Source organism: Spermophilus citellus (genome assembly GCF_964194105.1).
Source record: "Spermophilus citellus genome assembly, chromosome: 4".
Lineage (NCBI taxonomy): Eukaryota > Metazoa > Chordata > Mammalia > Rodentia > Sciuridae > Spermophilus > Spermophilus citellus.
The window spans coordinates 53,984,856-54,129,034 of NC_138185.1; the positions used below are offsets into that span (position 1 = coordinate 53,984,856).

Sequence of the window (144,179 nt, forward strand, 5' to 3'; positions counted from 1 at the left end):
CCTAATCCCAACTATCTGGGAGGCTGAGGCAAGAAGATCACAAGTTCAAGGTCAGCCTGAACAATATCACCAGACCCAATTTCAAATAAATATATATAAATAAAGAGTTGGGGATGTGATTTAGTGGAATGCACCAGGGTTCAATCCCCAGTATCACCAAAAAACATTTAAGAAATATGACACATTAAGAAGGCCTCTGTAAACATAATCCTTTCTGAATATTTTTTCCTATTCTGCTTCATAGGTAAATAACTTAACCTTTAAAATCATACATAAAACTGTCAACTCTTATGGCCTAGAACTGCATACACATTTTGGAGTTTGAGAATAAATGTTCCCTTTGATTTATAAATAATATGCAGTATTTGTAGTGTTTAGTTGCATTCAAATGCTTATCACAAATTCTTATTTTCTCCCAACTTGTTCTGCTAATAGACCTTTTCAGTTTACTGGTAAAGATGCCATGAATTAAAAGTCATAATGGTCAAATAAATATTAAAAAAAAACAGAGAAAGTGGCTACCTAATATCACTAAATCTTATTAAAACCACTTCAGCTTGTATGAACAACAAAAAACATTAGTGAAGAATGAATACCATTCATTTAAAAGGTATCTAACAAAATCTAAAATTTAGTCAACAATGAAATTGAATCCATATTAGCCTTGCAAAAAAATTCCACTGAGATTCTGTTACAGAAACAGAACCAATAACATCCTAATTTTCTAAAATTTATTTTTGAATTATTATTTTGATGAGTTAATACTTTAAGGGTAAATAATGACACAAAATGATTTTAGAAAGGCAAACTTATAATTCCTGATACACATTTCATTAGTTTTTGTTTAATGACTAGAAATCCTTATTTCTTCAGAAAATATTACATATTCATTGAAACACACCACTTATCTAGTGATTTATTATATATCTTCTTCATATTTATTAGATAAGAATTTCAATTTTATGTAATAAAAGTAAAAAGGAATTTTGCATGTTGGCTATGTTTCACTTTATACATTATTTTTAGGCCTTTATAGGATATAAAACTTAGAAAAACATTCCCAACTAATATTCAATGTAAATGACTCAAACTACAAACAATACTAAGCTAAGCACTGTTATTACTTTTAAAATCTAAGTTTCTAGAAGTTTTATTTTTCAGTCAATACAAAATGATCTAGTTCACACTATTAACTGCCCAAAAACTGTTTATAAAACTAAATATTCTTTGTTAAAGAGAAGATTACAAGAAATTTTTTCTATGTTCTCATTTTAAAAAAACAAGATTCTGGTATACACGGGGAATTTAAATACAAATTCTTACATGGTGGCTAAAATCTTGTCAACTTTCAGCCTGATACAACATAAATCAACAGTTAATATGCATAAACATTTCAAAATTAAAGTTTATAATGGAAATGTCAAGTCATAACTACGTCACATCAATACTGATGGGTTCCACTATACTTCACCAGGCACAGCAGATATGAACATCTGATAGACAGACTGCTTAGAAAATTAAAGCTATCAGAGCTATAAATAAGGAATACATAAATATAAACAGCAATGCAAAATATTAGGGCCATTAAAAAAAAAAACGATGTGATGCAAACACATTTGATAGTTCTCTCTGTAAGCCACTTTCCACTGATTTATAAAGCTATGGTTTTATAATTCTTTTTAAAAGGAAAATTTTTCAACACATGCTGCATGCAGTAATTTCACTGTACATTCTTGACTAAAATGCAATCTTCAAATCCTCTTGAGGAATTTGACATATCTCATCAGGATCTCTCCAGAAAGTCAGCTTGTCATATTTTCAGCAGCCTTTAGTGCTTCAGTAGCCTTGCGGAGTTCCTTAATAACAGATGATAAAGCTTCTGGGTTAATTCCTTGTTCACAAAGCCGTACACAATAGACAGTGTTTCCATATCTAAGCCAGTATTCAAAATTCTTGAAATCTCAAGGAGAACATCCATGGTCTCCCTTACCGCATTCCATGGCGGAGCTACCTGTGTAATCTCTAGAAAAGGCATTTGTGTATTTGAGTCCACATCACCACTTATATCAAGTGGCATTAGAGGGGTGGTTACCTTCTTGCCTGTTCTAACTCCATGAGGTAGGGCACTCACAGATATCAGCTCATTCTAGGTATCCAAGATGCATCTGCAGGCCAGCAAAATTTCTGGATTGGGGGAAAGATGTGATTACAAGGAAGTGTGATGATTCTACCCCAGAGGGAGAGTGGAAGCTGAGAAGCACACAGCAGTTATCCCAACGTGGTCTGTGGGCTTCCTGAAGATGTCAAACATTGGAGCTGAAAGGGCTGGGGTGGGGGTGTCCCTTCAGCCCCCCCCTCCCCCATGAGATTGAGCATAGGTAGAAAAACACAATAGGTCTAAAGACTGAACTCTGGAGCACACTGGTAGTAGAGATTAGGAAGGTCAGAAAAAAGCAAGACTGAGGAATGGTCAGAAAAGGGAAAAGCACACAATCTAGGAGGCCCAAAGCCAGATGAATACTGTTTTTGAAGAGTGCTCTGGGTAATTAAAAAAATATATATATATATTAGGATAACTTCAGTTGAGAATCAAGCCCATTACACTTACCATCACAAGTGACCTTAGGAACAGTTAGCAGGATAGATTTAACAACAAATGGACAAAAAGATGGGAGAGAATACAGAAAATATTTTCAAGACCGGATACCACAGAGAAGAAAGGTGTGGTCAGTCATTTGAGTAAAATCCAGTAGGTAATGCTTTAGAAGTGGTGGGAATGTCACAAGGAGGGGCATGTATATAATATGTTCAGTGCTATCAAGTAAAATGAACCAAACATCCCTAAAGTCTGAAATTTATGGGCCCAGGAATGCATCTTCAGTGCACTTGGCAGGGCAAGGAACAGACATTAAGAGACAAGGCTTATTTTGATGTGGCCTTGCTCTTTTTTTTTTTTTTTTTTTTTTTTGTACCAGGGATAGAACCCTGGGGCACTCAACCACTGAGCCACATCCCCAGCCCTTTTTTATATTTTATTTAGAGACAAGGTCTCCCTGAGTTGTTGGCTTTGAACTTGCAATCCTCCTGCCTCAGCTTCCTGAGCTGCTGGGAGTACAGGCATGTGCCACCGTGCCCAGCCTGACCTTGCTCCTTAGAAGAAAGACTTAGTAATGCTGTTTGATGAGGAAGAACCAGCAGAGATGGTAGGATGGAGAGAGAAAGGGGCAGCAAAGAGTCCCTGAGGCATGATTCTTCAAGTCTCTCTCAAATCATTTGGCCAAAGACACAATACCATCTACCTAAAAGTTTCCATTGAAGATTTATGTGTTCTGTGCCCAACAATTTATTAATGCTGCTCCATGATTAAGATGGATGGGGGATTCATCCATCATTTAAGTTAAGAGCTCTGGGCTAGGCTGTAATCTCAGCAACTCAGTAGGATTGCAAGTTTGAGACCCACCTGGGGAAACTTAGTGAGACCCTGTTCCCCCCAAAACAAAAAGGGTTGGGTGTAGCTTGGTGGGGGAGAGCTCCTGGGTTCAATCCCTATTCACCCCCCCCTCCATAAAAACGTAATTAAGAGTTCCCAAATGTCTATCACTTCTGTTCCAGAGGCCCAGGGGGACATGGGTGGCTATTGCTGCTTCTGTGACAATTGTTGCTCTGATAATTTCCACTGTGGCAGCAACCACCAACACTTCTGCTCTGCTGACAGCTGCTGTAGCTTCTCCTACTGTTCTAATTACTGTTACTCACTGCAGCAAGGACTGCCACCACTGCTGCTGGACCCAGAGGCCTGCCAGGGAATTTTCCCACAGCCTCTTGGGGTGGAGGTAGTGAGCACCTCCACCATCTCCTGACAGCTGAGGGCACAGAGCCAAGCTATCATGACAGAGCTGAAGTTCAGTGGCTAACTGCTGATTGTGCTGGCAGAGCCTGCCCCTTTTGCCTGTATAAGATTCACTACTCATGTCCTCAGAGACCCAGTCCCAGAACACTGTTTTGCCTCCCTTGTGCCTCAGAAAAAGCCCCATTCATTTGGTATTGCTTAGTCTTTTTGTGATCTCTGCTTTGAATTGAGCAGAGCCCTCAGTAGAGTTAGTAACACTAAGAACTGAGAGCTCCTAACACCAAAGAAGCTGTCTTTTGCCTCTTCATGATTTATGCCTGAATTAAGCAAAAAGAACCCTCATCTGATTGGCAACAAAGTGACCTCTGATTTGGAAGATGTATCCATTAGCTTTTCCCCCATCCTAAACCACTTTGATTTTAAACAACCATTTATCCTTAAATTCTGCTGGGCATGGCTATGTTGATTTTGGCTACACTCACTCATATGTCTGTGGTCGTCTGGTGGCTCAGCTGGAGGCTGACTCAGCTAGTGGCCTTCTTTGTGTCTGAAGTTGGCTGGTTGTCAGTTGGACAACAGGTGAGTGGTCAGGCCAGGTTGGATGCATTCACGTGGCAGTTCAGTTCCAAGGACAATGTGCCAAAGCTTTTCAGGTTATCTTGCTTCTCATTTTGCTACAATCCCATTGGCCAAAACAATTTATAAGTTTACTCCCGAAGTGAAAGCTAGAGGAATATTAACAATGAGAGGAGCTATAAAGTCACATTGCAAGGGAATAGGTGGAGGGGAAGCAACCAGCCATTTGCAGTAGAATTAGTATACAGTCTCATAAGTGCTGTTAGGTGAACTCATGCATCATCAATGCACATCTTGCAGCCTGAATTCTCTTATCTGGATCAAATCTGCCCCCACTTGATCATCCCCAAGATTTACAATCAAAGGAATTGTATAGCAATTTTGAGGAATCATGCTCTAACCAATACACTACATCCCAACCCCTAAAAAGCTTAAGAAATGGCCTGCATCAGTCAGAGTGCCAGTGGGAAATATGGTATACTCAAACTGGTTGACTGCAGAGCATGTAACAAAGAAGGTATTTGCAACAACACGCAGACAAGACTTAGGCATGGTACAATACTAAGGGAAGCTAATAACACCAGGGAGTTTTTGAGCATTAATGTCTCAAAAGCCTGAACACTGACTAGAACCTGGAGAAAGGTGTGTATGGATAGGACCTGAAAGAGTTAAGTCTTCAATCCAGACAGCCAACTTGCAGTGATCCAACTAGAAGGACCAGAATACTGTGATCTCTCCTCCCACCCACCATTCCTCTGCCAATACCTCCTATTGTCTGAATCCAGCTGAAAGCTAGTGACCCTGGGGATGTGCTAATCTCTGTAAATTGGTTAACTAGTGCCTGGTAGGAGTTGCACTGTGTCTCCTCACCCCAAGAACATGTTGAAGTTCTAATCCCTATTGGGTACCTGTGAATTTGCCTTTATTTGGAAATAGGGTCTTAGCAGAGGTAATCAAGTTCAGATGAGGCCAGTTGAATTAGGGTGGGTCCTAATCCAGTGTGATTAGTGTATTAGTTAAGTCTGCCCTAATAAAATATCACAGACTGGGTGGCTTCAACAACACAAGTTTACTCTTTCACAATTCTGCAGGTTGGAAGTCAGAAGGTACTTGTAGAGTTTGTGTCTTCTGTAACTTACTTCCTTTGCTTGCAGATGACCACTTATTGCTGTCACTTCATGTGGTCTTGTCTTTCCTGTCTGTGTGTCCTAATCTGTTTTTTAAAGGCACCATCAGACTGGGTTAGCATCCACCCAATTTTTCCCATTTTAACTGAATTCTTTGAAGACCCCATTGCCAAATACAGTCACAGTCTAGATTCTGGGGATTGAAGCTTCAACATATGAATTAGGGTGGGGTGAGATAAAAGCAATTCAGTCCCTAACAGTTGTTATCCTTGTAAGAAGAGGAGAAGAGACGTAGACACTGAGAAAAGAAGGCCATGGGAAGACAGGCTGACTAGAGGGATGCATCCCACAGCTAAGGAGCCCCTGGGCCTTCCACAAGCTAGAAAAGGCAAGGAAGTTTCCCCAGAAAGTTCAGGGGAAGCTTGGCCCTGTCAACACCTTAATTTTGTTCTTCTAGTTTTTTTTCCATTTTTTAATTTATTTTAATTAGTTACACATGACCGCACAATGATCTTGACATATCATACATTTGAATCAGATGGGATATAATTTCTCATTTTTCTGAGTGTATAGGTTGCAGAATCACATTGGTCAGGCAGTCACGTATGTACCCACAGCAATAATAATGTCTATTTTATTCTGCTGCCCTTCCATTCCCCTCTTCCCCTCCCCTCCCCTCCCATCCCTTCTCTCTACCCAATCTAATGTGACCCACTTCTTTTTTTTTTCCCTCACATCGTCATACCTGTATTCTGTATAACGAAGGGGGTCTCCTTCCCTCTTCCATGCAATTCCCATTCTCTCTCCCTTTCTCTCCCACCTCTCTTCCCTATCTAGGGGTAATTTTCTTCTCATGCTCTTCCTCCCTAACCCATTTTGAGTCACCTCCCTTATATTAGAGAAGACATTCGGCATTTGGTTTTTTTGGGATTGGCTAACTTCACTTAGCATAATCTGCTCTAATGCCACCCATTTCCCTGCAAATGCCATGCTCTTGTTATTTTTTAGTGCCGAGTAATATTCCATTGTGTATAAATGCCACATTTTTTTTATCCATTCATCCATTGGTTCTTCTAGTTTTTAACCAAGCTGCATCCCCACTCCTTTTTCATTTCCTATTTTGAGACAGGGTCTCACTAAATTACAAAGGTTGGCCTCAAACTTGCTATTCTCCTGCCTCAGTCTCCCAAGTCTCTGGGAGTACAGGTGTGCACCACCACAACAGGCTTATGCTGCTAGCCTTTAGAACTGTGATAGAATAAATGTCTCTTTATAAGCCACTTTGTGGTCATTTGTTACAGAAGCCACAGGAAACTAATACAGTGACTTACAGGAAATGTAGTTGTCCTATAGAAATTTCTCTTATATCTTGTAAACAATATAGATACAGTTCAAAGGCTCAGGAAGAATAAAAGTTACATGGATCTATTACATGTAACATGCTCAGACACATCCTAATAATGGGAGATGGCCTGGAGGGCATTATTTCAGCAACGTCTTGAAAAGATGCTGGTGAAGGGGGCATCAACATTCTTGAACTGCATTGGTGGTAACTGATCAGAGCAAAGTCTGACTTGAGGACAGGATGACAGGTCATGCTGGACAGTTCAAGTCTGGCACTCCAAACCCATTTTCACCCCCTCTTTCACCATAAGACTAACTTGTATGAGCTGCAGGGACTTATCCACAGTCTGTTCAGGCCAGTCATTTGGGTGTTGACCTGAGGCCACCTTGACTTAGCAGATATAAACATCACTCCTAGGGGCTCCTATCAACACAGTAAACCTGAATTGTTTCCATAAATTTGGCTCCAGCAAACTTTATCATTGTTTTATTTTACCTCCAGACACCTGTGGAGTCCCCCTCCATAATTCTTCCCCATTTCCCACCAGTGTGGGTAGATGGGGTCCTGCCACACTTTTAGTGTATAGCTATGGCCTCCCACAGCAAGCTTGTACTTTTCAACCAGAGATGTTGGGCTCAAACTCCTTCTGTATCCTGGAGGCTGTGAGGAGCTGTGAGATGAGGCCTGAGGGTGGTCAGCATCAGGTGGTAGGGAGCTACCTTAGGTGCATTAATTGAAAGATGTTTCTGTAGGAGTTGGGCGGTGAGAGGCTGAGACAAAGGGATTTAAAGGTTCAAAGTTCTCTGCAACTCTTACTCAGGCCTAGTTTTGGCTTCCAACCTTTTTCTCCAACTGCTGCAGAGGATGATGGTCCATCAGGGCTTTCTGATCTTCCCCTTGTGTTCTACATTGGACAAAAACTGCCTTCAATTTGTCCTTTTCTCTGTGTATACACTTGAGGGTCATCAGAAGCAGCCATCTGACCCCACGGTCTTTGTAATTCCCTTGTTGCCACTGTGCATAATTCTCTGTCCTTTGATCTCCTATTGCCTAGTCTCCTTTTGCCTACTTTCCTAGGCCAACAGGGATATCCTGAATGCCCATGATGCCACTGTCAGCCACTAGTATCCCATAGCTTTCTCCAATAGCTGAGTAAGCCAGCCCCCAATCCCATTGTGAAGGTATGTTTCTCAAGCCCATGTCACTAATCATATCACCATAGTGAGATATCACTACATACTTCTTAGAAAGACTAAAATTAAGAATATTTATGATTACAAGTGTTGGTGTGGACGCTTGGCATGGATGTGGATGAATTGGAACTCTTACATTCCTGTTAGAAATGGAAAACAGGGCAGTGAGTGATATAGCTCAATGGTAGAGCACTTGCCTAACATGTTCAAGGCCCTGGGTTTGATTAGGGATGGGGGTGGGGAGTGGAGAGAAAAGGAAGAAAGAAAATTGAGAGCAATTTGACAGTTCTTAAAAACAGTGAAATGACACCTACTGTACCACTTAGCCATTCTACTGGTAAATATTTACCTAAGGGAAATGAAAGCGTGTGTTCATATAAAGCCTAGCAAATGACATGAATGTTCACAGCAGCTGTACATTTAATAGCCCAAAATGAAATCAGTGCAAATGTCCATAAATGAGTGCATGGATAAACTGTGGTACATTATTAGACTGGAAGGCTGTTTAGCAATAAAATGTTGTTTCAAGATATTTTCTTCTATGTGAAAGAAACCAGAGCCCCCAAAAGAGTACATACTATATGATTTCATTTATACAAAACTCTTGAACATGCACCTGACCAATAATGATGGAGCACAGATCAATGGTTTCCTGAGAACAGAGGTATGGGCAGAGATGGAAGAAGCATAAAGGGGTGCAAGAAAACTTTTGGGGGAATGACCATGGAAACGGTCACTATTTTAGTTGTGGTGATACCTACGTATCTATATGATATCTATATCTATATCTATATATATATATATATGTACATGCATATATATGTCAAAACCTAAATTTTACATTTTAAACATATACAGTTGATATCAGTTGTACCTCAATAATATTGTTGTTAAAAATTCTTTCTGTTCAAATAATTGGTGAGGTTCCTGTCTACTCACTGGGCCCAGATGTGATGGTTGGCTCTGGGGAAGGGTCAGAGCTCTCTGTGGGGTCTTGGAGTCTCTGTGAGCTTTGCTCCCTTGATATCATAAGCTGACAAAGAAGTGAAGCAGAGATGGTTGGCCTGGAATATGTCCCACATACGTGTCCTGGGGAGCTCCCGTGGCCAAGCCCACGCAATACAACTTTCCACCTTGCTTCTAGAGTTTGCCCTCTGTCAGGGAAGCAGATGGTCTTATTACTATCATATATTTAAAATTTATATTTCTTTTTTGGTGCTGGGGATTGAACCCAGGAGAGCTTTACCCCTGAGCCATATCCCCAGTCCTTTCATTTTTAGAATTTTGAGGTAGGGTCTCATTAAGTTGCTAAGGCTGGCTTCAAACTTGCCATCCTCCTGCCTCAGCCTCCTGAGGCACTAGGATTACAGACATTTGCCACCATGCCAGGTTAAATGTGTTTTTCAATGGCTTACGTGTTTATTTCTGATTTACAGTTAAATGGCATGAAGCTTCATTTCAAAACCATTTCTAATCAATCAGAAAATGTCATGAAATACAGAAAATGTAGAGAAGAAACAAATGGCACTGGTTGAGTAGAATTCCTCCTGTTAATTCCAACATTGCTGAAATGGTGTTAAGCCACTCTAGCGGTGGCAGCTGAACACCAGGGCCAGTTGTGCCTTAGGCCATTTCCAGTTGTGATAATAGAAGTGTGTTCTTTGGAGGTTTCCTTCCCATTTACTAGGCGGGACACATTTTCAGAGTTCTGGGGTCTGAGGTCTTTCCTAGGGACCGTAATGAGGGCTTTTGCTGAAGGCTGAGACAGGAGGATTGCAAGTTTGAAGCCAGCCTCAGCTACTTAATGAGATCCTACCTCGAAATAAAAAAATGAAGGACTGAGGATATGGCTCAGGGGTAAAGTTCTCCTGGGTTCAATCCCCAGCACCAAAAAAGAAATATAAATTTTAAATATTTGATACTAATAAAACCATCTGCTTCCCTGCTAGAGGGCAGACTCTAGAAGCAAGGTGGAAAGTTGTATTGTGTGGGCTTGGCCACGGGAGCTCCCCAGGACACGTATATGGGACATATTCCAGGCCAACCCATCTCTGCTTCACTTCTTTGTCAGCTTATGATATCAAGGGAGCAAAGCTCACAGAGACTCCAAGACCCCCACAGAGAGCTCATACCACTGAGACAATACATGGATGCTAACAGCTTTAAAGTGTCATTTTTCAGGAGAAATTTTTTTAGATGAAGTTTCAAAAAAGTCAATAGCCTTGGGCTGGGGTTGTGGCTCAGAGGTAGAGTGCACGCCTAGCATGCGTGAGGCACTGGGTTCGATTCTTAGCACCACATGAAGTAAAATAAAGACATTGTGTCCAACTATAACTAAAAAAAAAAAAATTTAAAAAAGGGTCAACAGCCTTTTTGTGTTAGGCAGCTTTTAATAACTGTGACAAAATACCTGAGTTAAAATCAACTTTTAAAGAGGAAAGGTATAGTTTATCTCAAAGTTTTGAAAGTTTCATTCACTTGGCCCCACTGCTTTGAGCCTGTGGCAGCACAATATATCATGGTAGGAGTGAGTGACAACTGGGAAGAAAAGAGAGGAAGAAGAGACGCTAGGATCCCCAAATTTCTTTTGAGGACATACACCCAATAATCCAACTTCCTCCCACTATGTCCTGTCTCGAAAGATTCACCACCTCACAATAGTACCACTGGCTGAAAACAAAACCTTGAACACAAGGGCCTTTGGGGAATGTTCCAGAACCAAATGAAAGCCCCCCCCCCCTTGTAGGGGACAAAGATGGGCTTATCATCTTTGCACTAGTGTTGAGGCTGATGAAAGTCCAATAATGTGAACAACCTCACTGACCTTTAACTCCACACCCTCCTCACCCTATGCCTGCTCAGATCCCATGAATATCAGGATTTTCTGGGCTTGGGGAAGGCATTCTGAATTGTGATACTGTTTGATGTTGTGATACTGTGTGATGTTGTGATACTGTGTGATGTTTTTAAATTGTGATACTGTTTGATGTTGGTAGGCATACAACATCAGTAGAACATATCAACAAAACTCCCAGTTTTTGGGGGGTGGTACTGGGTATTGAATCTAGGGGTACTCTACCACTGATCTCTACCCCTAGTTCTTTTTATTTTTATTTTGGGACATGGTGTCCCTAAGTTTCTGATGCTGGCATTGAACTTGCAATTCTTCTACCTCAAACTCCCAAGTCTCTGGGATTAAAAGCATGCGCCACTGTTGCTTGGCTAAACCTCCCAATTTTTCACAGCCATGTAATGCTTATTTGGAAACTCAAAATTTTTGTAGTGAGGCTGGGCATGGTGGGATATGCCTGTAATCCCAGTTATTTAGGAGGCTGAAGCAGGGATTGCAATTTCAAGGCCAGCCTGGGCACTTAGTGAGACCCTGTCCCAAAATAAAATTTAACAAAGACTGGGAGTATACCTCAGTGGTGGAGTGGTTCAATCCATGTATTAAAAAATATGCAGCAATGACCTGCAGACAACCTTTCCTGTATGAAAGTTGCATCTTGTGGTCCCAGACTAGTGAAGGAAGACAAAACTTCTCAAGAAGCATCCACAGCCATATACAATAAGCTTAGATGGGCTGATATTTTGCAGGTGTTGGGAGATCACTGGCCCATCTGTCACATGAAAGAAGAGATCCATGGCTATCATACCAATCTGGGCATCAGGATCACTTGGGGTGCTTGTTAAACCTGCAGAAGTCAGCCCTACTTTTCCAACATCATTCAGTTTCATGATGCAAAGAGCAGATTCCAGTTCACAGGGTTTTTTTTTTTTTTGAGGCAAAGTCTCACTAAGTTGCTTAGAGACTTGCTAAGTTGCGAAGCTGGCCTCTAAACTTACCATCCTCCTACTTCAGTCTCCTGAGTTGCTGGGATTACAGGTGTGTGCCAATTGCCCAAGTCAGTTAAGTTTTTTAGCTCAACTTTGTGTTTATCGCCAGATAAACACAAAATCAAAACCAGTATATAACATTGGAAAGTACTGGAGAAAGCGATAATTAGAAATAGGCTATTATTAACCATAAAATAAAGTGTCTGATCTCTTTTGAGTCCAAGATTAAAGAAATCCTCACTTAACAAGAACAGATATATACCACGAGAGGGCGCCATTGTCACAAAGTTCTAGCACTGTCCTGACCCAACCCTTTTTCAATGTACTATCCTAACAAATTTTGAAAGATTTAAAAAAAATGTTTAAGGGTTAAAAGGGGGAAAATAATAAGACACGCAGATGGGGAAGGTGGATAGAACACTTTCCTAGTGTGCACAAGGACCTGGGTTTGATCCTTAGCACCAGGAAAAAAGACAAGAAAAAAAAAAGACTACCATAAATCCTTAGGATTATGGAAGGCCTGAGAATAAAATACAAGGAGGAGTAAGTATTAAATAAATAGAGAAATAGATTCTAAGTACATTTATCCAAAGTGGTGTTTGGGACCTAAGTGTTTGTGTATTTGTTTTTGTTTTTTTTAAATATATAGTAATATTTTGGAGATGGGGCTAAATTCATTTATGCTTCTATACAATATTTTAAATAATTTTGTACATAAAACAAAGCTTAATGTTATGGAACTTTTAATTTGTAGCCCTATTTCAGCTCTCAAAAAGTTGCAGATTTTGTAACATTTTGGATTTTGGATATTTGAATTAGGGATGCTCAACCCATATAGGCATTTTGATTATTCAAGAGGGCTCTTACTATTCAAGGGGGCTCCATGCTTGAAGAATCCTAACAATGACATATTAAGAAAACTATGAAACAAAACTTTAAATTAGTTCTCTGAAACTTCATTTTTAATTAGCTATTGAGGGGTGAGAGACAAAACTTGAAATAAAGTATTATGGAGATACATGCTTAGACGCTGATGCATTCTGGGCTCCTTGGCTGTGGCTGGTGACAGCATTCACCATGTGGCTCACTGACTTCATTTCTTTTGTCCTCAGTGTCCACTTCTGTAATACAAAACAGCTGTAAGATAGAATCTGTGATCTTAATGATCTAAACTGTTAATATTTTGGAAATCTGTTGTGTGGAAAAATTGGTATCATTTTGTCTTTGTTGGGTTAAGTAATACAAGCACATATTAAAATAAAAAAAGCAAAACTGATGTTTAAAAATACTAATTGGAAGATCTCATTCACATCTTTCCTTCAAACACTCCACGCACCCCATTCCCCCTGGCTCCTCATAGATCCTCACTTTGTTAGGCGTCCATCTAGTATTTTGTTATAAAAACACTAGCAACATTCTTATTGGTTTCTGTTTTTCAGTATGGGGATTTACACTGAGCCACATCCCAGCCCTTTTTATTTTTTGAGACAGGGTTTCACTAAGTTGCTTAGGGCCTCACTAAGTTGCTGAGGCAGGCCTCAAACTTGTGATCCTCCTGCCTGAGCCTCCTGAGTTGATGGGATTACAGGGGTGTGCCACCATGCCAAGATGAAAGCATTCTTCTTCTTCCCCTTTATTTTTCACCATCTTGCTATAGAGAGAGCCTGCTCACTTTGTTTTACAGCTGCAGAACACAGACTGCCTCAGTTTACAATGGTTTACTGAAGATTTTTGATTTTATGATGGGGCAAAAGCGATGTGTTTTCAATGGGAACTCTAGTTTGAATTTTGAATTTGATCTTTTTCCCATGCCAGTGATTTTGGTGCAGTCAGTCCTCTTTCCGGATGCTGGGAGCTGCTGTTTCCAGTCAGCCACACCATTAGAAGGGGAAACAAGTGATACTGCACAGTGTGCCACGTTGTTAAGCTGTGAAGTCCTGTAGGTTAGGTGTATTCAATGCATTTTCCACCTATAATATTTTCAACCAATGATGGGATTTTTAGGACGTATCTTCTTCATAAATAGAGAAACACCTGCATTTCATTTTCCAAAGGCTAGTCCATAGTTTGTTTATTCATTCCACACACAATCACAGAGAACAACCTTGTACAAGTGTCATTTTGTACTGGTATGGCTGGAGGATAAATTCTCAGAAGTGGGCTCTAAATTTAATGCACTTGAAATTGCTAATGATGATAAAATGCCCTCCAAACAAGTTGTACAGACTGCATGACAGAATGCTTCATCATACCTTTCTTAGTGTGAATTCCTAGAGAGCCCTTCATTGCCAGGCTGGCTAACAGCCCTTATCAACCATCAGATGAGTGATAAGAGTATTTATGACCCTAGTGCTGGCATGATATCGGAATAACAGAGTGTGCAAAGGATCAGGGAAGCACTGGGGGGTGATTTAATGGGTGCTATGATGAAATGTTCTTTTATCCTTGCATTTTACTTTAGGTGTTTGTGTATTTGAATTACTGCTGACTCAATTAGTAGCTTAAACCTTCTTCTGCAGCTTGAATTCAAAGTGATTTGATGCTTCATTAAGCTTTGAGTAAAACAAAGAGGGTTTGAGCTACACATCTGGAATGTCTCTGCAAGACCTGACCCTGACTGTGGTTAGCCCTTAGATGGCCATACTGGCCAGCTGACCAGCACCAGGGTTCAGGTGTGAAGGAGGAGGGTGTCCTTCCTGTGGATGAAAGCTATGTCTTTGTGCAAACCCTCCAGCTGCAGAAATTCTGACCCTGCTGTAAAGATTAATGGCATTTCTTGGCAACAGATGGGAAAGTCAAACTTCTTTGTGACATAAGGATTAAGTCCTAGGCTAGAAGCAAACTGTTCTTGGCCACTGGAAGGAGGTTATCTCCCAAAGAACGTTTAGGTTGTTTCCCAAGAGTGCCTGTGCTGGTGGCAGCCGTTTCTAGTTAGTAAGATTACATCTCACCCGGCCAGTATGCAGAATTGTGCTCAATTTTTTCTTTCTGGCTCTGTCCTAATATAAATGTGCACATGCACACATACTTGTGTGAGAAACACACTGATGATGCACAAAGATGATAGGCAGAACAAGGAAGCATGAAACACTGAAGAATGTTCCAGAGAGAGAAGCCAGAGTAAAACCCATAATCACTTGCCCTTTCGTATCTCTGACTGGAAATGCTGCAACTAGAAGGAAAAATGGAAAAAATTAAAAAGGTAATGAGGATCTTGCCCGACAATTTAATAGCAATGTTAATAATGAAGCAAAATTTTATTGGGTTAATAGAGGTTAAGTGGTAATATTAGTAAAATGGTCATTACAAATAATCTTTGCAGGCAGTGAAGAGAACCTTCTGAAAGGATGGATTATTACAACTCTCAGAATTCACTGTTTCTTAAAAGAGGCAGTTCTAAAAGTTTTTTTTTTTTTTTAAATTATTACCATTTTTTTCCAGGGACCCTCTTTTGAGGCTCAAGTCCAGACACTGAGTTTTTCAAGAAGCCCTTACAGGGAACTCTGTCAGTTGTTCAAGGCTTGCTGCCAATGAACAATTGAGGTATTTACCAAGAGTTTCCAAGAAATTGCTGCAAATTACACGAAATGTTATACCTGCAACAGGCATTCAATGTATTAGCAGCAAGGAAAAAAAAAATGTATTTCGTGCGGGAACAAAGTTGCAGTTTGTGAGAAAATGTTCAGTCATGTAGGTAGAGGTGAATTTTAATTATGTGTCAGAGAATCACAAGACATGCAAACAGAAAGGAAGTAGATGATCCAACATTTTAAAATGAATTTCTCAATATCAGTCTAGACTCACTACCAGGAGACTTTAACTGGATCTGTTGGAAAGATCCATTTAAAGAAAAGGAGACTGTCAGACCCTGAAACTCTTTGAGCTTGGTTAAATGGGACTCTGTTTAGAAGTCAGAGCCCATCCCAGGCTCCTGATCCCCCCATCCACCACCAGCCAGCCGCCTCTCAGGTGCCATTAGGAGTTTTCATGGAATATGCTCACAGTTCAGGTTTCCCTTGCATGTGGGCCTGTATCTGATTATGGTTAACTCCATTCCTATTTTTCGGTCAATGACCCCCAAAATAACAAAAAAGGTTCCCAGTGCTGTTAATCAAGAACCCAACAAACATCATTACACTTAATGTACTGTGGTGACACACCTACAAAATCTTAACAACCAGTCTTCTCCCTATCTTTAAAAATAAATTAATGTGAAGAGACTTGTGAGTGAGGAGCTTCCAAGGCCTCCACTATTGAACCTGTAGGTGAGGCCGAATGTGCACCTAGGAATCCAGGGATTTCTAGGAATTGGGAAGTTGTGGAAGACAAAATATTATTCCCTTCACATGTTTCTGTACTTTTTATTGGATTTTAGTTTAGGAGAGGAAATAAAGACATGTCCAAAGCAGGTTATGAAATCATTGACTATGTCATGAAATTGAATGTCTACAGGCCTGCAACTTGCCATTTTATGTCTTACTTAAATCATTTTGAATTATGGGGCTGTTGCTGAATTTGGGGGGCTCTGGTGACTCCCCAGCATTTGTGGTCTATGGTCTTACTGGAAACCTCTTTCTATGGTTTTTGAGCCTGTAATTCATGGTTGTATGTTCTGTATTTTTCTCAAGACCATTGCTGGAATCCTGTATTCACTGCATAATTGTATTTTATTTTTGGATGTGGATCACTTCTTGGGAGGGAGTGTGGGGAAGTGAGTAATGAACTATTTTTGACATAAATCACAGAAGTCTAAGAAAGTACTAGTACTCCAAAGAAGAAACAAGAGCGACCACCATTCGGTTTAAAAGAAAGTGCCTGCATTTCTCATAGCTTGGTATTTTAAACTATGTTAATATCTCAGTTATTTGGTCTTATTAGTAATGAAGAGAGACTCAATGATTATCCCCAAATATGCTTAGTTTCTGTCTCGAATTGCTGGGTTCACTTAATTAAATGAGAGCCCCTCAGGCCCAAGAAATACTTTGCTCTTGGGGCTGGGGTTGTGGCTTAGAGATAGAATGCTTGCCTAGCATGCATGAAGCACTGGGTTTGATCCTCAGTGCCACATAAAAACAAAATAAAGGTATTAAAAAATACTTTGCTCTTAGAGAATTTCATTATGAAACCTCGACAATATATTGGCGACTAAGTACTGATACTTACAAACATTTGTTGAATTGTCATGTTCTCAGTTTGTTGCTTTAACTGAGTTTTCATAAAGGAAATGTATAAAATTTAAAGTCTAGCGTAGAGGAGCAGGTACCCCAAAACCTGTCTTCAGAAATCCAGGACTCTTTTTGTAGATTAACTATTAAAATATTGACAAAGACTCAGATGAACGATACTAATCAGCTATCTGCCCACATAGACTACAAATAATAGTAGTGGTTTGTTGCCCAGAGTATTAACATCTTCTGCCGTTTCTTCAACATCTACTAAATGCTAGTACTGTATGAAGAGCTTGCGCATAAAGTGTGGCTCCTTCCTTCCTCCCTCCCTCCCTTCTTTCTTTCAAGGTAACTGAATTCATGGTTAACTCTCCCAGCCTGCACGTCCCAAACGGCTCCCCAGCTGTTGATTCTATACGTGCGGGTTCCTGCCCACAGGACGGCGGGAACAAAGATACAGTGTGGATGGGGCGACGCAGGCAAAGGAGCCGGGAGGCCAGCCGAGCTGACGGGCAGGGCGCGGCAGTGGGGTTTATCCGAGGACAGTGTAGGAGCGAGGAACGTGCGGTTCGTGTAGTTTGGGGCCAAGAAGCCCCTTCTGCACAACTCGCCAGGGAGATGTCCATTAGCGACGCCCAGGTGCGCAGAGGGACTGCCCGCGGTGGCGCCCACGGAGGCGAGTTCTCCCACCCGGCGCAGTCAGCCTGCGGGCCGGCGGGGGCGTGGCCGCCGGCGCGGATAACGGGCTGCTGGAGCCGGTGTTTGAATAGGCCTGCAGCTCTAGGGCAGACGCGGCCCCACGCCCCCTCCGCCCGGCCGCAAACCGCACCGGCGGGCGGGGCACGTGGGCTTTTTTAATTTTTTTTTTTTGATCAAACTTTGGTCACGTGAACCGCCCCCCATTCACTTTTGCGCCAATCGCTCGGCGCGGACGGATCCCGAGAGGGGCCACGGTTCGCAGCCGCCGGAGCCGCTTCATAACGCGCTGTGCGTGACGTGAGGGGCTTCTGTTGCAATGGCGAGTTAAGCCGGAGGATGTGCAGCTGCGACGGCGGCGTCGGCCACGAAGAGGACGGGGGCGGGCGCAGCACAATCCGAGCAGAGCCAGCTGGGGGACGCGAGCTGGGCGGGACAGGGGCTCTGGCCCGGCTGCCACTGCTATCGCCGTCGCGCTGGCCCCGCGCCTCCGCGCGCGAGCGGGAGGAGCCGCCGCCGCCTAGCTCCCGAGCCGCCGCCGGCGCGCTCCGGGCATGGTCCCCTCTTAAAGGCGCAGGCCGCGGCGGTGGGGGCGGGCGTGCGGAACAAAGCGCCGGCGCGGGGCCTGCGGGCGGCTCGGGGGGCCGCGATGGGCGCGGCGGGCCCGCGGCGGCCGCGGCGCTGCCCGGGCCGGGCCTCGCGGCGCTAGGACGGGCTGGCCTCCGCAGGCGGGGGCGGCGGGCTGAGGGCGCGGGGAGCCTCGGCGGCGGCAGCGGCCCTGCGGGCGGAGTGGCGCGGGAATGGCCGCGCGCGGCCGGCGCGCCTGGCTTAGCGTGCTGCTCGGGCTCGTGCTGGGCTTCGTGCTGGCCTCGCGGCTTGTCCTGCCCCGTGCTTCGGAGCTGAAGCGAGCGGGTCCGCGGCGCCGCACCAGCCTCGAGGGCTGCCGGCCGGGGCAGGCGGCGGCGGCGGCAGCAGCGTCCCAGGCCGGTGGAGTGCGCGGCAATGCGCGGGGGGCGCAGCTGTGGCTGCACGGCTCGGCCCCGGATGGTGGCCCGCGCGACAGGAACTTTCTCTTCGTGGGAGTTATGACTGCCCAGAAATACCTGCAGACCCGCGCTGTGGCTGCCTACAGGTGAGCCCTTTCTTTCTGGGTACAGCCTCGCGCATTCTGCATCCAGGTGCGCCACATTACCTGTTCAGTGGCTCCTGCCCTTGTCTAGACTCGAGGCTCCCAGACTTCTTGGGGGATCCAGGTGTTCTTCTCAGGAGATGACCGACTTTGGCAGATGATGTCATGGGCGGCGGGATAGCGAGCACAAGGCTCAGGAGCCCTGCTTTGGGGTCGGATGGACTAGGATGACTCTGTGGGTGTGCCTCGTCCTAACCTTTTGCAAGGCACTTCAGTTTTCCGTGTCCAAGCCTCCTCCTTTGTTAAATGGGCCTGACTAAATGCGACTGTCTCTTGAGGTTGTAGGTTGTAGGAAAATTCATAGCCCAGTACCTGTGGTAGTGGTGGCAAGCGAGGTTATAATTTGATTCTCTAAAATGAGCACATTTGCTCTTGCACAGCTAGAGCTCATATAAGTTAATCTGGCTAGAGATTTTCCATAGCATATTTCTAGATTTCACAGTTGAAGGCACTCCGGTGAACGAAAGGGGGTGCCCACTGTGCACTTGACCACACCGGTCTGAAAAGCAGAGAGAAAAAGAGCCTTGGAGAAAAAAATCATTTCCCATGATAGATTCCGTGGAAGGCAGCATTCCCGCGTTCTTTAGCTCATCAATTATGGTACATGCATGTTATCCAGTAACTGAAGCCTAGTTGGCTAAATGAGTCATAAAAGTGGCTGTAGTCATGTTAAGGATTAACAAAGGGATTAGCCAAAGCAGTCTTTAGAAAGGAGATGATTTTGGAATGGCCGGCATGGTTAGAATCAGATTTGTAGTGGAGTGAATTTAAAGTAGGAGAGGGATGTACACTCAGTAAAGGGATTTGGTGGAAACTTTATGTGTGAAATATAGAAAACACTGGAGTTCATCAGGCCACAAAAACAAGCCAGTGTCAGGAATGATTTTAGAGCTTGAATGTTTTGGGAATGAACTTTTAGATCAGTCAGTACTGAACAAGGCTATAATAGTTGCTGGGGGTTTTGTTATGTTTTTTTTTTTTCTTTTTCTTTCTTTTTCTTTTTTTTTTTCTGTTTTAAATGTCTTTGTAACTTCAGCTTTTAAATCCAGTACTGCTCTTTTATGTTTTCAAGCATTAGATATTGTAATGGGACTAGCATATACAGATCTTTTCTTCCTTTTAAAGGAGGAAGTATTGAGAAACAAGGTCAAAGAGCTTGACTGCCCTTTGAATGACTTAATCCCCATTCCTACATGTTTCCATTATCTTGTTGAAGTCCAGACTCCACGTTCTGCCAGGAATAGTTCTAAGCAGTTGAAAAGCTTCAAATTTAGGTATTGTACCACAAAAATGGAATCCCAATTAGAATGTTGTACTCCATATATGTGTAATACATCAAAATATAGTCTATTGTCATGTATATCTAAATAGAACAAGTAAAAATAATTTAGGTGTTATAACTATAGACTAATGCATCAGTTTGGGAGCTATCAGATCAGGTTCTCTTATAGGTGTACCATGATTTACTTGGGGTTTTATACTCTTTGTCCAGAGAAACATCCACATCAGAAATTGGTGAGTCCACATGACTACAGTTGGATGGCTGGCCATGTGAAATCACAGTTCTAGGGACAATTACCATAGTAGTTTGTCTGATGCCCCCAATAAATACCAGCATACTCAAAATGTAATGCAATCCAGAATTACTAGTTTACCCTCCATGATAGTTTCCCAAAGTCCATGCTTGACATTCTGACTTTTGGTTTCTTGTCCACATCTCCTACCTCCTTTTTATTTAAAATACACACACACACACACACATTAAGATTTTGTTTATTTTCTTATAGGCAGTTGGGTAAAGTAAAAACACAGTTTGCCCTCTGGCCTGGGTTCTTCCTTCTTTGAGACACCTCTGCTTTTCTGAGAAATGAAGACCCCTACCAGAGGTTTGCAGTCATTCCTTCAACTTTCTTGCATAGCTTTTATTTCTCTAATTTGAAAAACTCGGCATACTTGGAGTCTAAGGGTGGGCCTACCTTACCAGTTAGAGTGTCTGCCCCTCCTGTCTACCCTGTGTTTAAATTGGCTTCAGGAGATGGCACAAGACAATTTTAGCCTTAAGGAACTTTCAGGGAAGGCCTGAATTGGGATGGAGTTTATAGGGTGTAACTTATGATTACAGTTTTGCTGTGCTTTGTAGGCCAAAAGTCCACACTGAACTCTCAAATTGGAAATTCCATGTACAGATTTGTATGTTAAGTAGACTTGAATCTCGAGTCTTCTAATGCAAGGTGAAATCATAGTTGCAACTGGGTGTGCTCAGTTTTATATTTCTTCTGGAAAGCAAATTTATTCTTAATCTCAGGAAAAAAATTTCACTTTTCTTTTTAAACCTGTTGTTTAACTTATGGATGAAGGAGATGCTAACACTTTTAGTAAGAGGGTAGTGTGTTGTAAGATACTGAAAGTGTCAAAATTTAGGTTTAGAAACTAGTAACTATCAACCTCTTCTTTCCAAGAACTGTTTGAAATCTATAGAAGATCTAAAAATCTCTTGAGATATTCAAGAAGATATGCCTGTCTGCACTAAAGTTACTGCATCTTAATGATAAAACAACCTCGTCCTTACATACTTTACTTTCTAGACCTGCCAAATGCTTGTAGTAAGGGTAGGTACCACCAAGAGATGGCAGGGCAGTAATAGCTAGCAGCAGACAAAATATAGAATTTAAACAGGAGGCAAAATAAAACTCGAAGTGTAGTAGATCAGAGACCAGCCAGATCTGACTTCTATAGACTATGACTAGAGACATAGCGTTTGGATTCATAGGAGTATTCTTGGTTCATCAAAATGTTCAGTTGCACTTTGGATTCATCCCTTTGTAAAGCAAATACATACATGGCCCCTGTGGATCTAGACTCGCTGAGGTTGGGGACATAACAGTACAGATGCTTGTTCCAGGGGGAGGGACAGACACTAAAAAGAGGGTTTCAGCTAGTGGTGGGCACTGTGGAGAAAATAGAACAGGTAAGGGCAGGGCTGGGAGGTGCCCTGTCTATATTAGGTAGTTGGGGAAGGCTTTAGAAAAAGTGGCATTTAGGCCATTTGGTCTGATAATGAGAAACAGGTGTTGTCTGAATATCATTGACGAGCATGTGAGGCAAAGGGAAGAACTGTTAAGATCCAAGGCAGGAAATAGTTTGGAAAGGAACCCAAACATGGCCGGTAAAAGAAAGGGAAATGGGCTTACAGTGTCCAGTCTTTCAGAATTTTATTCTAAGTGAATGAAAAAGCCACTCAAGCATTTAAGCAGGGAAAAGGGTGAGTAGTTGGGATTCTGCAAATAAACAGAAAATAATTTATTTTGACTCATCTACAAAGTTATTTGTATTCTAGGTAATTTCACTTTAAAATACTATGATTCCCCCAAAATAATTTATTGTGCTGATTATCAGCATGTTGTGGGAATGCCTTGTTCGGCATGTCTTGAGTTACCAACTGCAATCCAAATTTTCTCCATTTTTAAAAATTTCTTAATATGTTCTTTGATAAATGGAGGTTAACTGTTTATGCAATTCAGTCTGTCTTTCCCTGATTTTATAACTCCTTCCTTAAGTTCTGAAAACTATTACCCTAGGGAGATTTGAAAAGGTAATATTTTTTTTTTTTTCTAATGCTAGAAAGGATAGAAGTCATCTCCACTTCATTTTTTTCCTTCCACATAGTATATTGTCTGAGCACCATGTGTTGAGTAAGCTCTCATTTCCCAACCAATTTGAAATACCATCTTCATCATATTCAAAATTCTTGGGTATGTTTTTGGACTTCCTCTTTTGTTTTATTGATATTTTTTTGTCTATTCTTATGCCAGTACCACTCATTAAAATTATTTGAGGTTGAATAATATTTTAATATCCGGTAGACAAAGTCCCCTTTGTTTGTCATCTGTTTCAGACATTTCTTGGCTACACTTACATGTTCTTGCTGGGGGAGTTGTTGTGTACATATTTTTATTTTTTGTCAAAGTTTTGATTAAAAAAATAGCATACACATTTAGTTGTTTAGTTTTTTTAAATCTCAGAACACTGAGCTAATCCAATACTTTTTGTCTTGGTTCTTACTTCTCCTGGGCCTGATGGGCAACAGTTTGCTTATTTCTTTCTCAGAAGAAAGACTTGGTTGGTTCCCTTCTTTGCCCAAGAGTGATAAAGGGTACCTATAAAGATTAGTATCTGTCTGTAGGGGACTGTGGGGAAGAAAAGGTGAGAAACACCAGCTGTGGATGCAGGACTCTTATTTCAAGGTACTATTGTATCAGTTAATGACTTCTTCCCAATACTTTGAAAGAAGGCAGACTGTTCCTTTTACCAACCCTAATGAACTGCTCCTCTTTTATATATCTCAGAGTTCATTTCCTTATTTTTTGAGCTAAGCTCACCATGTTTATCTTGAACCAGTTTAGAGCAGTACTCACTTTCTTAGATGCAGTTCTGTTTGGCAGACATTCATATGGAAGGTTTTTACATATAAAATCAAATAACTTCTAAGTGAACTTTTGTAACACAATCCATTTCAAGTGTGTATTACCTGTAGAAAAAGGCTAGTGAAGAATGTGGTCCTGAAAATGAGGGTAGTTTTAAATATCGTGATTTGAGATCTTATTGTCTCTGATTGGAATATTCCAAGCATAGCCACGGTTGAGTTCTCATCATATGGCAGTTTGACTTTTCCCTGTCCATGAGTTAAGGTGCTAGTTATTAAAAGTAGATTACCAGTGCTGGGCCTCAATCTGTACAGAATTTAGTTCAGGAAAGGAAATGAATGATGATGGATGATGGATGATGAGGGAGGTGCCTGAACGAATTACTGGGGGGTACAGAAGAAAGAGGCTTACACTGCATGAAGAGGATCAGGGCAGTCTTACCCACACTCCCACCCTTTCTTTCCTGCTGAATCTTGAAGGATGAGTAGGAGTTTTTGAGACAGAATAGTATGTTTCCTAAAACATGAAATAATAATGAAATGATGGATGAGAAAGGGACAGTTCATTGGAGTTGAGCTGTGAGCTGTGGGTGACGGAGTAGCAGGCAGGGACATTCAGGGCCAGGCTAAGGAATTGGGTTTTGTGGTATGGGTGTCCAGAGCTATTGGTGGTATTTCAGCAGAGAGTAGCTTGGTGTGTTTGGAGTTTCTGAAGATCAGTTGACAGCCTAACTATTTAGAGAATGGGCAAAAATCCAAAGACAAATTGTTACTTATTTGACGGGGTTGGGGGGTGATTGGCAGTATTTATCAAGAACTTTAAAATGCATCTCTCCAGAAATCTAGCAATTCATTTAGAAGTTTTCCAAAGGAAAATTTGAAATGTATGAAAAAGATATTTAAAGTACCTTAGATGTCCATCAGGAAGTTTAGATCATGATTAATTGAACTGATTTAATTGTATTGTGATCTATATTTCATACCATTAAGATGGTGTGGGTCTGGGGCTTTGGCTTGGTAGTGGAGTGCCTGCCTACTGATATACAAGGCCCTGGGTTCCATCCCCACCCAGCACTGAGATAAAGGGAAAAGCAATGTGGCTGAAATATTTTTTTCAAAACGAAGAAGTTCAAAATATACTTGAGCACGACTGTGCTATGAAATAATATAGGCAGCATGAGGCCCATTTCGTTTATAATCAAACTAAGATATTTGTGTAGTATAGAAAAGAAAGTGTAAAATAATACATACACCATGATGCTAAAAGACTTTTCTATATTCTGTATATTCTAGTTGTTTTATAATCAGTAGTTGTTTGTAATAAAACTATATTGGAGTGGGGAGGAGTTGACAGCTCTTGGGAAGAACCATGAATTTGATTCCCCCCCAAGCCCCCGCCCCAGTACTGGAGGTTGAACTAAGGAGCATGCTATACCATTGAGCTACATCTCCAGCTCTTTTAAATTGTTGGAGACAGGATCTTACTAAATTGCAGTTTAAATGTATTAAATTGGTCTGTCTGCCTTCTCAACTTAATGCATTGTCATTTTTGAAGCACTGACTGCCACCGCATTTATTTTGTATGTAAACAGATTTGTTTTGGATGGTTAAAAGTAAGGGGCAGTTTACTCCTACTTGATGTCAAGTTGGTGCTTGTGAACCAAAAACCTGAGAATTGTTGAACACTAGATATCAATGTCATGAATGTATGATTTTTGTAAGTTGATCACAGGTGTAAATAAACTTGTGTCTATTACTGATGATAATGCCCTGAAAGAAGTGAGCAGGATTTTGAATAGTAAACAGATTTCAGAAGGTTATGTTTGAATCAGGTTTTCTGGCTGAGAGTAAAACCTGACCCCAACACTTAAGTTTTGCCTGGATTTATTGTCACCAAGCCAGACAGACAAAGGTCGGGTAGGAGTGGCTGAAGTGTGTGTAAGACTGCTCTCCTTATCTTTGATGGCTGTTTCCTCAGCCTTATCAGTGGCCCAGAGACTGGAAAAGAAATGTGGGTGATAATCTAGGTGACAAGTGTATGGGATAAGAAGCCAACAGCCTGGCCTGTGGGGGCTGTCGAGCTGTACCTGTTTGCATTCTGGCTTCCATGCTTATTAGCTTTATGATTCTGGGCAAGTTAGTTACTTAGATTTAGACCATAGTCTCAGCTTGTTGTGGATAATGATACTTCACATACCTCACAGAGTCCTTCTGAGTTTGAGAGTGTAATTCACTCTGTAATTGTTCAGTGAAAGGTAACTGTTGGCTATGGATGAGCAGGCTGATTCAAGGTAGTGCCTCAATACTGATTTCAGAGGGGTCAGCTAGAATAAGTTCAGGGTGGTTTTTATTGTTTGCATTTAAACACTGATTCCACCCCCCCCCCCCAGATTTGGAAACTTAAGTTTTGTTCATGTGTATCTTCTTTTTCTCCGAAGAACAAAGGAAATTATATTTACTTGGGGCCAATTAGGAATGTAATCCAGAAAAACAATATTCAAGCAGGTTTGAAAATGTGCTCTCTGTTCATACATATCCCTTAGAGTTAGTTGTATGTTTACACTTTTAAGTGTACAGCAACATTTTACATGTTATACCAAGTATCTCTGCAATATTCCAAGTTCTGGAAATCTATCAGGAGATCAGAATTTACCTTCTGTCGCTTACATTCTGAATTTATTTCTTATGTTTCAAGGAGGGTATATTTAAGGTCTCTATCAGGGGTGTTCCCATTGTTTGTTGTGAACCTGTGCTCCAAGAGCAGGTTACTCTTAACTCTTAATACTTTAGAGATGTCTTCTGGGGGAGTGCCCAGGCCACTATTGAGATGGGAAGTTGTAATCTACCCTGCCAACAACTTGAGAAGAAAAATGCTGTTTAGTCATGCTTTCCTTGGTATGTATTTTTTAGGATTGTCAGTAAAGAGCAAAAGTGATTTCTCATTTAAAATTATCTCTCCACTTATTCCAAAAAGACACATCTTAAGGACAGTGAGTCAGTTAAAAGATTTTAAAAGAGGAAGCCACATACCCGGAAACCACATATTCAGAAGGGTGAAACTGTAAGTACATTTGATGCAGAGCTTCTGCTATTGGCTGAAGACAGAAATAATGGACTGAATAATGCTGGCAATGTCTGGTTGAGGGCACACCTTCAGTCCTAGGAGAGGCCTTAGTCAATCAGCTTTCAGCCTGGGAGTGTCTGCAAGGCCTTTTGGTGATCTGACTGGCAATAAAAAGCACACAGTCTGTGTTTTGGGGGAAGAGGGGTGAGGTGGGGTTGAAGTGAGATTGCTCTTCCATGAAACCATTCTTTCTATACAGATATTCCTTACATTTGTCCTGCTTTCTTGCCATGGACCTGGGCAGGGGGAGGAATTTCCCAAGTCTTAGTATCTGAAATAGTTTTTACACTTAACCCAGAACAATAGGACACCGACTTGTGACTTTGGGTTGCCAGCTGGAACCAGAAGTCTGGAAAGCTTATAGCTGAATTTGGGCCTGTCATTGGCACTTGCGCAGGTCACGTCATGGCACTCAGGTCTCAGCGTGTGAGCTAACCGCAGTTTGAGTGGGTACCCTGAGAGTCCCCTGACTGATCCAGGGTTGTCCTGGGTGTAGAGTTGGGCCAGGTAGCTCCTACAGTGATTTTGCCCTTTATGCCTTGCTCTGGGTTTCCTACTCTTGTTTTTCTTTAGCTTCATTTTCTTGTTCACCTTTTCTCTTAAATTTTGTCATAAATCCTCTCTGAAACAGGGAAGAATATATGTACACTTAATTCCTAGTATCCAAATTTTCTACAAGGGAACACCCGTGTTCTCCCTTCATTCTTTGACCTCAACTTCTAAAATTATTTTACACTTGAACTTAACCAAAAGGCCAAGAAGCCCTATCTGAGGTGATTTTTTTTCATGAGTCCTTTTAGACTTGCCACTCTGTAAATTGCAAATGACATGCTTAATAATGGTTTTGGGGAACTTGAAACTAACTCTCACAGCATTTTAAAAATAAAAATCAATATAACTGTTTAAGTTTAGAAACTTTAAAACAAAGAACTCAATTTTACTGTTTTTCTTTTAAGTTTTTGCCTGTTGGATAAAGAAAGGTTTTTATTACAAAAGTCAAATTTTCTGTTGTCCTTATCTTTTGGTTTCTTTATTTGCTTGTTAGCCCAAAGCTTTCCTCCAGGTAATTTTTTTCCCCCCTAATTCTAAATATATGAATCAATTGAAAAAAAAAAAAACAAAGAAAATTCAGACTTTCTGGCCCCCTATCCAGAAATAACTGTAGTGACTATTTTGGAGTGGAGGTATATGTTATCTTATTTTTGTATGTATATATTTTTTCTTCTAGAAAACCACATCAGAAATATATCTCCTGCTTTTTAAGCTGACCATATCTTATGATTATTTACCTAGGACAGTGGGTGTGCTATAGATGTAGTGTTACACAGAAATGAATTTTATGTAGTTTTCCCTAAAAATGTCATTTAATAGAAATGGAGAATATGATATCAAGTCCTCACAGGACACAGACATTCTACTAAGTTAGGATTAGGCCAGCAGCATTATTGAACTGTGATTTGACTTGGTGTAGGGGTAGTGGTTAGAGCCTAGAAGAATGTAGAAGTTGCTTGGCACTCTCAGATTTCAGTTGTCTTATCTGGGCTTTAGGAAGAGTTGGGTATCAGGCCATTGAAAATCGAACTATCTGGCAAGGGTCTTTGGAAATGTCCTGTTGTGTCAGTTAAGAACTGCTGGTAACAAATGTGTTGATAGTCAAGTTGCCATTTACTTGTGGAAACTACAGACCTTTGCCTATTTCTATTACAGAAGGAGGGCCAACTTGCTTGGTCAGCAACATTTCCTTAAATTCTTTGAAATTATGAATGTGCCCCTTCCCTCCCTAAGGGTGAATTATGAATTATGTTCCAGAACTTATTCACAGGTGGAGTTCTTTAAGGTAAAATTACCTAATTGAACAGATAACAATTTCTTAAGATTGGAGGGTTTACAAAGACTTCATGCTGAGAGATGTCCCTTAAAACACCATCATTTAGATCAGCAAAGAACAGCATGTTGTTTTTCTCTGGGTTACCTAAAAGGGAGCAGATAATAATTGGATGGAGTTACTGTGAGACTGTAGAGGGGCCTTTACAGATGGTTGAAGATTAGATTATCTGTTTTTAAAATTAATTGTTTTCTCTTCTTGGACAAATTACACCACTTGAAGTCACAGTTGAGACCTTAAGTGCAACTGTGATAGGCATGTTGCTAGTGCTTACTGTTCTGAGTTCTGTCTGGGGCATGTGAGGAAGCAGGGCCAGGTGAAATATTAAAGAGTCTGGTGTTTTAAGCAGAAATACCTAAAATTTAAAGTCTTATAAAACTTATATCTTGTAACACTGAGATTGAGAATAAAACAAAATTCTAATAAAGTACATAGCTTGAGGGTTGGGATTTTAAGCCAGATGTGTGAGAAGCATTTTCCACAATAGCTTCATTCCAGTTTGCAATCTTGCAACTGAGTATTCTGTGTTTGGTCTACACTTCCCTGTCTCTCTCACTTTTTCTTTAACTACATTATTGTATTTACAAGTTCCTGTTTACCCTCATAATAAATGATAGAAGCCAGGCAGGCTTCTAAGCACTTTACATGTAACAATTTATTTAACCCTCGCAACCATTTGATAAGGCAGATACTGTTATTCCCAGTTTATAGGTCAGGAAACTGAGGCACAGAGTAATTTACCAAAGTTGAGCCAGGATTCTTATCCCAGCATCATGATCCCAGAGTCCATGCATTGTAGATTGCCTCTTTAATAGGTTGTTCCTTGGAAGTGAGGAATTAGTTACTTCATCTTCCAAATAATACTATGGTGCTTTTGTATTTTCAGTTTTTTGGGTTGGCTACTTTAGCACTACTTTGAACTTGGTCTGTTTTTAGTACTCACATTTCAGTTTAGAAGCACCATATGTATGAACAAGCTAAAGTTAAGTAGCTGTTATTCTTCATCTTTTCAAAATCAGTCATAAAATGGTACAGGCTATTTAGCTTTGAATTACATTTCAGAAGTATATGGATAGTAGTATATTTCAACTCCAGTGAACCTGTGAATTTTCCTTCTGGATAATTGTTTTCTTGTTCTTTGAGTCAGTTTTCTATAGGTTGGAATTGTAGGAAGTATGACTTGGGGTATGAAAAGTGGTGAGAAGCTTATCTGGAAATGATTTCTGCCCTTTTGCAAACACATATGTGTCATCTTTAATTCACTTATTATATGTGAGTGGTTAGTATTCATTCCATACATTTACTTACCTCTGTTATGTGTCAAGCACTGAAATTATTTACATTTTTAAAGAATCGTAACTGCCAAACAAAACAACACTTCTATACAAGGAGAATTCAAAGGGATGGGGTTATGGTTCAGCGGTAGAGTGCTTGCCTCGCATGTGCAAGGCCCTGGGTTCGATCCTCAGCAGCACATAAAAATAAATAAATAAAATTAAATTAAAAAAAAAAAAGAGAATACAGTAAGATTTCTTTTTCTTTTTGTACTGGGAATTGAATCTAGGAGTGCTTAACCACTGAGCCACATCCCCAACCCTTTTTGTGTTTTATTTAGAGAGAGAATCTTGCTAAATTGCTTAGAGCCTCACTAAGTTGCTGAGGCTGGCTTTAAATTTGTGATCTTCCTGCTTCAGCCTCTCAGATTACAGGCTTGTGCCACCACCACACCCAGCTGAGTCAGATTTCTTGACTTGAATGAGGTTAGTTTAGTTTTGCCATCACCTTCTGGAGGTTGGAAGAATGCTGGGAAGTCCTCGCCCCTCCAGAAGTGACCACATCAAAGGAGCACCTGTGAATTTGTCATACATTCTGTTTAGGTTGCAGCTCATTCACATTTGCCAAGGGACTGGTCCCTTATAGGTGGGTTTGGTTCTCTCCTATATTTCTTTTTCTTTTTTTTATTATTTTTTTAATATTTATTTTTTAGTTATAGGTGGACACAATGTCTTTAGTTTACTTTATGTGGTGCTGAGGATTGAACCCAGTTAGGGTGAGCACTCTCCCTCTGAGCCCCAGCCCTGTCTTTTTCTTTTTTTAATGATAAGAATATAGGGGCTGGGATTGTGGCTCAGCGGTAGAGTGATCGCCTAGCATGGACGGGACCCGGGTGTGATCCTCAGCACCACATAAAAATAAATGCATTGTGTTGTGTCCATCTACACCAAAAAATAAATTTAAAAAATATTTAAAAAAAATAAGAGTACAGAAGACAGAGCGATCAAGAGTGAGTTCTGGAGCCACGTCAGAGTTAGCTGTACACCAAACTGGTGTAAAAAAGTGTGTGTTGTGTGAATTTGTAAGGCCACAGAAAGCTAAGTATCTACCATGGTGAGAATTTGAATGTTTTGTAACATAGAACATCTCATGTGACTTGCAGTTTTATTTATGTCTAGGCTATAGACAAAACAAGTATATGTAAATGTTCCCGATAGGTTGACTGTTAGCAAAGTAGCTGATAGAAAACCTAGTGGGAATTTTTTATGGTCATGTCCACAGCAAATGAGAAACTGCATTCTAAAAGCCTTAGTAATGACCATTTCTCTTATAGTTCTCTTTCTTTTTTTTTGCTCATTCTTTCTTTCTTGGTACTGGGAATTGAACTCAGGGGCACTTGACCAGCCCTACTTTTTAAATTTTATTTAGCTTTGACTGAGTTGCTTAGTGCTTCACTATTGCTGAGGCTGGCTTTGCACTTAAATTTTCCTTGTCTCAGCCTCTGAGCCACTGGGATTACAGGTGTGCGCCATTGTGCCACCCCACCCCCCTTCTTCTTTTTTTTTTTTTAAGGAAAATAGTTTTTGTGAAAATGAATGTATGTGATATAGCTTTTAATGCTGCAGAGTTATGAATTTTTTTTTAAAGAATAAAAAGTGGTATAGAATAGTAGTTCTGTTTAAAATCCATAAGGCATTAAGGGGAAACATTAGCAACTACTTTGTTGTATCCATTCTAAAATGCACTTTCTCCCCTGACATTTTAACATCTCTGAAATTTGGATGCATCTTATAGATATTGGCATGATGGGATTATGATTGGTGGTATTTTTTTCTTGATAGATGAAATGGTACATCTTACAATTAACATTCTAGATTTGATGAAAAGGAAATGTTTAGCAGAAAGTTGAATCCCATTAGATTTTTCTTTTGCTTAAAGAAGTGTGAAGTTGTTATGTATTTCTTAGATTTTGATTGAGAAATGAAGCCAACTACTTCATTGAAAATTTATTTTCCAAGAGTACTTTATTGTAAATTGTTTCTAAAATTACAAAAGTAATACTATGTTTTAGAATTTCATAGTTCAGTTGGTAGAGTGTTTGCCTCCCATGCACAAGGCCCTGGGCTCAATCCCCAGCACCACCAAAAAAAAAAAAAAAAAAAAAAAGAATTTCAGTTTTGCAAAATGAAAAAAGTTCTAGGGATGGATGGTGGTAATAGTTGCATCACAACAATGTGAATTATCTAATACTACTGAACTGTATACTTTTTAAATTTTTTTGGCACTGGGGACTGAACCCAGGGTTGCTTTACTATTCAGTTACATCCCAGACTCCTTAAAATTTTTTTTTTTTTTTAAATTTAAGACAGGGTCTCGCTGAATTGCTTAGCACCTTGATAAGTTGCTGAGGTTGGCCTCAAACTTGTGATCCTTCTTCCTGCAGCCTTCCAAGATGCTGAGAATATAGATGTATGCCTCCAATGCCCAGCTTGAACTGTATACTTAAAAATGCTTAAGATGTTAAATTTTATGATGTGTGTATTTTATCACAGTTAAATTTTTCTCAAAGCTAAGTGATATGATATTTATGAAAGTTTCCCCTTAATACAGAGATACATAGACTAAGAAACAGTGACAGTCTTCTTTATCCACAGTTTAGCTTCTCTAAATTTTGCTAGTTCTATACTCTTTCCCAGAGATTTGGAATATATTTTCAGATACATATACCTATATCTATATCTATCTATCTATCTATATCTATCTATCTATATATATATGTTTGTTTGTTTTTGGTTTTGGGGATTGAATCCAGGGGTGCCCTTAACCACTAACTACCTCCCCAATCCTTTTTAGTTTTTATTTGTATTTATTTTAATTTTTTATTTTTGGTACGGGGGATTGAACCCAGAGGTACTTAACCACTGAGACACATCCCCAACCCTTTTTTAATATTTAATTTAGAGATTGGGTCTCACTGAGTTGCTTAGGGCATCGATAGGTTGCTGAGGCTGACTTTGAACTTGGAATCCTCCTGCCTCAGCCTCTTGAGCCTCTGTGATTACAGGTGTGTGCTACCATGCTTAGCATCTTTTCAGATATTTTTCTCTTAAGACTTTGCACTAAAGATGTGTATATGTTTAATTTTATCTGCCAAGTCACTTTTTACTATACAAATACTATTATTAGCAGTTAAGTTAAATAAAACAGAGGAGAATATTATTTGGAAACTGCTTTTTTAATTTCATTAAGATTAAATTTACTACACATCAAGCACCCCTACTGTGGAAATCCAAAATGCTCTGATACATGATGAAACTTGAGTGCAGTGTTCAATTCTGCCAGGGTCAGATTTCAGAGCACTTTGGACTTTTGGATTAGATCTGCTCAATTGGTAGTCTGTGTACCTATTCCAAAATCAAAAAAAAAAAAAAAAAAAAAAAAAAAAAAAAAGAAAGAAAAAAGAAAGAAAGCTCCAAATTTCAAACACTTCTGGTCCCAAGCATCTCAGATAAGGGATACTCAACCTATATTTCATTTATTCTCCATTATATGTATTTCCTGAAAGTAGTCTATGTAAATAAATTGTAGTAAATTACTTCAGTTCTAAGTAGATAGCCTAAGTACAAGGTAAAGGGCATGTGATAGCCTTAAATCAGTTGTTTGGTATAAGGATGCTTTTATTTCCTCTTAATTGATCCTTAGTCTTTCCTTGATCCTGTGTATCTCTGGCTTCCTTCAACCCTCTACTCTGCTTCTGGGGATTTCATCTGTCCTGTACTCCATTACCTTTGGTGACTTCTGGTGGTTTTTGTAGTATAAAGGCCCACATGTCTGGCAGGCTCTGGGGGACCTGCAGAGTTTTCCCTACTTGACAACTCTCCGCACTTCCACGCTCTTGCATCCTGGTCTGCCTTGGTGTCCTTGATGGTCACCCTGTCTAGGGAAGCATTCTCTGTCTTACAGGTCTTGTTCACTTATAGTTATTCTTTCAGGGAGCTTATTTTAGTTCTTGATAATATGTACATGAGTGAATGTCCTATAATGTCTCTCTTCTAATGTCAGCTCAATGAGTTGGGTGATGTTTTGTTCACCATCACATTCATTTTTCTTGGCACATGTTTGGTACTTGATCAGTGTTCAAAGAAAATTTACTGAATGAATAATTTGACTCTTTTCTTTTGGTACCAGGGATTAAATCCAGAGGTGTTTACCCACTGAGCTATATATCCAGCCCTTTTTTATATTTTATTTAGAGACAGGGTCTTGCTGAGTTGCTTTTTAGGGCCTCACTAAATTGCTGAGATTGGCTTTGAAATCACAATCCTCCTTGTTCAGCCTCCCAAGCTGCTGGGATTATAGGTATACACCACAATTTGACTTCTTTTTCTTTTCTTTTCTTTTTTTAAAAATATTTTATTAGTTATATATGGACACAATATCTTTATTTTTTATGTAGTGCTGATGATCGAACCCACTTGTGCGAGGCAAGTGCTTTGCCACTGAGCTACAGCCCAAGCCCCACAATTTGACTTCTTGTAGCTTGTTTTATAGAGTTGAGGAGTTGGTCATTAGGAGTTGATATATCAGAAAGTAACCTGACTATCCAGGTCTTGGTGTCTGACAGTTTGGTTTTCAGTGAAACTGAACTGCAACTATTTTAACACTTCATCCTTCGTTTTTGTTGGGTTCTTTTAAAAAAATGAATTTGGAGCTGGGCATGATGGTACACATCTGTAATTCCAGTATCTCGGGAGGCTGAGGCAAGATGATCCACAAGTTCAAAGCCAGCCTCAGCAATTTAGCAAGGCCTTAAGCGACTTAGCAAGAACCTGTCTCAAAATAAAAAAAATTTTTAAAAAGAGGCAGGGGGCTGGGAATGTAACTGAGTGGTGAAGCATGCCTGGGTTCAATTTGTAGTTCGAAAAAAAAAAAAAAATTGGATTCTGCAGTATCTGGGAGCCCGGGCTTCCATTAAGAGGAATCAAACAAACCAAGAAAATCAAGCAATCATATGTAGTGGTTCAAAATGAGCAGATATGTGAGTTTCTAAAAATAAGCCTGGAACAAACTGTTCTCTAATTGATATTTATTTTAATTCCAGAACATGGTCCAAGACAATTCCTGGGAAAGTGGAGTTCTTCTCTAGTGAGGGTTCAGACACATCTATACCAATTCCAATAGTGCCACTACGGGGCGTGGATGACTCCTACCCACCCCAGAAGAAGTCTTTTATGATGCTCAAGTACATGCATGACCACTACTTGGACAAGTATGAATGGTTTATGAGAGCAGATGATGATGTTTACATCAAAGGAGATCGTCTGGAGAGTTTCCTGAGGAGTTTGAATAGCAGTGAGCCCCTGTTTCTCGGGCAGACAGGACTGGGCACCACAGAAGAAATGGGGAAACTGGCCCTTGAGCCTGGTGAAAACTTCTGCATGGGGGGGCCTGGTGTGATCATGAGCCGGGAGGTGCTTCGGAGAATGGTACCACACATTGGCAAGTGTCTCCGGGAAATGTATACTACGCACGAGGATGTGGAAGTAGGAAGATGTGTCCGGAGGTTTGCAGGCGTACAGTGTGTTTGGTCTTATGAGGTAAGAGCAGAAATCTTTATTATAGGAAAGACTGTTAATTTTGTCATTAGTTCTGAATCAGTTGTAGGAAATTAATGATAATCCTTTTCAAGGGTTAAAATTAGTATAAATTATACATTTTTAGCCTCGGGTTTTTGTTTTTTTTCTTCCTAAGGTTTAAGTTCCCCTTAATACCTTTTCTCTTGGTCTTAGCTTTTGAAGCATGCCTTCCATACCTTTGTCATAATACTTTGGTTGAATAATGACATTTGGGGCTTAAATAACACTAGTGGTTTGCTGATGGTCATAGTGACATTTTCATGATTTTTTAGAAAATCATTTTATCTGATTTCTGCTGACTCCACAGATAAAATTGACCATTCTAATCTGGACATGATGACCTACACAGAGTAGAAATTTACATATTTTGAATTTACAAAATGATTAATAATGTGAAAAAAAACGTAGCATTTGGCTTTGCATTTATTTTGAACTTTAGGGCTTGGGTAGAGTGTGTACTTAGCATACATGAGGCTTGGAGTTGCATCCCCAACACCATAAATGAACAAATATTTTGAACCTTGACTTTTTGGATAGTTGTTATAACCTGTACGTTTATAATGTAGTTCCTTTCAGATGAGGTGGTAGGCAGTTTCTGAGTTACCTTGACAAGCACATGAAACTTGTTTATTTATTTATTTATTTTGGTTTGTTTTCTCTAAAACCTGAGCTTTTTGAAGGAAATCTACTTGTGGTTGTTTTCTAATTAATAGTTCCAGAGGATATGAGTTAGCTTTTTTACTTTTTCTGTTTTTATTGGCAGATGTGTACCTCTTGTCTGCAGTTGCAGGATCTAACAGTGAAAAAAATGGTTTAGGTTGTGTTGTGTTTAGATTGATAAACTACTTGTAGTTGTGAAGAGCAGAGGGAATAGCTAGGCTTTTGACCAAGAAAAAGAATGTACTTTCTGATGTGAACTGTTACCTCTTTCGGAGTTAATTTTCTACAATACTCGAGTGAAGAACTGATGTTCTTGTCTGTACTTGCCTTCCCCCCCCACTTGCTTTTAAACGTCTTATAATCACTCTGTTAGATTTTTTTGAACTTTTAGGGAGGTAGACATTTTCAAGTGCATAGGAAATGGTCTTCATGTAATTTTTAATTTTAAATTTGCAAAGGTGTTTTAAAATGCTAGGTGTGATCTGAATGAATCCCTTAATCTTCATGTGCCTATACCACTCCTCCCACCTGTTCCATTATGTAGGTGTTTTGCTGGCTGGGCCAGGAGGATCTCTGTTTTCATGGATTTTTGCAAGAGGAAGTCCATTTGGGGATTTCATGCTGTATTAAGCAAAATACTGCAGTATTTCTGCATTTTCTCCATCCTTAATTAAGTAGATACAGCCTTAAAATAATTCATCGGTGCTGAAATATGTAATGCTTTAGGTAGTTTGGGACACTTTCTCCTGACCCTTATCTCTGAGAAGGGAGCCTTCTTGGTAGATTTGTAGAGGATGTGCCTACTTCTGAGAGAGAATTGTTTTTCAAAATGTCTTACTGTAGTTATATTTGCATCTTAGATACTGCTAAGTAGATAGACACCATTAGAGCCAGTATCTTGAGTTAAATCAAGAACTTGGATACAGCACCAGTTCCAAGATATAGTTGTAAAGTAGTGTCCTGGGACTGCAGGAATTGGAAGACTGGGGGATAGTTTTCTTTTTTAAAAGTAATCTAACTTTAAGGTTTCCAACACCCTAGACAGGGATGCCTGGGATCATCCTGTGTGAATGCCTGGAGCCACCTTTTAGACTTGACACATCTGCAAATGGCCTCATTAGTAAAAGGGGACCTGGTTGGTGAGGAAGCTCTCTCCTTGGATGCTTCCCTTTCTCCCTGCCTTGCAGTTGGGTCAGCCAACAGCAGTAGGAAGGATCTCCCTGGGAATGTGGGGCAGTCAGTCAGGGTGTTTCTGCTGCTTTGCATAAATGCCTTATGATGACAGGGCTTTTACTAGATACTGCTGGCTTGCTCTCCCTGGTCTTAGGCCAGGTGGCTCTGTTACCAGCAGTGCTGACTGTTCTTTTTTCTCTCCTGTGAGTTGCCTGTTCGTAGTTTTGGCCACTTTTCTGTTGGAATGTTATCTGTCTTAGGGTTTTGTTGGAGTGCTTTATTTTGAACAGTGTCTTCTCTCAGACCATGACTTGTCTTTTTATCTTCATTGTGAAATTTTTATTATAGGCAAATTGTGAATCTAATTTATCATTCTTTTCCTTGATGTTCTCCCCCAACTCTCCCTTTTTTTGGGGATAATCTTGTTTAAGAAATTATTCCCTTCCTGAGGTCACAAAGATTTTCCCCTATATATTTTTCTGTATGTTTAAAATTTTGCCTTACATATGTGGTTCTTCATTATCATTTTAAAGAATTATGTCCATTGGGATATTTACCATTTTGTTAGTTTTTTTCTTTCTTTTGGTAAGGCCTTAAGAACTTGTAAATTATTAGAATTTATCATTGTGTTCACCATTCAGACAAGATGAATCTTTCATGTTAGTAAGGAATTTTCATTAAACATCCTGTAAATCTTGTTTCTTTATTAAAGCTTACATAAGAAAATTTTGAGGTAGAGTCTTATGGTAAAGACAGTTATGTTAAGCTTTGGGTCTTGGAAGGTACTTATTTTGCTCAGTTGTAAACCTAGCCAGAAGGTGTGATTTTTTTTTTTTTTCCACAAATAGAAATAATGCCTTGGATAATATCTACATAATTAAGTGACTCGAGAGTCATGAGGAACAACCATCAAAATCAAAACCCAAATTTATTTCTAAGCTTATTTTGAAGTTTTAAAAATCATTTATTTATTAATAAATAACTACCAGTAGTAAACTTCACTTGGCAATAATTTTAAACTCACAGAATTTATGGGCCTGGAGCCACTATTAAATACTGGGAAAGTCTATAGGAGTTTATCTATAGCAAGGTCTGATTGCCCTTGTCACTGGGAGTTGGCATCATTAACTCAAGTTTTACAAGATTTTTCTGAGAAACATGATCAAAAAATTTGAAAAGCTAACTTGTTTTATTTAAGCAAATATTAATTCTGTTCTTTTAAAAAGGGAACAAAAAGAATATTTACCCACATAATCTATTGGTTTTATGTTTTAGTTTTTAATTGGCGTATTCCTGTGGAAAAAACATATAGATTGTTAAGTGTAGAGCTCTGTGGATTTTCACAAACTGAACACAGTTGGGTAACAAGCACCCAAATCTTTCACTTATTTTAATACAGTCTTTGACTTGTAAAAAAAAAAGGCATTTGGGGTAAGATAATTATTACTAAAGAAATTTGGAGATAGGCATAGATGGATTTAATACTTTTTCAAAAGTTATTGATTTTAATGATTAATGCTGTCACATGGTTCAGAATTCAAAATGGAAAGAGTTTACAAGGATAAATCTCTCCACTTCTCTCTCACTGGGTTTCTAAGATGAGTCAGTTCCTCAGTGTGCAGAGAGACACCAGGAGGTGTCACAGGGTATATCACATCATGTACAAATCATTTAGTTTATGTATCTTTCCCCTTTTACACGAATGCATGTTAATATACTATTTACAGCTTGCTATTTTTCACTTAAATTTCTTGGAACATTTTCTGTGTGGTTCATCACCTTTTACAAATGTCCCTTAAGTTCTTTTGAGCAGTTTTTCTAATCAGTCATTTAGCATAACACTTCCCAACCTTTTTCACATCATGGTACTCTCACACACTGGGAGACTGACTTCAAGGGCTTCTACCCCAGCCCCTGTCTGCTGCAACCACCCCTAACCCCATACCACCCCAGACCTGGAGCAATGGCAATCTGGGCATACCTGAACTTGTTCATAATATACCTGTATGCCAAGGTACACCAGTTATGATGCTCGATGTTAGCTGAACTAGTAGGAAAATTGCAAAAGATTGAAACATGAATGGCTTTCTTTTTCTTCCACAAAGACTTTCTATACAAAGTTGAGGAGGCAAAGATAAATATGTTCACAAAAAGGAAGAAAAGTAAAGTATGAGACCCCGTGATACTAATTTTAAATTAAAGAAACTATAAGGAAGGCAAGATCGATGATGTTCTTTTTTTGGCAAGGCACATTATCTGTGGAAACCAAAGTTTACAGCAAAATATATAAAGAAGAAAAGATCTTTATTTGGCTGATTTATAAAGGCATATTGAACATTGTAACATCAGAAACCTGGGGTTTTGTTTTTTTTATTCTTTACTAATAGAAGAAATAATATCTCCTAACTGGTGGTTGTCACGGAGATGATTCATGTTGGCTTCCTCCTCATTTAGGCTGCCCAACCATCTCACCTACCAGAGAACCCAGCAGCTCCCCACCCTGTGGCCAGAGTAGATGTACCACAGACCACACACTAATGCTTTATGGTACTTCTCATGCTTACACTGAGCCTTATTCTTTTGTTCTGGAGGTTTCGAAGTTCAGCTATTCAGCCTCTACTAGATTAGAAGTGGCAAATTATCACCCCTAAAAGGGAACTACTGTACAAAGACTATCAGTAGTGAGCAGGAAAGGCATGAGGGGAAACTGAAAAATTAGAGAAAGTGAGCCACACAGCAGTCTAAGACCAGTCATTGTGCTGTGGAATTCTAGTTTCATTCCATTGTGATTGATAAATGTACTTTGTATGATTTCAATTATTTTAAAATAATTGTAATGTTTTTATGCCTAACATATGTTCTGTCCTGGAGAATGTTCCATGTGTACTTGAGGAATGCTGCTGTTACGTGGAATGTTCTGTAGATGATTGTTAGGTTTAGTAGCTTTATGTTGATCAAGTTTTCTTTTTCCTTGTTGATTTTTTTTTTCTGGTATTCTAGTCATTATTGAAAGTAGAGTATTGAAGTTTACAATATTGTTGAATTTTCTTTTTCCTTTCTGTTATGTCAATTTTTTCTTCATTTTGGGGATTTGTTTTTAGGTATATAAAAACAGTACCTAAATATACTTTGGAATGTTTGTATGTACTGTATTTCCTGATGAATTGGTCCCTTTATTATTGTAAAATTCCTTTTTTGTCTCTGATTACACTTTTTGTCCACAGTTTATTTTGTCTGATATTAACATAACCATTTCACTTGATTGGCAGATCTTTTTCTGCCTTTTTAGTTTTAAAGTGTATCTTTGAATCTTAAGTGTATTTCTTGTAGATAGCATATAATTGAATAATTTTTAAGTCCATTCTGCCAGCTCTGCCTTGTAAATGGAGTGTTTAATTCACTTTCATTTAATGTAATCACTGAGAAGGTAGGACTTATGTCTGCCATTTTGCTATTTGTTTTCTGTATTTTTTTGAAGTTCTGCTCTTTTTCAGTACTTTTATGTTTAACATATTTTCTAGTGTAGCATTTTAATTCTCTTGTCATGTCTATTTCTGTATTTTGTTAAAAAGCTATTTTCTTAGTAGTTTCCCTGAGGGTTACAATTATTATCTTAGTAACTTAGTTAAGATTAAAATCAACTTAATAACAACAGTAAACAAAAATTTTTGCTCCTGGACAGATCCATCACCTGAGTCACCTTTGTGCTGTTGTTGTCATACAAATCATATATCCATACTTTGTTTGCCCGTCAACACAGATTTATAGTAATTGCTTTATGCAGTGGTTTTTAAAACCAGATTAGAAAAATACATTTATGCTATGTAGTTACCATTATTGGGTTCTTTATTCATATTGATTCAAGTTGTTGTATAGTGTTCATTCATTAAGCCTGAAAGAGTTCCTTTACTTTTTCTCTTAAGGTAGGTTTTGCTAATAATGAATTCCGTTTTTATCTCAGGATGTCCTAATTTCTTATTCACTTTTGAAGGATAATTTTGTTAGATGCAGACTTTTTGGGTTGGCAATGTTTTTTTAGCACTTTGAATGGAGGCTTTCCGCCATCCATGATATCTATAAGAAATCTGTTGTTAATCTTACTGATGATGATCCCTTTATGTGATGAGTTGCTTTTCTTGCTGCTTTCAAGATTTTCTCTTTGGTTTTCCAGTTTGATTATGATGTGCCTAAGTGTGGATCTCTCTATCATTCTTGGAATTTTTTGAGCTTATGTATGTGGGTTGCTTTTCATTAATTTTTGAAATTTCTCAGCCAATATTTCTTCCAAGTATTTTTTTTCTGCTGCGCTGCCCCCCCCCCCATTTCCATCATGCATATGCTGATTCATTTTTCTTTGTTCAATTTTTTTTTCCCCAGTCTCCAGACTGGATAATATCAGTTGACCTGCCTTAAGGTTCACCGATTCGATCTTCTGCCTATTTGAATTTCAGATATTGTACTTTTCTCTCTTTTTTTTTGGTGCCGGGGATTGAACTCAGGGGCACTTGACCACTGAGCCACATTCCCAGTCATTTTTTGTGTTTTAATTTAGAGAAAGGGTCTCACTGAGTTGCTTAGGGCTTAGCTTAGGGTCTCAGTCAAGTTTGAGGCTGTCTTTGAACTTGCAGTCTTCCTGCCTGGGCCTCCCAAGCTGCTGGGATTGCAGGTATGTGCCATTGCGCCCAGCAAGATGTTGTACTTTTCAATTCCAGAATTTCTGATTGGATCTTTTAAAAAGTAATAATTTCTATCCCTTATGTTTTCTTACTTCTTCCCATGACTCATAATTTTTGTTGGAAACTGAGCATTTATTATCATTTAATTGTTATGACTTTGTAAATCAGGTTCTCTTCCGTCTCTGTCACATCTTTGCTATTTGTTTAGTGACTTTTTAGAACTAGTTCCATAAAGTATTCTTTTCTGTGTGCCACTGAAGTCTCTGTTCAATTTGCTAAGTGTTCAACTAATGTTTTGGCAGAGATTTCCTTAGTTTCCTTGAACTGATAAGTCTCCCAGTTTTTTTTTAATGTTAATGGACCTTTATTTTATTCATTTATTTATATGCGGTGCTGAGAATGGAACCCAGTTCCTTACAGGTATGCTAGGCAAGCGCTCTATCACTGAGCCACAACCCCAGACCCTCTCCCAGTCTTTTTTTTTTTTTTTTTCAGAGAGCTCTGCACACCTTTTGGCACTTGCCCTTAACGGGCAGGCAGTTGACAACTCTGCCTTAGTCTTCACTTCCTTCTTATGCAGAGCCTCAAAGTAGCCAGAGATGAGAACTTAGGACTTTCTCAGGTCTTTCCTAACCATATGTACAACCACACTTATGAGTGTGGCCTTCCACATTCCCAATATTTTCAGTGAAGCTTTTCAAAGTCCCATTTGGACATCTCATTGCCTAGCTTTTCTTTTAAAGCTTTTTAGTTGTCTTTTGCTCAAACACAGGAAAGCAAGGAAGGGCTGGGTGATAGAGCAGGGGAGGATGAGTTAAGGGGACAGTGTGGAGAAACTTTGATAGCCTGGGTTACCCTATTTAAAGGCATTTGGATTTTTGGACTATTATAGACAAAGTCACAATGGTACCCTTTCACACACACCACTACCCCTTTCTCCCTATTCTTCCAGCCATATTAACAGCAGTGGGTTGTGTGGATGAGAGGCCAGCAGTAAACCTCAAGTAAGAACAAGGGAAGAAATCAGAGATGATGGAAACAAAGACATTTTGACTAGAGATTAAACTGACACTTTAAAGCTAAAACTAGGGCTGGGGATGTGGCTCAAGCGGTAGCACGCTCGCCTGGCATGCGTGCGGCCCAGGTTCGATCCTCAGCACCACATACCAACAAAGATGTTGTGTCCGCCGAGAACTAAAAAATAAATATTAAAAACAATCCTCAAAAAATAAGAAAAATAAAGCTAAAACTAAATGATATTTTAAAATCTTTTTTTTTTGTTTCTGCAGTTGATGATTTTGCAAATGTCTGTTTATGTACACTGACGATAAATCATTCTTAAGACAACTTTTGAGGGTTTATATGAACTATAACTTAAGGTTTTTCTAACAAACTAATTAGTTTTTTTAAAAGTAATTACAAAGAATTAATTACTATGGTGGCTTATAAACATCACAAATTCTTTGATAATTTTCCCTCCTGGAATATAGAACTTAATTTCCCTCCTCTTAACCTGTAGGCTTGTCTTAGTGGCTCACTTCTTGGCTCACTTAGTGGCTTACCTACCATAAGTCATCTTTAAGTCGTGTACTCACCAGTGTGATGAAGTGAGGACACTTCACTTCCTTATAGTCTTCCCTGAAAACAACCCTTGCCTAATCAGGAGGAAACGTGCATCAGATCCAAGGTGTGGGACTTCCTATAAGGTGTGACCATTGTTTTTCCAGAGTGCCAAGGTCATGAAAAGCAAGGAAAGACTGAGAAGCTCAGAGTAGAGACATGATGACTCAGTGTAGCCTGGGGCCCTGGATTGAAAGAGAAAAGGGACGTGAGTGGGAAAGCTGGTGAAGTGTAAATAAAGTCTTCAGGGAATAGTGTTATTTGAATATTACTTTTTTCATTTGATATGTGTGCCATAGTTAAATACGGTGTTAAGAGTAAAGCTGGGTGAAACATGGAGGGGGAATTTCTTCACTGTGTTTACAACTTTTAAAATCTAAGTGATTTCAAGATTAAAAAGAAGAACCCAGAGACGTCTACTTGAACACAAAAGGGATGTTGCTCTGCCTGCCCCTGTATCCTCTGGGCTGCCCTGTGCCATGGGAAACTGTGCAAAGCAATAGAAGACTGGATCCTCTGTGACTCGAGTGGATATTGTACAGGATGTGATTTGTAGCTTATTGACTTCTAGGAAATCTAAAACAGAAAGGTCTTTGTTTGAGAGGGCTGCAGACTTCTAACCCTAATAAAAGAGCTTATCATTTGAGCAAGCTTATAATGTACTGTGTGGTATTACTATAAAAATTTTGTCATGGTACTATTACAGCAAAATTGTTCCTTGGCTAGCAAGAATCCTTCAACATCCACTCAACAATTTAATGCTAACCCTCTTACTGACATCATCAAGCTTAACCCTGTAGTGTTTTACTTCTTCTCACTGAACCCTTGTGGGGGTAAAGAAATCAGTATAGAGTTATTTTCTTTGATCTCTGGAACTTATTTCCAAAGCTTTTTCTTTCTTTCTTTTTTAAAATCTTCCTCTCATAGAAAAATATTATAGTTACTACTTTCTCTTTCATGTTTGTTTGATGTCTGTATTTTCCTGCAACGTGAACCCTGATTTTAAAAACATAAGACTTTGTTTTATTTGTAGTGTGTTTATTAAAGGCAGCAAGATGAATAAAGTTCTATTTCCTTTAATATCAGAGGTGTACCTGTTGGGCTTTTTAGGTGTTTATAAATGAATACTGTTATAATTTAGAATTCTTATTGTTTATTAGAGCAAGATGAGTGTGGTTGTCAAAATATTCCAGGTAATGCAAATGTAGATTTCTTTTTATGGTTAATGTGTTAAAAACAAACTGTGCCTGCTGTGTGACAGGCCTGCTCTGGACATGGGGGGTTGCAGGAGTGAGCCCAGCAAAACTCCTGCTCTCAATATGCATCTGCTTATATGTGGAGACAAAATGAGGAGACAGAGACATACATAACAGCAAGTGTCACTCAATCTTCTGAAGAAGTACAAGCACTAGAGGTGGATAGAGCAGTGGAGGAATGGGGCTGCTAGACCAGCTGAAAGAGTAAGAAGTGAATTTTATTTTTTTTTTAATCTGGGAAGTATCATTTCAGGCAGAGGGAATGTGATGTGCATGATCAGGACCAGGAGGTGGGTGGATCTTTTGAGTTAGGAACTGGATCTTACGAGACCTCTCCATAATGAGGGTATTGGGTATTAGGCTAAGGGGTGGAGGAGTGGGGGGAAAGCCTTGGGAGTCGGGTTCAGGGGCGTGCAGGGATTTAACATTTGCAAACTAGTCCCCTGCTCCTCTGGTTGGTATGTGAGCAGGAAGATTGTTTAGCAGCTGAGTGGTGAGAAGTGATTAGTCAGTGGATGAATTTTGCAGGTAGCGCTGATAGGACATGGGGATAGAGAAAAGTTGCCCAAGCAGTTGGAGGAGTGGAATTCCTCTGGAAGAGGAAGATGGGAAATTCAGGCTACAGATACAAACGTGAGTTAACACCATAGAGATGTTATTTAGGGCCAGAGACACATGATATCATCTGGGGATTTAGGGAAGTCTAGGGGAGGAAATCCTGAGGTCCAGCTGGGGCTTTCAGGGGTTAGAGGTCAGACATGAGGGTGACCCACAAAGGAGACAGGGGAGGCCAGTAAGATAGAAGGAAAACCATACCTTTGATTTCCATTTGCTTAGTTTGAGCTTGAAATGTTTGAACACTTAACATTTGGTTAGCTTGGAAGGTGGTAATGTGGGAGGATTTTTTCAAAGTGAACATTATCTTCTTTAAAGAGAGAATCCTTTAAAGGGAATGGGTGGATAGTGTGGGAGATGTGCTACAATAATGAAGGGAAACTTTTTTTATCTGCAGATGACTGGTGTGTGGAACAGTGCTTGAGAATAATAGAACTTTGGTACTAGCCTGAAGACCAGTGGACCACAGAGGGCTGTGGTCAGCATTGCTCCCTTTTCCCCCCACAGACGCTAATTGCTATTTGTTTGGAATTGTAAGCTATGGAGCCTGTGTTGTAGAGGTTTTTATTTTTCATGTTTTTCCCCCTAATAGTCTTGCTGTGTTGTCCAAGTTGATCTTGAATTCCTGAACTGATTCTTTTCAAGCCTCAGCCTTCCATAGGCTAGCATCACTGTGTTTGACTATTTATTATGAAATTTGATGCTCCCTCTATTGATTTAGACTTGTATGGTTTTGTTTAGCTTTAAAGACATAAGCCTCTCACTCCCATAGAAAAAAACACATCCCCAAGAAGCATCTTCACACCCTTTATTAGTTGCTTTAGAAATGTACATGGGCTCAGCCTTTCTTTTGTATCGTTGGTCTATAAAACTCCCTAATAGACTGAAAGCTAAATGATCACCAGGCAATCTTAGTCATTTTGTAACAGTTATTATAGATTGATAGAACTTTTACGTGGTCTTAACAGGAAGGCAGAAGTCAGTATTAAGTTCAGGAGATAAGTTATTGAAAATTGATTCAGTTAAGTCCTGGTAGTAAGGAATTTCTTAGAGGTAGATGAGGTTTTAAAGGATATCTTTTGATTTTGTTATCTGGAGAAAACCTATTTAAAGTGTATTCTAACCCAATTTTCTCTCCCCTAAAACAGGGTCACATAACTTGTCTAAGGTTGTACTGCTTGTGAAGAGAAAAATTCAGAATTTGAGTCCAGGCAATCTACTGCAGGGCCTGCAGTTTTAACTGTAATGATCATGTTTTCTTTATAATATTGCACTCGAAATATTGCAAACTTTTTTTCGCTGTTGTAAATATTACCAGTATTCATTTAAAAAGAATCCATAAAGTTCAATTGTGAAGAATTTTAGACAAAAGGAAAATCTTTAGGGTTCTTGCATTTCTTTGGGATATTTTTAGTGTGTGCATACATTTACGAGAATGTTCAAGGTAACAGGTATTGTGGTACTCGGTTGGTTGGTTGGTTAGAGTCTTGCTAAAGTAGTAACTTAAATGGATTAAAGTAGTGAATAGCAACCTATGAACAAACAAGAGGTATTTGATCTTCTCTTAGGAAGTTTTCAGTATTCCTAGGTCAGTTTCTTAAAGTCCTTAGTCTTAAAATTCCTGTACAGTCTCTTTAAAGATGCTGGTCAGACTCTTTCTTAAGCCCTCTGAATTCTCTGACCTTGATGAAAGCATTCATGATCTCTGTAGTTGAGGATGGTGCTTTCTACATTAACAGCTGAGTTCATGTGTATTTGGTGGTAATCCCTGTAAGAAAGAAAAAAACCTGTCATTGTCATTCAGAACTAATTTTGTAGGGGAAATCCATTTGATATCATTTTGACTTACAGCATGTGTAGTCAATTGGTCTATTTACCCAAGTTCTGGGTAAATAGTGCCTTACTGGGAAAAGAGGTCTTTGGAGATAGATTTAAGCTGAAGCTCTTTGAGGTGAGGATATTACCCTGGATTATCCTGGTGGGCCCTGAATGTCATCACAGTTTTGTTTTTTTTTTTTAATTGAGAGAGACAAAGAGGGGGATAAAAGACAAAAAGATTGGTGAAGTAGTACGTGGTGGCAGCGCATGCCTATAGTCCCAGCTACTCAGGAGGCTAATGCAGGAGGATCTCAAATTTGAGACCAGCCTGGGAGCAAGATCCATCCTTTTAAAAAGTTTAAAAAGGAGTTGAGATGTAGCTCAGTGGTAGAGTATCCTTGGGTTCCATCTCCAGTCCCCCTCCCTCCTACAAAACCATGTGAAAAAATTAGAGATAGGAGTCATGCAGCCATGAGCCCAGGAATGCTGGCAGCCACCAGGAACTGGAATGAGCCAGGCTTTCTCAGAGAGGGGGCAGCTCTGCCAGCTCTCAGACTTGTAATGTCCAGAATTGTGAGGGTATCTGTTTTTCAAGCTGCCAAGTCTGTGGCAATTTGTTATAGCAGCCTCAAAACAAATACAGAATGCTACCCAGAGTGTGGCCCCTCAAGATGTAAGGACAAGGGCTCTATGGCCCCATCATGGAGCTGCACACCTGTAGGAGAACCATGTTCTCTAAACTTGTTGCATCTCTTCTAAAAGGTGATTAAAACCTGTCTTGCAGGTATGTTGTGTTAAGTATCTGGCACAGGAAAAGCATCAGTAGTAGTTTTTTTAAACTGAGCTGAACCCAGAGGTGCTAAACCGCTAAGCCCCATCACTGTTGATGTTGTCCCCGGTCACCTGGTTGTGTCAGGTTGGTCAGGTTTCTCCGTTAGAGAGCCATTCTTACCCTCCCCACTCTGCATACTGTGCTCTTGGAGAGGAAGTCTCTGTGGATATCCCACACTAGAGTGGGGGAGTTTTGCTCTACTCCTTCAGGGTGGAATAGCTACATAATTTAGAATTTTTCTGTACAGGAGATTTGTCTACTCTCCCCCATTTGTTTAGTTACTTATGACTATTGATATGGATTCATGGATGTTTAGTGTTTTTTTTTTTTTTTTAAAGAGAGAGAGAGAGAGAATTTCTTAATATTTATTTTTTAGTTTTCGGCAGACACAACATCTTTGTTGGTATGTGGTGTTGAGGATCGAACCCAGGCCGCACGCCTGCCAGGCAGCGCGCTACCACTTGAGCCACATCCCCAGCCCCGGATGTTTAGTTTTATTGTTGCTTATATACTAATTTATTTTGTTGATAAAATTGTTCTAGTTTTGGCTTTTGGGGGTTCTTTCAGTTGAACCTGCCTTTCTTTTATAGCACTTTCTTTCTTCTGACGCTAGAAGATGCCCCAGGCTCATCTTGTGTATTTCCTGCCCCAGTCCGAGAATCAGCAGTTTCTTTAAGGATCCCAGGATCCATTTTTTTGGAGAATACTATTAGAAACCAGGACCTAGGTACTGGGTGTATTTGTATACTAACCTATGTATATAGGCAGATCTGTAAATTTCTCTGTATGTGGTTGTTAGGAACTTTTTGTTGCTGTGACCTAATACCTGACCAGGACAACTTAGAGGAGGAAAGTTTATTTTGACTCAGCTCATGGTGGCTGGAAGCAGAAAGAGGAGAAGGAGGAGCTAGGGAGATAAGACAGGGCCCCAGTGACCTGCTTCCTCTAGCCATGCCCCACCTGCCTATAGTTACCACCCAGAAATCTATTCAAATTATTAATCCATCAAATGGATTCATCTAGGTCATAGCTCTCATAATCTAATCATTTTACCTCCTGCATTAACACAGCAGTTTTGGGGGGACAACTTATATCCAAACCATAATAGTATATGACCATCTGCATTTATTTTAGTGAAAAGATGAATCCATACTGTGCTCTCTAACTCTAATCTTTACCAGGTGGGTCATTCTAGCTTCCTCCCTTTTCTTTATTGCCAACTTCCCACCCTAGCAGTAAGAAGCCTGGCTTTCACCGTCTGCCACTCATCTACTTAATTCTTCAATCCAGTATTCATTCTTTGTGGTTTTGGAATTTTATCATGTATCCTTATGGGAAACAACTTCACCAGCCAGACTACAGTGGTAGTGCTTATGTGCCGTTTCATTTGCCTTTAATCTTGAAGTCTCTACTCATTTTCCAGGTTACTTAGCAACCTTCTCCCTTCACCCTCTTCAATGAAGGTGTTGTATATGTATATAATACATTTAGGTTGTTTTTTCACAGTCTGCATTCTATCCTGGGATTCCTTGACCTCCTAAATGATTTTTTATGTTTGTGTACATTGAAATTGCTTTTATACTATAAAGTTCTGTGGGTTTTGACAAATGCATTATCAGATATTCACTGGCAAATTTATTCTTTTGTTTTTGTACTGGGGATTGAACCCATGGGTGCTTAACCACTGAGCCACATTAACCACTGTGCCACATTGCAAGTCCTTTTTTAATACATTTTATTTATAAACAAGAGTCTTGCTGAGTTGCTCTGGGCCTCACTAAATTTCTCTGGCTGGCTTTGAACTTGTGATCCCCCTGCCTCAGCCTCCCAAGCCACTGGAATTACAAGCATTTGCCACCACACCTGGCTCCATTAACTTTTCTACAGAGTAGTTTCACTGTTTGGAAAGTCTCTGCACTTCACTATTCAGTGCTCCTCTCCCCCCACCCCTTACCAAGACCATGGCAACCACTCTTCCATAGTTTGGCCTTTTCTAGAATGTCATATAATTAGAACTACACAGTATGCAGACTGGTTTCTTTCACTTATCATTTAGATTCATCCATGTCTTCTTGTAGCTTGATATCTCATTTCTTTTTTATAGATGAATAATATTCCATGTTACGGACATGTACCATAGTTTGTGTATTCAGCTGTTGAAGGATATCTTGGTTGTTTCCAGGTTTTGGTAGTTAGAATAAAGCTCTTAAAAACCTTTATATGCATGTTTTTGTGTGGATGTGTTTTTAAATCACTGGGTAAATACATGAATGTAATTGTGGAGTTTAGCTAAGATGCTGTTTAGCTTGGAGATCCACACTGTCTCCCACTGTGACTGTACTGTTGCGCATTCCTAGTAGCAGTGAATGAGAGTTCCAGCTGGTCTTCATACTCTCCAGAAGGGGACTTTGTCAGTGTTTTGGATTTGAGCTATCTTAATAGTTACATAGCAGCACTTTTTGTTTTAGGAAGAGATTTTAGAGCCCCATAAAAAACCCAGCCTAAGGGGCTTTTATTTGATTCTGTATTTCTGTTTATAATTTAGGCAAGTGGCTCTTTCCATTTTTTTTTTTTTTTTTGCCTAACTCTATGAGGATATGGAAAATTGTTGGATTGATCTTTGGGGTTGGTTTGAATTTTCTATTTTTATGGTTTTTCATGTGCCTTAGGCATCTAGAATATTAATACAGAGTGCTTATCCTTAATGGCAAATATTTTAAAGATAAGTCTAAACGCTAATAGATTATTGCATTCCATATTTAATACCTAGGTGATTATTAACAACCCAAAAGGATTTTGAAGAGATGTACATGAATCGTTCACTCATTTGTTGTTAAATAGATAAATTAAAAAAAATTATTTGTTCTTTTTAGTTATATATGACAGTAGAGTGTATATTGACATACATACATGGAGTGTAACTTCCCACTTTTGTAGTTGTATATGACGTGAAGTTATACTGGTCGTATATTCATATAGTTAGGTCTGATTCATTCTACTTTCTTTCCCATTCCCTTTCCCCCACTTCCCCTTGTCCAATCTGGTGAACCTCCTCACCACCACCTCTTGTAAGCATCTGCATATCAGAGAGAACATTTGGCCTTTGGTTCTTTGGGACTGGCTTATTTCACTTAGCATGATATTCTCCAGCTCCATCCATTTACCAGCAAATGCCATGATTTCTTTCTTCTTTATGGCTGAGTAATATTCCATTGTGTATATGTACCACATTTTCTTTATCCATTCACTTGTTGAAGGGCACCTAGGTTGGTTCCATAACTTAGCTATTATAAATGGAGCTGCTATACACATTGATGTGGCTGTGTCACTGTAGCTGCTGATTTTAAGTCCTTTGGGTATATGCCGAAGAGTGGTATAACTAGGTCAAATGCTGGTTCCATTCCTAGTTTTTTGAGGAGTCTCCATATTGCTTTCCATATTGGCTGCACCAGTTTGCAGTGCCACCAACAATGTATGAGTGTACCTTTTTCCCCACATCCTCGCCAACACTTATTGTTGTTTGTCTTCATAATAGCTGCCATTCTGACTGGAGTGAGATGAAATCTTAGTTTTAATTTGCATTTCTGTAATTGCTAGTGATGTTGAACCTTTTTTCATATATTTGTTGACCATTCATATTTCTTCTTCTGTGAAGTGTCTGTTCAGTTTCATTGTTCATTTGTTGACTGGGTTATTTGTTTTTTGGTGTTAAGTTTTTTGAGTTCTATATATGTTGGAAATTAATGCCCTATCTGAGGTGCAGGTGGCAAAGATTTTCTCCCATTCTATAGGCTCTCTCTTCATGTTCTGGATTGTTTCTTTTGCTATGAAGAAGCTTTTTAGTTTGAAGCCATCCCATTTATTGATTCTTGATTTTACTTCTTGCCTTTTAGGAGTCTTGTTGAGGAATTTGTTTCCTAAGCCAACATGATGGAATTTGGGCTTAATTATTCTTCTAGTAGGCACAGTGTCTGTGGTCAGTGCCTAGGTCCTTGATCCACTTTGAATTTTCAACAGATAAATTTTATTAAGTGCCTACTGTGTGATAATGGTGCTGTGTGGCAAGAGCACTAAGATGAGTAAACATACCTATCCTTGCCATTGTTGAACTTAAGAAAGAGAAATTGTATTTGTGTGTATATTACATATACACATAAAATATATATTTGTGAATCTTTTATATATATATATATATATATATATATATATATATATATATATATAAATTTCTGTAAGCCATTAAGTGCTTTTCAAAATCAACATCCAGCAAATAATTATGTACCTACACTGTACTTCACTGGGAGACCCAGGGGGATAATACACAGGTCTCTGCCCTTTGGAATTTTGTCCTTGTGCAAGGTGATTATTTCATTAGTTACAACTGTGGTGCTCACATGAAAACAAGTACACAATCTGTGACAACATGAGCACGACTCCCCTGGGCTGGAAGGTGAGGATCCGAGGTCTGAACTGGTGCTTGAAGGTTGAGAAAGAGGTTCAAAGGCTCAAGTGGCAGGGTGGGGTCCTCTGAGAAGAGCCCAAGCAATTAGTGAAAGTCGACTAAATTGAGGGCAGTCAGGCAGTAGAGCCTGTGAATGTTATTTTATCCTTGCTTTAATTTGGATATTTTGCCCCAGCAAGGACTGTTTTTACTTCATAGCCCAATCCCTTCCCTTCATAGGAAAATAAAGTATTGATGGTTTAATTAAATGCACTCTTGCAAAGAATGAATGTTTTTGAGAATATATTTATACTGTCATAAAATAGAAACAGTACAGACAAATATAGAATAAAAACATTCGAGGTAGTCAAGAAGGATCAAAGATGAGTAAGACAAGAATCCCACTTCCAAGGAGTTGTCCCAGGAGAGAGACACCAAATTAATCATGTCAGTGAGAAGTACTAACAGGCCTAGGAACAGGGTCTTGCAGGAAACCCAAGTCAGGGTAGCAGGGACAAGTCCATGTGTGGGGCAACTGCTACTCAGAGCCTTGTGGAGGAAGACTGTACAGCACAGACATACCAGGGAATGAGGAAACAGGGCCAAGGTCATATATAGGATGAGGTCCCTGTGCTGTGACCATGTACAAGGTCATATACAAGGGACAAGAAACAAGGTCCAAGGTCAAATGGCAGTGACAAAGAGGCATATAATGAGATTGCTGGTATAAGAATACGCTTAAGTCTGTTTACAGATGAAAATTATTTGATTATAAAAAATAACTTTGGGAGAATTTACTTTTCTATATATTTTATTTTTTTTTTTTTTTCTTTCTTTTTTTTTTTTTTATTGGTTGTTCATAACATTACAAAGCTCTTGACATATGATATTTCATACATTAGATTGAAGTGGGTTATGAACCCCCAATTTTACCCCAAATGCAGATAGCAGAATCACGTCGGTTACACATCCACAATTTTACATAATGCCCTAATAGTAATTGTTGTATTCTGCTACCTTTCCTATCCCCTACTATCCCCCCTCCCCTCCCCTCCCAACTTCTCTCTCTATCCCATCTACTGTAATTCATTTCTCTCTTTGTTTATTTTCCCATTCCCCTCACAACCTCTTATGTGTAATTTTGTTTAGCAATGAGGGTCTCCCTCATTGAAGATTCTGTGCCATGGCAACTCCATGAAGAGCTAACTTAGTTTCTAGTAAATTTTGTATACTTCATTTTTTGTGGCCTTTCAAACTAAGTTTGTTCTTTCTGGCATTGTAAACTCATTGATAGTGTGCTCTAGAAAACTTTTAAGGTTTTAATTCCTGACTTATAGGCTATAACATACTTGGTATTTTCACGTCTTTACATATCGTTCATATGCTTATAAACATCTATTAAAATTATATGGAGGTACCCAATTGAAAAAAATTATTTTCTTTTAAGATGGCAGATGGAAGCAAAAAACTTGTGGGGTGACATCTTGCTTTAGTCATTGCTTTCCTGCAAAAAGGGCATATAAGTACTTTTGTGATAGAATCTATAGTGAAATAAGTGTCCTTGAATTTTGCACAGGCCCTGGTAGGTAGGTGTTTGGTGCGTGCTGGGGGAGGGCAGTGGGATGTGAGATGTGCTGTGCTGTGCCCATTAACCTGGAGTTGCTGCGTCTTCAGTAGAAGTAAGATGAGGCTGAGGTGGGCAGGTGGAGTCATGAGTACTGAGCGTGCACACCTGATGTGTGTACCCAGCATGTTTCACAGTCCCTCCCCACCTGTTGCCTCCAACCCTGCAGGTGATGGATCCTGGTCACTCAGGACTGGCCCAAAGGAAACCTACTTGTCATACCTGGACTATGTGTTTAGGATCTCAAGAGCTAGTTCTTTTTGGAGGGAAAATGAAGAGTGCAGCTATATTGCCACTTCCCTCTGAATATTAGTATTTTTGCTTTTTTTAACCACATTGGTGTTTTTAAAACACCAAATCTTAGGAAATCGCCCACTGCAGTAGGAACTTAATAAATATTTATTGGCATGGAAGTTTGCCTTGCTTCAAGATCTGATCTGGCAGAGACATATTTTCTCCTGCTGTTGTATTTTGGAATAGTTTGAGTGACTTTAATCTAGGGCACTGTTATCATTTATACCGTTTCACTTTAGATCTTTTATGTGAGCTGTCGTATGGAGTAAATGTAATAAGCCTAGGGCTTACCTATTTTGTATTTGACAGCACATTTTGTAATTTTTTTCAGTTTGGGAGTAGTTTTTGTTTGTGTGTGTGGTTTTGTTTTGTTTTGCATAGTACTAGGGATTGAACCCAGGGCCTTGCATATGCTAAGAAAGCACTTTCTACTGAGCCATATCCCCATCCCTTTTTATTTTTTATTTTCAGACAGGGTCTTGCTAAAGTTACTTAGGGCCTGGCTAAGTTGCTCAAGCTGTCTTTGAACTTGTGATCCTCCTGCTTCAGCCTCACAAGCCCCTTGGATTATAGGTATGCGCCACTATACTTGGCAGGAATAGTTTTAGAGTATTCAGTCTGTTTACTTTTAATATAATAACTGACACATGTGTTTAAATATACTATTTTTACTACTTGTGTTTTATTAGTCCACCTCTTCTAAATCTCTTTTCCTCCCTTCTTTTGGATTACTTTTTTTGTGTTTGTTTTTTCTTCTCTGCCATTTATTTAGTGTTTAACTAGTACAGATGATGTCATATAGTTTAGACTTATTAAAGACTGTAAATCTCATTTTCCAGGAAATGCAAGGATTTTAGAACTCTGCAACTCCATTTTACTCCTTCCACCATTTGGGCTGTTGTCATGTGTGTTTATCCTACAAGACATCTTTATTACTGTTTCATGCAGTTAATTTCTGTTTAGATTTACCTTTATAGTTACCCTTCTCTTATTCTGTATTCCTTCATGCATCTTTGTTCTTCCATCTGTGATTATTTTCTTCCTTTCAGAAGAATTAACTCTTTCGAATTTCTGTGAAGCAGGTCTTGATGTTGATGAATTCAGTTTTTGTTAGGGAAATTTATTTCAGTTTCTTTTTTTTTTTTCAAAAATTTTTGCAAAATTTCCATCAAAGCTGAAATATTTTTTTAGTGAATGCTTGTATATACACACTTAGATTCTGTGTTTTATTATACTTCCTTTATTATGTGTATGTCCATCCATCTTATTTTTTCATGTATTTGAAGGTAAATCGAAGCCATTGGTACATGTTTCCTCCAAGTATTTCAATATACCTTTTATTACCTAGACTTTACTATTGGTTTAAGGTATTTTTCCTTGAGATCATATTTATATTCTTTTCAGTTGTAGTTTGCCCGTAAACCTATTATGTTTTATTTGTATTTTATCAGAATATTTTAGTTTGGGGTTTTCCATTTGGTGTTTTTAGTAGCTTAATGTTCTCTGCTGAAATTCCCCACTTTGTCACCTATTTCTTGAACATATTAATCACTTGATATTAAAGTCTATATGTTGTAAGTATGGATTTCTTGTATTTGTCCTCTCCATCCCAGTTTTCAGTCATTTGTGGGTCTAATACTGGCATGACTAATAACTTTTTTTTTTCAAATCATTTTATCTTTAATAACGTGGCAATAATTCAAAATATGAAAAACGTGTTCCCTTTAAAGAGGATGCCACCCTGATGGCCTCATACAAGCATGATCAAAGGCAATCAGAGGAGACTGGATTCCAAAGGGCATGGGTGGTAAGAAAGCTTCATGGCTCACAGATTGATGCATTTGGTTATGGATTCTCTGAAACCGAGCAGGTGACAAATGAAACATGAAATTTAAAGGACCCTCAGAGAACAGGGCGCGGTTGCTGGGTCATGAGCACCTTGAACCGTTTCTTGATGGTGATTCAGTGTCTCGAGTATTTGTCGTCCGGGGAGAACCAAGCAGGATGGGCCGAGCAGGTCTGTTGTCCCATCGGGTCAAATTTCTTCATCGTGTAGACCCAATCTCCTTGCTCATTGAGATAATACTGGAGAAACATGACCACGTTTAAACCTGAGAACTCCCAAGTCCGTTTGCCATGACTAGTAACTTTTGACTCAATTGCAAACATTGTGTGTAAAACATTGCAAGTCCCCGGATATGATTAGTGTTCTCCAATGAGAACCTTAATTTGCTTTTGACAATGAACATAAGAACAGGTTATCTTACGCCCAACAGGGACTGAGCTGTTTCAAACTTGCCTCATCTTTATGAGTTGGTCTGTTTCTGGTTCATTTGTATTCTAAAGGCACAGTTTTCCTCTCCTTTCTCCCATTTTCCTCCTCTGTTGTCTGTGGGGGGGGGGGCAGGGGGCGGGGTGACTGGGGATTGGTACCCAGGGCATCACACATGCTTAGCATGTGCTAAGGGCTACACCCCAGCCCTTTGCAGTCATTTAATTACAATAATTTTTTTTTTTAGTTGTAGATGGACATGATAACTTTGTTTTATATGTGGTGCTGAGGATGAAACCCAGTGCCTCATGCGTGCTAGATAAGTGCTCTACCACAGAGTCACAACCCCAGCCCAGCACTCAAAAGTTTATGAGGGTTAGCCTGTAGGTGGGAAGAGAAATAACGATGTTAGATAAAGACAAGTACTTTGAGAGTATTTTGACAGTACTAACTTGTAAGACTAACCTTAAAGGGTTTTTCATTGCAAAGTTTAAGGTACTTTTATACTTTGTTGAAATTGCTGTTTAAATTGTCCTTCAGGGCAGATGAATTACATGCCAGTAGATTTGTTTTTACACTGATAATGTTATTCCTATATCTGTCCTCTCCCACCAATAAACTGAAGAGAGCCCCTAGTGTGTGTTCTGAGATAATACTTAGCAATTGGAGCAGTTACTGATTTGATTATGACCTATGCTGGAAATTAAATAAAGTAAGTATAGAAAGATTCATTTTTACTGCCTTTTCTTCTTTGTTTACTACACGCAAACATGTCTTATTGTTGCTTAGCTACTGACCTTGTATTTGTTATTTTTGTTTAACAGTCCTCCCTACCCCAATGAAACACTGAATGTGTATAATTCCAGTCTAAACTCAACTCTTTTTATTTAAAATAGAAAAAGTCTGTGGAATACAGTGAGCTATCTCTTTATTATTTTTCTACAAATCTATATATAAGTTGAAATGTTATTAAAATGAATGGATTTTTAAATGTTGTGTTTATGTCTCTTTATTCACTTTAAATATGAAATATGTCCTCAGACTTGAGTTTTATGATATTGACACTTTTGAAGACTACAGACCAGTGGAATGTTAATTAGTTTGGATTTTTAAAATTGTTTTCTTCTGAATTGATATATATAGTATGCATTTTAGCAGAAATATTACAGAAGTGACACTGTCTTCTCCTTGAATTTTAGCAGTTCATGATTTTTCTTTGTTCCACTATGGTGGTGTCTGCCAGGCTTCTCCATTGCAAAGTTACTTTCTTTCTTATAATTAGTAAGCACACTTGTGGAGAGCTGCTTTAAGGCTATATAAATATCCTGTTCTTCAAACTCACACCTATGTTTTAGCATCCATTGATGTTTCTTGACTGAATAAATTAATATTGTGATGTTTGCCAACTGGTGATTTTATAATCCTGCCATTGCTTCTACTGTTATTAGCTGTAAGTAAAGTTTATTCCTCTTCCCATTTATTTATTCATGTATGTGTTTGTATGAATATAGACTCTTGCATTCCTATTTTGTTCAATGGGTTATAATCTCTTACTGTTATTATATTTTCTTATTTAATTATCCCAGATTTGTCCAGTTCTTTTGTGAGGGTTCTGTGTTTTTCTGGATATGTTTCTATATTATCTGAGCAAAATTTCTTGCTTTCTGGTACAGCAAGATGTTCCATACTCTTATGTTTTCCTGTCCTAATTTCTCTAAGACCCTTGTTCCTTATAGTAGAAAATATTTAGAAGACAAAATCTGGCCCTAAGTATGCTCACTTCTGTTGGGTTGTTGCTGTTTGCAGGCCTCTTCAGTGGATTGAACTAGGAAAAGTATGTGTGTATCTCCATAATTTCACACTAATACCCCAAATTCCATTTCACCACCAAAAAGTTCTTTATTCTTTCTTTCCATGTTGTAATTCCTTTCTTAGACAGTTGAGAAAACCAGCTCTCATCATCCTCGGAGATTTACTTAGTGCATCAATTTGTGCTGTATGTGTGCAATCTCCTGTTGGTGCTACATTTCTTCCGCTGGTGCCGTCTTGTCCTTACTACTCAACCAGCACTGCCACTCCCAGCATGCATAGGACCCTTTCTCAGTCTGGGCTCTGACACCCACTGCTGGGCTTTTGTGCCTGTCTCCCTTAGCCTTGCTTGATCCCAGGAGTGCCTTTTGAGGGTTTTTTTTGTCTTGTTTTGTTTTTGGTATTGGGGATTGAGCCCAGGAACACTTTACCATTGAGCTACATCCCCGGTCTCCCTTATTATATTAAATTGCTGCAGGCTGGCCTCACACTTACTGTCCTCTTGCCTTAGCAGCCCACAAGTGTTTTGTTTTTTTCTTTCTCTCTCTCTTTTTTTTTTTTTTTTTAGTTGTAGATGGACACAATACCTTTATTTTATTTATTTATTTTTATATGTGCTGAGGATTGACCCCAGTGCCTCATACTTGCAAGGCAAGCACTCTGTCACTGAGCCACAATCCCAGATCACAAGTGTCTTTTTACTTCAGAAAAGTTGGGGTTGGTTGGGCAAAAAGCCTACATCTGTCTTAAAATAGGCTTGTGTGTTTGTGTGTGTGTGTACATGCACACGCTGGAGATCAAATCCAGAGCCTTGATGCTAAGCGCATGCTAACCACTGAAATACATCTCCCGCCTCTTGAAATAGGCTTTTAATTTCAGTTACCTAATTCCAGGTGATACCTAACTCAGGCACATGTCACTGTAGCCCTTATATTAAGAGTTTTTTGAACATTTGTAGGGAAATTTCACCAAATAAAAAAATTCTATTTTGATATTGTATTCTTTGAAGATCTGTTTTCTTGGGTATTTATTTCTCTGTGCCAGACATTCAGCTTTGTCTTTTTCCTAGTAGATTGGGTCTTATCTTGATCATTTCGGTATTCCTCTTTGAGGTTACTATATGAGGCATTTAATGTTTGACAAATTAACACGTATGGAGAACGTGATAAAGGTTACTAGGTTTTTAAGGAAAATATACTTTGTGAAGTGCTCTATTATTGTAGCTAGCCGGCTGGTATCATGAGCTGTATTCTGAAAATTCAAATGAGTGATTTTTAAAATACTACTGTTGTTAGGCTAAGCTGAGGAGCATTTGATGATACTAATTCTTACCATTCTGAAGGTTTGTATGGATGTGACTCTTTCCTGTTCTTTCTGCCAAAGAATTTTTTTTTTATTTCCAAAAATGTAGTATAGAAGACAAGCCTTTTATTCCCATTTTAGGTAGTGATTTCTTTCTTTTTTTTTATTGTATATGCTGTGTTAATATAAAATACATTTATCAGGAGTGGACTTTTTCTGAGAAATATGTTAGATAATATTTGTTTCAGGGCTGGAGATATAGCTCAGTTGGTGGAGTGCTTGCCTTGCATGCACAAGGCCATGGGTTCAATCCCCAGCACTACCAAAAAAAAAAAAAAAGTTGTTTCAGATATCTTGTTAATATTTTCCCCTTCAGATATTATTTGTTTCCTTCGGTTTGGTGTGGTATGGTGTGGTTTACTTTGGTTTCTCTTAAATAAAATTTTAATTTGGAACCACGTTTCTCCAGAGAGTATGCAGCTATGCCAGTATAGAGTCAAGTAGGTAGCAGGGATAAACATGGCCCAAGTTCTTAGAATGTTAATTTTACCTGACGTTTGGGGGAGCCAGGGTAATGTTTATAATGAAATAAACATGGATATCATAGAATATCATGCAGATTTATGTGAATTTTTATCTTTTTTTTTTTTTTTTACCTGTCTGAGATTTTATTAGCAGGACTGTAGCAGCCAGTCGCAAAGAGAAGGGGGTTGAGAGAGAGAGAGAGAGAGAGAGAGAGAGAGAGAGAGGAGGAGGAGAGAGAAAAGGAGAGGGGGAAGAGAGAGAGAGAAGAGAGGGGGAGAGTGAGGAAGAGAGGGGGAGAGTAAGAAAGGGAGAGAGTAAGAGAGGGGGGGAGAATAAGAGAGTAAGAGCGATTTATGTGAATTTTTAAGATTGAAAACAATAACCTTAATATTTATTGGAGGGCTGCTTTAGACTATGACCTAAGCCATGGGAATATTCACTTTCTGCTATCAGGGAATACGCCTGTGTAGGAGGAAAAAAAAAGAAAAAACCGAGGAAATGACATGTTCTCTCACAAATTGATAAAGTCTGGTTTGCTTCTTTTCTTTAGCCAGTTTATTCAGTTTATTCATGATGCCTTTTCTAGCTTCTTAGATTCCATAGTTTACTGACTTTCCATAAAACACCATATTCTTTCAGTGCATAATTTGATGAGTGTTCATTTGTTTTCTGAAGTGTTATTTGTATGCTGTCATCTTACATAATGCTTCTTTCCAGAGCATTTGCACAGGAAACAGCCTTGTTATGACCATCTCGTGTAGCAGACCATCTCCAGCAGTCCTGCTGGCTGCTATACCAGCTGAGGAGGAAGTGCTACTGCAACATTGTGAGGCATCCTGTCCTCTACCTTGGGTCTCAGCACATGGATCATGTGCCTCTTGAGAAACAAACCTGGAAATTGGTTCTCCTGCTGATTGGAGACATGTTCTCCGTTTCTTGTCTGTCTAATCTCACATCTTGTCTGTGTGACCTCTATCCCATTTCCTAAATCATCCTTCTTAGCTCTGAGGCTGCCCCAGGGAGAGAGAAAGGGGACAGATGTGGGTTTGTGATTGAAATGAAACTTCTCATTTAGGAGTGCAAATATTATGTGATATACATAAAAAATAACTATTATTATTTTAAGCATGGAGCATTTTACTAGCTATCAATACTTGAAATAGAAAATAATACCATATTAAGAGCATGGGAGGTAGAACAAATTATTAGACTATTTCCAAAATTAAAATTTTCACCTAGAGCAGAACAAGTGTCGTATTTGCATGTTCAGATGTTAGAATGCTAATGATGATAGTCATGGACAAAAATGTTAGACTCTTATAGTTTTTTTTTTATCACAGGACCCTTCAATTTTGAGTATGACTCTTTCAACAAGTAGCTATATAAGTTTATTAGAGCTGTATATTTTTTTCTCCTTGTTTGGGAAGCTTTGTATAATCTATGCAGATTAAAAAGTATCATGTTTATATTAGAGGGGAAATTAAGGACCAAGTTTTTTCTTAAATAACTGTTGAGTAGGTTGGTTTTAGTGTATATACTAGTTTGTTTTTTTTCCCTCTGAATCATCTATGCATATAGTGGTGATTTAGCAACTAGGAGGCACTGTAAATTATTGGTTATAATAAACTGATGTTATGCCCACAGCACAGCCAGCAAAAAGGATGAATTAGGGTCAGAAATAGTAACAGGCTTTTGTCCAGGAAACCTCAAAGCATATAATGAGGTATTACCATCATGATTATGTTTAAAAAAAAAAAAAGAGAGAGAAAGAAAAATCCAAAAGACAAAATATTGAAGCTTTAAGCTTTAATAAAACAGATTAAAGATTTAAAAAAAAACAACCTTTTTATATTTCTGAAAATCTTTTTGAATAGTCTAAGAGCTTTTAAGAAGTCTCTTATTATAATTTCATGATTTGCTGGTGGATAGAATATGTAATATTACAAAAAAACTTTATACTGTGATGTTTTCCTAATGACAGTATTTGCAACTTCTCCAAATGATAATTTTTAACTAGCCTGTCTTTTGATAATTAAGTAAAATTATTTCAAAATTTTAAATAACAGAAAATAATTCCCCTAAATTCTTCATCCAGATGTCTTGATTGTCGACACCACATTGGGTTTATCCTTTTCTCTGTATGTTTTTTTTTTTTTTTCCTGAACGTGTGAGTGTAAGTTTTAGGTATAATGTTTGTTTTTGCCCTTGAATACTTAATCATGTGTTTAGTGTGCTTGCTTGCTTCCTCCTTTTTTTTTTGACACCAGGGATTGAACTCAGGAGTGCTTAGCCACTGAGCTACATCCCAGCCTTTTATTTATTTAGAGACAGGGTTTCACTCAGTTATAGAGACTTACCTTTGAACTTGTAATACTCCTGCCTCTGCCTCCTGAGCTGCTGGAATTACAGTTGTGCACCAGCGTGCGCCGCTTCAGTATGTTTTCATAAGAATGAAGTCCTTCACTTATATAAACAGTGCAGTAATCAAAATCAGGAAGTAAACATTAATATAATTGTAACAGATATTAGTCATACTTCATCAGTTATCTCAATAATGTCTTTCATAGTTAAAAAAAAAAAAAAAAAGAACAAACCAAAAAACCTCCAAGTTTTCCAGGTGCAGTTCAGGATCCTATGCAGCCTTGGTGTGTCTCTTAAATATTTTAAACCCTGTCCTTGTTTTTGCTGTCTGTGACCTTGAGTTATTTTGCAGAATGTCCCTCAGTTTACATTTATCTCTGTCTCAGTTTCCCTCAGGTCAAGTGACATTATGTCCTTCTCAGTACATCACATCAGGAGTGAATGGTTTCTGTGATGTCTGTATGGGTAGTGTTAATCCTGATCACTTGCCAGGTTGTCTTAAGACAACTGTTTTTTTATCTTTGTAATTAATAAACATCTTAAAGACCAATTCTTTGAGACCTTGAGATATCCGATTTCTCCTCTAACCATCATCCACTAATTTTAGCATCCATTGGTGGTTTTTACCTGAATTAATTACTGTGGTATTTGTCAAATGCTGTGTATTTACAACTCTACTAGATGGCAGTTTTTATATTGAGCAGCTTTATACTTGGGCTTTTGGTAATTGCTTTCTTTAGAAGTGACCTGAGAAGCCAATATATTGAAGTTGAATAGTGTCTCTCTTGTCCTATTTCATCCATGCAGTCAGTGTGTCTTCTCAACTTTTGGACTGGATGGCTCAAAGGGAAAAGGATGTGGCTGTTGAGATTGGGGACAGAGTCTGCTGAGTGTGTCCTGGATGCGTATTCAGCTGTTATATATTCTGTGTACACTTTCTTCTTATTTCGGGGCCTTTTGGCATCTGGAACCCAGCACATTCTACTTTAAAGATCGGTTAAATACCCTTGTGTTCAATCCCTGGTACCAAAACAAACAAACAAAACACCTCGGTTTGGGGGGTTAACAATCATTAATAAGATTGATCTGTAGTTATCTTGTTTTGTTTACTTAAAAATGCTGTTACTGAATCCAGTTGTCACATATTCTTAATTTTTATATGCTAACAAGTGCTTGCTGTGGCTTGAATATGGTTTAAGTATGTCATATATTGTAAGCTTTTTGTCCCCAGTGTGGTAGCATTGAGAGATGATGGGGCCTATTGGGAGGCTCCAAGATGGGGCTCTTCCTCTGCCCTGGCTTCCTGTCTCACAGTGTGATTTTGTTCCCACTCTTGAATGCACTCCTTCCATGTGTTGTCACCTACCATGAGGTATGCAATAATGGGCCCTTTGTAGAGCCAGTGCTATGATGTTTGGTCTTTTAAACTCCAAACCTGTGAGCTAAATAAACTTTATAAGTACCCAGGATTGAGTATTTTGTTATATTACACACACACCCCAAAAAGGACTAATGCAGTCCTAGTAATTTTATTCAAGAAATAAGTGACCTTCTATAGTAGTGATAATGAATTTTTAAATGTACAGAATCTCAAAGCTAGAAGAAAGGACTTTGAATGTATTTACCATAAAGAAGCAAAATATTTGAGGAGATAGATACATTTAATCTGATTTAAACATACAGTGCATACTTGTTTTAAAAAAATCACATGATACTCCATAAATATGTCTATGTATTAGTTTAGAATTTAAGGATATATAGGGAATCAAAGTCTACATTCATATAAAGCCCAGATACCATGGCATTTCCCCCAAAATTGGTTTTTGATAATTTAAATGCAACAATTTGCTTCACCACTACTTTTTTTCAACCTATTAAATTATTCATCCTCAATTTATAGTCTTTATCCTGTAGTCTTAACTACAAATCTTAACTCCTCCCAAATCCCTAAACATAACAAACTACTATTTATAAATGAACCTTTTTTTTTTTTTTTTTTTTTTTTTTTTTTGGTACTGGGGATTGAACCCAGGGGAATTTAACCACTGAGTTACATCCCCAACTCTTTTTTGTATTTTATTTAGAGACAGGATCTCACTGAGTTGCTTAGCACCTTGCTTTTGCTGAGGCTGGCTTTGAACTTGTAATTCTCCTGCCTCAGCCTCCTAGCCCCTGGGATTACAGATGTGCACCACCACACCTGGCCTAAATGAACTTCCTTAAGGTAAAACAAACACACACACACACACACACAGCAAGTCTAAGTTGGAGCCATTTCCCATTCACACCAGTGTGTAGGATTCTGGTACAGCATCAGCCACCTCTAAAGTTGCTGAAGCTCACAGCTTGCACTCTCTGCTCATTATGTGAGCTCAGGTTGAAAGCTGAAGTGTATCCGGAGGCCTGAGGGTTTTCCTCCTCAGCTGTGTGTCACAGGCCCTTCTCTAGCTGGCTGGCTGCTGGCTTGACATTTCTCTGACTCCTCCTGGTCCCCCACTGGGAGGGCATAGAGGCAGGCTCAAAATCTCTCTTGGGCATAGTTCAGGAAAGGCGGCAGGTGATAGTCTTACTTCTCTTATTTTCCATCTGATTGGTCTGGCTTCTCTAAGAATACATCAGCTGGAATAAAAAGAGAGGGTCAGCCCCTGCCAGCTACAGCCACCAAAGCTGCCAGGGAACGCCTGTCTGCATTTCTTCCCTGCTGCTGGTTTTCCTAACCTCTTGTCATCTATCCATCCAGTGACTCACAGCTGCACCCCTTGCTAAAATTTAGTTCTTCTGACTTAGTGTGTTCCTGTCTACCTTCTTCACCTGCCCAGAAGCCTAGAGGAAGAGAGCTCCCCACTTGTCCATCCACCAAGTGAGTCAGATTAGCTGCAAAAAGACACAAAGGAGTTAGACCAGGGCTGCTGCCCACCAACTTGCTTCCTGTTCTTAATCTCTCTCTCTCTCTCTCTCTCTCTCTCTCTCTCTCTCTCTCTCTCTCTCTCTCTCCTCCTCCTCCTCCTCCTCCCTTCCTCCTCCCCCTCCCTTTTTTTTGGTGGGGTCTTGCTATGTTGTCTGGGCTGGTCCCAAACTTCTGGGCTCAAGTAGTCATACTGCCTCAGCTTCCTGAGTAGCTGGGGCTATAGGTGTGTCCCACTGCACCTGGCTTATGTATCCTTTCTATTCTACTCTTTTGACCTCCACCTTGGTCCATAAGATTTGAGATGGTACCTCCTGCCATAGCACCTTCATGTTGATATTCATGGAAGGTTGGGGAACAGGGTAGGAATAGATGACTCTTTCTCCAAATACAGGCCTTGTTATGTAAAGAATATAGTAGGTTTTTGCTGGGAACTTGCGTCAGCATCCCAGATGCTGCTGCTATATGACTCTTGAGGAGAATCTGTAAGAACAGTCACAGGAATTTGATCTGCCTGTCTTCATCTCCTTCATCCCCTTCTTCCTCTTTATATCCCTATTGGCACACCCTGGAAAGGCAGGGAGTATAGGGTATTGTATGATAGAAGATGTCCAGACCCTGCTGAGACAGGGAAAGACTGAGTCTTGGAGAAAGGATTTACACAGGGAGGCTGATGTGGCATGTACAGCTGGGGAGAACCTGCTGGCCCAGCCACAGTGCTGCCATAGCGTCAGACCTAGCTAGAATGGGGTGGGACAGCCAGGTGTTCTTATCAAAGCCTGTTTCCATCCTACTTCAGAACAGCCTTTGAGCTATCTTGAAACAGTCCTCTTAATCTTACTTACATTAATAATTCACCCTAAATTGTAATCTTTGCTTAGCCTGAATTGAGACAAGCTTGGTTAAGAGACTTGCTTAGGGACACACAGCCTATGAGAAGCAAAGCAGGTGCCAGCTGTTCAGGCTTTGCATTGTATTTACAGTCATATTATGTCTGGTGGGACCACACACCCAAGTGACTTTGTTTATAGCTAGTGTTTTTGTATAAAGACTTACGTTCTACTTTGATACTCATAAGAAAAAAAATTTTAAAAATGATTCCTAGAAGTAAACTGATTCATGAAATGACTACATATAGTGACTTTTGTCTTATTCAGCCTACATTGTCATCTTGGTGCCTCAGTGTTCATGAGTATAAGGAATTTAAAAAATATATACTTATTTTATGCTATCATAGGGTATCTCCTAACTTTATTTAACTGGTGGGTATTCACAAAATATCTGTTGTGCAAATTGAATTGTATGAAAGGATTTTCTGTTTCTTGTACCTTATACAGAATGATGCTTCTAGAGCTTTGTTACTCTCATATATGCTGGTACAGCTGTAATGCTGGTTAGACACAGGGATGAAATGAACTCGGGCTGTTTGTGGTCTTCGAGGGTTCTATTTTAGGGAGTGATGTCTGTTTTTAGTTTCTCCAAAATGCCTTTTATGCACAAGACCAAAGTAGGATGAATGTATACCACAGAGTAAGGCCACTGCTAGGAGCCACAAGCAAATATACGATGTATGGCACCTTTGGTTGTAAAGTGACGCCAGCTAGCCACTGAGATGATTATGTTAAGATTTACATTCATATGGAAATTGGACTCCCGCTGTTCACCTTGGCCTGCTACCGGACTCATGTTACGGGGACTCATGGGGAGTTCCCATTGGTTGGGGAAGGATAGTAGAAGGGAATTCCGGGGGAGGTCCGGGGGACCCCCGGTTCCGGGAACGCGCGGTTCCGGTGGAGGCCCGCGTGGGAGGACCGGGTTTGGCTTGCCAGCGCCTACAGAGTATTGGCGGCTTTTTCAAAATAAAGTTTTGTTCCTGCTTGAGTGGCTCGTGATTCTGTGCCCAGCAAAGACTGCGACAGGCCACGCAGAACTTCATGCATCATTTTTTCTGTTTCTAGTGTTACTTCCAGGGTTTTCATTTAACTTGAATAAAATGTACTTAATTTTTAGAGGAGTAACATAAAACTTTAATTTTAAATGACCTTTTAAAAATTTTATTTTTAATTGTGGTAAAATATACACAGTAGCTTGGTGTATTAGTGTACACCTGTAATTCTAGCTATTTGGGAAACTGAGGCAGGAGGATCACAAGTTTGAGGCCAGCCTGGGCAACTTAGCAAGACCCTATCTCAAATAAAAGACCTGGGGATATAATATAGCTCAGTGCTTGCCTAGCCTCTCAAGGGTTCAGTTCCCAGTACCCTCCCCACTCAAGTATATATACATGTACACACACTATATATTTATCAGCTTTTCATTGCTGTGACTAGAATATCCCTCAACAACTTAGAGGAGGAAAAGTTATTTGGCTCACAGTTTCATAGGTTCAGTTCATGGTCAGCCAACTCCAAATTAAAGCAGAACACCATAGCAGAAAGGCATGGTAGAAGCTGCTCAAGATGTGACAGCCGGGAAGCAGAGTGTGAACAAGGAACCAGGAACAAAATTCAAATCTCAAGACACACCTCCACTGTTCCACTTCCTCCAGCCACCTCCTGCTTGCCTACAGTTGCCATCCAGTTAGTCCATCCAAATTATTAGTCCACCGAATTGATTAATCCAGCGACCAGATCACACCTGTCATAATCTAATCATTTCACCTCCTGCATTAATATAGGAGCTTTTGGGGAAACACTTCATATCCAAACCGTAACATACATGTAATGAAATATTTGCCATCTTAACCACATATTTTGTTTATTTGTTTTGTGGTACAGGATTGAGGCCAGGGGTGCTTTACCACTGAGCTACAGCCCCAGCCCTTCTTTTAAATTTTTTTTTTAAATTTTGAGATAGGATCTTGCTAAGTTGCTTGGGGTCTTATTAATATGCTGTGAATGGCCTCAAATTTGCAATCCTCCTGCCTTAGTCTCCCAAGTTGCAGGGATTACATTCATGGGCCCCATTCTTAACCACTTTTAAGTGCACAGTTCAGTAGTATTAAGTGCATTACATTGTTGTGAGACTAATCTCTAGAACTTTTGAAAATCTGAAATTACCTTTTAAAGTAAGATATTCTATTAGAATTGGAAAAATAGGAAGCCAGAGGCATAGCACTACAGATGCCACAAGGTGTTTTGGTGTCAGGGAGTCACGACCACTCAAGCATGGTGGCTTGGCATCAGGGAGCTGAAGAGCAAGGAGAAGCTGAGCTCTGGATGGGAATGTGGATTGCTTGGGGAGGGATACTACATTATGGAATGTGGTTCAGTTCAGCCAAGTCTGCTCATGTCCAAAGGCTCTAGAGCAAAATCAGTAGGCTTTTTCTGTAAAGGGCCAAATGGTAAATATTTTTACAGTCTATGGTTTCAGTCCTAGCCATTCAGCTCAGCCTTGTAGTGCAAAAGCAGCTTTCAACAGTAACTGAATTAAGTGAGCTGTGGGCATCGAGTGCCACCCCCTGCTCTAGGTGGGCATGATGTTTTTGATCTTAATCTGTAACCCCTGGCTGTTTCTTTATCAAGGAAACCACTTTCTTAGAGTTCATTTTCTTCTCTGTAAAGTGGGAACAATACCTACAATACCTAGGGATGGGACATAATTACATGAAATAATATATAAAATGCTGTTCAGAGAGTAGAAGTAACTATTGCAGTTTTTTTGTGAAATGTCATTCTTGGGTGATATTTAAGCCATAGATTGTTCTTAGGCCTCTGTTTTTAATTCAATAGCAAATTTATAACTTGCATGACTTAGGAAAGGGCGAAACAGCTACCTACAGCAGACACTTGAGAAATACAGTGGAGATAGATGTTAATTTCTCTAGCCTATAACAGGGTAGCTGTTCCAGGTGTTCCAGGATGTTGTGGACTCTGTTCTTCATAGTCGTTGAGGGATCCAGGTTCTTCCATTTTGCTTCTCTGCCATCTTCTGTAGCATTGTCCTTGATGGAGATAGATCACATGGTTACTATGCTGAGGTTATAGCCCTAGAGAGACGATTGGGGACATATCACTTCCACTCACACTCTGCAGGAAAGGACTTGTGTATATGGTCATACCTCTAACTTAACAGAAGGTCAGACAGCTGGAGTCAGGCCACAGTTTGTCAACACAGAAAAAGGAGGACAGATCTCATGAGGTCACACTCTTGTGTCCTATGGTGAATCCCAAGTAGCCTGTTCTCTTATAGACTGGATTTTTCTTTCTCAAGTTACAAGTGTAAGTTCACTTTTGGAATTCAAAGCAATGTACCAGGGTCAGAAGGTTAAGAAATATAATTGCACAATGCAGTGTATTTGGCTTTTAAGTTAAAAAGCTTCTTATTTGAGATCAAATTAGACTTTCAACAAACATTTTCCATTGGCTAGAATCCTTGGTTGTTAGAAATTGATAATCAGTATATTCTATTTTTAGTTTTGGTTTTATGTGTGCTATATTACAATTTACTATTATATTAATTTATAATTTTAACATATAAATGCCATAATTTGAGGTATCCTTAGATACTTAACCTAAATTCTTCCTGGAAAATCATTCTGGCTACACAATAGATATAACCACTTGGGAGTACTCTTGAAATACGGTATAAAGTAGCATAGCAATTCAGATGAGAAAGTTTCTCTTAGGGTGTCTTCCTTTATTAAAGCCACATATTGTGGTTTTCCCTGCCATAATTCTTGAGTTTGGGTATGCATTTGTGATTAGACTTATATTTGAGGGGCATAGGAATGCCTTATCATTAGTTATCAATGTTTAACCTCAGCTCTACAGAAGGAACATAGTAATGAGCTTACAAGTCAATTTTTTTTCAATATTTTGAATGAAAATCTCAAATTGGATAATGCTACTTACTTTCATGAAATAGAGCAACATTTGTGACTCATGAATATTTGCATAGATAACATACTTGGAAGTGAAGTAAAATAAAGACTGAAATAGTTAAATATGCTTTGTTTCTTTTTATTCTAGGAATATGCCTGTAGTTCATGTGAATTGCTAGGGTCATATACAATTAATGTAGTATATTGTGTGTTTGACTAAGACATTTGGAAAGAAAACAAGGGATTTAAATTATGGCTTTACTGCTTATGTTGGCTAATTGTTCTGTAGTGTACTTTCTTAGGTATGGATCTTAATATGGGATGCCACTTGATAACATTAGGGTCATGGCTAATTGTTGTGGTTTTTCCTAGTTATTTTAACATTAATTTTACCCTAAGGTAGTAACAGTGGTTAGCTCTAAGCAGTAAGAATGGAGTTATATATATATATTTGCCTCTCTGAATTTTTCTGTTTCTGCCCATGAATGAATAACCTCTCCCAACACACATCCTTTTTTGCATGGGCACAGTCCCATCTGACACCTGTTTATATAAATGGGGCATAAGAAAGTGCCCATCAAGAGACTGGGAAAGAAGAAGAAGAAAGAGGTCTTCATTTCTTCTAGTATAACTCATTCTTATGAGGGTTAGGAATATTCCCACTATTCAGTTAGCATATGCTTATTTTATATATACTTTTATTTTTATATTTATACATAACATATTAGCTAAAGAGAGGCTAATGAAAATTGTACTTTTAGTCTCAGTTGACACATGACTTATTGCTTTGCCATTAGCCTTTAAGTTTCCTTTCTCACTTCTATGAATTTTTTTGTTTACTCTTAGCTTATAAATTTTAGTATCTCTTTCTTGGGTTGATCCTGATTGATAAATAGAACAACTTGATTTTATTTATCAGTAATGTTAGCTATTTTAGGAAAATAAGATGCTCAGAAGTATAGTTATTACTCTGACATATTTATAAGTATGCATACATTGTATACTTTACAGAGAATATAATTAGTTTTGCATCTGAATGAATTATTTTGCAAATATCAGAGTAGGATTTTTTTTGGGGGGGGTAGTGCTGGGGATTGAACCTAGGGCCTTGTGCATGCAAATTAAGCACTCTGCCAACTGAGCTATATCTCCAGCCCTTCACAGTAGGATTTTAAGTGTCTCCTCCTTTTCCCAGTAATTTATTTATTTTTTTATAGTCAAACAGACACTTTAGTTTTTTTTTTCTTTTTTTAATTGATTTTATTTTTTAAAATACATGACAGTGGAATGCATTGCAATTCTTATTACACATATAGAACACAATTTTTCATATCTCTGTATATAAAGTATGTTCACACCAATTCATGTCTTCATACATGTACTTTCTTTTCCCAGTATTTTTATAATGAATGTATGTATTAGCCTTCTGCTACTGTAACAAAATACCTGAAATAATCAACAGATGTTGGAGACCTTAACTCTTGAGCCCCACCTTATACCTCCAGTGGGTTGTCCTAACTTAACTCACTAGGCTTTAGTGATCCAAATTCTTTTGAATCTTTAGGTGTTTTGTTTATTTTTTGATAAATACTGTAAGTTAAAATACCATAGTGTGTCTTTATGTAGAATTGGAGTTTACAACAGATCAAGTATAAATAAAAACAAAAATTATAGATGGAAATGAACTTGTAGGCTATATTTGACTCACACAGTTATTTTGGCTTTGTGTCCCCCACCCCTTTCCACCCTTCTTTGTCTCTCTCTCCAAATTTGAACTGAGTACTAATACTTATAAGAGACTTTCCACACACAGCTGGACTTCTAACTTCCCTTAGGTCTGACAGCACCAGCCCTCTATTACTATATCCTCACTCCCCCACTCATCCCTTCTGGCTTACACCTGACTTGCTTGGGTAAATTTGGTTTTAGTTTACTTTTGTTTTGACTTGTTTTTGGTGATCTCCTAGACTAGAGCTTAAATCAAGATGTTCTGGGTCAAGTGTGACATTGGTACCTTTTCCCATATTGACTAGAGTTAGGACAGTGCTGGAAGAGGATAAGTGGAGGCTAGTGGGACTGGATCCTAGGGCTAGAGGGGAATGGGTTTTAAAAATACGGCTTTAGAAAGAAGGCCCTTCCTAGCCGGTCCAGGGCCAGAAAATGATTCTGCTCCCTGCCTGCTCTGTTGAGTTCATGCTTATGTGTTCTCTGTACACGGCCTTTTGAATTCTCACTGCCTTTCACATGAGGGTTTAGTGAATATTTGGCACTTTATCTGTATAGGAGTTCTGCATATATTCATTCTACATAACACTGCCATATCTGCTACTTTATCTATTTGGTTTGGGGTGTGTGTGCAGAATTAAAAAAACAAAAACAAAAACAGTATTGTCCAGAGAGCTCAACTAACCATCTGCCCTAAAGTCAGGCACGTATAAAGAACAAAATAGAAATTTGTTTGCGGTACTGAGGATTAAACCTAGGGCCTTGTATGTGCTAGTGCTCTACCAGTGACCTATACCCCCAGCCCTTTTTATTTTATTTTGGAGAAGTTCTCGATAAGTTGCCCAGGCTGGCCTCAAACTTGTGATCCTCCTGCTTCAGCCTCCTAACTAGCTGGGGTCATAGGTATGGGCCTGAGATGGGAATTTAGGTGCAGTTTTCCAGCTACTCAAAATGGTTGTGTCCTACCTTGCCCATACTGATTTATTCAAACCAGGGAATGTCCACTTGCAAAATCCTATTTCAGTTTGGTCACTTTGCTAATATTGTCTTATGCAGAAGCCTTAAATTACTACCAGCAGCTTTTATTTAACTTTGCCAAGATCAGTTCTCAGTTGCTTTGAAGTGGGCCGTGCTTTTCTTGAAAGTGTTTAGATTTCAGAATTGGACACTGACCATTCAAGACTCATTTATATAGTTCTCATTTTTTAGCATAGAGCCTGAGTTTAATTCCCATTATAAATTTAGTTTTTATGAATGGAGTTTTTTAAATACAAAATACTGACTCCTTGAACTTAACTGGATGAAAATTGGCAAATCCTATGCAAAACCTAATTAGGAGAGACCTCATAGGAATGTGTGGGGTAACCATATGTCACTAGAGCTAGGGACAGCACAGTTTCTGTTGGTGGTCAGCCTAATTATTAGCAGACCCCCACTTTCATCTTAGAAGTTTTTACTTTGGACAATAAATTTTCTAGAAGCCCCACCTGTAGGTAATATGAGAATGTTAATTTAAATATTTAAACTTTTGTGACTCTGGCTATTAAAACTACCTGATCTGTTGACATATAGGCAACTTATATTTTCTTTGAACCAGCTTTCAGAACAAAAGGATGAGAAAACAAATTCCTTGGAATGAATTGAAACACTGCATATGCACATTTGAATTAGGAGTTGTCGATCTGGGGATCTGGGGCTGCCATAGTCTGTTGATGTGAAGGAACTGTCTATCTAATGAAAGACTGTAATGTAAACTGTAATGGGGAAGGACAAGACCTAATGAGAATGTTGGCATTCATTGCAGAAGACAGAAAGCACATTTGCTATTGAAGACCTAGAAAGTATTTGTTAAGGAAGATTAGATGTGGGTGGTTCAAGGCTATTCCCAGCTGGTCTACAAGTTCCTGGGAATAGCATGACCTTGGGAATAGCATGACCTCTCAGATTTACCATAGAATGACTCAGCGTCCTATAGTATTTCACTAAGGGATATGGCTTTCCCAGAGTCAAAAGATTATGGAGGTATTTCTTAGAACAAAGGATAAGGACTGTTTGGACACTGGAAATTAAACAATCTTTCCTACTATCCTATCTTAGAAAGTTTTTTCAAGTAGTTTTTTTAAGTATTTTTTTAGTTGTGTATGGACTCAATGCCTTTATTTGTTTTTATGTGGTGCTAGGATCAAACCCAGTGCCTCACACTTATGAGGCAAGTGTTCTACCACTGAGGTACAATTCCAGCCCCTAGTTTTGTTATTTTTTAATGCAAGGAATACCTATTTGCATCAACTTGTGTTTTCTTCTGTTAACTGTTTTACAATCTTGTAAACAATATGCCAAATTATAGATGATCCAATTACCTGGCGATAATAAACTTTCTAAAATTCTAAAGTTAGTATTATTCAAAATATCCTTTATAACTAGCTATTACATATTTGTTGTTCCTGGAGTTATAAAATTAACTGTTGAGAGTCTCATATCCTTAACCTTTTATTTTGTGGGCTAGAAACATCCCAGGGATATGTTGTTACCTTTTAATGCTCCCCATGTAGTTTTACTCCATGATGTGAGCTTTTAATGCTGCAGCTTCAGCCAAGTCAGGAGTAGTGGGCAGAAGGTGTGACTTCAGAGTACACATACATCTTGGTAGTAGCATAAAATTAGTAAATATCTTCATACAGCCTTATTTCTTTTTAACATTTCTTCTTGAAATTGTTTTATTCTAAACTTTCTTCTAGAGAAACAATAGTTTATTTCTATTACCAGAAAATTGCTAAAATTTTGATATAGTCATACAATTATACTTCTTGAGAGTTGAAGGTTTCATCCTCTAAATCCAGGAAATTGCCTGGAGTCCAGAAATTAAATCTTCCCTGCATCTTTACTTGCTTAATGAGGTACCTTGGGGTGAGCGTTGAGTTAGCCATAATATAAGAGAAAGAGAGAAAATGGATAGAAGATCTTAACCCATCATTTCTCATTACAGTTTCTATGACCACATAGTTTAATTTCATCTCACCCACATAATGCCTTGTTAAATACAGTCAGGTGTTTTTGTTTTGTTTTGTTTTGTTTTTGGTACCAGGGATTGAACCCAAAGGTGCTTAATCACTGAACCATATCCCCAACCCTTTTTATTTTTTATATTTTATTTTGAAACAGGATCTTACTAAGTTACTTAGGGCCTTGCTGAGTTGCTGAGGCTGGTTTTGAACTTAAGATCCTCCAGCCTCAGCCTCCCAAGCTGCATCGTTTTCAGAAATTACAAGTAATTTCTGAGTTCTTTCTAACTTGGTTTTAATATATCATTGGCATTTTTGTTTTGAATTATATTTTATAATCCTTGTTCTTAATTTTGAAGATGATTTGTAAATGTTTTTCTCAAAGAAAATCTTTCTCTGAAATCTGAAGAGTCTATTTGATTTTTCCCTTGTCCTCTCTCATCTCATCATATTCCACCACCAGAGCCATTCATGATGAGGGTTCGTACAGAATTGAGGGGGTAGTTAAATGCACTAATTGCCTGAAGGTGCTGCTTGAAGCCAGTGTAAGCAGCTAGTGGTGTGGTTGTCAGTGTGGTTTATGGGAGGTGCAGATCCTCATGTGTCACATCATATCTACTCACTGTTCTTAGTCCATTCCCATTAGCTACTTTTAGAAAGCCTGCTCTTTCATTTACATTAAGATTTTTCTTAAGACCAGTACACATGTGTGTTCTGTTCATTCTTTCTTTATCTTTGTTTTGTAGCAGTGGTAGTAGGTATAGGAAATAGATTCTTTGAGACAGTATGAGCCACTAGCCTGTCTGGGTATAGCATTGGCCTTAAGTTTCTCCAGCGTTCCTCCCCGCCCCTGCTTATTTTTGTCTTGCAACAGACTTCTTATTCATTTTTTTTTTCTGTCAAACTTTTGGATTTTAAGCCAGAAGGTCTTTTCAGCAACTTTATTGTAATTTAAAATTCTCATTCTGTTTTAAGGCTTCCATAAACCTGTATAAATGCTTTTCTCCGTATTGATGTGCTTAGCATATATACCATTTCAGGTGAAGCCTACCTAGACTCCAGTCACTGTAAAAGTAATCCCCATAGGCAGCCTCTAAAACATTTTGAAAAATATATTCCTGAAAATGTTTGGGGACATGGTGTTCTTGTAAGTGTGTAAGAGGTAATCAGTCATACAGAGAAGATTGGACACCCACGGTGCGTGCATTCTACAGATGCTTCCCATTGGAGCCTGCCTTCCACAACTTGTGTGTTGATAGCTAAGAGTAAAATGGGCAGTCCAAAAAGAAGAAGGAGAAGAAAAGAAAAAAACAACAATAACATCATTTGTCTAATTTCTTTTTTCTTTAAATGTGCTTCTGATTTTTTATTTCTTAGTCAGAAGAGCCCAGCCTTTTCCCCATTTGTTATTTTCTTTCTTTTTTTTTAATATATTTTTTTCAGTTATAGTTAGGCATAATACCTTTGTTTTATTTATTTATTTTTATATGGTGCTGAGGATCGAACCCAGTGCCCCTCAGGTGCTAGGCAAGCGTTCTACCGCTGAGCCACAACCCCAGCCCCCATTTGTTATTTTTTATGTATGATATATCATGTCAGTCCTCATCAGCCGTTTAACATTGAAATTATTCAACAGTTTCCTAATATTTCTATGCTTAAAGGCTTAACCCTTCATTATTGATCTGTCAAATGTATATTTGAGCATCTTATGAACATGTCAGGCACTGAGCTGTATCTGAAGATGAAGTTGGTAACCATCAAAGTCTTGTAGTCCGTGCTGGTCTGCTGTGAAACACTTTTCATGAGATTTCCTTACAGGGTCATCTTGGATTGTGCACCCCTCATTTCCTTGTTGTCATCTTCCCAGATTTGTGCCCCATAGGGGCATATCCTTCAGCAGCTTCCTGGGAAAACTGGAACGCAAGATAAATCTGAGCCCTTGAATATCTGAAAATCTCTCTCTTGTCTCTTTTTCCCTGATGAATAGTTTGGGAAGAGAATTGTACATTAAGGATGATTTTCATTCCTTTCACTTTTTAAGGCATTGTTTTTTAGTATCCTGCAGTGTTGTCTTATGTCCAGTGCTATTCCAGTTTCTGAGTCTTTGGCAGTTTTTAGATTGTTTTTCCTGCTGAGTACTTAAGAGTTTAACCCAGGCATGAGGGTCCTTAAAATCATGTATCAGTTTTTTATATTGTTGTTTTCTCTTCCATGTACTTTGTTTTTTGTTTTTTGGGTTTTTTTGTCTTTTTTTTTTTTTTTCCCTCTCCTGTTGTCTCTGTTTTGCTTCCCACTCCCCCACCACCAATTTCCTGGGGAATTCTTCAACTTTGTCTTCCAATGCAGCTCCTTTTCTCCCCTATCTTATATTTAACTTCAAAAGTTTTTTTTTTGTTTGTTTTTGTTCTCTGATTTTCTTTTTTGTAGTATTTTTTTTTAACATGGATGCAGTATCTTCTTTTTGAATATACTATAGTTTATATTTTTATAGGAGGTTTTTTTTTTCTGTTCACTGTTTCTACCAAGCTTTCTGTTCTTTGTCTTCTTTATCTTTCCCTTTAGAACCTTGAACTCTTTAACTGTCTGAAGATTCTTGGTGTTGGTATGTTTTTAAGAGTGAAGTATTTAAAAAGCTGACTGGGGACTTTGTAGGTGAAGTTTTTCAAATTGCTGTCTTGGCTACAATTATCCAACATTTTGATTAACTTTTTGTTGGAGGACTACAGTTCTATGGGACTACTTGATTGATCCAGAAAAGACTCTACCAGATTCCTGCTTGACATGGGGAATAGGGTTATGAGTGCCGGAGGGAATGGGGAGATGAGGTCTGGGGTCCTTTCTGCTAAATTCCAGAGACTTTGATTCCCTCCATTGAGTCTTATACCTTATAACAACATAGATGCTCATGTTTGATTTCTGGAGAAACAACTTCAGAATATATGCTTAGCAAGACGGTAACCGCAAAGAAGTGGGAAATACTTGTACGCAGTTGTATTTAGGAATACCTACTGTAAATGTTGAAATGTCCACTTTTCGTTATTTGTCAATCCTGATTTAGTTATAGTAACTGGTAGACAATCACCTATCACGAGGTGCCCAGCACTTGCTGGGTCGGTTCTTGCTCTGGAGGTGTGAGCTGCCTGGGAAATAAAAAGTCTGAAATAATTAGTAAGAAATAAGAGCCAGAGCCAGAAATTAGATATAAAAAGGGGAGCACTGATAGGTCTACCAATCCTGATAGGAGCTGGAACTGAACAACTGAAAAATGGCCCCACTTCTTAATATTTAAGGGAGAGTACATCAAAGGCAGGGATGAGGTTTCAATGAGAGGAGTCTTGTTTCAGTGTGGCAGAGGTCTTGTAGTAAACAGGTTGATTGGCATTTTGGCAAGCCACACCCATCTCCAAGAGGTTGTGTGGCTCCCTCTGGTCACCCCATCTCAGGTGCTGTGCTGAACTTAAGGTGGAGATAGGTAGGATGCCACATGAATCAAGCATTCTCAAACCAGCAGGGTTGCCACTGGGAGTTCCTGGTACTGCAGGGCTTTCCTGCCTGATGACATCAACATCACTTTAGTTCATGCACACGGCTCAGTTCACATATGGGTCATGGATGGCTTCCAGCAGTCACCCATGCATTTTGACAGAAGCCTCATCATCTCAGTGGTAGAATCCTAACTTGGAGCATCTCTGAAGATGTTGCGTATCTCCTGCTTCCTCCCATTGCCCACGTACAGTGGTCACGAGGGAGGGGAAAGGGAATTTGGGGATCTACTTCTAGTTTCCCTGCATTCAATAGAGGGCCTTGCACCTCCCTCTCATAGTCAGGTCTTTCTGGGGTTCACACAAGTGGTTGGCTTTCTTCTCAGAGCAGAGTGAGATTTCATATTCTCTCACTTTCCATGTCCTCAAGTTCTGAGAGCATTTTTATGCGTTCTGTCCCCTCTTGGTCCATTCTCTTGGCCCCTAGGGTTTATTCCTTTTATATTTCTTTGTTCTCTTTTTAGAGGTGTTTGGGAAATGAGAATAGAAAAATCATGTGAGTTCTGCCACTCCTGTTTTAGCCAGAAGTCTTTGATTTACATTCTCAGTGTACCATTTTTACTAATGTGTTGAGAATGAAGACTGAGGCATGACCCAGTGGGGCCTGAGGAAAGAGGGGGTCGAGATGCAAGGGAAGTGGAATTGACAGCACAGGTTGTCTGCTGAGCAGGGGAAGGAATAGCACCTGCCTTTCTCACCCTTTTCATCCATATTTTTTATTGGTGCATTAAAATTATACATATGGTGGGATTCATTGTTACATCTTTGTACATGTACATGATAAAACAATATAATTTGGCTAGTATCATCCCCTAGTGTTTCCCCTTTCCCTGTTCTCCTCCCTTACCCTGGTCCCCCTTCTACTTTACTGATCTTCCTTTGATTTTCATGGGATTCCTTGACCTCCTTTTCTATTCCTTGTTCCTCTCTGGCTTCCACAAATGAGAGAAAAGATATGAACCTTGACCTTCTGAGTTTGGTTTATTTCATTCAAGGTTTTCAAGTTCCTTCCATTTTCCTGAAAATGATATAATTTCATTCTTCTTCATGGCAAAATAAAGCTCTATTGTATATGTATACCACATTTTCTTTATCCATTCACCCATTGATGGACACCTCAGCTGCATAGTTTGGCTGTTGTGAATTGTGCTGCTGTAAGCATGAGTATGCATGTATTACTATCGTGTGATGACTTTAATTCTTTAGGATTAATATTGAAGAGTGGTATAGCTGGGTCACATGGTGCTTCCATTCCTAGTTTTTGAGGAACCTTCGTGCTGATTTCCATGGTAGCTGTACTAAATTTCAGTCCTGCCAACAGTGTAAAAGTGCTTCTTTCTCTCCATGTCCTTTCCAGCATTTATTCTTTGTATTCTTGTTTACTGCTATTTTAACTGGAGTGAAATGAAATCTCAGTGTAGTTTTGATTTGCACTTTCCTAATTGCTAAAGATATTGAAACATTTTTTCAAGTATTTGTTGGCCATTTTTATCTTTTCTTTTGAGAAGTGTCTGTGTCCATTTATTAATTGAGTCATTGGAGGGGTTTTTGAGTTCTTTATATATTCTGGATATTAATTCTCTGTCAGAACAGTTGCTAGCAAAGGCTTTTCTCCCATTCTGTGGAGTCTGTCTTCAGATACTTGGTTCCTTTGCTTTGCAGAAGCTTTTTAGTTTGATGTCACTTCATTTATTAACTTGGCGTTGTTTCCTGAGCTATAGGGGTCCAATTGAGAAAGTCATTGCCTGTGCCGAAGTGTTGACCCTGCTTTTTCTTCTAGGAGTTGCACAGTTCCTGGTCTAATTCCTAGATCTCTGATCCATTTTTTAAAAATATTTTTTTAGTTGTAGTTAGACACAATTCCTTCATTTTATTTATTTTTATGTGGTGCTGAGGATCGAACCCAGCGCCTCGCATGTGCTAGGCAAACGCTCTACTGCTGAGCCACAACCCCAGTCCCCCATTTTAAAAAATATTTATTTTTTAGTTGTAGTTGGACACAATATCTTTAATTAATTTATTTATTTTTATGTGGTACTGAGGATTGAACCCAGGGCCTCACCTGTGCTAGGCGATCACTCTACTGCTGAGCCACAACCCCAGCCCTCTCTGATCCATTCTGAGTTGACTTTTGTTAAGGGTGAGAGGTAAGGGTTTAGTCTCGTTCTTCTACATATGGACCCCAGCTTTCCCAGCACTATTTGTTAAAAAGTCTTTTTTCTCCAATGTATGTTTTTGGCACCTTTGTCAAAATTCACTCTATCTGTGTGGGTTTGTCTCTGGGTCTTCTATTCTGATCTTTGGTTTGTGTGTCTGTTTTTATGCTTGTACCATGCAGTTTTTGTTACTATAGCTCTGTAGTATAATTTGAAGTCAAGTGTTGTGATACATCCAAGCGTTGCTTTTTTTGGGTGGGGGTGGGGAGTGCTTAGAATTGTGTTGGCTATGCTGGGTCTTTTATTCTTCCAAAGAATTTTAGGATTGTTTTTTTATAGTTCTGTGAAGAATGTCATTGGTATTTTGATGAGGATTACATTGAATATGTATTTTTTTTGTAATCTGACCATTTTAGCATATCAGTTCTGCCCATTCATGACATGAGAGATCTTTCCATCTTCTTGTATCTTCTTCAGTTTCTTTTTTCATTGTTGTATAGTTTTCCTAATAGAGGTCTTTCACCTCCTTGGTTAGATTTATTCCTAGGCTTTTTGTTTGTTTGTTTGTTTTTAGGGTATTTTCACCTAGTTTTGGAAAACCATATAGATGGTTGAATATGTTTATGTCCTTGGAAATGAGGGGGCAGTGAGGGCTTTCAAAAAATTCTATAGTTCTTCACATTCATTGTCAAAAATTGGAAATTATAATCAGTTGAAATAGAAATAACATAATTTAAACAAATATATATAAGGTCTTTAGCTTCCCACTTCTACAGTAGTTCCTGTACTAGTCCCCAGTTCTGGAGCATTTAGGCCCATACTACTCTTCCCTGGGGTGGAGCTTTCCTTACATGGCAGTGCCCTTGGGTGGCAGCTTGAGGTACGATGGTTCAGTTACCGGGTTCCTGTGACATAGGACGAATGGTTTCTCAGAGTTGGGGAGCAGCTATTCAGAGGCTTCCCTTTACTTTTAGGGTTTATAGGATTGTGAAATAACTGTGTTTCTTTTAGCACTGCAGAGAAGTTTCCCAAACTTTTGTTGTGAATCCTCAGATTATATTTGGTTTCCACCTTGTAGCCCCACAGTGTGCACTCAGCAGCCAGCCAAACTGGAAAATGAGCGAGCAGTAAAGGTGTTTTCAATAGAGAGTTCATGCAACGTCTTCCGTTGTGACCCACATAAGGAGCAAAGTGGAAAGAAAGATTATGGTGATCATTAAATTTTATAATGGGACATTTATCTTATTATTTTTTTAAACTGGGGATTGAGGTACATCCCCGGCCTTTTTATTTTTATTTTTTTATTTAGACAGTGTTTTACTGAGTTGCTGAGGCTGGCCTCAAAGGCCTCAAACTTGCTATCATCCTGCCTCAGCCTTCTGAGTTGCCAGAATTATAGGAGTGCATCACTGTGCCCAGCTGTTTTAGTGTTGTTTTTATCAGTTACCTTCAATTTGCCCCAACCATCCAGGGTTTGAAGAAGTCGAGCTCCAGATTACTTCAGGGCTTTAAAACAAAGATTTGTTTTTCTGCGCTGCAGTTACAGTACGTAGAAGAAGAGGTACACAAGTGTATAACAAATGTCTGCTGCCACTCTACCATGAGTAGCATTGAGCAAACTGTTGGCTGTATGGGGGTGGCTCCTGAATTGTGTCTCAGTTCCTCTTAACACACAAAAGTCACAATTGGTGTTTGTCCTGTTAGGATAAGTAAGATCTGTTTCCCCTTTCAAATCTTGTATTTCTTTTTTAAAAGAACAAAAATTGGATTGCCTTTTCTAATTAATTATAAAATTCAACACTGACTTTAGTGGATAATTCCATGAATATGCTCACGTGTGGATCATGATGCAGAAACAGTCAGAAACAATGGTACACTTTGGAGGGCACTGCAACCCCAGTCTGATCCCTGCACCAGACTTCATGAGTGTTTGGGAGGGGAAGAGTCAGCATTTATCAGACACAGTTTGTGTAGGTGCTTGGAGCCCACCACACAACTGGTAGACCCTTGAGCTCCCTTTTTTCTTTTAAGCCATTCTTTGGAAGTATTCCCCTTCTTACTCCTATTGTTTGTATTTATTGGTAAATTATAGTATTCTGTATTAAAAGAAAATGGAATGTAGTAGCTAATTTGTATTTTTCTGTTATTATGATCATAGCAGGGAAAAAAAGAATAAAAAATATGACTGCCCAAACGCAGATCAACTGGTCAGCCTAAATCCATATTATATATATCCAGAGTTAGTTTATAACATGAATAAAAAACTGAATCACAGAGGGAAAAAAAGCAGGCTTAACTTACCTGATACCAACTTCTAATGGTGTTTTTCTCCTTTTTTGAGGGGAAGTGGTGGAATTTTCTTCCCTCCAGAAGACTCTGAAAAAATTCATCATCTACTTAACTGAATGTCCTGAAGAATTAAGTTCTAATTTGAACACAGGCCCCTTGTTGGCTGCTGGCCCTTAAGCTTATGTTCCCCCCAAAATTTGTATCTTTGGATAGAAGAAGAGTTTGGCCCCATGCATACTGCACCCTTCCCAATGGGTCAGCATTTCCTGAGCTCCTGGGCCTGTGAGTGCTGGAGACCATGCTGAGCAAGCAGGCAGACATGGAGAGTGTTTTCAAATCACACCTACTTTCAGAGACCATGCAGAACCTTCTTTCACTCTGAAAACACATCCCCCCGCCCCCCCAGCAAGGTTTTGTGAGCCTCTCTTGGCTCTCCTGTTCCTTTTAGGAATCAATTAGGTTTATTCCTGCACATGGGTGGCTGGCTGCACTGTGCCTACTCTACTGGTCTTCAGTGAGTATGACTTGTTCTTTGGGGCGTGTCTTGTGCTTAGTGGGACCAAAAGTGGTATTCTTTCCAGACACATTTACTTAGTAACTGCAATCTCAAGTTTACACTTTTTACTTTTTTTAAATATCTTATTTACTTTTATGTGGTGCTAAGGATTGAACCCAGTGCCCAGACATATGAGGCAGGTGCTCTACCACTGAGTTACAGCCCAAGCCCCTCAAGTTTACACTTTTTCTTTATGGGAAAAACCTTTTCATAATTCTGCCTGCAAAATTATATTGGCCAACTCTAGTTGTTAAGTCTTATTTCTTTAAGCAGTTTATGTCTGTTAACTCTTCTAGTCTCATTCGGCTGTTGTTAATTGGGCTTTATCTAGGTCCATCTGTGTGCTCTTGCCTATCTAGAAGGATTTCTAATATTTAGATTTTTGTCTTTATAGTTACCAAGTATGTAAGAAATTACAAGCATAGAGGGACACTTGGTCATGCAAGACTAAAATTGTAATTATTTTTCTTAACAGATGCAGCAACTTTTTTATGAGAATTATGAACAGAACAAGAAGGGGTACATCAGAGATCTCCATAATAGTAAGATTCACCGAGCCATCACGTTACACCCGAACAAAAACCCACCCTACCAGTACAGACTACACAGTTACATGCTCAGTCGCAAAATTGCTGAGCTGCGTCATCGCACAATACAGCTCCACCGAGAAATTGTCCTGATGAGCAAATACAGTAACACAGAGATTCATAAGGAGGACCTCCAGTTGGGAATACCCCCTTCCTTCATGCGGTTTCAGGCCCGCCAACGAGAAGAGATTCTGGAATGGGAGTTTCTGACTGGGAAGTATTTGTATTCAGCTGCCGATGGTCAGCCCCCCCGGAGAGGAATGGACTCAGCCCAGAGGGAAGCCTTGGATGACATCGTCATGCAGGTGATGGAAATGATCAATGCCAATGCCAAAACCCGGGGGCGCATCATCGATTTCAAGGAGATCCAGTATGGTTACCGCCGTGTGAACCCCATGTACGGGGCAGAATACATTTTGGACCTGCTGCTTCTGTACAAGAAGCACAAAGGTAAGAAGATGACAGTTCCCGTGAGGAGGCACGCATACCTGCAGCAGACTTTCAGCAAGATCCAGTTTGTGGAGCATGAGGAACTAGATGCACAGGAGCTGGCCAATAGAATCAATCAGGACTCTGGATCCCTATCCTTCCTCTCCAATTCCCTGAAGAAGCTTGTTCCCTTCCAGCTCCCTGGGTCCAAGAATGAACACAAAGAGCCCAAAGATAAAAAGATAAATATACTGATCCCTTTGTCTGGACGATTTGACATGTTTGTAAGATTTATGGGAAACTTTGAGAAGACATGTCTCATCCCAAATCAGAACGTCAAACTTGTTGTCCTGCTTTTCAACTCTGATTCCAACCCTGATAAGGCCAAACAAGTTGAACTGATGAGAGATTATCGCATTAAGTACCCTAAAGCTGACATGCAGATTTTGCCTGTGTCTGGAGAGTTTTCAAGAGCTCTGGCCCTCGAAGTGGGATCTTCACAGTTTAATAATGAATCTTTGCTCTTTTTCTGTGATGTTGACCTTGTGTTTACTGCCGAATTCCTGCAACGGTGTCGCACAAATACAGTTTTGGGCCAACAAATATATTTCCCAATCATCTTTAGCCAGTATGATCCAAAGATTGTTTATAGTGGGAAAGTTCCCAGTGACAACCATTTTGCCTTTACTCAAAAAACTGGCTTCTGGAGAAACTATGGGTTTGGCATTACTTGTATTTATAAGGGAGATCTTGTCCGAGTGGGTGGCTTTGATGTTTCCATCCAAGGCTGGGGGCTGGAGGATGTGGACCTCTTCAACAAGGTTGTCCAGGCAGGTTTGAAGACGTTCAGAAGCCAGGAGGTAGGAGTGGTACACATCCACCATCCTGTCTTCTGTGACCCTAATCTGGATCCCAAACAATACAAAATGTGCTTGGGATCCAAGGCATCAACATATGGGTCCACGCAGCAGTTAGCTGAAATGTGGCTGGAGAAAAACGATCCAAGTTACAGTAAAAGCAATAATAATGGCTCTGCACGGACAGCCTGATGTCCAGCTCTGCTGGAAGGGACATTTTTAATTACCTAATTTATTTTTCAAAAATTTTTGTATGATCAGTTTTTGAAGTCCATACAAGGATATATTTTCCACGTGGTTTTCTTACATAGGACTCCTTTAAGATTGAGCTTTTTGAACAAAAATGTGATCAATGTTTGCCTTTGAATACATCTTCTTGCTGAACATTATGTAGCAGACTTGCTTAATTCTGACTTGAAATATCCCTGATGAACAAAACCTTTTATGTTTTTTTATATTTCCTTTCCTGGCCCCTTCTCTGCAGTCCTATGGCAGAAAACATGAACATTCCTATGAAGTATTATTATAACAAACAAACAAAAAAAACACTGTAACTCTGGTAAATGTTCTATTGTGACTGTTAACCTTGCACAGATTCTACCTTTTATCTTTTTTTTTTTACACAAGTTTTTTTTTAAAGCCATCTCAAGTTTCAGTTGTAAAATAAGTAAATGTGATAATATCTGTATCATCAGCATCAGCATCTTCAGCAAAGCTTTCCAAAGTTGATTATTTCCCCCACACTGTACTCTACCCATCAAGGTCAAGTAGCTTTGACAAGCAACAGGAGTGAGGACAGCACAGCCAGAGCTGGGGTGGTTCCCGGGATACCGTGGCCTGAGCAGGCCTGGCACCACATTGTGAGAAGTGTTTGGCATTTTCTCTCTTGCTGACCCTTCTCTTTAGAGGGTGAAGTATTAATATTTAGAATGATGAAGAAGAATTACTATAATAATTCTAATGTATGCAAACTAAACAAACAAAAACACCCTAATGAAAACATGGGGGGAGGTGTATTTGGTTTCATTCACTTCGTCCTGTCTGTTGTGGAGATGGTTACTTCATTCTTTAATTACTGTTTGTTTTATCCTTGACATCTGAATACCTTTAATTTATTTAATATCCATTGTTTAGAGTTCTGCCATTTCTTGAGTACCTGTTAGTATTAGTATTTATGTGTACCAGGAGTGTGGTTAGTATGTTTTATTTGCAGTAAACCGATCTCCAAAGATTTCCTTTTGAAGAGATTTTACCCCTTTCTTAATTTTCACATTCCTGTTTTACTAAATATTAAGTGTTCTTGGACAATTTTGGTGCTCATGTGTTTTGGGGACAAAAGTGAAATGACTTTGTCATTACACCAGAATGTTTGTTTTTAACTCACAGATCAAATGTGCCTTAATTTTTTTTCATTTAGATTTCAAACAGTTGATAGGCTTGCCATTTTAATACACATCATTGGAGATCTGCTTATTTGTAAATAGCCTATTGCTCATTTGGAAAAATAAACCAGTGAACAATATTTTTCTATTGTACTTTTGAAAACCATTTTGTTTCATTATTCCTGTTTTAGCTGAAGAATTGTATTACATTTGGAGAGTAAAAAAACTTAAACACAGATTCATAAAGTTTTTTGAGTTATTTGAGGGAAGTATTTCTATGGGCTGCAGTTGGGGAGTGAAATGAAACTCATTTTTAAGTGTCTCTTCCTCTGTTTTTCCTAGAATGGACTCTTCTCCTTTGTTCCTCATCTGCTTGCTAACTTGGTGTTCTCAAAACAGACTAGGCCCTTGTCAGGCTCCACAATACAAGCGCACCTTCCAAGCTCCGTTGAATCTGCATTTTAACTTAGTGCCCCACATGTTTGATTAGTGTTTAACTAGCACTGTGCATATATGTTCTTGGGGTTTTTAGGACCATTCTAGCTAGAAAATAACTTGTATAGAGTTGCTGTCTGGTTCAACATTTTTTAAAACTGATCTCTGATGCCAAAGTAGCAAGCTTTTGTGGATGAGAATTACACTCCCAGGAGAGGTATTTACAGTGTAATGACAGTTAAATCCTAGCATAATGACATCGTGCTCACAGAAAGAATTGCTGTAATTCTGCCTAATTGCCATTTACTCTGTGGGAGTGTTTAGTTTTTTTTCCTTGGGAAGAAAAGCAGAGATACTTTTATTCGCCAGTAAGGAAGAGCATGATCCACATTTTGATGTCGAAGTCATGTAAATCCCTCCTGTTTATCCTCACAGAGAATTGTAGGGATTTGGATTTGGGTTGGGGACATGAGCAACAAACATATGAAGCTGAATGTCCATCTGTCCAGCATCTTGGTGACACCTGGCTAAACTTGTCATTTCCTTTCCTGCTCCCTCTCTTGTGACTGCCCGTCCTCCTCACATCCATGGAAGTGCTGCCTCCCTTCAGGGCTGTCTCCAGGAATACTTTCAGGTCCCAGCTCCCCACCCCCATGCTTGGATGCTGCCTGCTGGCCTCCAGGTTCCACTCTCCTGCTGCTCCTCAGTCACTTCAGGGCTCTCCTTCTGCCAGTGGGTGGAGTCTATAATCTCACTGCCACTCAGGCCCTCTTCAGCGTGGCTTCCACCCCCAGGTCCATCAGTCTCCATCCTACAGGGCACTTCCTCCAGCCATCCCAGCTCCGGATTTGGGGGCATTCATCTCTGCTGCTTCAGCATGTGTTTTCTCTCCATGCTTTTCCTCTGCAGCCAGAGCACCCCATTGTTCACTCTGATGGCATCCAAGACCCTTCCTGTGTGGCTGTGATCAGGGGACTTACTCTTATGCTTTTGTGAAAATGTCTCCCTTTCTAGACCTCCTGGAGGGCGGGCATGGGTCTCTTTCCTGGTGCTCCCCAGTGTGTAGGGAAAAATGGTGCTACTCTCCACCTGTGTGCCCTTCCTTACCTGGATCCCTTCCCAACAGAATGTCCTGTGGCTTTCCCACAAGTCTTGGCCACTATTGGAAGGCTGAGATCTGTAGCTTCCACTCTGTTAAATAGTCCCTTCTCCCCTTGAACTTGGGAAGCTGTTTATACCACTTTCTTCCTACTTTGTGTTAGCATGCATTACTGTCTTCTTAATATTTCTCTGCCTTAAAAAAAACTCAAATGTCCCCAAACCCAAGTATACCTTCCAACCCTTATTATAATAGGGGAATAGGGTTAAAAAGTGGGGAGGAGATCACCATGCATGAAGGCATGAAAATGGAAGCCGCCCTTTCTGTCCAGCCTTAGGTCCTCCCTACAAAGAACTGCAGGGTGTGTGTCCTGGCTGTAGAGGTGCACGTGTGTGTGTGTGTGTGTGTGTGTGTGAGTGAATTATGCATAGATTAGAATAGGCGGCATTTTATAAATTTATGTATACAAACCAGAGAAAACTGTGTACTGGCTTAGGTACATGAATCTTGGCAAGAGCCTCTTAAGGAACTATAGGGCAGAAGCAACCATGGCTTCCCAGGGGCTCTGTGACAGTGTATGGGCAGGTCAGTGGACTTTGGGACACTATGGTTACACGTCATGAGCCCTGCCTGGAGTGAGCCAGAACAGCCTCATCGTAAGGTCAGGTCACTTGGTTGGCACAGGTATTCTGGGCCAGGATAATACTGGAGCATGGACGTTGGCACCCTAAGACCCTCATGTTTAGAGAAGAAGGCCAGGTGTCACACAACACAAGCTGTGAGACATCCCTTTGGGCTGCAGAAGCAGGCAGGCCACTGGGAGTGAGGAGAGAGCATCCCCTTCACTCAGTCCTGAGAGCAAGAAGGGAGTGGAAACCCCTTTTATGGGCTTGCTATTCAAGTTCAGGAGCCCTGGCCTCCTTCCTGCCCAGCTTTTTGACCACATCCTATTACGAAATCTTCAAAGCCTGGCCTTGATACAGCTCAGGAGTGGATGTGTGATTTCTTCTTCTCAGACCAAAAGATGCAGGAGGACCTGGCTAATGCACAACTTTCACATACCCAACATTTGTCATGCTGTTTGACCCAAGCCAAACAACAGTGAGGTTTTGCTGTCTCCTTGTGCCTTTGAGTATCACCTGGAAATCTAGGTGTTCTGTGCAGCCACTTCCATTTGTCACTGCATTCATGAACTCAAATGTATGTGCAAGCAAGCATAGTTGCTGTGCCCTGTCCCTTAAGGACACACTTAGGTTAAGGGGACCTACAGACTTTCAGACATGTTGCCTCTGCTGCTGGGGTATTGCCTTTCAAGACCTGCTCTTCAGAAAGGTGGCACACCTGCAGGGCTCCTGTCCACTGAACCATCTGCCGATGGCTGAGGGGTTTTGTCTGAACCCCAAGTGCCCGAAGTCTTTTCTTAGGCCGTCTTTCATGAAGGGAACCAAGGCCCTCCCCACACCTGCCCAGACGCCTGCCCTGGGGGATTAGGCTGCATTACTCCTGTATGAAGTGCTGTAATCTCTGCTGCAAAGGAGCTTATGTGCCACGCGACCAGGGAGCCAGCTGGGGGTCTGTTGGCTAAGGTGGCTGCACAGGGCTGCCACCTGCCTGGGTGGGTCTCCTGGTAATTTAAGAATGTGAAGGATGGCTCCTGTTCCATTTGTAAGGCAAATGCCCACAGCAAATTTGCTTAGTCTAATTTGTTATAAATGCACTAAAAATGGAAAAATCACAATGCATTGGGTCAGATTACAGCAACTCATTGTATGTGAAGGAAAAAACCTCTCATATTAGTTTTCCTATGCTTCAGAGTTTTATTTGGTCTTTTGCAGAGAAGTGGGGGTTAGAATGGGTATAAATCTTCAACCAGAAATCACAGGGCCACCTAGGCCAGGGGCTGGCTTGTCGTCAGTGCAGTTAAACCACTTAAATATATGTTGTCAAATTTTGAAAGCATTTAATTTGCCATTAATTGTACCTCAGTTTGAGGATCTCCATGTCATGCTAATCTACCCAAAAATGAAATTTTGTCCTGTAAAGAACATTCTAGCTATACTTTATTTAAAATGGCAAGGGTAGCCAGGTATGGTGGTACACACCCATAATCCCTGCAGCCCGGGAGGCAGGAGGATCGCTGATTCAAAGCCAGCCTCAGCAACTTATTGAGGCCCTGAGCAACTTAGTGAGACCCTGTCTCAAAATAAAAGAGGGCTGGGGATGTGGCTTAGTGATTAAGCACCCCTGGGTTTAATTCCTGATACCAAAAAATAATAATAATAATAATAATAAAAGCAAGAATAGTTATGCCTGGCTGCTTTTTAACTAGAAAATATAAGTTAATTTAATCATTTAAATGGTGCAAATTAAGCTCTGAAATCTATTTAAATGAAGCCATTGTTATCTGGAATGAATTTCTCTCCATGAGGTAGTCCAGCCCAGTTAAGCTGGCTCTTCCGATGCTACCTTTCTCTTGCTGATTTGTCACAACTTACTTTGGTGTCTGTGTGAAGCCACTCCCCTTGGGGTCCCTGGATAGCTGCCCTATGTGTGTTCCCATTAAGAAAAATTAAACCTTTCTAGTCAGACTTTAAAATCATTAATTTTGAATTAAATTTAAGTCTTCCTTTAGGCAAAAGCTTACTTCTCAGAACATACCAAGGGCAGTGTTGGTGCCAGGCTTAACATGTCCTGAAGCCTTCTTCCCTTCCTGCAATTTAGAGGCTAGAAATGAACCATTTCTAACAATGCACTTTGAAATGATCCCAGTCCTGTTGTGAAGGAAGCAATTCAGATTTTTTTAATGAATTCTGTTTCCTGCCTTGTAAATGACGATGTTAACCACACCATAAAGAGCATATACAGTTGACCCTCTCCCTGAGGGTTGCACTTCCATGGATTCAACCAACCTCCCATTGAAAATCTTTGGAGGGAAGAATTATGTCTGTACAGAACATGTACTAAATTAATGGCACAATTAATGGCGAATTAAATGCTTTAAAAATTATGACAACATATTTTTGTTCTTTGTTATCATTCTCTCAACAATATAGTGTTAACAACTATTTATAAGACGTCTATGTTGAATTAGGTATTACAGAGTATACAGGAGGATGTGTGTAGGGTCTATTTTATTATAAGAGCTTCCACTAAACGTTGGTATCTGGGGTGGGGAGTGGCAGGGAGGGTAGAATCCTGGAACCAAGCCCAGGTGGATAATAAGAAATAATGGCATATATAAGGAAGAAAGGAAGGGAAGGGAAGGGAAAGATCGACAGTCTCATACTCCCTGTTCCACTCTGGCAAGTTCCTGTGGGGGGTTTCACGTGTATTTACGGTTTGTTGTAATAGTGGACGTACAGTTTGGCATCTTGAACTTTCTTTTCTCCACAATGATAATTTTAAATCATCTTTAAAGGCTGCCTTCTTCCTAGAATTGAAGGTTCCCCTAATATTGGCTATCTCCAGTGTTCCACTGTCCCATCTTAATAATGCCATAGGAGCACCCTCTGCACAGGGTCCTTTTTGTGGTTTGGGTCATCTGATGGATTTCCAGAGGCGGCACATCCACTTCTAGGGCCGAGTCACTGGGGTTTGGACCTCCTGACATGACACAGTCATCTGGTATTTTTCTGGTCAATGTCGACATTTTATACCAACTAGCATTTCTAATAAAAACTTTTAAAAGCCAGTCAGAACAATGAAATGACCTTCAAGAAATACTGGGGGAATGTTGCGCACAGTATCTTGCTTACCTCATCCGTAGGAAATGGCAACTCCACAAACCCAGCTCTGTGGCCGTAAAACTTGAGTCACAACAGAGTGAGAAAAAAAGAGCAGACAGATATATTGATGACTCAGGGAGTGAGGACAGGCAAGTTCCAGACGCAAGGCTGTTTGGGAATGAGGTACACTCCATGCTCAAGCCATGACCCTCCTCGCAGGAGACAGGTTAGGCCTGGCATGGACCGGAAGCTGCCAGCTCAAGATAAGGGCAGATTTTTCCAGACTTGGCAAGGCGACTAGAGTACTGAATAAAGGTTAGATGGGACCAGAAATACCAGGCGTCCCCTGGAGAGCCGGAAGTGATTTTCTGGTAAGGAAAAGTATACATTTGCAAACAGATGGAAATGAATTTTGATGTTCAAAGATGAAACTACTGACAAGTTCTAGGCAAGTTTTGAAGATTGATGATGTATTTATAGAAAAAATATTAAAAATAGTTATAATTTATTATCTGGTTTTGGTGCTACTTAGAAGCCATAGCACATTACTGGATTTGAAGGTAGTGTTTGGCTATGGGCTAGAGTCCCAGCTCTTGAAGACTCCCTGAATGTTTGCTTTTGTAGGGGGTGCAGGTGGTAAAGGCAAGATACCAGCCCATCCCCTGGCAGAAAAGGACAAGGAGAGGTCCTTGTTCCACCCCTGCATCATTGAAGTGGGGATTTCTGAGAGGGCCATGGACTCCAGGGAAGCAACTCTTAATAGATGGACCTTAGCAACTTTCCAAGGGCTAAAGGATCCCAAAGGTCTGAAGTGGCTCACCCGGCTGTCACTGGATAATGAGCGGTTTGCATTATGATTCATGGGCCTTCTGTAAAGTTAGATTTGGGGATGGGCCTTTCTCTCCCGAAAGGATGTGCCTTCCAGCAAGTGTTGAGCAGTTTCTCTGAGACCGTTTGTCCGCAGAGTCACTGTCTGGGCCAGGTCCTCAGGAGGGTGTGACTTGTATGTTCCATCAATAGGGCAGATCGAAGGCCCTGTCCAACCCTAAGTGGTTTGTTGTGGGTCTGCCAGGAGTTTCTGGGCAGCCTTGGCCTCTGCCTGTTGAGGAGATAGATCTCAGCTACCAGATCTCCCAGGGAGTGAGGAAGATGTGTGGCTTCTACTTTCTATCAGTCTCAGGGACCCTCCGGTTAGCCCATCATGGCCCTGGACCAGTGACTTACAGTCCCATCTCACTGCCTTCCCCTCTAGCCAAGGGCTAGATGCTGTGACCGTTCCCTCCAAGTCACTCCTACCAACTGTACCTCCAAGTTACTTTCCTCCAACTCATTCCACAGCCCCCTAGTTGCTTCGGGAGGCGAGTTTGTCACAAAATTGCTCCATTTCTCTCCCCCATGGGGTTCACTGACTGCAAGACTCTGCTCGTCTTGATTTCCCAACATATGTGTTTGCCTTTCTTCTGCCTCAACAGCAGTCAGTTTCAAATTAAAAGGAAAATATCCACAGGCCACAAGATTTGAGAGAAAATGTGATACATACGACTTTCATGGGTTTGTTACTAAAACACTGCAGACTGTCTTAAAATGAATGGTCTGAGAGAATGCAGAGCTGCCAACTTTGATGATAATACTGTGCAAATTGAAATCCATTTGCAGATTGTGACATCAGAAGCACGGTTCCTACTTGTGACAAGAAAGTGTTGTGCTCGGGTTCTAAATGGCAAGCAGGTATCCATTACTGCTAATCTAGGAGTTTTGCCAGTCTGCAGTCCTCAGGCCAGCATTAAAACTAGATGAGAGCTTGCTGCACTGTTCCTATGTGCTCTTAGCAAAACACCCCTCTCCATGGGGTGTGCTGCTTGCATATGGCTCCAGAAGCATCAACTAAATTGTACATCCCAAAGTAGAAGATCTCAGGTTGGAGATAGGATGAAGGATAGTGATTTTACGGTACTGTTAGGTGTTTCCCTGTTCCCCATTTTATAGACCAACTTGTGGTTACATAAGTCCAAGAGAATTTAAGGTGAAGGGCAGTGAATAAAAAGACAAAGAACTGGGCTGATTGTGATGTTTGCTTTGGCACTGAGGTAGGAGACGGGGCCTCAGAACCAGGCTGACTTGAGCAAGTCGGCCAGAGGCCCTGGCCAGCTAGGACTGGCTCATGAACACTGATTCCCAACTCCATGTTTAGTGACGTCATACCAGGAGCCTGAAATCCGCTGAGATGAAGTATTTACACTACAGGAAATGGCAAATGCTTCAAAGCAGTTTTGGTTTTTTTTTTTTTTTTTTTTCCAAGTTGGATTTACCAGCACAGTACTGGTTTGGATCAACTCCACAGACGCTCCTCCAGGTTCTGGGCCAGTCTGCCTGGCTGCAGCTGTGTGATTGTGGACAAATTCTGTGTGCCAGAACTCAGCTTCCTTTGCTCTAAAATGAGAACAGTTATCTTTCCATCACCTCCCAAGATTAAATAGAGAATCAATTGGACTTGACTCTCTTGTTCCTTTAGGCCAATTATAATGCCATTTTCCACACCATCGCCACCTTCCACTCCAAAATGTCACCTCCTTCCACACCCACATCTGGTGAGTCATCAAAGCTGCCAAGTCCAGTTAATGTCACCAGGATGGCCCTTCCCCTACCACATTATATCCAGACAAAGCTGCATTGACAAAAGTATGACTTGCCCATTTCCAGCTCCTCCAGTCCAGCCCCTTCCTTAAAGCAAAACAAAACAAATCTTATCTGACTTTCCTGCTTAGACACTGCACCGTTTCAATCCCAGGTTATGTGGTCTGGCTGCCCTAGGCTCTGCTGGAGTAGCCTCTGCATGCTTTTTCAATCTCCTCTGTGCTCAACAACTCCCTGCCCATCACTGCAGCCCATTCACCCCTTCCCTCTACTGAAGAAGAATCCAAGATGGCCAAGAGGCATCCTATACCTAAATGTCCACTTGTGGATTCCAGCAACACTACCCTTTCAGTTCGGCCTTTCCAGGTTTGGTCGTGCCTTCCTATCCCAATCCCAGGCCCCCTTCGCACTTGCTGAGGTATGTTCTGCCTCTTAGCTGGGGACTTTGTGTCTCCATCTGCTGGTTGCCTGGTCACCATATCAAGGTGGTCAAGACCAACTCAATCATCTTTGGGAACCCCCAGGGACCTGGAAGGTCATGGAGTGCAGCCAGTGCTAGTTCCCTTTATTTTGGCTGAGTTATTAGTTAAGGAATATAATAGCTAAAATTAAATATTTCTATAAAGACAGCCTGGGAATTTCATTTTTTAGGTGAAAACAATCAAACAGCTTCCAGTACAAGAACAAGAACCTTACTTCACAGATATGGAATGTTTTCTCTCTGGAACCTTGAAGTTAACATTTATGGCGCAGTTAGGAAGTGCCAGGCACTTCATTTACTGTGAATCAATCCCTGTGAGATCAGTATTCCTGACCCCAGCTGCAGATGAGGAATTGAAGTGCAGAGTTTAGGTAACATGCCCAAGATCACAGAGCTATAAATGGCAGATCCAAATTCAATACCACTTCAGACTTATTCCAGAATCCATGTCTGTGGAAAAAGAAAATGCAATGTATCCCTAATTGCCAGAAAGATTCAAGATTTTCAACTTAGATTACTCACAGATTATCAGAAAAAGGAAGCTCCTTGAATGGAAGTTTTCAAAACTATAGAACTAAGGAGCTCATAAATAGTTTATCTATTTTTATTTCCTCTGCCTTTTAAAAGGTTAAATTTTTTTTAATAAATAATATACTCTCACACTTCATTCTTTATATTTTTTTTAAAGAGAGAGTGAAAGAGGAGAGAGAGTGAGAGAGAGAGAATTTTTAATATTTATTTTTTAGTTCTCGGCGGACACAACATCTTTGTTGGTATGTGGTGCTGAGGATCGAACCCGGGCCGCAAGCATGCCAGGCGAGCTCGCTACCGCTTGAGCCACATCCCCAGCCCCAAAAGGTTAAATTTTTTAAAGTCCATTTTCTGTCACTATAACAAAATACTTGAGACCAGGTTATTTACAAAAAATAGAAATTTATTTAGCTTACAGTTCTTGAGGCTGGGAAGTACAAGGGCTCGGTGGTAGCATTTGATAAGTCTTCTTGCTGCATCATAACATGGTGGAGGGGTATCACATTGTTGAGACAAAGCAAGCGTTCTAGTTTAGGTCTCTCTTCCTCATCTTGGAAAGCCTTACGCCATCATGGGGTCCCACCGTCATGACCACCTCTAATTGGAATGACCTCTCAAAGACATCACTTGCAAATCCCATCAATCTATGAATTTAGGGATTAGGTTTCCAACAAAGGGAACTCTGGGTAACACATTCAAACCTTAGCACTCAATAAACATGCTATTTATGTAGATACAATAAAATATTTTTTTTTCAAAATGCACAGAATTTGGAAAATTCTAGTTTCAGGAGAGGTGGAGTGGCTTGAATCAAACGAATCCTCTCACAAATAGCAATTATAAACTGTAGAAAAAAGTAGCAACAATAAAAAGCAAAGCATAAAGGAACAACTATTGGAAGGCCCTGTAAAATAATCAAGATCAGATAGAAAAAAGAGAATCTGACTGGAAACAAGGGAACTGCTTTGGAGCAAATGAATATTATTTATATAGCCCTTCCCTGGATGGTGCTCACCAGGCTACAGAGAACTTGGAAAGTTCCATTATTATTATTGGCTTGAGGTATCATAAGATGGAATTGAGAGCTGCCAGAGTCCTTGGAAGTAGAGGAATAAGTCCCAGGAAGCAGGGAGACTGGTTGGAACTCCCAAATCTGCATATTCACTCCCCTTCGGATTCCAACTCACTTCTACATATGTTTGCCTAGAGGAGTCTCCAAGGAATCTATCAGAAAGCAATAGCTGGAGGACTGAGAAAAGCTAATTAGAGATTAGCTCCTATTGTAGGGGAGTCAGTATTTGGAATTAGAGTCCCATCAAGTTAGAGGGGCTTCATAAACACCCTGAGATTTCCACTAAAATCCCAAATGGGCCATATATTCAGAGCAAAGACTGACTCATATTTATCATAAGACCAATGGCATACCTAAACTATATGTACCCTAATAATGTGCAAAAACCAGTCTTCATAAAATCAAGATGATCTATCAGAAATTTAATATTCAGGAATTTAACTAAAATCCATTCTCTTCAGAGGAAGATAACATAATCCAGAGCTTATACAACAGATCATCTGAATTTCCCTCTTAGTCAGGGTTTCTTAGTGTCTTGGGTAGAGTTTTAGAACTAACATCCTCACCCTAGACCCTCTTTACATGAGGCCCTATAAATACTAGCACTTACACTAGGGCTTCTTCCCAAGATCTGCTGGTTGCCCAGCTGCCACAGAAGACATTATTAACTTTTGACTAGTAGCTGTGTAAATAAACAGGGAAATGTGACCTATAGCCGAGGGAAAAAAATCAGGCAATAGAAAACTTGAGATGAACCAGCTGTTCAAATTAGCAGATAAGAGCTTCAAAACAGCTCTTATTAAAAGATTCAAGGACTGACAGGAAATGTTGTCTTAATAAGCTCTAATGAGAAACTTCATTGAGAAATAGAAAATAGAAAAAACTTCATATTCTGACAATATTTAAAATGAAGAATTCACTAGATAGATTTAAAACATATTGAAAATAGCAAAAAAAAAAGTAAAGAAATTGGCAAAACCCTGTAAGCCTAATTAGCAGAAAAAAAAAAAAAGAATAGGAACTGGGAATGTGGCTCAGTAGTAAAGTGCTGATTCAATATTCATGAGGTCCTGCGTTCAATTCCCAGGATGAAAAAGAAGAGGAGGAGGAGGACAAGAAAGAAAGAAAAAGGACAAACCAAGAGTTAACAATATCAGGAATGAAAAAAAGGATATCACCACTAGATCCTAGAGCTATTTAAAAAGTTGTAAGACAATATTATGATCATATTTATTTTTTTAAAAAAAACTCATTTACCAAAGTTGCCATAAGTTAAAATAGATAAACCAAATAACTCTATATGTAATAAGAAACTTACTTTGCAATTATAAAAAAAAAAATCACCTGTCCTTGGGGGAGAGGGGTAAATCTAGCCCAGATGACTTCATTTACTGATGAATTTTATCAAGATTTAATGAAAAAAAAAAACAAAACACAGAAACACTGTTAGGAAATAGAGGAGGAGAAAATGCCAAATCTCAATACCAAAACCTGACAAAGACATCACAGGAAAATTCCATCATAGGAGAAGATCTCTTATGGACATAGACACAAAACTCCTTATCAAATTATCTCTTTGTGCTGCTATGACAGAGTAGTTGAAACTGGACCATGTATAAAGAACAGAGATTGATTTCTTATAATTCTGGAGGCTGGAAGTCCAAGTCAAGGATCCTGCGTCTCATTGAGTCATCCCTGGTGGAAGGTGGAAGTGGGGGGGGGGCTTGTACACTGAAGGTGGGGAAAGGAGGGAGGGAAGGGAGAAGAACCAGAAACCCCTCTCCCTGCACACCTCACCCACACCCAAGATAACAGCTTTAATCCCTTTGTGATGACAGAGCCCTGGTGACCTGCTTACCTCTTAAAAGTCCCACTGATCAACACTGTCCCATGAGAATTAGCTTTGGGAGACACAGTCAAACCGTAGTAAAAATGTTAGCAGTTGAGTCAAGCATCATGGGAGGGTCAGGCCAGGAATGGTGGATTGTTGTGATACTCAAAGATCAGTCAATAGAACGCATCAGGTTACTGATCCATGATGCGGGCGGGGCATGGGAAGAATGGAAGAACTTTGGATTGGGCAAAGGGTAGGGTGAGAAGGGGAGGGGGCATGGGGCAGGAAAGATGGTGGAATGAGACGGACGTCATTACCCTAGCTACATATATGATTACATGAATGTTGTGACTCTACATCGCATTCAACCAGAGAATTTAAATGTTGTGCTCTATTTGTGTACAATGAATTGAAACGCATTCTGCTGTCATGCATAAAAATGAAAAATAATTGTCTCCAAGTAAAAAAAAAAGTATCACTTTAATAGAATAAAATAGAAAATCATATAAACATCTCATAAGAAGAAAAGGCTCTAAATGGAATTCACCACTCATCTGAGGTAAATTCATTCTCAATCTCATAAGAGGCGTATACTGAGACCTGAGAAGGGACTCATCCACTGACTGGAAGGGAGGCCTTCACCCTCCAGTGGAAACAAGGCAAGGCTCTCTTCTTTCCACTTCTAGTTTGCATTGCCTGGAGGCCTGAAGTATGGGGTGGGATGACTGCGGAGATGTCCTGGCCACTGGTCTCTGGCCAGGGGCTCCACAAGTCACTGCCATGTCCTCCCTACTCCATCACAAGGCCTCTTTCTCAGTCTTGGTAGTGCCCCTTGTCCCATCCAGGAATCCTTTGCCACCTTCTGGACCTCTTCTGCTTCCCTGCCCAGCACTGCCAGGAACATGGGTGAATCTGGGGTGTGGCTCACAGCCTGAACCCTACAGTTCCCACGGCCCTCAGGCTCCCCAAAACCCATGGAGTCAGGAGAAATGGCCCAGACACAGGTGACCCATCTCTAAGCTGTCCCCTCACTTCTCTGCACCCAAGGGTTTTATCTCAGGGGTGTGAGATAATTTCTCTGACTTACATGTATGCTTTTTAAGTTAAAAAGTCAAACACTTGACTACATATGGCCCTTGACTTATGATGGAGTTATATCCTGACATTAAGTGAAACCCCCTGTCATAAGTTGGGGACTGTCTATATTTGTTGTCTTTTTTTATCATCTGATGTTTTGCAGTCGTCCCTTGAGGAAAAGGATGTTTTATAGCTCCTATTCTGAGTGAGGAAGCAGCAAAGGGCAGCAGGGATTAGTAGGGTGGGGGAAACATTTATTTCCAAAACACAACTGCGCCACACCCCTCTGTCATAAGGGCCTGCTCACGTGAAGCCTGGGGTGGGCAGGCAGAGGCATGGGTCAGTCTAGAAAGCTCAGAAACAGGTCTTTATGTTGGTGGACACCAAAGGTGGCCAAGAGGTGGCATGCAGGTGTGTCGGAGGACTGAGTGTTCAACAAGTAGTACTGGAACAATTGGGTGTAAGTGGACCCTGGGCTTATGCCACCTATAAAATAATTATAGGGAGACAGGAGACCTGACATTGAAAGATAAGAAGATAAAACTTAGGAAGTCGAGTACCCTCTAGGCCTTGGGATAAGGAAGGGTCTCTAAAACAAGACCCTAAAAATGTAGTAACTATGAAGGAAAAGACACAGAAATCCATGTCCATCAAAAGGCTAAAGAGAACAAAAAGACAAGCCTTAGATTGGGAGAAGATAATTGCAACACATGTGACCGACCAAGGACTTAAATCTAGAACATTCAAAACACCCTTGCAGGGGCTGGGGTTGTGGCTCAGCATCAGAGCACTTGTCTAGCATGTGTGAGGCACTGGGTTCGATCCTCAGTACCACATATAAATAAATAAAATAAAGGTATTGTGTCCACCTACAACTAAAAAATGTGTGTGTGTGTAAAATATATATATACCACCTTTACAGAGCTGGGGTTATAGGCTCAGTGTGTTTGAGGCATTGGGTTCAATTCTTAGGACTGCATATAAATAAATAAAACAAAGTTCTATTGACAACTAAAAAAAATACTTTCAAAAAACCACTCTTGCATGCCAATAAGAACAACACTGAAAACCCATGGAAATGGGCAAACAATTTGAACACAAATTCCTTTACAAAGGAAATCCTCAGCTGGGTGTGGTGGCACCGCCTGTAATCTCATTGACTCTGCAGGTTGAGGCAGGAGGCTCTCAAGTTTGAGGCCAGCCTCAGCAATTTATCGAGTTCCAGTCTCAAAAATAAAAGTAAAAAGTGCTAAGAATTGTAGCTCAGTGACAAAGTGCTCCTAGGTTCAATCCCCAGTACAACACACACACACACACACACACACACACACACACACACACAAAGGAAATTCTCATGGCCAATAAACCAGAAAAGATGATCAATTTCATGAGTAAGCAGGTGTTTGCAAATCAAAACCACAACAAGATCCCATCACACACCCCAGAACTGGTATAAATTTAAAGTCTGATGACCGTTGTGGTGTCACTGAGGATATAGAGGAACGGGAACTCATGTACTGCTGCTGGGAGTGTGTATGGGTATAAAGATGATAGGAGCCAGTTTGGCACTATCGGATGCAGTTTAGCACACATACTCTGTGATCTAGCAATACTATTCCAAAGTATTTGCTCAGTAGAAATGCATATAATGATATATGCATTAGGATTCAAATGCAAGAATGTTCACAATAGGGCTGGGGATGTAGTTCAGTGGTAGAGGGCATACTTAACATGAGCAAGGCCCTATGTTCTATACTCAATAATAAAAAAAAAAAGAGAGAGAGAGAGAGAGAGAGAGAGAGAGAGAGAGAGAGAAAGAAAAGAAAATGCTCATAACAACCAACATTGTGGACAACTCAAATATCCACAAAAAGCAAAAGTGGATCAATAACTTAAGGTATAACTTAAGGTATATATTTATACCTTGAAATACTATTTAACAATGAAAACTAGCAAACAATCACTACACATAGCAATAGATGAATCCCACAAATAAGGGAAAGAAAGGCAATATTGTTTGCTTCTATTTACATAAATTCAAAAACAAGTGAAGCCATACAATATCATCTAGAAATGAATCCAAGGATGTAAAATTACCAACAAAAGGAAAGAATTATCAAAAAGTCAAAGATAATGATCAAATTTTGCAGAAATATATCTGGGGTTCAACGAACACGCTTTCTTTGCCCAACATTCGTATTGTAATTATTATTTGTACTGTATTTATGTTAATGGCCTTTTTTATGGTTATCTCACAAAAGAAATAAGTTAAAAAATGGGGTGAGGGATATAGTTCAGTGGTAGCATAAGCGAAGCCCTAACTTCAATCCCAGGGAGACAAAATAAGCAACAAACAAAAGCAGCAAGTGAACTTCAGAACTGTATTCTGTATCCATTCGAAAACACTCTTCCTGAAGACAACACGACAATATCAGGAAATGTTCACATTGTGATAGGAATAAAAATCAAAGCTATAGAACTCCGTTTATAATCATGGAGGCATAGAAGGGAATGTGCATATCCATAGAGAAAAGACTCCCTGGAAAGACCTCAAAAATGTGGCTCAGCGGTAGAGCAGTCACCTAGCAGGTGCAAGGCCTGGGTTTGATCCTCAGCACCTCATTAAAATAAAGGTATTGTGTCCACCTACAACTGAAAAATAAATATTTTTAAAAAGTTGCTAGCAGGGATTCTTTTCTTTTGTGAACTCTTTAAGTAATTCCTAAATTTTCCTCAATCAATAGATTTTTTTTTTTTTTTTTTAGTAGTGCTGGGGATTGAGCCCTGAGCCTTATACATGCTAGGCAAACACTCTACCAGCTGACCTATATCCCCAGCCCTCAACCAATAGGTGTTATTTTGTAGTTTTAAATAGGGAATGAGTGAATGTTATTTAACTTATCTGAAGAAGGTCTACAAATAAAACTTACCAAATTATTGTTATCAGTCAGGATTCAGTGTAAGAAATGGGAACTGCTCAAGGCATTTCCAGCTCTAAGGCATTTAATAGAGGGCACCTGGGGTGCTGGACAAGAACCATGACCTGAACGGCTTAACAACAGAGATGTGGAGACTCACAGTCATGAAGGGTAAAGGTTCAAGATCAAGGTGTTGGCGGGTTGGTGACTCTGAGGGTTGAGGAAAGGATTTGTTCCAGGCCTCTCTCCTTGGCTTGGGGGAGGTAGTCTTCTCCCTGTGTCTTGTCTTCCCTCTGTTCCTTTGTCCTTATCCTCCCCCCATTTTTAAAGGACTATTGTCATACAGGATTAGGGTGACTCTACTTCAGTATGATTTTGTTTTAACTAATTACATCTGCAGTGACCCTATTCCAAATAAGGGCACATTCTGAAGTTCTAGGGGTTAGGAATTTGAAAGGGAAATGACAGTATAATTCATGACAGTATTATTCAAGTTTCTTTCTTTCTTTCTTTCTTTCTTTCTTTCTTTCTTTCTTTCTTTCTTTCTTTCTTTCTAAATGTGTATAATGGGGAGAAAAAAACTTGAAATTCTCTGCAGAGAAATCATGGATGCAGTGATCAGTGCTGTGCTAAGAAGGGACTTCTGGAGGCCAGGACCCTCAGGGTCCTGTCTGAGGCCACACATTGACACTGAGTACATTGACATCAACCATCTGAAAATATTCCTCCAAGTGATTATCTTGTTGGTAGCAGGATCCAGGATCCAGGATCCAATCCATTAAATTCCTCGCCCTCTGGGGCTCTTCTGTGGGGCAGAGGAGGCCCCTGCCCGGGCCCCTCCCCTTCTACCATTGTCTGGCCAAGTCCTGCTGCCACCTGGCTGGAGCCAGTCCCTGGGGCTTGGGGTTCCCACACCTCTTTATCATGGTGGGTAGAGCTGATTTGGAGCCTTAGAAAGCATTCAGAGAGCAGAGAGAGAGGCCCCAGGAGAAACAGATCTCTTTATCTGTACTGGCAAAGGCTGGGCCTCAGGGTTGGGACACATGCCTGTTTTCTGCTACAGATGCTGCAGTGTCCCCAGTTGGAAAATTGGGCCTCTCTGTGCCGGAAATACCCCTCTCGAGAGGCCAGTCTCAGGAGAGCCTGGCTCCGCTTCACTGCTGCGACTGTCCCCTTCAATGATAAGCGGTCATCTACGGCCAGAGGTCCGGGAGCAGAGCCACGTGGTTCCCAGTGAGAGTTTCTCATTTCCCTCCTGGCAGGTGCCTTTGTCCCTGCTGGTCACTCCAAAGCTTAGATTTCCTCCTGGCCAGGCCCCAGAGATGCCGGCTGGTTTTCTCCAGTGGAAGATGTTGCCCTCTTTGTGTCTGCAGATGGTCCTTCTGCAATTCACACTGGTCACGGTGACTCTGGGAAAGCAAGTGGGAAGGAGAGGAAATTTACTTTCCATTAGAAGGGGCTGCTGGCTGGGCAGGAAATGGCCTTCAGGACAAGGGGTTTCTGTTTAATATTTCTTTGGAGATTACTCCCTCTGTGCTGGAGACTGTACACCAGGTCCCCTTCATTATTTGCTCCTCTCCTCCTCTTCCTCTTCTTCCTCGGCTTAACCATGCACTCGAGATGGTTTAGCACCTCTTTCTGCACACCACTTCACAAACCTTCCTTTTGCCTCCTACCCCAACACTGCTCAAAACCATGCTCCCTATTGCCTGAGAGGTGCTGTTCCCCCTGTGGTGCCTTCCTAGCTGCCTGTAGCTAATGAAAGATCACCCCTCCCAGGTTCTGTAGCAGACCCAGCCATCAGAGCACAGAAGGGGCACCAAAAGACCTGAATCTTTAACGCATTCTGCTGCTGATTTTTTTTCATTTGTGTATGTGCGTGTCTGTGCATGTGAATGTCTGTCTTCCCCACAAAATCCATGTGTTGAAGTGCTAACCTCCAGTGTGAGGCTATGAGGAGGTGGGGCCTTAGGAGGTGATTAGGCTTAGATGAGGTGGTGGGGTGGAGTCCTCATGGGGCCTCTCATGAGGAAAACAGATCTCTATCTCTTCTCTTCTCTCCCTGTCTCTCTCTCTCTCTCTCTCTCTCTCTCTCTCTCTCTCTCTCTCTCTCTCTCTCTCTCTCTCTGCCTTTACTAAGGAAAGGTCACATGAGCACACACCAAGAAGGTGGCCATCTGCCAGTTAGGAAAAAAGCTGTCATCACCTCCCAATCATGTTGGGAACTCCAGTTTAGACTTCCAGCCTCCAGAACTTTGAGAAATAAGTGTCTATTGTTGAAGCCACACAATCTATGGCAATTGGTTACGGCACCTTGAATCGACTCAGAAAAACAAGTTAAAGGGAGGATATTTATTTTGGCTCATGGTTTCAGACCATGGTCTCTTGGCCCCATCACTATGGCCCTGGGCAAGTCACCACATCATGGCTGGGAGCAAGTGACAGAGCAGATGGGGGCTAGGTAGCAAAGAGAGTGCAAAGCAGGGCCCAGGGACAAAATAAGCCCTCCCAGAGTCACCCTCTCCTCTCAATGACCTCCCCCTCCACCTAGGCCCCACCTCCTGCAGTCCCAGCACCTCCCTATGGTCCGTTAAATTATGAACCCGTGATGGATTAAATCATGGATGAGGTCAGAGACCTCATGATCCAGTCACTACCCAAAAGCCCCACCTGTGGACATGGGTGCATGGGGGACCAAGCCTCCAATACGTGAGCCTTCAGGGGACACTTCAGATCCCAACTGTAACACCGACTTTTCATCCACATTCAGCTCAGATTTGACCTCTTTTCTTACATGTTCAGACTGAAGGGTGCTCTCTCTAGGGATCCCCAGTATTCAGAGGTGGGGGATGACTTTCCATGTGTTCTGATTACCAGGCCCTGCTCACCCTGCCCTGGGACATCTGCATCTACACTTGCTGTCTGTACCTTGTATAACAGGGCGAGTCTTCAACAGGAAAAGTACCCTTGGGTAGCTGATGCGAACCCATCAGGGAGACATCCAGCATCCCCTTCCCTGCCCAGGCCTCCACCAAGTCCCCTGGGACAGCTGGAGACAACATCCTCCACCCACACCTCCGGGGCAGCCTGGGGCCAAGGCCTGGCAGGAACGAGGGGTTCTACTGGGGCCCTTCCAGAGGGAGGGTGGGAAAAGGTGAGTGACTCCAGAACAAATAACCTGTGTCTGGTGGGCTTGGGGGCGTGGCTCTTTTCTTTTGCAGCTGTGCTCTCCCTCAAGGTTTTCCACCCCCAACCCAGGAAGGGGAAGCCGCCCCCGGGGGTCAGAATGGGCTGAGCCATCCCTTGGGTGCCACTGGCCTTGGTGAGTCAGCCCCTAGGGAATGGTGAGCTGGCTCCTTGAAGGGAACAGAACGGAGGCGGCTAGTGCTTTGGAGGGAGGGAGAAGAGAGTGGCTCGACCGGAACTGGGGTGTGTTAGTCAGCTCTTTATCGCTGTGACCCAGACACTTGACAAGAACAACTTAGGAGAGGAAAGATTTATTTTGGCTCAGGGTTCCAGAGGGTTCAGCCCATGGTTGGCTGGCTCTGAGGCAGAAACAGCATGGTGGAAAGGTGTGGCAGAGGAAAGCATTCAGCTCATGGCAGTCAGGAAGCAGAGGGGAGAGAGAGAGAGGAGAGAGTGTGTGTCCAGGAACGAGATACAGTCCCCAAGAGCACCCCTCACCTCACAACCTACTTCCTCTGCCATTCCCCACCTGCCTAGTTTCCACTACCTCCCATCAGTCCATTCAAATGATCAATCCATCAAATGGATTCATCCACTGATAAGGCTAGAGCCCTCATGATCTGATCACTTCTCAACACCCCCCCCCCACTCTGGACATTGCTGTACCAGGAACCAAGTCTTCAACACATGAACTTTTGTGTGTGTGTGTGTGTGGGGGTACATTTCAGATCTAAACTGTAACAGGGGGCCACCACAAAAGGGGCAGGGGATAGGTATTGGAGTCTTACTCAAGCAACACAAGGTCAGTCTTCATCTTGTCAGTAGCTCAGTTTCCTGGTTTGGGGGTGCAGAGGAGCTATGCACGATATACCTGGAGACTGAATTCCTTGCTGGTGGCACAGGCCTAGGGTAGTGGCCACAGTGGACAAAGACCCAGTCCTTTCCCAAGTCATAGAGAAGGACTCAGCTCCCAGCCTCTGGGTGACCCTGAACATGACCCACTGAAAATGAACTTCCCAGTGGAGGCAAGGCATGCAGACGGAAGTGAGTCCCCTACTGTAGTGGGGGGATTGCAGGGAGACCTCTGTAGTGCTGGACTTGCACTGTGGGAATGAGTTCAAGTATTCCTTGCTTGTCAAAGACAATTGTTTTTAAGAGTTTTGAAATTTTTATTTGAAAAACAAAGAAATGTTTCCTGTACCAAGGGATTGTGGAAGAAACGGTACTGTGTTGGTTGTCTTTGCTGGTGCTGATATCAGGAATGTCCATGTCCTCCCCAGTCATGCTTTTAGAGTCCCACTTTTGCTTCTTTGAATTGCATCAGAGCTTAGCCCAAGGGAGGCTCCAAATGAGACTAAGTAACAGCTCACTTTTATAGAGAGGTGGAGAGGAATGGGCTGATCTAAGCACTTGAACAATGTTTCATTTCATCTGAACAACTGCATGAGTTAGAAGCTGTTATGATCCCCATGTCATGGGTGAGGGTTGTAAGAGCAGATGATACAAAGAACAGTTTAGAGTGGCAGGCTGGGTTGGAGGTGAGAGGCTGGTGCTAGTCTGGATGTGGCTGCTGCCCAACCAACTATGATCGTGACTTGTAACTCGCCACAGGGCCTCCACTTTTCCATTTGCAAGCGGAGATGGTGCAGCCGGATACTGACCACCTCCCTATTTGTTGATTCCACCTGTCGTGACGTTGTATGGGGTGGGGAGGAGCTCGCACTCCAGGTAGACCCGAGTCAGAGATGAGAGTTGAGCACCTGCTTCATTTCTCTGAGTCTCAGTTTCCCCATCTGTAAAATGGAAAGAGTTAGACTTTATAGTTAGGAAGAATGAATGAGCTTGTAAGGAGAGAGCCTTGTGTCTGGGGCTGGATCAATGTCACATCTTTCAGTTTGGGCTGCATCAGGCCTTTCTTCCCCCTGCTGGTGGGGAGTAAGATTGGAAGGCCCCGGGATCAGCCTCAGCCTCAGCCATTGCTGTGCTAGGCACTGGGACACACTTGGCACTGGAGACTCCCCATGTCTTAGGGACCCAGATAGGGTCCCTCTTTCATCCCACTGTCACTCATACGCCTGGCTCCCTCCAGGTCCATCCCTCCTGAACACTTGTCTGTGCTCAGCACTGGGAAATAAAGATGGAGAAGGCCCCACCTCTGCCCCCAAGGCTCACAGTCTCCTGGGGACACCCAAGATTATAATATCAGATACCAGCACCGGGTGCTGAGGAATCCCTCCAAGGAGCAGGAAATAAGCTACTGCCATGTCCTCTCCTCTGAGCCACGAATGAGCTGTAGTGAAAATATTTATGACAAAATGCTAAGTGAAAAAATTCAGTGTCAACCATATGTATGAAATATCTATGATTCTGTCCATAGCTTCCATGAACCTGGCAGCTGAGGTTGGGGCCTTTGGAAGGAACTGGGGAAAATGGGTAGGGATAGTGCATAGAATTTTATATAGTTTTCTTTTTATTTTAATGCTAAGTTTAACTTTTTTTAAAAAGTTGATGTTGGGAAGGATCCCAATTCTATAACGTTGGCAGCTGTGAGGGGGCTGTGACTGGTCCCGCTTAACCAGCTCGCCCTGTAGAGCACGCTACGCGGCCCCAAGAGTCTGTGGGTTCATCCCCACATGTGTTTGTGACAGGTGCACTTGTAATCATGATGTAATCTTAGTGAGTGTGGAGTTAACCAAGGAGAGATGAGGGGCATAAGAATGAATGGTTTCTTCCTCTGATCTTCAGGTTGGATGCTTTGCAAACACTTGAGAAAAGTAAATTGTTTTATAAAAGTCAATGTCAAACTAGACATGGGCACGACAGCTGTAAAAGGTTGGAAACCCATTTCCAGAGGAACCTCAGTTACTTGTTTCACCCATGTCTTTAAATTCTGGCTCCACTGAAAGGAAAACAAGCCGGAAATCCCAGCTATGCATTATGGATGTGATTTATGCAACAATAACAACAACAAAAATGCTGATGGGGACTTCACTGAGTGGCTCATTCTCAAATTCAAGGCCTGGAGCCCGAAACCAAAGTGTGGTCATCAAGTGTGTTTTCAGTTGAAAGCTTTAGATTATCAGGCCCGTTTCCTGTTTTGGTCTTATGTTGCTGTAACAGAATTCTACAGACTGGGAACTCTGTCATGAACAGAAGTTTATTTGGCTCATGGCTCCTGAGGGTGGGAATTCCCAGATCAAGGGGCCACATCTGGGAAGGGCCTTTGTGTTGTGTCATCCCATGGGGGAAGGCAGGAGGGCAAGAGAGCATGTGTAGGGGAGAGAGAGAGAGAGAGAGAGAGAGAGAGAGAGAGAGAGAGAGAGAGAGAGAGAGAGAGAGGGGCTGAGCAGAGGGGAATAGAGTGCCCTTTGTCAGGAACCTACTCCTGTGATAAGTAACCAGCCCCTGTGATGACAGCATTAGTCCACCCTTGAGGACAGAGCCCTCATGACCCAACCACTATTCTTTTTTTTTTTTTCTTAAAGAGAGAGAGTGAGAGAGGAGAGAGAGAGAGAGAGAGAGAGAGAGAGAGAGAGAGAGAGAGAGAGAGAGAGAGAATTTTTTAACATTTTATTTTTTTAGTTCTCGGCGGACACAGCATCTTTGTTGGTATGTGGTGCTGAGGATCGAACCTGGGCCGCACGCATGCCAGGCGAGTGCGCCACCGCTTGAGCCACATCCCCAGCCCCCAACCACTATTCTTAGGTCCCTCCTCTCAGCACTGTTCCATCGGGAGTTAAATTTCCAGCCCATGGACCTCGGGGCGCACATTGAAACCTTGGCAGTTTTATTTTATGATTCCCACTTTGACCCTCTTTTTCAATTAACCTACTCACTCTGGGCCAGAAGGTTTGGCTGTAGACCTGTGTTGAGTAGAGGGCCTGTGTCTGCCATTACCTTTCTTAGGGAGATTCCTGAGATATTCCCTGTTCAATTCTGGTCCCCTTGAGGAGGGGCAGGTTTTCCCTTCATTGTCCGTCCCCTCCAGTGTCGAGGTGTGCTGGGCAGTGGGTCACTCTAAAGTCCACTAAGGGCCCAGCTAGGCCCACCCACTTCCCCTTTGTCCCCACCTCTTCCTCTCAGCCGACCTCTGGTGGTGGGATGGGGGGACTTGACTTACCTCCTCTGTCCTGCAAACACAGATCTGAATCTCCTGGCTGTACCTCTGAGAAGACTTTACTGTAACCTTGAGACTTAATTGTGATCTTGGAGAGGGAAATGGTGCTGTGGGCACCAGTAAGCTTCAAAGGGAAGAAAAGTCCCCAGAAAAGGCTCCAGTTCAACTCAGTGTTTGGATGACTGGATATGCGAGATGTGGCCTAGTCATTCAGTGGAATATTACTCAGCCTTAAAAGGAAGGAAGGAAATCCTGACACAGGCTACAGCACAGATGATGAACTCTGGGACCTTATGCTCAGTGGAATCACCCAGTCTCCAAAGGACAAATATGTATGATTCTACTTCCATAGAATTCATCGAGTCATCAAATTCAGACACAGAGAATAGAATGGGGATCGCTGGGGACTGGGGATGGGGTGGGGAGTTGTTGAGCCAGTGCTGAGGTTCAGTTTGAGACACCAGAACACACTCCAGAGATGGAGGGCGACACAATAGAGGGAATTTATTTAAGGCCGCTGAGCTGAACAACTAAAAATTTACTAAGATGGTAAATTTTATGTTATGTATATTTTCTCATGAAGAACAAAGAAAAAACAAACAAAATGAAGCCCAGGGCTGGGCTGGGCCCTGCCCCTCAGTGCTTGACTTCTCTGGGACGCACCCTGATTATTTCTGGGGGTGGGATTGGGGATACCATTGAGTTTTTGATATGCTCAATTAATGCTCAGTTAAAGTAAAAGTATTTAATAATTTGGGGTGTGGAGGACAGCATGTTAAGAATTAAAAAAAAAAAAAAGTGAGGGTATCCGGAAGGTCAATGGCAGTTCTCAGCCCACTTCCTCCTGGGCCTGGGTCTCTTCTAGGAGGGTGGAGGTGCTGGGGTCCCAGGGTGAAGGGCAATTCTAACCTGAGGAAGACCCAAAAGGCCCTCCCTGCCCCTGTAACTTTAACCTTGATGGCTCCCACTTCCCCCTGTGCCAGAAGAGAGGGTTGACCCCTGCTTTGCAAACCCTCGAATTAAGGATGGAACAGCCTCTGTCCCTGGAGACTCAGCCCGAGCCCATGGATGGATGGTGCTTCCCCCTTGGGGCTGGAGAAGGTGGTGAGGAAGCCACCTCTCTGGTTGTTGGGAGGTGGGGGACATGTGTGGCAATGTGGGTGCACAGGTATGTGTATGGATGCAAGTTCACAAGTGGATGTGTCAGGTCCACACTTGTGCACAAAGTGCAAGCATACACTTGTGCACACACGCACATATAGGAGACCAAAGCTCCCTGAAGGCCTTCTGTCTGCTAAGCCCAGGAGGATCAGTTTCTTCTGGGCTCTCCTCTCTTGGCCTTCTATCCCTTTTCTCTGCAGATCATGCCAGTCCCCTGTCCTTTGTGGTGTCCAGGGTACAGAGGTGAAAGCCAGCCCTGAGGCTCTGTGTCTAGTGCCTGGGAAGATGCCTGTCCCAACCCCATAGGGAGCCTGTGTCCACTTCCACTGTGGCTTCAAGCCTGGGCCCAGTCAGCCCTTGCAAAATATATCCTACAAATTAGTATACCCAAGATATCTGTCCACTCATTTTGTGTTTTTATTTGGAGTAGTTAGGTTGAATGTTGTAACAAATAGATACCCCAAAGTTACACTGGAATGGAGGAGTTCTTTCTGTACTTCAAATGTTAATTCATTTGTTACTTGTAACTGTTACAAATTCCATCCGCTTGCAACTTATCTTTACCCTCTATTGCCATGGCTTTTGTGGCCAGAAGTTCAGAAATGTCATGTGGCCAAATTAATCTCTTGTGGTCGGTGCATTTTTGTTTTGGACTTGGGAATTGACCCACAGCTGAGGCTGCAGCCCCAGTCACATGGAGTTGGACTATGTGTGAGTTGCATGCTCAAGGACAAGGGTGGGGGCCCAGGCTGCTCCTCCCGAGGAGCTGCCAGTTCAACCCCTGCCCCTACAAGGGCAGAGTGAGATGCCTGCTTCTCCCCAGCCCTGGCAGGGCACTGGGCTCTCTGCTGAGTCAGAGCTCCCCACCGCCCGGACCACTCTGCTGACCATGCCAGGTGGGTCCCCCTTTACCCACCATCATCTGCTCTCCTTTTGTGACTGCAATTTGACTTTTCTGCTCATGTGCTTCCGGATAGTTGGACTTGTTCAACCAAGCACATGGCTAGTCTTCTAGGCATTAGCTCCTCTGCTCCCCAAGGGGAGCAAGCGTATGGAATTTGCAACTGTTATGAGCAACAAACGAATTAACATTTGAAGTACAGAAAGAACTCCTCCAAATCCAGTATAGCTTTGTGTGTGTGTGTGTGTGGGGGGGGGGGTCTATTTGTTACAGCATTCAACCTAACTACTCCAAATAATTACTATTAAAACACAAAATGAGGGGCTGGGGTTTGGCTCAGTGGTAGAGCACTTGTGTACCATGTGTGAGACACTGCGTTTAAACCTCAGCACCACATAAAAAAATAAATAACTAAAATAAAGTGATTGTCCACAAAATGAGTGGCAAATATCTTGTGTATACTAATGTGTAGGATATATTTTGCAGGCTGACTTGGCCTAGGCAGAGCTTCAATGAGTGGCCCTCAGAGACAGTTCCTGGAACATGCCTGTGTGTGGCACTTTCCAGGAACAGGTGTTTCTGAAGCTGGGTCTCCAGAACAACTGCAACCCATTAGGGAGGGTGTTTAGCTGGGCTCTGGGCTTGGCAACAAGGATGATGGAGGTGGAGATGATGATGATGATGGTGGCGATGGTGATATTTTGTTTTTTTCGAGTTCACGGGGACTGAGAGAAGAGATAGAGTTTGGAAATGAGGAGGAAAGCTGGGGAAATGGGTTCAGCACATTTCCCTACTATCTGTGGGCAAGGAAGTGCCAATCTTGGGCTCTCTTCCCTATCTCTTGGAGACAGACAGAAATGTCAATGACCTCTGCTAAGGGAGAAAGAAAAGGAAGTAAAAAAGAAGGAAGGGAAGGAGGAGGAGGAGACCGAGGGGGAGGGAAGGAAGAAGGAGGGCAGGCCCTCTGTAGTCCTAACAGCCCAACACATGGCCTCCCTTTGGGTCACAAGCAGATTAACTTTGTGTTGGCCAGGACACATGATGCATTGTGTATCTTTGTAACTTAAATTTTTTTTTTTTTTTTTTTTTGGTGTTAGGGATTGGACTTGGGACATTTGACCACTGAGCCACATCCCCAGCCCTATTTAGTACTTTATTTAGAGACAGGGTCTCACTGAGTTGCTTAGCACCTCGCTTTTGCTGAGGCTGGGTTTGAACTTGCAATCCTCCTGCCTCAGCCTCCCGAGCTGCTGGGATTACAGGCGTGCACCACCACGCCCTGTTCGTCAGATCTTTAAGAGCTCTATGACACCACGGAGTAGATAGCCATGTAAGAATATAATGTAACCGTCTTCTATTGTTGTACATAGGGTCATTTCCCGGGTCAGGTTAGATGTTGTAACCATTGCTTCTTCTCAATTATTTCCTTAAGTTATACTATCAGAAATGGAGTATCTAAGTAAAAGAAGATGGATATTTTTATGGTGTTTTAAAAGATAGTTGGCAAATTTCTTTTCAAAGATACCATGTGCTAATGGGTAAAACTTAAAATAAACTTCATATAATTTTAAAAGAAAGCTCACCAGAATGTGTCTTCAGCCCTTGTAAGGCTCTGGCCTTAGGGTTTCTGGAAGGTTCTAATCAGAAGCTTTATTTGGGGGGTGGGCAGGGTGGAGCATGCAGAAGGTTCATGGCTGTCTGACTGATAGGGTTACTCGGGACGGTTTCTGGCTGGTCTAAGAGCCTCTTGTCCAGGCTCAAGTCTGGGGAACTGGCAAGAAGCTGGTGGGGGTTGGTGTCTCAGAGCTTATGCTTTAGTCAGGGAGGAAAAATCAACTGTGATGGCTGCCCAGAGTCGTGAAGTCTTCCGGCCCCAGGACCTCTTGGGGTACAGGCAGGTCTGGCTTCACTAGGACCAAGGAGTACTCTGAGTAGGTGGGCAACTCTGCCCAGACCAACAGCCCATCCAGAAGGTTCTGGGGTGAGAGGCGTTCTGTTCCCAGCTCGAACACAGCTGGGGCCTTGGGGAAACCATAAGAAGAAGAGTCCATTCGACACCACAGCCAGAGGGGCGGCCAAACAGTGCAGTGTCCCCTGCCTACCTAGGACCTTTCTCACTGTGCCTGGGCCCTCCCAGGGGCAGACAGGGCCTCAAGGCTCAGGAGCAAGGGGGAAGGTGTCCCCACAATGGCTGGGCCTCAGACCCACATATGTCCCCCAGCAGAGGCACCTGCCTTTTCTGTGGTTGCTGTTCCAAAACCCAAGCCTTCTCTTTTGCCACCTCAGATGCAGGTCAAAACATCAATCGGCAGGTGCCTGCCCAGGACATGACAATGGGCAGTTTCGCTTCCCCTCAGGGAGCTGGGTGGAAGGCTATGTGGGGACAGGAGCCTGCAAGGACCTATGTCTCATTACTCAGAACAAATGTCAGATAAAACCCAAACCACTTCCTTGTTGGAGGTTGCAGGGAGGGGCGTAGTGCCTGGGGTGTCAGAGACTAGCTTTCTGACCTCACATCTGTTTCCACTGAAGTGGGCTTTGGGGCTCAGGTCAGCAGTGTTGAGGATGCTTTCCTAAGACTTTTGCAGCCATGCAGTTCCAGGTCAGCACCATCAACAATAGCTAATACTTAGAAAGGGCTTTTCACTTCCTAACTCATTGCTAGGTTCTATTCTCATTACTCCCATTTTGCAGATGGGAAAGCTGAAGCACAGCGAGGGTAAGGAACTTCCCTGAGGTTACGTAGTTGGTGAACTGGGAATCAGACCAAGATAATCTGACTCCTCCTGTTAGTGTGATTTTGGGGTCCTCAGGGTTGCTTCGAGTATCGGCTATTATTCGCTACCTCGACTCAAAAACTTGGTTGGCTGCTGTAACTGGAATGGAGGTCCAGTTGCTCTCCCCACAGTTGGCCAATTAAATAGAGACACAGCTGTGATTCAAGGAGGGTGTTTTATTTGAAAAGTCAGCTCAAATAATTTAACTTCCTGATTTTTCCTAGACTTAGAGGTATAATTTAAACATCCCATGGTCAACGCTTGTTCTACATGATCCCTCTTATAGTTGAGGATGGAGCTTAGTGGTAGAACATGTGCTTAGCATGCACAAGGTCCTGGGTTCAATTCACAGCACCACAAAAACAAAATAAAACAGAACCCAAAAAACTCTCGTAATAATTTGGCTTGATAATTTATTCAAAACAGGGGTTTAAATAAGTTTTTCCTCTTTTTTTTTTTTTGGTAGTGGGGATTGAACCTGGAGCTGCTTTACTACTGAGCTACATCCCCAATCCTTTCTTTATATTTTTTTATTTTGAGGTAAATTCTCACTAAGTGAGAGCCTCACTGAGTTGCTGAGGCTGACCTCAAACTTGTGATCCTCTTGCTTCAGCGTCCAAGTTGCTGGGATTGAAGGTGAATACTACTAGGCCCAATGTTAGGGTATGTAAACAAGTCAGGATGGCGCCTGGCATTTTGCCAGAGGGAGTGGTTTGTGAAGTGACACCAGCGAGCCATTAGGCGTGGAGATTCCTTTTTGGTTGACTGCTGTATTTAGTTTATGTTAATTAAGATAAGCTGTGTGGAATGTATATATACCCCTCCTGTCCTACAATAAACGGCTCCTACTCCTGCTGTATCAATGTACACAAGTTGCTTGTCACCCCCCCCCCCCCCCCGGGTTATTTTGCTGCAGCCGGACTGCGGCAGCCCAGCAAGTTCTTTCTACATTTAATCTAATGAAAGAAATAATTTCTTGTGGTTAATGTTTTCCTCTGCAGAACCTTACCACATATTTTATATGCTTATGTGGTACTAGGCAACCTATCTAGCTCAGAGCTGCATGACAGCCCTCATGCAGCTACTATAGAGCATTTCTTCCATGCAGGACCAAGGCCTCACTAGATTATCAACAATGCAATTCTACAGTGTTCTATTCTTCAGGAACAAAGTAGGAAGGTTACCTGGGCAAAGGTGAGTTGAACAGGAATGCCTGCTACAGTGGCAGTAACTTCCACTGGCAAAAGTTGAAAATTTAGAGAATTTATACCTTTTCCTTTATTTTTTTCTCTTCTTCAAGAAGTTGCTATATATTTCTGTACTGATGATACCTTACTGGATCAATAAATTCAGTATAGGAGTGGAAAATTCAGTGTAGGAATGGAAACTTCTGTCTAGAGAGAAAAAAAGTCACTATTTTAGTCTTTGATTATACTTAAAAATGTGATGGGAATAAAATGTTACATTACTTTAAGTTCAGATATTTAACATCCTTTTGTTTGTTTGCTTGTTTGAGTCTGGGGATTGAACCCAGGGGCTTTTAACCACTGAACCACAATCCCAGCTCATTTTTATTTTTTATTTAGAGATAGGGTCTCACTGAGTTGCTTAGAGTCTCACTGAGTTGCTGAGGCTGGCTTTGAACTTGCAAAAATCCTCCTCCCTCAGCCTCCCAAGTTGCTGGGAAAACATTGTGTGCCATCATGCCTGTCCCACATATCTAATTCTTGAGATAAAAATGATGTATTTTTATGAGTAAATGGCTTTATTTCTTCATTTTTCTTAGTGCAACCCTTTAATTTATCCGTTTTGCCATCAGCACCTTTTCATGCTGCCTTATAAAGATTTTGTGTTGAAGGCTGAATATGTGGAGAGGAGATATTTGTGATTATGCAGTGAGTATATGTAGTCACTAGATGAATACTCAATATTTGATTTGGAAGGTATCCATAACTAACTATGTAGGAATGTACTGTGGATACTTAGATATGTTCACTTAATCCACTCTTACTCATGAAGAACAAATACCTGTTTCCTTTAGACACAGCCATTGCTGGGGTGTTCTAAAGGTTTTCTATGATAAACATAATAATGTGTCACCTGCAGGTAAATCAATCAAACCCTCAAAATAATGACATTCACAAACTGAAGCCAAATTGCACTTTAAAAATTTAGATTGTAAGTTTCCTCTCTTCTTCCTTTTCTTTTCCCCTTCCTTTTTTTTTAAAAAAAATATTTTTAGTTGCAGATGGACATAATACTTTTATTTTATTTATTTATATGTGGTGCTGAGAATCAAACCCAGGGCCTCACACGTGCTAGGCAAGCACTTTGTCACTGAGCCATAACCCAAGCCCTGCTTCCTTTTTTCTTATACCTTAAAAATGTGATGAGAATAAAATGCCACATCACTTTATATATAGATATTCAATGTATCTGTATATGTTATAGGTGTCTCAAAGCTATTGCCTTCTCTGAAAATTTGTTTCTAATTCTGGAAAAGCCTATAAACATGGCCTTCAGCTGCCTTCCTTAAAACACCAGTGGTTTGAGCCTGGGCTGGTGGGGCATACCTGTGGTCCCAAGACTCAGGAGGCAGAGGAATCACAGGGCCAGCTGGGCAACTTAGCAAAACTCTTAGCAACTTAGCCAGACCCTATCTCAAAATAAAAGATAGGGAGGACTGGGATGTAGCTTGGTGGTAGAGCACGCATGGAATCAATCCTTAGTACCCAAAGCCAGAAACAAAATAAAACTCTACCAGTGTCCCGGCTTCCTGGTGCTGGGGATGGAACCCATAAGCTCTCTACCATTTGGCCACATTCCCAGCCCATTTTGTTTTGTTTGGGGGCAGGGTCTTACTGTTGCCCAGGCTGGCCTGAACTTGTGGTCCACCTGCCTCAGTCTCCAGGGACACTGGGATTGCAGCACTGTGCTCCCACCAGCAAGTTTAAGGAAATAATATTGATTTTAAAATTAAAGTTTTGGATATATTCAGTTTCTGAGATTTATGTGTTGAACATTACAGGGAAAGGTCTAATAAAAATGTTGGGATGCTCAGGATCTGATGTGAGATATATATATATATATATATATATATATATATATATATATATATATATATTCGCCAACAATTTCCTAAATTTGATAATGAGTATGTCCAATGATAAATGAAGCTAAGTATCAGTACTAGCAGAACAGAAAAAAAGTGACAAAACAATTTAAATGTTAAGCATCCTATTCACCAGACTGGTACTGTTGCCAGCACTGTGGCTATAAAAATTAAAGACTGGCTTGCAGCTTAACTTCCAGAGGGGAGATGATTTCTAGGCTCTGTCCTAAGTGCAGTATGGCTAATCCCAAAATGAAGGTTCATGGCTAGGCCTGTGATCCTGGCCACTTGGAAGGCTGGGGCACAAGGATCACAAGTCGGAGGGCAGCCCGAGCAACTTGGCAAAACCCCATCTTAACATAAAAGTTAAGGGGGCTGGGGACTCAGCTCGGTGGTAGAGACCCCCTAGGTTCAATCCCTGGTACTGAATAAAAAAGAAAAAAGAAGATACTACAGGAGTCCCACGTCAGAGAGCACACTAGGAGGGCAGAAGGTTCTAGGAATTCCTGGCAAATTAATCAGTAAAGAAGCAAAGCAAATAGCTACGAAATAGTGCTTTGTGTAGCTGGAAACAAAAGCGTGAGGCAGACAGGGGTGGAGGGGTGACAGGGTCAGATTGTGGAGGCCTGGATGAGGAGCTTGCACTTTATGGTGTTGATAATGGGGAACTCCTCAAAGCTTTCAAACAAGGAAATGATGTCATTTTTAGTTTTAGGAGGATCTGATTGTAGCTCCATATGGAGCAAAGATAACAGCAATAAGACGTGACCCTGAACTAGGGCACGTATAGCATTTAACTATGTGGGTATATATAAGTACAAAGATAGATAAATTTATGTGTGATCCCAATGATGATAGCATCATGAGTTATTGTAAAGTTAAAAGGTTATTATTATTATTATTATTATTATTATTATTATTTTGCTGGGGAAGAGTACCAGGGATTGAACTCAGGGACACTTGAACACCGAGCTATATCCCCAGCCCTATTTTGTATTTTAAGTAGAGACAGGGTCTCACTGAGTTGCTTAGCACCTTGCTTTTGCTGAGGCTGGCTTTGAACTCACGATCCTCCTGCCTCAACCTCCCGAGCTGCTGAGATTACAGGCATGTGCCACCATGTTCAACAGGCTGATACTTCTTGTAAGATTCTTTGGCCTTTTATAACTCTCCTGTGATGTGTATTAAAATCCTCTGCTTATTATTCTCCCAGTATATTCTTTTTTTTTTTTTTTAAGGGAGGGTTCTTTCTTTCTTTCTTTGGCCCTAGGGATTGAACCCAGGGCTTCACATACGCTAGGCAAGTGCTGTACCACTGAGCTACGTCCTCAGCCCTTTTCATTTTATTTGGTTGTGAGACAGGATCCTGCTAAATTGTCCAGGTGAACTTGAGATCCTCCTGCTTCAGCCTCATGAGTGGTTGGGACTACAGACAGGTGCCATGGTGCCCAGCTTTCTTTCTCTAAAAAAATATAGTCTTCATATATTAAGGAAAGGCCTCCGTATATATTTGTTGAGTTCTTTTGTCACTTACTCTTCAGGTACTGAAGCCTGAATTCTTCTTATCTCAGCACTAGTGATAAAGTTTGCCCAGAAGAATCCCTAAACCTACATAGGACGTGATGTCCCCACAGTCTCTCTTTCTTCTTCCAAGAATTTAAACCAAACTCTTATCTGAGCCAGGCGCAATGGCGCAGGCCTGTAATCTCGGGGGTGAGGAGGCTGAGGCAGGAGGATTAAAGGTTCAAGTGAGGCTTGGCAGCATATTGAGACCCTGGGATGTAGTTCAGTGGTGAAGCACCGCTGAGTTCAGTTCCCCCCAATCAATCAATCAATCCTAAAGACTTTTTTTTTTTTAATTGGAAAAGAAAGAAAGAAAAAGAAAAGGTAACTCAACATGAAAAGAGGGGACTACTGGACTGTTGTCACAAAGCCCTTCTTGCTGGGAAGCTGACTAAAGGTGGCATCTGTATAGGCGGCTGATGGGGCATCCCTGATGCTTGGTTTCACTTCCAGTCGTTTTATGTTTTTTTGCAAGTAACCACAGCTAACAGCACCTTCTAAGTAAGCCTTACTCATAACAATTCTAAATTTTTAAAATCTACTGGACTTGGGTGGTTTGCCTTCAGCCTAGTTTTGAGTTTAATGATTAGTACTTTGGAGCAATTCAAAATAATAGCACTGGTGGGAGACAACACCTTTCATCTGCTCTTTTCTGGGGGCCCCTTTGTTAGATGCAATTCTATGAGAAACGTCTAGAGGAATTCCTCGGCTCTGGCTCTGATTTTATCTCCTGTTATGGCTCTGATTTGTGGGCAAAAATTTGCATCAGCCTAGAATAAACTCTGTGAGTGTGTGTGTGTGTGTGTGTGTGTGTGCATGTGTGTGTGTAAGCGCGCATGCACATGTATGTGTGCATGTGTATGTGTGTGTGATTAATCTTGCAAGGATCTCATTATGAGACTCACTCCATTCAGCTTGCAGCCACCAGCAAAGGATACTTCTCTAAGCACTGTCACATTTCCTTCTGTCATTGCTTGATGGCCTCCTGTGTCTGGGCTCAATTCATTCCCAGTGGGAGCTCCATTCCAGATTTTTCCTGATGTTTCCCCAACTCTACAGACTTGTTAGGCATGTGGTCTGTGTCTCACCATGCATCAGGTGACAGTCTGGCCAAATGTTTTGCCACCATATATCAGTGGAGACCAATACTTTGTCCTACAGTGATGGGGTCCTGAGTATCTACCCCTAACCTTCTCCACTCTCCACTGTCTTCTGCCAGATTCGGGCTCAGGAATTTTAGCTGCATTTGGCTGCTAGCAGCAGAACACCTGAGTAATGGGGAGGCATTTACTAATCTAACCCAACAAGAAATCTGGAGATTGGGCAGTGTCCAGGGTGCTAGGAGACTCAGATTCTTCCTTTCTTTCTGCTCTGCAATTCTTCCAAATCAGGCAGAATTCTTAACTGGAACATTTATGTTGAGTCAAGAAGATTAAAACAAAACAGGAGCTTGTTGAAAGGAATTTTGAAGAAGCCTACAGTAGAATCAAAAATAAGCCCCAAGGACTAACACCCCAAATTATAGCCCCACAGAACCACATAGAGAGGAAACCACTGTCACCTTACAGAGAGAGCATCAGATACCACAGTGTGTCTGCTGCCTGGAGCTCGGCTGCAACTGACACTGCTGCCAGCAAGTGTCCAAAATGACTTGTGACCACTGCTGCCCGTGTCCCATGAGGTTGATCTGATTGGTGGAGTCAGGTCATGTGCCTGTGCCCAGCTGCAGAGGAGGCTGTGAAGGGAGTTTTCTCAATTCTGCCTCAGAGACCCAGGACTCTTAAACTGAGAAATGCCCCCAAACCAAGTCAGATGTGAAGCGAGAGGAAAACACGGCAGAGCGCCTCTCTTGCTGTTTCCACCTCTTCACTCTGCACTCCATTCCCTCTCGCCTTCTATTCCACGCCACACTGGAATTGCTCTCGTCAGTCACCAGTGACCTTCACATGGCCAAATGCCCCGCAGGTCCCTGTACCCTGGAACCTCTCAGCAGAACATCCCTGTCCACCTCCCGCTTCTCTTTCTCTGCTCCTCCACCTTCTTCCTGCTCCTTGGCCACTCCTCTGTCTTCGTAGCTGGCTCTTCCACCTCCTTCTAAGTCTCAATCGAGGGTCTTATTTCTAGTTTCTGTTCAGATCTCTCCTCTGGTTTCCTAACACTCACAGATCACTTGACATTCGCCTTTGGTTGTTCCACCCGTCTCTCAGACTTCATGTGTCCAATGCAGGAGTCCCAGTTTCCCTTTTCAATCTGTCTGCCCTTGGTCAGTATAACCCCATTTTTTTTGCAACTGGTACCACAATTTTCAACCCAGCGATTTAAGAGTTATTTTTAATTTGTCTTTCTTCTTTCTCATCTCATATCTAGGCTGGCAGCAAGTAACATTGGGTCCTATCTTCTAAATATACAGTAGTCCCCCTATTCACAGTTTTTGTTTGTTTGTTTGTTTGTAGTTTCAAGCAACTGATACCAATAGTGGTCTAAAAGTATTAAATTCTAAGAATAAACAATTCATAACTTTTAAGTTGTGTACCATTTTGAGTAGTGGAATGAAATCTTACACTATCTCATTTCTTTTCTGCTGTAAACGTGAATCATCTCTTTGTCCAGTGTATCCACACTGTATATGCTACCCACTCATTAGTCACTGAGTTATCATATCAACTACTGCCACATCACAGTGCTTGTGTTCAAGTAACCCTTATTTTACTTAACAATGGCCCCAAAGTGAAAGAGTAGTGACCGTACCAAAGGTTTTTTTTTTTTTTTTTTTTTTTAATGGTGGTACTGGGGATTGAACCCAGGGCCTTGTACATGCTAGGCAAGCACTCTACCATCTGAGCTACATCCTCAGCCCTGGGGAATTTGAATATGTCAAAGAAAAAACATAAAATGTTTGTTATCTTTAAGCAAAAAGGTAAATACTTATCATAGTTATGTAAATATGGGAAATATCAGTATATAGAGAGTTCTATACTATCTGTGGCTCCAGCTATCCACTGGGGGTCTTGGAATATACTCCCCACAGATAAGGGTGGGCTATTATATCTCGATTCTCCCCACTTTTCCCTATTTCTACTATTACCACTCTCTCCCAGTAACCGTCAGCTTTCACCTGGATATTCCCAAAGCCTTCTACCAGGTCTCCCTGCTTCCACTTTTGTTCCTTATAATCATTCTCCTAAGAGTCACAGAAGAGAGTTATTCCTTAAATACAACTTTGAACACATGGCTCCTCTGCTTCAGCTCTTCTAAGGGCCTTTGGATTAACTAAGAATAAATCCACACTCTCTACTGTGGCTAGCATGACCTATACCATCTCTCCCTGCTCTCTCACTATGCTCCAGCTGGCTTAATCTTTCAGAAGGCTGAACACAACAACTTTTCTCCTGCCTCTGGCCATTTGCATATACTACTTCCCTGAGTGTAATGTTTTTTTTTTGCTCTCTTCTTCTGAGCGGCTCATTCTCCATTCTCCCAGTCCCAATTTAAATTTCATAGTATCAAAGAGGCCTCTGATTACCCACTGTTATTAGCCTCTCAGTTCTTTATTTTCTTCATAACATTTGAATGCTTACTTGATTTGTAATTATTTGTCTGTTTCCAACTTCGATACCAGGTCCATCCTCAAATGTAACTCAACACCTGGTACTCCAAAAAGTCTTTATTGACCCATCTGGCCTGAACACTTGAGCAAATGCTGCCTGTGGGATGCATTTTTTTTTTTTTTTTTTTTTTGTGGGGGAGAAATGCAAACCCCATGGCCTGCTCAGCTCACATGCTGCATTTACAACAAATTGATTTGATCTTAAACCTTTTAATAACGAGTAGGGAACTGCAGCCAACCAGCTTACTCTCAGGTCTGCATGAGCCCTGCCTGCCCCATGCCTTGAATGGATGCTCTATGGTTGACCACACACTTGTAAAAGGTGGTACTCTGGAGGCCTCGGACCTCCTAGTCATCTGACATGTTGACATGTGCCGTGAAAATTCTTCAAGACCCAGGTAAGTGTACGGGGGAGCACATCTCTCAGGCAGGTCAAAGGCATTTTGATTTACAGGGTGTTGCCCTTTCCCTTTGGGTACAAGCCGGAGCCCATGGACAAAATGGTTCTGTTCAGGTCTGTCATTATAGGAATGATCCTGTGCAAACCCCAGATCACTCGCTTATAGCATCAGAAAAGGAACCCTCCACACACTGACATTTTATATGTAATATTTATTAAGCACTAGCTGTATGCCAGCACCCTCCCACTACATGTCTCTATTTACAATCCTGCAAGTGAATGGGACTGTTTTACAGATGAGGCCTCCTGCAGCTGAAGTGAAAGAGCTGGGCCTGTGGCCAAGCCCCCTGCCCCTGTCAGCACCTTTCCTCGAAAAAGAAATTGGAGCTGGGAAGGCGGCCTTTGCCTGGCTCCTCTGCAGGTGAGCTGATGCCTTGGGGGTTCCTGGGTTTGTTCCTTTTGAGGGGGTGGGGACCTGGCAGCTTCGAAATTGGGGCCAGGAGCACTGCTGCGGTCTGGCCACAGTAGGTGCTTGGGATGGGGAGTCTCTGTGGCTCCTAGAGACCCTCAGGGGGTCTGGGCCAGGCCCAGCATTTGGATTGACAGCCTCAGCACTCCTGGGCAAGTACAGACTTAGAGGAAGAAGGACCTGGGAGGACTCCCTCACACTCACCAGCATTTACCACTCACTCCACAGAGTATTCACACCTACCAGGACACTCATTACACCACTACACGGGTAAATGTTGTTGCTATTGTTATCAGTCAGTGAATTATTTTTATATTGAGGTGGGAGAATGCGGCTCATTAATTTCTGTACCCATCATGCCTGAGAAGCAGAAAGGCAGAGGTAAGGAGTGAATGGATGGATAGATGGATGGGTTGATGGGTAGGTGGGTGGATGGATGAGTCATGGGTAGATGGACAGATGGGTGGATAGGAGGATGGGTGATGAATGAAAAAAGTGGAGGGCAGGGAGTGAATTTGCCTCTAGTTGCTCAGTCAGTTCAGAGTCCAACAGCATCCCAGTCCCTCTCACCCTAAGTTTCCTGTCTTCCTCCTCACCCTGACAATCAATGCTGGTCTCTCCTCCCACATGGGAGCACAAGACTTGGCTGGTGTGGAGTCCCCAGGATCAGAGACAGTGTCCATCCATCCATCAGCAAAGGTGGGACCAGGCTGTGGTGCTTGGCAACCGGCAGCAGCAGTGGTGGTGGGGAGGCAAGAAGCCGCGGTGCCTGGTGACCTGCTGTGTTAGGTCCCCGCCCTCGGCTCTGGTTTCTCCTGCCTTCGTGAAACTGCAGCCAAAGGAGCTTTCTGCAAAAGTGGAATGTTCTGTGTCTGTCCTGTCCAATATGGTAGCCACGATCCTCATGCGGCTGTCAAAAACTTGAAGTGTGACTATGTGATAGAGGAGCTAGCTTTTAAATTCAAATTTGAATTATTTTAAAATTGTATTTCAAGAGCCCCAGATGAGTAGTGACTGTCATACTGAGCAGCACAACTCTGGTGGCCTGGGCTAGCTCTTCTTCCTAAAATAATTTCATCCAAGGGAGGTCCCAGGACAAGGAGGCCACTGACTCCTAAGCCTGAGATCCCAAGATAGACCTGGGGAGGGGCACCACACCGCAGTGACGTTGGCAGGCATGGCCACGTGGGGTCCCAGGTACTCCACACTGTCTCACAGGAGCAGAAGCCTTGCTCAGAACATCTCGCATCTGGACACGCTGTGGAGAGACTGCTGGTCACCTTCCCATATGGCTTCACTGGGTCCTAGTAATTCTGACTTCTAGCTGGGCATCTGGCCTCCTGGATTAAAGACCACATGTCCCAGCCTCCCTCAAGCTGTGACCACGTGACTTCATTCCTGTATAAAGGGTGAAAGCGGAAGTGCTGGGAGCCAGTGATTGGGAAATATCTCTAAGACCATCCTTCTTTGCCCTTCCTCTGCTTCCCCACATCCTGCAGCTTAGAGCACAGCCCTCGGGGCTAGAGTGTGCGTCCAGCTGTGAGGACCAGGGGGCAGCCTGGGGGAAGGTGGAGGGACAGCTGGATGCAGCCTCAGTCTCACCTTTAGTAGCACTAGCTCACCCGCCATGGTGAGCAACCCCAGCAGGGTGAGGTTTCCCAGGCCCGCCTCTCCTGTCACCTCCTGGGCTCCTTGTGTCCCTGATGTTTTGGCCAAGCCTGAGAGGCCAGGGCCAGGTTCTCTGTGTGGGTGGGACATTGGTTTTGCACACGTCTTTCCTATTCTGTTGCTATGGTCTACACTTTGTCCTCTGAGCCTCTCATAACCAAAACCCAAACATAGAACTAAGAACTTTTATCTCCTGAAAAGCTGGGCTCTTGCAGTTAAGCCCCAGCTCTTAACAGAGAGTCTCTTCCCAGAATCTCAGTAGCTTCTTGTGAAAGTCCAAATGTACAAGGGCCTGCTCTGTTCCCTGCTACGTTGCCCCCACCCTGAGGACAGTGAGTCTGAAATAACCACTTACCTTTACCTTGATGGTCTAAATAACAGGTTGGTATAAAGTACAATATATATATATATATATATATCTCCTCCAAACAGAAAACAAAGTACTTTGTTAATATGCCAAAATATACTAGGCTTCGCTTATCTGCGAGGGATGTGTTCCAAGAGACCTGTGGATGTCTGAGACCATGTCTAATACTGGATCTTGTGTGTGTGTGTGTGTGTGTGTGTGTGTGTATATATATTATACATACAATATGTGTATTATGTTCTTTCATATATATGTATGAATATACATTTCATATGTATGATAAAGTTTGATTGATAAATCAGGAGAAGAGATTGAAAACAATAAGCACTAATAAAATAGAAAAATTGTAACTATACAATTAATAAAATTCCCAGCATCACCATTCTTGCACTTTGGATCCATCATTAAGTTAAAAGGGTTATTTGAGTACATGTGCTGCGATCCTGTGACAGCTGGCCTAACAGCTAGACAGACAGCCGCTAAGAGATGGACAGGCAGGAAGGGTGCGTGGTGCAGATTCTCTGGGCAAAGGGATGATTCACACCCCAGGAGGGCAGAGTGGGGCAGAGTGGAATTTCATCATGCTGGGGATGGCATGCAATTTAAAACTTATGAATTGATTATTTTTGGAATTTTCTATTTTCTATTTTCAGACTGAGGTTGACCACAGGTAATTGAAACTCAGAAAGTGAAACTTTGGAGAAGGGAGGACGACTGTATTATCCTGCCACAAACAGAAATAGCTCCCTGTGCGTGGACAAGGAGACTTTATTTCTGAAACGGTGTGTTCTGTTAATGGACAGAAGGCTTTTTGGGCCTGAAAGGTATTTGGATCCCATGGGGACAGGTGGGGAGCAGAGTGGAGGGAGGGGGTGAATTGGTCTGAAAGATTGAAGCCCCTTCTGAAGTCTTTTGGGGTCCACCCCTCAAAGCAGATGCCAGCTCAAGTCAGGTCCTTCAACATACTCACACACACACGCCTTGCATGCATGTGCACTCATGTGTGTGTACACACATGCACACACACATTCTGTCTGCTACCACTTTGGGCTGATTTGATGTTTTTACTCTGTCAAAGAAAAACATTTCCATTTGTACCTTGTTAGGGCCTGGAGACCACAAGGGAAAAGGGAACACACGTGTTTCCTCTTTGACCATTACAAAGTTCAATGTGTTTCAGCCATAAATTAGGCCCTCCATGCCCCTGCAGAAGCAGGGCGGTCTGCAGCCACCCCAGGATGCCCCTAAGGGTCTGGAGGTTACAGAGGGTGATGCAGTTTTTCCTAGAGCAGTGGGTGGGCAGGGGCTGGAGCTGCCGGGTTGTGAAACATGCTTGTGATAGCCCCAAAGCCCACACAGGTGCCCAGGCTCTTCTCAATTAGGGCAGCCCCTCCTGCCAATCTCAAGGCCCAGAGGCCTCTCGGGCTCCTGCGCATCACATCAGTGTGTCTGTTCTTGGGAACAACTGAATAGTGGAGTGGGATCCTCTGGGAGGTTGTAATTAAGTTGAGATCTAAATGTTCATGTTTAGGAGTGAATGATGGAAGGCCAGGCCTCAGTAGGTGGGTGGGTGGCTCTACTTCTGTGCCTCGCCCAGGACTCTCAAAATTACTCATACCCTGGGTTTCAAGCCCTGACTTCAAGGGTCAGATCAAGCACATGAAGAGAGCGCTGGTGAGACCTCCCACAGAGCACCATTACTAGAAGGGGCCAACCTAGAACCTGCTCCCCACCCAGAGAGCCCAGAGAAGCAGGAGTCTTGGATGTTAACCCACTCTGCCTGAGCTGCCGGTGGGAGGGGAAGGACCCCCAGCCCCTCTCAGGGTGCCAGGTCTTTCTTCCATCAGGCCCCGCAGCAGTGAGCATTGAGGGCCAGATCCCTGGTTCCAAGTTCCAGCTCCACCCTGGGGATCCAGGGCATTTTGGGAGACTGGCTGGTCCTGGGTTTGGAGCAGTGACAGTTCGAGGTGGTCCTGAGCAGCTTGTGCTAGAGGTGAGAAAATGCTCAGAGATTTCTGGGGCAACTGGAGTATCAAGATACAGCATGTTCGTAATTGAGGATAAAGTATCAAGTGAACAGACTACTGCTTCCATTGTGATAAGACAAGAAAAGTCAAAGAAGCACAGAAAGAAAGAGAGAAACTCCTTTATCACCACTGGAGGGGAGCATGAGGTCAGCATTGCAAGCCTCTTTGTGTCACTGGGTCACTGACTCCACAGTAACCCTGTGGGTCCTCATGGCCCTGCTGAGTGAACCAGGCTTGTCCTTTGGACCAGGGTTAGACATGGGCACTGGTAGTGAGGGATCATGTGACCAACCCCTTTATTCTCCATGTGGGGCATATGGATGCCCAGAGAGGGGACTCTTGGGTTTGGGGGACAATGTGCGCTATGCCTTGGTGAGCACAGGAACCCAACTTGCTTAGGAGGAGAGGCCACCTCCCACTCAGTTTTGGATGGATGTGCATAGCTTATGTCTGTCCCTGGTGGTCAGGGGTGAAGACCCTGAGGTCAGAGGGGTAGGTGACTCTTCCACGGTCAGCACAAGGACTCCAGGCCTGTGTGCCCTGCAGTCCAGTGTTATCCCTTCAGCAAAGCAGACACTGAAACCTCCAGTCCAACCACCTTCTTCCAGGGCCAGACACCACAGCTTAATGGTCGGTGGAGTATTATTCCTGAGCCACTTTAGAAAAACTAAATATTTTTGAGTTGGCAATGCTTGCGCATTGGTCCAAAATCCAAAAGGCATATGGTAAAGATCTTCTTCCCCATTCTGCTTCCCGATACTTTTCCTTGGAGACAGCAGGGGGGTCATTTTCTTGGATATCTCTCTAGATATATTTTGATCTAGTCATGCAGATCAATTAGTTTCCTTTAACCACTTTCAACCCAAGGGACAGCCTACTGTAGCAATTTCTCTTCCTTCCTTCTTTACTTTCTCCTTCCTCTTTGTCTGTCTGTCTGTCTCTCGTACTGGGGATTGAAACCAGGGGCACTTAACCACTGAGCCACATCCCCAGCCCTTTTATATTTAGAGACAGGGCCTCACTAAATTGCTTAGGGCCTTGCTAAGTTGCTGAGTCTGGCTTTGAACCTGCAATACTCCTGCCTCAGCCTCCCAAGCTGCTGGGATTACAGGAGGGCGCCACTGGGCCTGACAGACTTTTTTTTTTTTTTTTTTTTTTTTAATTTGTTCTAATTGGCTATACATGGCCAGTGTAGTGTTATTGGGTAGAACACACTTTGATACCTCATACATAAATGGAATATAATTTCTCATTCTTACGGTTGTACATGATGTAGAATCACACCAGTCATGTAGTCACATATGCACATAGGGTAATAATGTCCGACTCATTCTACTATCCTTCCTTACCCCCATCCCCCTCTCCTACCTTCATGCCTCTCTGTCTAATCCACAGTACCTGTATTCTTCCCTAGCCCCTGCCCTCTTATTGTGAATTAGCATCCATACATCTTGTTTTCTTTCTTTTTTCTTTTCTTTTTTTTTTTTTATTTTTGATTCAGTGCATGACGGGATCATTCTTCAGGAAGAGCAGCCTCTTTCATTTGAATGGTGGATGGTATTTCGTCACAGAACCTGTTGCTGTTTGCAGAACTTGAGGAGGCATCTTTACATGAGGTTCCACGAGGCCTTGAGTAGATACACTAGCATTTACTTAACTAGCCCCCTATTTTTAAAATAAAAAAAAAATTGGGATAAAATGCACATAACAAAATTTACCAGTTCAGTAATTTTTAGGTGTGGACTTCTGTGGTGTTGAGTGTATTCACATTGTTGTGTCCCCATCACCATCATACATCCCCACAACCCTTGTCATGCTGTAAAGTGGAAATTTTGTACCCATTAAAAATGAACTTTCCAATCTTTCTATCCCTATGATTTTGACTCCTCTAGGTACCTTGTCTGAGTGGAATCACATAGGATCTGTCCTTTTGTGACTGGCTTCTTTTACTTAGCATAATGTCCTTACAGTCCCTGTATGTCACAGCATGTGCCAGAATTTTCTTCCTTTTTCAAGTTTGAGTCATATTTCATTATATGTATACGGCATACAATGCATATGTTGATAGGTGTTTGGTTGCTTCTATGCTTTTGTTACTGTGAACAATGCTGTTGTATACAATTTTCTCTTTGATGCCAGTCCCACTGGACCAGGACCTCATCTTTATAACCTCATCTAACCTTAACTTACCTTCTAAAGACTATCTCCAAATAGTCATATGGCAGGGGTGGGGTGGAGAGTTAGGATTTCATCCCAGCAAATTATTTCCATATCTGGATATTGTCAAGTGCAACAAAACCTAAGGATCCGTGACCTATAGACTCAGCACCTTTGGCCCAAAAGCCTGGGCATGTGAGAAGCCAGGCAGGTCCTGGTTTCATGATGCTTTGCCGTGACCTCTGCTTGACATTCTGGCCGCCTCAGAGTTGCCAGGCTCTCGCCCAGCTCTGTTTGGGCATGAAATCGTCTAGTTTGTCTTCCTAATTAGCAGTCACAGATGCAGCAAGTCTTGGATGTGCTGCTTATTATTTTTGATAAACGGCTAGCCTCTCCAGAAACTGTCTCCAAGACTGCTGTGTCTGAAATCCCACTTGTTCTAGTGGATAGGGAAAGGACGCTTTCATGGTCGGGTTAAATGCGACGTGACCTTGACCTTGACCTTAGGAGCTGCCCCTTTTCTGAATTAGTCGCTTCTGCAGGCGTCATTCCCCTCTGCAGATACAAATCCGTGATTTCCAAAACCTCTTGGAACCAAACCACTATTTGGCCTCCTTGGCAGTTCCCTGGCTGGAGGGCTGATCAACTTTGACGTGTGCTCAAGAGCAATTCCTGTTAAGAGATGTTGCTTCCACACAATTGCTCACAACCCTGCACATCCTTGGCCATCCATCATCCACACATGTGCATTCCTAGAAGTGTGTGTCATGAGGATGGCTTGGCAGGCAGCATCCTTCTGTCCTTCTTTTGTGTGGCTTCAAATTCTAGAAGGTGAACAACTGGGTTTCCTGCTTCCCTTGCTGCTAGAATCCCAGATGGGAACTGGGTTCTGCCCAGTGGTGTGCTGGCAAATGCTTAACAACCAGCTCCCCCCCCCCCCACACACACACAAAATAAATAAAAGTAAAAAGGAACATTCCCTGGCGTGGAGTGCTTGCAGTCGACTCCTGCAGTGAGGTTACCCCCGTGGTCCATTTCAATCATGCTGGTCACGTGGTGTCTCTGGACGCAGGGCTGGAGTTGCTGTGCATGCTTGGCTCTGGCTGGGGAGAGCCGGCTCTGGAGCATCCCAGCTTCTGCCAATGCATTGCACGCTGCTAGGGTTTGGGGCCAAGACTCCTCCTGCTGCGTTTGGCCGTTTCTCCTGGCGAGCAAAGCCGTGAGTCTGTTTTTCCTGTGGCAGGGTTCCACTGGCCATGCAGGGCGTCCGAGGGGCGAGGAGGCAGCTGGGAGGCCGCCCTGCTGGCTGACGGGGCCAAGGTGGCTGCGCCTGGCCGGCTGGTCCCCAAGCCGCTGGAGCATCCTCCCACAGGCCCTCCCCTGCCGGCTCCTCTAGCCTCTCAATAAAACCATAAGCCCCTCATTTCCTGTCTGAACCCCGTTTTGCTCGCAATGGTTGAGTGGTTCCTGTTTCCTCTAACTGAAGCCGGCTGATAGGAAGTGGAACCCGAAACCACACTTTAATTTTTTTTTTTTTTTGAAGCAGGCCCATCCTCTAAACGGAGCAGAAGGACTTCACTAAGTTGGGAGGCCCTGGAAGGTGACCATGACAACTCTGGCGCCTCTTAAGCCTGGTCAGTCCCCTGGCTCTGGAGAGGAAGCTGAGAGGGACACACCCCCGTCTAGATGGCTGCACGGGCCACCTACACACGCGAGGCACAGCTAGTTAGACGGTGGGTTTTCCTAGTCCCATGTAACCACACGGAGTTCTGAGAACATGCTGTCTGTCACTGCAAATGTCCCTGAGGCTGAGTGGACTGAGTTAATGCAGGAGTTTCCCATCTTCAGGTTGCAGACCACTCCCCAGGTGACGTGGGCAGGAGGGACCTGTGCACCTGGGATCCCAGCAGCCTAGTGAGGTGGCCTGACGTGGGACCCGTAGAGGCTTTCTTTTGGCAAATGAAGGAGTCCCCTGCATTAAAGGCAAAGGCCTCCTGGAGAAGGAGCCTGCTGCCAGCTCTCAGCATCTTAGCGGGAGTGAAGTTCCAGGTCCTTTCTAAGCTGGGAACAGGCGCAGGGTGGAGGCCCAGGCCTGGTGAGTAGAACAACGGGACTGTGGGCGTGTGGACCACACAACGGACACCCATGGAAGGGCTAGTCTGGATGGGCCCCAGGAGGTGGGAGCTGAGCCCTGGAACAAAGTGGCTGAGAACTGAAATGTGGCAGAGTTGGCCCCCCGCAGCTCTGACTCTTCCTGCGAGCCCTGGACAAGCCTCCGTCCTCACAAGTTTCTCCTGAGGATGGAACAAAATAGATTAGGGACATAGAAAGTAAGGGTCCGGTGGTGGGAGCTGTCCACCTGGGTAAAGAGGTGCACCGTGTGGGAATTGAACCAAGCTGAACTTGACCAAGGCCGCTGCTGCTTTTCTCTCTCTTTCTTCCTCCCTCCCTCCTTCCTTCCTTCCTCCCTCCCTCCCTCCCTCCCTCCTTCCTTCCTTCCTTCCTTCCTTCCTTCCTTCCTTCCTTCCTTCCTTCCTTCCTTCCTTCTTTTTTCTTCCTCTTTTTTGGTACTAGGAATTGAACTCAGGGGCCCTCGACCACTGAGCCACATCCCCAGCCCCATTTTGCATTTTATTTAGAGACAGGGTCCCACTGAGTTGCTTGGCACCTCACTTTTACTGGAGCTGGCTTTGAGCTCATGATCCTCCTGCCTCAGCCTCCTGAGCCACTGGAATTCCAGGTGTGGGCCACGGCGCCTGGCTCCACTGCGACTTTTCTTATACTGGACATACTGGACATGACTACGGACTCCACCCACAAAAAAAATATATTTTGTTGGTTTAATTTCTAGACAGTTGCTAGGGTTACTGTATCTATATGCCACAAATCAATAAGATTTTATTTCTGACCTCTTAATAAACTTTGTCTTCTACATGGCATTTAATTTGGAAAACTCCCAGATGCATAGCTGGTTTAGAAACATGCTTTCCTACAGCAAGTTGTGAAGGACCTGAAGCCACCTTGGATATAATTCCTGCCTCCAACCTCCGGGGTCCTCTGAATTCTCACATCTATCAAAACAGCAGATTTAATAGAACCATGTTAGCCCAGGGATTGGAAAGAACGTAGATTCACATCCTGAATTACTTCAAGCTGGTCTTTCTACGTGACCTTGAAGTTTTCATTAGTGTTTAAAATTTAAAATGGTGTAAGTGCAAACTGCAAAGCGTGTGTGAATTTTAAGCCACAGATGAACTGTTTTACTGTATTGGAACATTATCTTTAACATTGAGACGTGTGCCTTTAAAACTAGTATTGCTAAGTTGGAACGTGTTCTCTTTAATTTAATACTGGAGTGAATCAAGAAAATTAAATATTACAGAAAATGTAGTACTTGCCCAAGTTTTATTTTTTTTTTTGCAAATATTTTGGCTTTTTTTACTGACATATAATTCATATTCCATAAAATTTACCATTTAAAATTGCACAATTCAGGAGTTTTTAGTGCAACTATTCCAATATTTAGTTCCAGAACATTTTTGCCATGTGAAGATAAATCTGACTGTGAACATGCCCCCCCCCCCTCATTCGTACTTCACTCTCTCCAACTTGAGGCAAACACAAATCTATGTGACCATGGATTGGCCTATTATGGGCATTTAATAGAAATGAACTCATATACTATGTGATCCTCTGGGTCTGGCTTCTTTCACTTAGCAAAATGTCTTCAAGCTTCGTCCATGTTGTACCATGTCAGAATTTCCTTCTGCTTAATGCCTGAGTAATATTCCACTGTGTGTTTATACCACATTGTGTTTATGCATTCTCAGTTGATAGGCATGTGGATTGTTTCCACCTTGTGTCTACTGTGAATAATGCTGCCATTCATAAGATTTTGTATAAACCGATATTTCCATTTTTCTTGGGTATATGTGTCGAAGTGGAATTGCTGGTCATGTGGAAACTCTGACTTTAAATTTTTTGTAGTACCACAAAATGTCCTTCAAAGAAGCTGCACTGTTTTAAATTCCCACCAACAATGGACAAGAGTTTCAATTTCTTCATAATCTCACAAAAATATTTATTATCTGCTTCTTTTTTTAAAAAAAAATTGACATGGCAATTATCAAGAATACTAGTAACAATAAATGTTGATGAGGATGTGGGGGAAAAGGCACACTCATACATTGCTGGTGGGACTGCAAATTGGTGCAACCACTATGGAAAGTACTATGGAGATTCCTCAAAAAACTTGGAATGGAACCAGCATTTGACCCAGTTATCCCATGCCTTGGTCTATACCCAAAGGACTTAAAATCAGCATACTACAGTAATGTAGCCACATCAATGTTTATAGCAGCTCAATTCACAATAGCTAAACTATGGAACTAAACTAGTTGCCCTTCAACACATAAATGGATAAAGAAAATGTGGTATATACACACAATGGAATACTACTCAGCCATAAAGAGAAATGAAATTATGGCATTTGGTGGTAAATGGATGAAACTGGAGACTGTCAGCTAACTGAAATAAGCCAATTCCCAAAAAAGCAAAGATGATGGGTGGGGAGTGGAGGTTCACTGGATTACACAGGGCAGGAGCAGTTGGGGGAAGGAAGAGAGGAGGGAAGTGGGAAAGACAGTAGAATGAATCAGACATGACTTTCCTGTGCTTATATATGAATACACGACCAGTGAAACTCCACATCAGGTACAACCACAAGGCTGGGAAGTTATGCTCCATGTATGTATAATGTGTATAATATGTCAAAATACGTTCTACTGTTGTGTATAACTAAAAAGGACAAATAAAAAAATAAAATCATGCTAAGTGAAATTATCCAGTCCCCCCCCCTCAAGAAAAAAATTCCGACATTCTAGTTGGTGTGACGAGACGGCTCATTGTGGCTTTGACTTACCTTTCCCTAATGCCTTGTCATGTACCATTTGGCTATTTGTCGTCTTCTTTGGGAAGATGTCTATTCAGCTTCTCTGGCCATTTCTTTCTTTCTTTTCTTTATCCATGCACAATGGTCGTACATAACAGGGGCGTTAATTTGACACATTCATAGATGAGTACAGCATAATTTGATCTATTTCGAAAATCAGATGAATGGATAAAGAAATTTCCCTCCCTTTCTCCCACCTCCCTCCCCCTGATCATCTTCATTTACCTGACCAGTCTTGTATTTATTTATCATTTTTATAATTGCTGCAATATAGTTATACAAAAAATGGAATTCATTGTGATATGTTCAGACATGCATACAGCATAATTTGGTCAATTTCTTTTTTTTTCTTGAGAGAGAGAGAGAGAGAGAGAGAGAGAGAGAGAGAGAAAGAATTTTTTTAATATTTATTTTTCAGTTTTCGGGGGACACAACATCTTTGTTTGTATGTGGTGCTGAGGATCGAACCCAGACCACACGCATGCCAGGTGAGCGTGCCACCGCTTGAGCCACATCCCCAGCCCTGGTCAATTTCATTCCATAGAATTGAATGGTCTTTTTATTCTTGAACTTGAAGCATTCTTTAAAAATACAGAGACCACCAGAGACAAGTCCCTTATCAGACGGATGATTTGGAAAATATTTCGTTCTATTTTGTGGATCGTCCTTTCACTTTCTTGGTATCCTAAAGCACAAAAGCGTTTAATTTGGGTGATGTCCAACTGAGGTATTTTAGAAATTTTGGTGCTTAGGGTATCCCCTTTAGGAAAGTGTTCCTAAACCAAGGTCAAGATAATTTATGCCTGTTGGCTTCTAAGAGGTTTTTAGTCTTAGCTTTTTGCATTTGATCATTTCATGTTACTCTTGTGAGGTATGAGGTAGGGGCTCAGAGTCATTCTTGTGTAAGTGCATATTCCTTTGTCCCAGGGCCATTTTTTGAAGACAATTCTCTCCACATTGGCTTGACACCATGTTGAGAATCATTGCAGCATAGCTGTAGCTTTTTGAGATTTTATTTGTTTTCCCCTCAACTTCTTATTTATTTATTTTTTTAAATTGCGTGGCACACTTTGGCTCCTCCTCTGGTTTTGGTTTGTATTCCTCCCTCTCTTTCCCTTCCCCGGGAGTTGGCTGGGCTGTTGGCTGGTGCCTTGGTTCTCTTGCACATGCCTGCTCCAGCAGGCTGGCTCGGGCTTCCTCTTAGGGGCCTGGGTTCCAAAGGAGTGAGTGCCAGTGGTGCCACATTCTATCAGCCACAGAGTCACAAGGCTTGGAGAGTAGAGGGTAGAGAAAGAGATTGTGCATCTTGATGGAAGAAGATGCAAAGAATGTACAAAGAATCTCTGACCATTTTAAATTCATCACAATCTTTAAAGACACCAATGTGTAGTTATCAAGGATGAGGAAATTCCCCTGAAGAGTCATACAACAGTGTATGAAGATAAAGCATTTTTTTTTTGGTGCCACTTGGATTGAATCTAGGGTCACATGCCTACCAGGCAACCTCTATCTCTGAATTACATTCCCAGCCCAGAAGGAGACATTTAATAGAGACCTGAATAGAATGAGAGAATAAGGCATGGATAGAATATTTAAAGCAGGTGGGAGAGCATGTGCAAAGGTCCTAAGGCAGGAAAGTGTTTGGTATATTTGAGGAGTAGCACAAAGATCGGTTTATGGGAGCAAGGTGGGGCTGTTGTGAACATCAGTGAGGTAAAATATGTCAAAGTGTTTTATTATGGGATTTTATTATGGGATTTTTTTTTTTTACTGTATATAATATAGTATGGAATAATAGGTGGGCTGTTTCTCACTACTTCAATTTTCTCAAGATGTTTCCAGAGGATGGGAGGAAACAGAAAACAAGATGCATTCAATAATAACACCCAGCGAGGTCAGGGGCCTCCGTAAAGTCACATTCCCCCGAGGGCCTCAGTTCTACTGATGTCTGCTACTCAAAGCTGGTGCTGCCTCGGCACCTTGGCCAGTCCTTCCAGTAGACCCAGCAACTGCCCCAGCCTCAGCCTGGTGATCCTCCCTGTGCGCTGCAGCTGGCTGGCTGCCCAGTGTGCAGGGCCCAGGACCCAGCTTCTCCTAAGGCTCATAGTGATGCCAATGCAACCTGAGAGGTGCAGAGCTTGCCCACGGGCTGCTTCAGGCCCTGGGACCTGTCCTAGGCTCCCTGGGAACACTGTCCTGCTCCGAGCCAAGGTGCTTCCAGAGCCAGGGGAAGCTCAGGTACTAGCTTGGTCACTCACTGTTGCTCTGTGACTCTCAGTAGGTTACAATTTGGATCTTGAATGTCCCCCAAAGGCTCATGTGTTGAAGCCTTGGTCCCCATCCTGTGGTGCTACTGGAGGTAGTGGGACCTAATGGAGGGGGCTCTTGGGACCCTGGCATCTTCTTCTATTTGGCCACTATGATGTGAACAGATCTCTACTTCTTCTTCTTCTTTCTTTCTTTTTTTTTTTTTTTACTAATGACGAATCAATTTTATTAATTTAGGGAGAAAGGGAATGTTTCCAATCCATACCAAAAACCAAAACAAAACAAAACAAAACTCCTAAGTATGTGAATACATTTTAACTCAGCTTTCAATTCTAGATTTTTAAGAATATTACCAATATGTGTGTGAAGAAATGCTTACCGGTTTTCTGGGCCCACTCGTTCCTCCTAAAATCACTCTCTACAGGCACCTGCGATCTCCCACTTTCCCAGTCCTCCAGGAAGAGTGTGTGTATTTAAGTTCCAACCCTCCAGCCCTGTCTCTGAATTTCACGTTTCGCGTGGCTCCTGGCACATTGGCATATTCACACGTGCGTGCCTTTCTCCTATCTGTCTGCTGTCACTCTGTTTTGGCGGGTGCAGTCCCCAAATCTTCAGAGGGCAGGTTGAGCTTCCTCGCAGGTAGTGATGTGACACTCTTTTGGCTGTTACTTGACTTTGTGTGGCATGTTTCCTGCTGCATTCCTGAGCAGGTCTCTTCTGCCACAAGCTGTGGCTATGGTATACTGGGCTGCCACAGGCCCAGAGCAACAGGGCTAAAAGACCATGGAGGGAAAGCTCTGAAAACAAAATGAACCTTTTTCTTTATAAAGTTGATTATCTCAGGTATTTTGTCATAGTGACATAAAGCTGACTAACTATCTCCTATGGTTTTGTAATTTTGTCTATTACAAAACCATAGGAGATAAAAACAGGATCATGGGCATTGAAATGTATTTTTAATTAACAACTGACAAGTGTTTAATCCACAGAACACAGTAGAAAATGTAAGTGCTCTTCACAACGTGACTTATCATGGAGCTTATTGAAAACTTTTTTCCACAGCGTGCTCCAGGGTTACAGGTAACTGGCTGGCAGCAGCTTCCTTTAGTCCTACTTGGAAGACTTTGGAAGATTCTAGGTCCAACTTCGTCTGGAGAGAGAGCCACCAGGAAAGCCCTCTGGGCGTGGTCATCCCAGGGCACCTGGGCCTCAAGACCTGGGAGCTGCATCCACACACAGGCCAGGTAGCCAGCTCTATAGGAGGCGGCTCAGGGGCCAGTGTCAGTCGCGAGCTGGGCCCCACTCTGGCTCCCTGGCTGCCCTGGCTCAGCCTGTACAGGGTCTCTTTCATTTCTCGCTCTTTCTCTCTCTCCTCCACCTGTCCTTTCTGTTTCGGTTTCTCTTTCTCTTGGCTTCGCCTCTCTGACTCTCTTCTCCCTCTCTCTCTCTTGCTCCAGATTCCTGAAGCGGGACCTCTACTGTCCCCACTCTGTGTTTGGAAATCTCGGGGCTAGGGAATAGCAAAGGGGAGACTTTCTCCTCTCCAGGTCAGCTCCGTCCCTTTTGAAGGGTCTGGCCCTGCCTGCCCTGCGGCCCTCCTCTGTGTGGCTTTTGGCCTTGGCCATGGGACTGTCCCTGGTGTGTGGTGCCCTGGTGGGACCTGCACAGCTGGAGCACGCCAACAGTGCTCTGGCCAGCGTGTCTCTTGCAGGCCTGCCCACGCTCTTGTTTCCTCTCTGGGGAGACACTTTATTTCTTGGTCTTCTGTCCTTCTGCTCTATCCAGTTGCTGTTTCCTCAGACCCTGGGATGTAGGGATATAGGTCACCAGGGCCTGTCCATGGCCAGAGCCATGCCAGTGTCACAGTCCAGGGAAACAGCAGGCCTCTAAGTCACAGCGACCCAGCCTGGCTCAGCCACACAAATGTGGTGTTCAATATTTATTTTTAGTGGCTGCTGGTTAAATAGCAGCTTTCACGTTGGTGGGGGTAATCGTGAAAAGTAAAAATAAATTAGACCTGCACGTTGTCAGTAAATCTGACCAGTCCCTGCTGGGGGAACTCTGGGCCTAGTGCCCCAGATGTCCAGGGTGAGTGGTGAGCCAGAGATTGGAGGGTCCAGGCCAGGAGCCAGGCTGGCCTGTGACCACAGCTCCTCACTGTGGCCCTGCCCTCCCTGGCTTCCTGGCGGCCTGTGCCAGCTCACTGGCCTCCCGCTGGGCTTGTCCATGGCCAGTAGGCCCAGCAACCAGGACAGGAGACAGCAGGGCTCACACGGGCACTCGCTGACCTCCCTGACCTCAGCCCAGGTCAGCAGGTCCTGGCTGCCCTGAGAGGCACGTGTGACCCCGTCTGCACCGATTGCCTCGGAAGCTGTCGGGATCCCTCTGCCACTGGCTCCAGGTCCTGGGCTACACTGCTGGCCATCCTTCTGCTTGATCTGACCTACACTGGCCCTGGAATGAGGAGCAGCTCGCGTTGGGGGACGTGGCGCTCTGCATTCATCCTTTAGTGCTGACCGGAGAGTGGGGTACGGGGATCCTCGCCCCACAGCAGATCGGGCAGCTGGCCTTGGTGCGTCCTGGGGGCTCTGCCACAAAGTCCCCAAATGAGACCTCTCCTGTCCAGCTTGTCACTGGGCCTGGCATCCCCCTGGAGAAAGGACTTTCTTGGATCAAGGTTGTGCATCTCATCTCAGAGGAAGCTGGAGGAGGCTGCCCCGGGAGGAGGGCTGCCCCATGGAGAGACCACCTCAGGCCTAGGGGGCTCCTGCCTCCTGCTACGTAGACACTGCCATAGTGACTGCTGGTCCTGGAGACAGAGGCTTTCGCTCCCTTTTCAGCTGTGAAAACCAGCTGAGGGACTGGGGCTGGGGCTCAGCGGGAGAGTGCCTGCCTTCACGTGTGAGGCCCTGGGTTCGATCCTCAGCACCATATAAAAATAAATAAACAAAATAAAGGTATTGTGTCCAACTACAACTAAACAAAACATAAGAAGAAAAAAGAAAAAAAAAAAAGAAAACCGGCTAAGAGGAGCCAAGTCCCTTTTGGTCTCATAAAGGACAGTGTCTCCAACACAGTGTTGTCGGCATTGTCCACCCTCTCTGAGGGTCCCTTTGTTAAATTGCTTATTATCAACTGTCAACATCTATCACTGCTTTCATCAAACTCAAATGGAGCCGGGTGTGGTGGCGCACGCCTGTCATCCCAGCAGCTCAGGAGGCTGAGGCAGGAGGATCGCAAGTTCAACGCCAACCTCAGCAAAAGTGAGGCACTAAACAACTCAGTGAGACCCTGTCTCCAAATAAAAGACAAAATAGGGCTGGAGGTGTGGCTCAGTGGGCGAGTGCCCCGGTACCAAAAGAAAACCTAAATGGTGCTGGGTCACCCTCTGAACCCATCTTAGAGGGGAAGAGTCTCTTGGTCCCTAGCGTTGACTTCAGTTGTTTTTATTATGCTGTTATTAAAGACACACAACTGTGAAGTCAAGCCCAGCCCCCTGATGTGTATAGCTGTCACAAATCCATGCCACCCAGACCTATTTGCAAATTAAATGCAAACAAAATGAAAAGAGGAATGAAATTCAAATGAAGAGATTTACTCAAAGAGGTGGGGACACAGCCTGCTGCAAGGTGGTGTCTGCTTCTGCACCAGCTTCCCCGGGCCTAGCCCACAGGTCTGTGGGTCCCTTCCACCGTCTTCACCTGAACTCCGAGGAGTGTGCGCCTGCACAGCTCTGGGTGTTGTCACGGTCCTCCACTTCCCTGATGGCAGCCTACTGGCCCACTAGGATCTGACCACCCAGAGCAAGGTGAAGTTGCTGGGGAGCACCGTGGAGCTGGGGTCTGTGTTAGTGCTGTGACCGTGTCCTGGTTCCTGAGCAGAGCTCCAATTGTGGGACCCTATCCAGGGAAAAGCTGGGGCAGGACTGGATGGAGGGACCTCAGGGCTTGGTACGGGGCTGAGAGCTGTGCACTCCCAGGGGAGAAGCTCAGAGGCACAGACAGTGAAATTCCTTTGCCCAGATGGTGGGAGAATCTTGTGGCCTCCAACTTACAGCCACATGAAAGTGGGTGAAATCAGAATGACATTCTTGTTCTTTGTCCCAGGGATGGGAAATTGGCCCTTGGAAGGGCAGCGCGCATGCCCGGCTCCACAGGTCCCCCTGCGGGCTGCTGCCTGGTAGCCTGGGCCCCTCAGAGCCAATCTGTTTCTGGTTGTTACAGGCCTTGGAGGTCCTGCTGGCCTTCACTCCTCCTGACTATCCCCAGCCCCGCGGAAGGGAGGTCAGGGCAGCCAGGCAACCAGGTTCCAAGGAAGGACTGACACACAGGGGAGGGCTCCCCACCCCAATCTGAGAATGACTGACTGGTTGGGATACCAGCCCCACCTCCTGGGCTGATGGACAGAGCTGATGTCCTGTCGCTCATCTCCCTTACCCCATCCAGCCTCCTCTTAGAGTCCCACAGAGTGAATGGGCCTCCAAGAAGTGTGAGACCCTGTGTCTCTCCAGCCCCTAATTTTTGTTATTTATAAATCACCCAGTTTTTACATAAGTCTAAAAAGACCAAGCCACCTTCTCTGGTTAACAGCTTCCTAATCTGTGAAATGGGTCCATGTATGGATTCCACGAGGTGATCCCGATCCTCTGTACTTTATTCTCTCTGGCTTTGAGACGTATAGGACACGCATCCTTATCGTGCCTGAGTCCCTCACTGTGGGCAACCCACGGAAGCAGTAACTACATAAAAGCTCTTTGGAAGGATTCCTGGCAAGGCCAAAGTTAGGTTGTAGCCTTGGATCTCTTTTGGAAGTGAATGATGCACAAATTATTAATAAAGAAAGGCAAAATATTATATTAGAATGTTCATGCCCAGAACCATGCTAACGAGCAACAGAGAACAATGCACACACACCTTCCCCTTCGGATCGCTGCTTCACAAGAGTTGCCAAAGTATTTACTTTTCCAGAAAAGAACCTCCTCCAGGTCCTCTGGACAGGGTGAGGGCAGAGCCTATTCTTTGTCAAGCTATGGGGACAGAAAGATTGTTCTTCAACAGGATTGCTAAGGAGGTAGGAGGGATCTTTTTAGTTCCAGTCATGCAGAGACTTGCCTTTGATAAGACCATAAAGGCAAGAGACCCTGGATAGAGCCATACCTGAAGCCATCTACTCAGACATCTCAGTTATGTGAATCTATAAGCCCATACATCCCCACTTTGCTTCTTACAGAGGTGGCTTGCAGCTGAAAACATCTCAACTGGTATAAAGACCAATTATGTATGGAGTAAGAGGAATAAGAACCTATTCACCTATCTACTCTACTCACAAGCTGTTCTTGTGCCGGGCCGTGGGTCAGGGGCTGGGGGCACAGGACGAATTACATTCTCAGACACAGCCAAAGTCGCACTGATTATTGAGGGGAGGGCCGGGTGGGAGATGACTGAGTCAGGCAGGACATCCCAGAGGAGGTGACATAGGGCTTGTCAGAGAAGAAAACCTGGGTAGGCACAGCCCACGCCGCTGACTAACCCGCAGGGTGTAAAGAAGCCGCAGGGCTGAGCCTCGGCCAGCCTTCCCTGCACTGGGGGAGGGTGGAGGGTGGGAGGACAACTGCTGCCCCCACAGGCTCTTGGGGGGGTGCAGGGCTGGCCCTTCTGCCTGGAGTGTTGGCAGAAAAAGCAGGAGAGAAACTCAGGAAGACACGCATGGTTGGGAACAGCGGGAGGGAGGAGGGGAGAAAGCCATTTCTGTCCAGCCCCAAACGGCAAAGAAATGACTTTCTTCTTACACAAACTGGACTTCCGTGAGTGCAGGGGGTGGCGGGGGCGAGGCTTCATGCCGTGTTTTCTGATGCCTCGCCTGGGCTGAGCAGGGCCTGAGCTGCCCGACTGCTCACGGCTGGTCAGGCTGCCCCAATGCCACGGCCGCTGACCCTGTTGGCTCGGCCCTGGGTCCCGGGCTTCTGGCAGTTTTCCAAATAAAGTGGTTTTTATTTCATATTCACAAGAGAGGTTGCAAAATAGAATTGGGGTTGCTGCTTCTCATATTATTTATGCATTTCTCCCCCCATCTCACTTCCCCAGGGCAAGTCACAAAGGGGCCTTTGTTCTCTGCAAGTTCAAAGTCAGCTCCTCCAAAGGGAAACTTAGGGGCGATTACAAGGAGGAGGCTCCGTTTTACAAGGGCTGGCTGTCAGAACAGAAATATGGTTCACGTCAGGGCTCCCGTGGTCTGCAGGCTGCAGAAGCCGTGTGAATAGATTTCCAGTGTGACGGGTTGGGGGTAGCACAGCAGACCAGGGGCAGAGGGGGAGCAGCTCGCGGCTGCCTCGGCACACACTGCCATCCTCCTGGCCTCAGTTTCCTCCCCTAGAGAAATGGGCGTTTATGCACAGAACTCAAGCAGAGCATTCAGGTCAGCTCCTTGGAGTGGCTTTCAGAACAGGGTAGTGGGGCTCAGGTGTACCCAACATCCACTCCTGCCCTCGTCAAGTTTTGAGGGATTGCATACCTAGATCTTTGTTTAAGGGGAAAAAAATTAACAAAAGTTTGCAAAGGGCCAGCCTAGATGATCCTGAAGACCTGGGGGATGCTGGACCCCAGAGGATTGTGAGGGGCAGAGACTCAGAGCCCAGGGACACTGTGCAGCCAGCCTTGATCAGGCAGCTAGCCTCTCTGGGCCTCTTATATCCTTCTGGAAATATGTTTGTCACAGCTGCCTGATAGGAGCCATGCCCGGGGCTGGGGGCCTGCACTGTTTAGAAGTACAGAGGTGGTCAGGCCATCCCC

General features: G+C 41.8%; 1 protein-coding gene and 2 pseudogenes across 3 annotated transcripts; 1 reads left to right on the forward strand and 2 right to left on the reverse strand.

Moving 5' to 3' along the window:
- Nucleotides 1-1,589: 1,589 nt before the first annotated feature.
- On the reverse strand, nucleotides 1,590-2,035 carry LOC308648149 (mitotic-spindle organizing protein 1-like; annotated as a pseudogene). The gene has a single exon. The product of its transcript is annotated as a mitotic-spindle organizing protein 1-like (transcript).
- A 16,429-nt stretch (nucleotides 2,036-18,464) lies between these two features.
- On the forward strand, nucleotides 18,465-87,104 carry CHSY1 (chondroitin sulfate synthase 1). Its single transcript, XM_081291343.1, has 3 exons — nucleotides 18,465-18,924; nucleotides 34,790-35,285; nucleotides 84,075-87,104. The coding sequence occupies exons 1-3, from the start codon at nucleotides 18,593-18,595 to the stop codon at nucleotides 85,662-85,664; spliced, it is 2,418 nt and encodes an 805-aa protein (XP_081147469.1). The 5' UTR covers nucleotides 18,465-18,592; the 3' UTR covers nucleotides 85,665-87,104.
- LOC308647263 (H/ACA ribonucleoprotein complex subunit 3-like) lies at nucleotides 56,236-56,438 on the reverse strand (annotated as a pseudogene). Its single transcript has one exon. The product of its transcript is annotated as an H/ACA ribonucleoprotein complex subunit 3-like (transcript).
- Nucleotides 87,105-144,179: the final 57,075 nt, after the last annotated feature.

What these genes read in the sequence shown, in the direction of transcription:
- CHSY1 (XM_081291343.1), top strand. Translation starts at nt 18,593, where the DNA reads ATGGCCGCGCGCGGCCGGCGCGCCTGGCTTAGCGTGCTGCTCGGGCTC. An exon ending in CGCGCTGTGGCTGCCTACAG is followed by an intron (nt 18,925 to 34,789) that starts GTGAGCCCTTTC and finishes TTTTAATTCCAG; the next exon opens with AACATGGTCCAAGACAATTC. An exon ending in AGTGTGTTTGGTCTTATGAG is followed by an intron (nt 35,286 to 84,074) that starts GTAAGAGCAGAA and finishes TTTTCTTAACAG; the next exon opens with ATGCAGCAACTTTTTTATGA.